The sequence below is a fragment of the Panulirus ornatus genome, chromosome 46 (assembly GCF_036320965.1).
Source record: "Panulirus ornatus isolate Po-2019 chromosome 46, ASM3632096v1, whole genome shotgun sequence".
NCBI classification, from domain to species: Eukaryota; Metazoa; Arthropoda; class Malacostraca; order Decapoda; family Palinuridae; genus Panulirus; species Panulirus ornatus.
This window is the reverse complement of record NC_092269.1, coordinates 41040843-41161549: the sequence shown is the minus strand read 5'-3', so window position 1 is coordinate 41161549 and position 120707 is coordinate 41040843. Positions and strand designations below refer to the sequence as shown.

Sequence of the window (120707 nt, the reverse complement as noted above, 5' to 3'; positions counted from 1 at the left end):
CTAGACAGGCAAGTCTTTCCATGTAACTTAAATGGTATTATCACATCAGCACCGGTAACGAGTCAGAATTTTGTATTAGATGAGTGATGTACGTTTTATACCTATATTTTTAGATGTGCAAGGCAACGGTCGTTGGTGCAGGACTTAGCGTAATATTGACTGATGCTATGCCCTGTATGGTTGTTGCTGCCAGTATTTTTTCCTCAAGTAATATGAGATTGAATCACTGGTATATTATCGGCGAATTGCTCATACATGTAGAATGTGTTCAAGTCTGGTCTAAGCTCTTTTACAACAGGGAATTATCTTAGTATCCTTGTGAGGTTTTGTTGAAGTAGTAGGTATAAGGTGATTATGGCCAGGATGTGGTTTAGGGTAGCACCGGTGGTCCGAACATTGAGGCTTTCACTTTATATGTAAAAGAGCTTAATAGTGTCTCTCTATGCTGTGTAGTGGTGGCATCTAATACGTGACTAAGCTAAGGTAACTTACAGATATTAAAGTCTACAAAAAGTTATAAAAAATGTACTTGCTATTGTGAAGGGATGGTTTGTTGCCTGCTCAGGGTTACCGCACTTAACTTCTGATGTTCATGTGATGTGTGAGGCAGGAGGCAGCACATGTTGAGGTCACAATAGCTGTTTTCTTTGTCTTACCAGTGCCTCTCTCTCTCTCTCTCTCTCTCTCTCTCTCTCTCTCTCTCTCTCTCTCTCTCTCTCTCTCTCTCTCTCTATCTATTTATCTGTCTATCTATCTCCATCTATCTATCTTGCTGGGGCAGAGGGTGTGCTGCAGCCTCCTTGTCCAGTGAGCTTTTCTAGTCCTGAGGGTCCCGTGCCAAGCCTGCCTGACAGGTTGCCGTGACTGCAGTGCCTGGCTGCGGGTCCTCACCCCCAGGAGGTGCCACACACCCACTGCCTCCACTGCTATAATTCCTATCATTCCTTACTAATAATCTGTGCTCTTCCTATTCTTTCTGGTCAAATTTTTCATTCCTTTAGAATTCTCTTGGTACCCATATGGCACATTTTATGTCCATCCCTAAAGGAGCAGCCGCAGCTGCTGCAGCCATGTCAGGTGCTCCCCTTGTGCCTCTCTTGTGTGTTCAGTAGCCCCGGTCCCTGCCCGTATGCAAGCCTCAGTCTCCACCACGACAGCCGGGGCCTACACCTCTTGTGTGACATGACACGCCGCAACTGCTGCTGGGGCTGCCTGCCAATCCCATCCCTTTTGTTGCCAAAATGGGTTCTTTCTTTAGCCATGCTTCCTCCTTTTTCAAGATCCTCTAGTCCTTTAACTTCTACATGTGCTGCCAGTTATTGCCTTCATACTTCCACTGTAGCAATGAAGCCAGGAGCAATAAGGTGAGCTGTCGTGTCCGCCGTCTTCTCAGCCCTGCATTTTCTGGTAGTCAGCCGTAGTCCACAGGCTGAGTTGGTTGATAGAGCGGCATGTGTGATCCTGGTGGCTGTGGCAGGTCACATGGTTAGGAGCTGGGAGGGCGGTGCCTGCGGCATGCCCCATGTATCCACTTGTTGGTGTTGTGTTGCCATGTTAGCAGGCGGCCGCCAGGTTTTACCGTGCTCACTCTGCCGCGCCGGCGGTTACCCAGCAGACCTTCCCAACTCTTATGCTAGGCCATGAGAGCCAACGTAATGGATGGGAGAGGCTGCATGGTGGGTGGCCTGGCACGGCTGGCCTGTCCTCCCTACCGTACCACTGCACATTCCCACGAGCTAGTCAGGGCGGGGCACCACACACCACACCACCTGTGCCAGGTATGTGGTGGTCCACAGCAGTACGTTCCAGCACCCACTGTCCCATTGACTGTGAATGGGTACTCTGTGGGAGGTGCCCATCCGCCCTTGGCACCTCTTGATAACCATGCCACATGATGCATATCCTAGCTGGTCAGTGTGCTTGGACAGGTCAGCGATGCTTTTAATATAATTATTTATACAGGCTTTCTTGTACTGGATGTTCCAATATGCATAAATAAATTTGGTCTCAGTGTTTACACCTATATATTGTTTTCATTTTCCTTGTTTGACCATACTGACATTTGTCTGATCATCTAAAACTTGTGTATTCTGTCATGGTGCACAGAACGTCAATATTTCAGGTTGGGTAAATCAAATCTATTCATATTTCAGACTATAGACATAAAAGAACCATGCAAGATGAAGTGCAGTGATCTATCTTGTCAGTAAAAAATAGTTGATAAATTAGAATTTCAGTAGGTTTATTGTACTCAGCTGTCTCGTGTGTGCGTATATATATATATATATATATATTTTTTTTTTTTTTTTTTATACTTTGTCGCTGTCTCCCGCGTTTGCGAGGTAGCGCAAGGAAACAGACGAAAGAAATGGCCCAACCCACCCCCATACACATGTATATACATACGTCCACACACGCAAATATACATACCTACACAGCTTTACATGGTTTACCCCAGACGCTTCACATGCCTTGATTCAATCCACTGACAGCACGTCAACCCCGGTATACCACATCGCTCCAATTCACTCTATTCCTTGCCCTCCTTTCACCCTCCTGCATGTTCAGGCCCCGATCACACAAAATCTTTTTCACTCCATCTTTCCACCTCCAATTTGGTCTCCCTCTTCTCCTCGTTCCCTCCACCTCCGACACATATATCCTCTTGGTCAATCTTTCCTCACTCATTCTCTCCATGTGCCCAAACCATTTCAAAACACCCTCTTCTGCTCTCTCAACCACGCTCTTTTTATTTCCACACATCTCTCTTACCCTTACGTTACTTACTTGATCAAACCACCTCACACCACACATTGTCCTCAAACATCTCATTTCCAGCACATCCATCCTCCTGCGCACAACTCTATCCATAGCCCACGCCTCGCAACCATACAACATTGTTGGAACCACTATTCCTTCAAACATACCCATTTTTGCTTTCCGAGATAATGTTCTCAACTTCCACACATTCTTCAAGGCTCCCAGAATTTTCGCCCCCTCCCCCACCCTATGATCCACTTCCGTTTCCATGGTTCCATCCGCTGCCAGATCCACTCCCAGATATCTAAAACACTTCACTTCCTCCAGTTTTTCTCCATTCAGACTCACCTCCCAATATATATATATATATATATATATATATATATATATATATATATATATATATGGAGAAAAACTGGAGGAAGTGGAGTGTTTTAGATATCTGGGAGTGGATTTGGCAGCGGATGGAACCATGGAAGCGGAAGTGAATCATAGGGTGGGGGAGGGGGCGAAAATTCTGGGAGCCTTGAAGAATGTGTGGAAGTCGAGAACATTATCTCGGAAAGCAAAAATGGGTATGTTTGAAGGAATAGTCGATCCAACAATGTTGTATGGTTGCAAGGCGTGGGCTATGGATAGAGTTGTGTGAAGTAGGGTGGATGTGCTGGAAATGAGATGTTTGAGGACAATATGTGGTGTGAGGTGGTTTGATCGAGTAAGTAATAATAGGGTAAGAGAGATGTGTGGTAACAAAAAGAGTGTGGTTGAGAGAACAGAAGAGGGTGTTTTGAAATGGTTTGGTCACATGGAGAGAATGAGTGAGGAAAGATTGACCAAGAGGATGTATGTGTCAGAGGTAGAGGGAACGAGAAGTGGGAGACCAAATTGGAGGTGGAAAGATGGGGTTAAAAAGATTTTTAGTGATCGAGGCCTGAACATGCAGGAGGGTGAAAGGAGTGCAAGGAATAGAGTGAATTGGATCGATGTGGTATACCGGAGTCGACGTGCTGCCAATGGATTGAATCAGGGCATATGAAACGTCTGGGATAAACTATGGAAAGTTGTGTGGGGCCTGGATGTGGAAAGGGAGCTGTGGTTTCGGGCATTATTGCATGACAGCTAGAGACTGTGTGAACGAATGTGGCCTTTGTGGTCTTTTCCTCACGCTACCTCGCACACATGAGGGGAAGGGGGATGTTATTCCATGTGTGGCGAGGTGGCGATGGGAATGAATAAAGGCAGACTGTGAATTGTGTGCATGTATATATATGTATGTGTCTGTTTATATATATATATATATATATATATATATATATATATATATATATATATATATATATATATATATATATATATATGTGTGTGTGTGTGTGTGTGTGCATTGAGATGTATGGGTATGTATATTTGCGTGTGTGGACGTGTATGTATATACTTGTGTATTGGGTTGGGTTGGGCCATTTCTTTCGTCTGTTTCCTTGCGCTACCTCGCAGAAGCGTGAGACAGCGACAAAGCAAAATATATATATATATATATATATATATATATATATGTAGGTTTGCGGCAGGGGTGTGTGATGTCTCCATGGTTGTTTAATTTGTTTATGGATGGGGTTGTTAGGGAGGTAAATGCAAGAGTTTTGGAAAGAGGGGCAAGTATGAAGTCTGTTGGGGATGAGAGAGCTTGGGAAGTGAGTCAGTTGTTGTTCGCTGATGATACAGCGCTGGTGGCTGATTCATGTGAGAAACTGCAGAAGCTGGTGACTGAGTTTGGTAAAGTGTGTGAAAGAAGAAAGTTAAGAGTAAATGTGAATAAGAGCAAGGTTATTAGGTACAGTAGGGTTGAGGTTCAAGTCAATTGGGAGGTAAGTTTGAATGGAGAAAAACTGGAGGAAGTAAAGTGTTTTAGATATCTGGGAGTGGATCTGGCAGCGGATGGAACCATGGAAGCGGAAGTGAATCATAGGGTGGGGAGGTTGCGAAAATCCTGGATGCCTTGAAGAATGTGTGGAAGTCGAGAACATTATCTCGGAAAGCAAAAATGGGTATGTTTGAAGGAATAGTGGTTCCATCAATGTTGTATGGTTGCGAGGCGTGGACTATGGATAGAGTTGTGTGCAGGAGGATGGATGTGCTGGAAATGAGATGTTTGAGGACAATGTGTGGTGTGAGGTGGTTTGATCGAGTAAGTAACGTAAGGGTAAGAAATAAAAAGAGCGTGGTTGAGAGAGCAGAAGAGGGTGTTTTGAAATGGTTTGAGCACATGGAGAGAATGAGTGAGGAAAGATTGACCAAGAGGATATGTGTCGGGGGTGGAGGGAACGAGAAGTGGGAGACCAAAATGGAGGTGGAAAGATGGAGTGAAAAAGATTTTGTGTGATCGGGGCCTGAACATGCAGGAGGGTGAAAGGAGGGCAAGGAATAGAGTGAATTGGATCGATGTGGTATACCGGGGTTGACGTGCTGTCAGTGGATTGAATCAGGGCATGTGAAGCGTCTGGGGTAAACCATGGAAAGCTGTGTAGGTATGTATATTTGCGTGTGTGGACGCGTATGTATATACATGTGTATGGGGGTGGGTTAGGCCATTTCTTTCGTCTGTTTCCTTGCGCTACCTTGCAAACGCGGGAGACCGACAAAGCAAAATATATATATATATATATATATATATATATATATATATATATATATATATATATATATATGATTTATTTTATTAAACCTTGTCGCTGTCTCCTGCATTAGCGAGGTAGCGTATGGAAACAGACGAAAGAATGGCCCAGCCCACCCACATACACATGTATTATACATAAACGTCCACACATGCACATATACATACCCATACATTTCAACGTATGAATATACATACCTATACATTTCAACGTATACATACATACATACATATACACATGTACACATTCATAGTCGCTGCCTTCATCCATTTCCGTCGCCACCCCGCCACACATGAAATGCACCCCTCTACCCCCGCACGCGCGCAAGGTAGTGCTAGGAAAAGACAACAAAGGCCACATTTCGTTCTCACTCAGTCTTTAGCTGTCATGTGTAATGCACCGAAACCACAGTTCCCTTTCCAGGCCCCACAAAACTTAACATGGTTTCCCCAAACACTTCACATTCCCTGATTCAGTTCATTGACAGGGCGTCGATCCCGGTATACCACATCGTTCCATTTCACAATTCCTTGCTCGCCTATCACCCTCTTGTATGTTCAGGCCCCGATCGCTCAAAATCTTTTTTACTGCATCCATGGTCTTCCACTTCTCGTTCCCTCCACCTCTGACACATATATCTTCTTTGTCAATCTTTCCTCTCTCATTCTCTCCATGTGACCAAACCGTTTCATTACACCCTCTTCTGCTCTCTCAACTTTTTTTTTTTATTATTATTACCACACATCTCTCCTACCCTTTCATCACTTTCTCGATCAAACCACTTCACACCACGTACTGTCCTCAGACATTTCATTTCCAACACATCCACCCTCCTCCACACAACCTTATTATAGCTATAGCCTATGCCTCGCAACTATATAACATTGTTGGAACCACTATTCCTTGAAACATACCCATTTTTGCTCTGAGATGACGTTTTTGCCTTCCACACATTCTTCAACGCACCCAGAACCTTCGCCCCCTCCCCCAACCTGTGACTCACTTCAGCTTCCATAGTTCCATATGCTGCATAATCCACTCCGATATATAAAACACTTCACTCCAATTAGTCTCCATTCGAACTTACCTCCCAATTAACTTTTCCCTCAACCCTACTGAACCTAATAACCTTGCTCTTATTCACATTTACTGTCGGCTTTCTTCTTTCATACACTTTCCCTAACTCACTCACCAACTTTTGCAGTTTCTCACCCGAATCGGCCACCATCGCTGTATCATCAACGAACAACAACCGACTCGCTTCCTTAGTCCACTCATCCAGAATAGACTGCATACTTGCCCCTCTCCAAAACTCTTTCATTAACCTTCCTAACAACCCCATCTATAAACAAATTAAATAACCATGGAGACATCACGCACCCCTGACTTAAACCGACATTCACTGGGAACCAATCACTTTCATCCTATTGGTACACAAGCCTTACATCCTTGATAAAAACTTTTCACTGTTTTTAGCAACTTACCTCCCTCAGAGCAACTCTATCAACTCTTTATCATATGCTTTCTCCAGGTCCATAAATGCTACATACAAATCCATCTGTTTTTCCAAGTATTGTTCACATAGATTCTTCAAAGCAAACATGATCCACACATCCTCTACCACTAATGAAAACCACACTGCTCTTCCCCAATCTGATGCTCTTTAAGGCCTGTCTACACGAGCGGGCCTGCCCGTGAATGTTGTCCACACGACCGAAGTGATGAACAGCCGAGCCTGCTCGACGATGTTGCCAGTAGCGGGTGGAGTGCGGTACGAGAACCATGGTGCCTAGCATTGTCAAGAAAAAGATTTTGTGCTCTATGATAATAGCTTTGTGTCTCAAGAAGAAAAAGAAGAAAAGGATATGGTGTAAAGATTGGTTAAAGAAAAGGAGTATGTTTGGAAGCACTGCAACAATACTTCATGAACTACAAAGTAGTGAGGAACTCTTCAGAAATTACCTGAGGATGAGTGTAAGCACTTTTTACATCTTATCAAAGGTGGAGCCATACGTAGTGAAGAAAGACACAGTTATGAGAAACAGCATTACAGCAGAAGCTCGTCTGGAAGCAACTCTGCGATTTTTAGCAAGTGGGTCTACTTATTCGGAGTTGCAATACAGTACACGCATATCAAAGCAAAGCTTGTCCCGCATAATACCAGAAACATGTATGGCCATATACGAGGTGCTGAAGGCTGACTACTTACACGATAAAGGTCAATCAAAGTACTAGTAAGTGCTTTAGACCAAAAAATTGTTGGTGGCTCACTAGAGTTATCCTGGGCTGCCATCGTTAAATGTTGTTACTATGCCGTGGGATGTGGGATGAAGGCCCGCTGTGGGTTCACGATATTATCTTGCGTCTGGCAGGGAAGAAACTCCAGCTACCGGGCACCAGCTCAGTGATTTCGCTCGGCGGGCTTTCGGGCAATTTGATCGTTTGCCCGTCAAATATGCCCGTTAACGGGCAAGCCCGCCGATCAGGCCCGCTCGTGTAGACAGGCCTTTACATGCCTTACCCTCTCAATACCTTCCCATACAATTTCCCAGGAATACTCAATAAACTTATACCTCTAATTTGAACACTCACCTTTATCCTCTTTGCCTTTGTACTCTGGCACTATACATGCATTCCGCCAATCCTCAGGCATTTCATGATCCATACATACATTGAATATCCTCAACCAGTCAACAACACAGTCACCCCCTTTTATTGATAAATTCCACTGCACTGCCATCCAAACCCGCCGCCTTGCCGACTTTCATCTTCCGCAAAGCACCACCTCTTCTCTGTTTACCTTCTCATTTTACATTCTCCCTGACTCTCCGCACACCACCTCGACCAAAACTCCCTATATTTTCCACTCTATCATCAGACCCATTCAACATACCTACAAAATACTCCATCTCCTCACTTCACCACTACTTGTTATTACCTCCCCATTAGCCCCCTTCACCGATGTTCCCATTTGTTCTCTTGTCTTACGCACTGTATTTACATTCTTCCAAAACATCTTTTTATTCTCCCTAAAATTTGATACTCACCCCAACTCTCATTTGCCCCCTTTTTCACCTCTTGCGCCTTTCTCGACCTCCTGCCTCTTTCTTTTATACATCTCCCTATCATTTGCACTATTTCCCTGCAAAAATCGTCCAAATGCCTCTCTCACTAACAATCTTACTTCTTCATCCCACCACTCATGCCACAGGCATCAATTGCGGAAGCCATCACTGCTTTCCACCCATTGCTTCCCCACTCCCCTTACGTCATTTGCTCACACCTTTTTCCATTCTGCACTCAGTCTCTCTTGGTGCTTCCTCACAGAAGTCGCCTTTCCAAGCTTGCTCTTTTCACCCCAACATTCTCTCTTCTTTTCTGAAAACCTCTACAAATCTTCGCCCACAAGAGAATGATCAGACACCCCTCCAGTTGCACCTCTCAGCACATTAACATCCATAAGTTTTATATATATATATATATATATATATATATATATATATATATATATATATATATATATATATATATATATATATATGGTGTGGGAGGCAAGTTGTTAGAAGCAGTGAAAAGTTTTTATCGAGGATGTAAGGCATGTGTACGTGTAGGAAGAGAGGAAAGTGATTGGTTCTCAGTGAATGTAGGTTTGCGGCAGGGGTGTGTGATGTCTCCATGGTTGTTTAATTTGTTTATGGATGGGGTTGTTAGGGAGGTAAATGCAAGAGTTTTGGAAAGAGGGGCAAGTATGAAGTCTGTTGGGGATGAGAGAGCTTGGGAAGTGAGTCAGTTGTTGTTCGCTGATGATACAGCGCTGGTGGCGGATTCATGTGAGAAACTGCAGAAGCTGGTGACGGAGTTTGGTAAAGTGTGTGGAAGAAGAAAGTTAAGAGTAAATGTCAATAAGAGCAAGGTTATTAGGTACAGTAGGGTTGAGGGTCAAGTCAATTGGGAGGTGAGTTTGAATGGTGAGAGGCTGGAGGAAGTGAAGTGTTTTAGATATCTGGGAGTGGATCTGTCAGCGGATGGAACCATGGAAGCGGAAGTGGATCATAGGGTGGGGGAGGGGGCGAAAATTTTGGGAGCCTTGAAAAATGTGTGGAAGTCGAGAACATTATCCCGGAAAGCAAAAATGGGTATGTTTGAAGGAATAGTAGTTCCAACAATGTTGTATGGTTGCGAGGCGTGGGCTGTGGATAGAGTTGTGCGCAGGAGGATGGATGTGCTGGAAATGAGATGTTTGAGGACAATGTGTGGTGTGAGGTGGTTTGATCGAGTAAGTAACGTAAGGGTAAGAGAGATGTGTGGAAATAAAAAGAGCGTGGTTGAGAGAGCAGAAGAGGGTGTTTTGAAATGGTTTGGGCACATGGAGAGAATGAGTGAGGAAAGATTGACCAAGAGGATATATGTGTCGGAGGTGGAGGGAACGAGGAGAAGAGGGAGACCAAATTGGAGGTGGAGAGATGGAGTGAAAAGGATTTTGTGTGATCGGGGCCTGAACATGCAGGAGGGTGAAAGGAGGGCAAGGAATAGAGTGAATTGGAGCGATGTGGTATACAGGGGTTGACGTGCTGTCAGTGGATTGAATCAGGGCGTGTGAAGCGTCTGGGGTAAACCATGGAAAGCTGTGTAGGTATGTATATTTGCGTGTGTGGACGTGTGTATGTACATGTGTATGGGGGGGGTTGGGCCATTTCTTTCGTCTGTTTCCTTGCGCTACCTCGCAAACGCGGGAGACAGCGACAAAGTATAAAAAAAAAAAAATATATATATATATATATATATATATTAGGAACAGAAACGCGGGCAAGGTGAGGCTTTTTCTTCCAGGCTGTTATTTGTTCTTGACGCTACCTTGCCAACGCTGGAAATGGTGAATATGGAAATATTTAATATATCTTATCAAAACACTTGTGTGACTATCATTGACAAAGTTCAAGAAATTAGTATTGTCGAGGAAATTCTAACCCTCGATCCCATCAGACATTTCCCCACATTACCCAGTGTTAAATACCGTAAGGCAACTTATAGTGTGAACATGTTCCAATGTCATTTCCTGCAAATATTAAGGGTCTAAGCGCCATTTTTTCAAATCTAGATGCCAGGTGTCGCAATGTTTTGATCTACAGCAAATCAACGAGTTGCAGTCTCTGCGGCAGCCAATCAACTACAGGAATAGCCTCACGTTGCCAAATTTTCATTGTTTCAGTATTTTCGGAGACCTTTGAGTGCATTTGGTGAACTTCCTTTATCTGCGATTAGTTCATTGTGTTTTCGCGTAGAGAGTGCCTTTTCAAGTACGTAATCTGGGAACATAGTACTTAAGCCGAAACTGTATGGCAATGTTCCTGTTAAAGTGTTGATGACGGTATGGGTATCTAACAACCACCACTTGTTGCTGACGGATGATGCCCCTGTTCCCTGGTAAGTTTGTTTTCAATTTTACAGTCGCATGCTCAAATTATACATTCTAGTCATCACTAACAAATGCGATCATAAACTAAACTGCAGTTGGAGCGCGTATACCAGGTCTTAACCTTCTCTGTATTTGATATGGATAGAGATCTCGTTTGGAATATCCTCAGATGACCTGTTTGCCATATACCATTTGTGTTTTACACATCAGTAGTGTTCATTGTGCTATATTTTTAACATAAGACCCCGGCATTGATTGTCATGGTATGAAGCCCAACTTCACGCATTCCCATAACCCTTGTAACAGCTCAAGTATGCCACTGGCGTTTACGACTCGGGGCACTAACCACTACACCGTTAATAGAGGTGGGAGCTCCCCAACTTAGTTGCTGATTTTTTTCTTGTCATGTATTGCCGAACACGTTTCACGAGACGGCCTGGATAATTTAATCAAGGCTATATTATTAACTATATAAGACGATTGCAGTTCCCGCGTCAACGAGGCAGCGCCAGGAAACAAGACAATAGACACCCAATCATACATAAACGCACATATACTTGTCTTCATCCATCCCTGGCACTAAACCACCCCACGGAAAACAGCATCGCCACCTAATGCTTCAGCAAGGTTGCGCCAGAAAAGACAAAAACCCACATTCGTTCACAGTCTTTAGCGGTCATATGTAATGCACCGAAACTACAGCTCCCTATCCAGGCAACAGTACCTTTTTATATAGCTTACACAACATTTCACATGCCTTTGTTCAGTCTATTGACATCACGTCGACCCCGGTATACTACAGTTCCAGTTCACTGCACGTCTTACCGTACTAAATATTCAGGTCCCGATCGTTTTTTTTTTTTTTTTCCCCCACTCCATCCTTCCCCCTCCAATTTGGTTTCCCACTTCTTTGTTCCCGGGACCTCTTGACATGTAAACTCTTTGCAAACCTTTCCAGAGTCATTCTCCATTTGTCCAACACACGCTCTTCTGCTCACAACCACACATCCCTCTTACCCATTCATCCACCTCACACCACATTGTCCTCAAACATTTCATCCTACAACATTCACCCGCATCCGTACATCTGTCTATAGCTCATGCTTTCCAGCATAAAATATTGTATTTACTATTGTCAAACATACCTATTTTTGCTGTGGAATAACGTTCTTTCCAGACAACCTTCACTTCCAGAACCTTTGCCCCCCTCCCCCCCCACACCCTATAAATTACCTCTAATTCGCTACAAGGCCACTCCTAGATATCTAAAATTTCACTTCAAACAACCATCCAAACTAAATTGTCCCTCAGTCCTGCTGAACCTAATACCATTGCGCTTTCTCGCAAAAATATATATATATATATATATATATATATATATATATATATCCCTGGGGATAGGGGAGAAGAATACTTCCTACATATTCCGTGCCATGTCGTAGACGGCGACTAAAAGGGGAGGGAGCTAGGGGCTGGAAATCATCCACTCTTGTTTTTGTTTTTTCTTTTTTAATTTTCCAAAAGAAGGAAGAGGAGGAGGCCAGGTGAGGATATTCCCTGAAAGACCCAGTCAGTCCTCTGTTCTTACCGCTACCTCTCTAACGCAGGAAATGGTGAATAGTATGAAAGTATATTTTTTTTTTTTTTTTTTTATACTTTGTCGCTGTCTCCCGCGTTTGCGAGGTAGCGCAAGGAAACAGACGAAAGAAATGGCCCCCCCCCCCCATACACATGTACATACACACGTCCACACACGCAAATATACATACCTACACAGCTTTCCATGGTTTACCCCAGACGCTTCACATGCCTTGATTCAATCCACTGACAGCACGTCAACCCCTGTATACCACATCGCTCCAATTCACTCTATTCCTTGCCCTCCTTTCACCCTCCTGCATGTTCAGGCCCCGATCACACAAAATCTTTTTCACTCCATCTTTCCACCTCCAATTTGGTCTCCCTCTTCTCCTCGTTCCCTCCACCTCCGACACATATATCCTCTGTCAATCTTTCCTCACTCATTCTCTCCATGTGCCCAAACCATTTCAAAACACCCTCTTCTGCTCTCTCAACCACGCTCTTTTTATTTCCACACATCTCTCTTACCCTTACGTTACTTACTCGATCAAACCACCTCACACCACACATTGTCCTCAAACATCTCATTTCCAGCACATCCATCCTCCTGCGCACAACTCTATCCATAGCCCACACCTCGCAACCATACAACATTGTTGGAACCACTATTCCATCAAACATACCCATTTTTGCTTTCCGAGATAATGTTCTCGACTTCCACACATTCTTCTAGGCTCCCAGAATTTTCGCCCCCTCCCCCACCCTATGAGTCATTTCCACTTCCATGGTTCCATCCACTGCCAAATCCACTCCCATATATTTAAAACACTTCACTTCTCCAGTTTTTCTCCATTCAAACTTACCTCCCAATTGACTTGACCCTCAACCCTACTATACCTAATACCCTTGCTCTTATTCACATTTACTCTCAGCTTTCTTCATTCACACACTTTACCAAACTCAGTCACCAGCTTTTGCAGTTTCACACATGAATCAGCTACCAGCGCTGTATCATCAGCGAACAAACCATGGTGAATATTACAAAAAAAAAAAAAAAAAATGGATGAAGGCAGCAAGTATGAATACGTACATGTGTATATATGTCTGTATACGTATACGTTGAAATGAATAGGTATGTATATGTGTGTGGGCATTTATATAGATACATATCTGGGTGGTTTGGGCCATTCCTTCATCTGTTTCCTTACGCTGCCTCGCTAACGTGGGACACAGTGACAAAGTATAATAAACAAATGAATGTGGCCTTTTCCTAGCACTACTTTGTGTGTTTGTGTGTGTGGTGATGCTTTTCATGTGTGGCAGGGTGGCAACGGGAATGAATGGAGGCAGCAAGTATGAAGATGTACGTGTATATGTTCATGTCTGTGTATGTATATGTTTACGTTGAAATGTATTGGTATGTATATGTGCGTGTGGGCATTTATGTATATACGTGTATGTGGCTGGGTTGGGCCATTCTTTCTTGTTACATCTATTTTAACTAGACCAATAGCCGCAACTTGGCATTGGACTTGTATGCTTGATCCAAGGCGGCCCGTTAAGACAAGATGGTTTCAGTTCCTTTCCAAACTCAAATGTAAATTATAATGGGCAAGTGTACAAATGCAAAATCATCTTTTAGATGTGTTTACTTTCAATACACTTTTAAGTTCTCAAAAGCTCAAACTAATAGCAAATAATGTAAAATTGCATAATTATGCTATTAAATATTGCTCAACACATGCTATTCATGCTAGTTCCCTCTAAAACATTAGCAAATACAATGTGCGAGTGGAAAGAAGTGTCAGCACAAAGCCCATTTTAGACACTGATGATGCCTCATCATTGGTGTTCTAACATAGTCTTCATAATTTATTTAAATATTAGTAAAGATTTATAGTTATCCACACTGTGCTAATCTTCAACAGAAAACAAATTATGACAGTTCCCTCAAAAATTTTTCAGTAAGATGGATCATGTAAATTGTAAACATTCATTTAGTGCTAATGATTCCGAACCCTTTCACAGCCATAATTCACTTTGCTCTACATTTACAAGAAAAATATTAAATTTTGCCAAGTATTTTCAGAACTGCAGAAGCAAATAGTAATAGGTTAAGATAAAAACCAGTTTTACACAAGGTATGTGGACATGAAGGTTAGTAAAAAAAAAAATTTTATTTGCACATTTATTACAAAAGGAATGATAAAAGTCATCTACCACTTCCTATTACCATTGTAAACCTTGCCTATCTATAATACAAAAAAAGCATCAATTTTGAATTAGAAATGAATCATCTTTCAAATTTTGATCAGTGTAGAAATCAGATCCTTATGTCTAAGGATTTACAAACACGGGTAGGGTAGAATCATCAATTTAGGAACCATTTGCTTAAAAACTATAAGACTGCAAGGATCCCACAGTCAATACCAAGGACCTGTGTTTGCAGGTCCACAAATACAAATTTGCCACGTTTAATAAGCAGTCTGTGGACAAAAAAATGAAAAATTAAAATTACTGGTTAAAATTGTTTTTATCACATAAATAATGTGATCATCTGCAAAATCCAAGATTCTCAAAGATAAAGGATAAAGTAAACATTGAAAAGGTCTTGTTATTCTTCAAAGCATTACAAACTATATTTACAAGACCTAAAACTTTGTGAAATAAAAACTAGGATTTGAATATCTGATAAGTTTTTACGTTAACCATAAACAATGCTAGGAAATTTGAAAAACAAAGCCCAAAGAACTTACCTCTTGCTAGTATGTATAGCAACATCCATCCAATGATCACAAGTTCCACCAGTACACACTATCTGTAAAACAAATTCAATGAATTATTAAATCGGTAATTTTTTTTTTTTTTTACTATCCGCCATTTCCCGCGACAGCGAGGTAGCGTTAAGAACAGAGGTCTGGGCCTTTGAGGAAATATCCTCACCTGGCCCTCTTCTCTGTTCCTTCTTTTGGGGGGGGAAAAAAAAAAAAAAATATATATATATATATATTTATTTATTTTATACTTTGTCGCTGTCTCCCGCATTTATTTGATCATACTTTGTCGCTGTCTCCCGCGTTAGCGAGGTAGTGCAAGGAAACAGACGAAAGAATGGCCCAACACACCCACATACACATGTATATACATACATGTCCACACATGCACATATATATACTTATACATCTCAACGTATATTTTTTTTTTTTTTTTCATACTATTCGCCGTTTCCCGCGATAGCGAGGTAGCGTTAAGAACAGAGGATTGGGCCTTTTTTGGAATATCCTCACCTGGCCCCCTCTGTTCCTTCTTTTGGAAAATAAAAAAAAAAAAAAAAAAAGAGAGGGGAGGATTTCCAGCCCCCCGCTCCCTCCCCTTTTAGTCGCCTTCTACGACACGCAGGGAATACGTGGGAAGTATTCTTAATCCCCTATCCCCAGGGATAATATATATATATATATATATAATATAGATATTTAAACGTATATATATTTATTTATTTTTATTTTGCTTTGTTGCTGTCTCCCGCGTTTGCCAGGTAGCGCAAGGAAACAGACGAAAGAAATGGCCCAACCCACCCCCATACACAATGTATACACACACACACGTCCACACACGCAAACATACATACCTATACATCTCAATGTACACATATATATACATACACAGACACATACATATATACCCATGCACACAATTCACACTGTCTGCCCCCATTCACTCCCATCGCCACACATGGAATACCATCCCCCTCCCCCCTCATGTGTGCGAGGTAGCACTAGGAAAAGACAACAAAGGCCCCATTCGTTCACACTCAGTCTCTAGCTGCCACGCAACAATGCCCGAAACCAGAGCTCCCTTTCCACATCCAGACCCCACACAACTTTCCATGGTTTACCCCAGACGCTTCACATGCCCTGATTCAATCCACTGACAGCACATCAACCCCGGTATACCACATCGATCCAATCCACTCTATTCCTTGCCCTACTTTTACCCTCCTGCATGTTCAGGCCCCGATCACACAATCTTTTTCACTCTATCTTTCCACATCCAATTTGGTCTTCCACTTCTCGTTCCCTCCACCTCCAACACATATATCCTCTTGGTCAATCTTTTCTCACTCATTCTCTCCATGTGTCCAAACCATTTCAAAACACCCTCTTCTGCTCTTTTTATTTCCACACATCTCTCTTACCCTTGCATTACTTACTCGATCAAACCACCTCACACCACACATTGTCCTCAAACATGTCATTTCCAGCACATCCATCCTCCTGCGCACAACTCTATCCATAGCCCACGCCTCGCAACCATACAACATTGTTGGAACCACTATTCTTTCAAACATACCCATTTTTGCTTTTGGAGATAATGTTCTCAACTTCCACACATTCTTCAAGGCTCCCAGAATTTTCGCCCCCTCCCCCACCCTATGATTGACTTCCACTTCCATGGTTCCATCCGCTGCCAGATCCACTCCCAGATATCTAAAACACTTTACTTCCTCCAGTTTTTCTCCATTCAAACTAACCTCCCAATTGACTTGACCCTCAACCCTACTGTACCTAATAACCTTGCTCTTATTCACATTTACTCTTAACTTTCTTCTTTCACACACTTTACCAAACTCAGTCACCAGCTTCTGCAGTTTTTCACATGAATCAGCCACCAGCGCTGTATCATCAGCGAACAAGTGACTCGCTTCCCAAGCTCTCTCATCCACAACATACTTCATTCTTGCCCCTCTTTCCAAAACTCTTTTAGGGAGAATAAAAAGATGTTCTGGAAGGAGGTAAATAAAGTGCGTAAGACAAGGGAGCAAATGGGAACTTCAGTGAAGGGCGCAAATGGGGAGGTGATAACAAGTAGTGGTGATGTGAGGAGATGGAGTGAGTATTTTGAAGGTTTGTTGAATGTGTTTGATGATAGAGTGGCAGATATAGGGTGTTTTGGTCGAGGTGGTGTGCAAAGTGAGAGAGTTAGGGAAAATGATTTGGTAAACAGAGAAGAGGTAGTAAAAGCTTTGCAGAAGATGAAAGCTGGCAAGGCAACAGGTTTGGATGGTATTGCAGTGGAATTTATTAAAAAAGGGGGTGACTGCATTGTTGACTGGTTGGTAAGGTTCTTTAATGTATTTATGACTCATGGTGAGGTGCCTGACGATTGGTGGAATGTGTGCATAGTGCCATTGTACAAAGGCAAAGGGGATAAGAGCGAGTGCTCAAATTACAGAGGTATAAGTTTGTTGAGTATTCCTGGTAAATTATATGTGAGGGTATTGATTGAGAGGGTGAAGGCATGTACAGAGCATCAGATTGGGGAAGAGCAGTGTGGTTTCAGAAGTGGTAGAGGATGTGTGGATCAGGTGTTTGCTTTGAAGAATGTATGTGAGAAATACTTAGAAAAGCAAATAGATTTGTATGTAGCATTTATGGATCTGGAGCAGGCATATGATTGAGTTGATAGAGATGCTCTGTGGAAGGTATTAAGAATATATGGTGCGGGAGGCAAGTTGTTAGAAGCAGTGAAAAGTCTTTATCGAGGATGTAAGGCATGTGTACGTGTAGGAAGAGAGGAAAGTGATTGGTTCTCAGTGAATGTAGGTTTGCAGCATGGGGTGTGTGATGTCTCCATGGTTGTTTAATTTCTTTATGGATGGGGTTGTTAGGGAGGTGAATGCAAGAGTTTTGGAAAGAAGGGCAAGTATGAAGTCTGTTGTGGATGAGAGAGCTTGGGAAGTGAGTCAGTTGTTGTTCGCTGGTGGTTGATTCATGTGAGAAACTGCAGAAGCTAGTGACTGAGTTTGGTAAAGTGTGTGAAAGAAGAAAGTTAAGAGTAAATGTGAATAAGAGCAAGGTTATTAGGTACAGTAGGGTTGAGGGTCAAGTCAATTGGGAGGTAAGTTTGAATGGAGAAAAACTGGAGGAAGTAAAGTGTTTTAGATATCTGGGAGTGGATCTGGAAGCGGAAGTGAATCATAGGGTGGGGGAGGGGGCGAAAATCCTGGGAGCCTTGAAGAATGTGTGTAAGTCGAGAACATTATCTCAAAGCAAAAATGGGTATGTTTGAAGGAAAAGTGGTTACAACAATGTTGTATGGTTGCAATGCGTGGGCTATGGATAGAGTTGTGCGCAGGAGGGTGGATGTGCTGGAAATGAGATGTTTGAGGACAATGTGTGGTGTGAGGTGGTTTGATCGAGTAAGTAATGCAAGGGTAAGAGAGATGTGTGGAAATAAAAAGAGCATGGTTCAGAGAGCAGAAGAGGGTGTTTTGAAATGGTTTGGGCACAAAGAGAATGAGTGAGGAAAGATTGACCAAGAGGATATATGTGTCGGAGGTGGAGGGAACGAGGAGAAGTGGAGACCAAATTGGAGATGGAAAGATGGAGTGAAAAAGATTTCGAGTGATCGGGAACTGAACATGCAGGAGGGTGAAAGGTGGGCGTGGAATAGAGTGAATTGGATCGATGTGGTATACTGGGGTTGACGTGCTGTCAGTGGATTGAATCAGGGCATGTGAAGCGTCTGGGGTAAACCATGGAAAGTTGTGTGGGGCTTGGATGTGGAAAGGGAGCTGTTGTTTCGGGCATTATTGCATGACAGAGACTGAGTGTGAACAAATGGGGCCTTTGTTGTCTTTTCCTAGCGTTACCTCGCACACATGAGGGGGGAGGGGGATGGTATTCCATGTGTGGCAAGGTGGCGATGGGAATGAATAAAGGAGGACAGTGTGAATTGTGTGCATGGGTATATATGTATGTGTGTGTGTGTGTGTAGATATATGTGTACATTGAGATGTATAGGTATGTATATTTGCGTGTGTGGACATGTATGCATATACATGTGTATGGGGATGGGTTGGGCCATTTCTTTCGTCTGTTTCCTTGCGCTACCTCGCAAACGCGGGAGACAGCGACAAAGCAAAATAAATAAATAAATATATATATATATACACATGTACATAATTCATACTGTCTGCCCTTATTCATTCCCGTTGCCACCCCGCCACACATGAAATGAAAACCCTCTCCTCCCGCATGTGCGCAAGGTACTGCTAGGAAAAGACAACAAAGGCCACATTCGTTCACACTCAGTCTCTAGCTGTCATGTATAATGCACCGAAACCACAGCTCCCTCTCCACATCCAGGCCCCACAAAACTTTCCATGGTTTACCCCAGACACTTCACATGCTCTGGTTCAATCCATTGACAGTACGTCAATCCCGTTATACCACATCGTTCCAATTCATTCTATTCCTTGCACGCCTTTCACCTTCGTGCATGTTCAGGCCCCGATCACACAAAATCTTTTTCACTCCATCTTTCCACCTCCAATTTGTTCTCCCACTTCTCCTCGTTCCCTCCACCTCTGACAAAATATCCTCTTTGTCAATCTTTCCTCACTCATTCTCTCCATGTGACCAAACCATTTCAAAACACCCTCTTCTGCTCCCTCAACCACACTCTTTTTATTACCACACTACCCTTTCATTACTTACTCTATCAAACCATGTCACACCACATAATGTCCTCAAACATCTCATTTCCAGCACATCCACCCTCTCCCTCCGCACAACTCTTATCTACAGCCCATGCCTCGCAACCATCTATCATTGTTGGAACCACTATTCCTTCAAACATACCCATTTTTCCTTTCCAAGATAACGTTCTCAACTTCCACACATTTTTTAACGCTTCCAGAACTTTCGCCCCCTCCCCACCCTATGATTCACTTCCGCTTCCATGTGTCCATCTGCTGCCAAATCCACTCCCAGATATCTAAACACTTCACTTCCTCCCAGTTTTTCTCCACTCAAACTTACCTCCCAGTTGATTTGTCCCTCAACCCTACTGTACCCAATAACCTTGCTCTTATTCACATTTACTCTCAGCTTTCTTCTTTCACACTTTTTACCAAACTCAGTCACCAGCTTCTGCATTTTTCACCAGAATCAGCCACCAGCAAACAACAACTAACTCACTTCCCAAGCTCTCTCAACCCCATCAGACTGCATACTTTCCTCTCTTTCTAAAACTCTTGCATTCACCTCCCTAACAATCCCATTCATAAACAAATTAAACCACAGAGACATCACGCACCCCTGCCACAAACCAACATTCACTGAGAACCAATCACTTTCCTCTCTTCCTACACATACACATGCCTTACATCCTTGATAAAAACTTTTCACTGCTTCTAACAGCTTGCCTCCCACACCATATATTCTTAATACCTTCCAAAGAGCATCTCTATCAACACTATCATAAGCCTTCTCCAGATCCATAAATGCTACATACAAATCCATTTGCTTTTCTAAGTATTTCTCACATACATTCTTCAAAGCAAACACCTGATCCACACATCCTCTACCACTTCTGAAACCACACTGCTCTTCCCCAATCGGATGCTCTCTATATGCGTTCACCCTCTCAATCAATACCCTCCCATATAATTTCCCAGGAATACTCAATAAACTTATACCTCCAATTTGAGCACTCACTTTTATCCCCTTTTCCTTTGTACAATGGCACTATGCAAGCATTCTGCCAATCCTCAGGCACCTCACCATGAGTCATGCATACATTAAATAATCTTACCAACAAGTCAAAACAGTCACCCCCCCTTTTGAATAAATTCCACTGCAATACCATCTAAACCTGCTGCCTTGCCGGTTTTCATCTTCTCTGTTTACCAAATCATTCTCCCTAACCCTCTCACTTTGCACACCACCTCGACCAGAACACCCTATATCTGCCACTCTATCATCAAACACATTCAACAAAAATTCAAAATACTCACTCCATCTCCTTCTCACATCACCACTACTTGTTATCTCCTCCCCATTAGCCCCCTTCACTGATGTTCCCATTTGTTCCCTTGTCTTATGTACTTTATATACCTCCTTCCAAAACATCTTTTTATTCTCTTTCTCTCATACTATTCGCCACACTACTCGTTATCTCCTCCCCATTAGCCCCCTTCACTGATGTTCCCATTTGTTCCCTTGTCTTATGTACTTTATATACCTCCTTCCAAAACATCTTTTTATTCTCTTTCTCTCATACTATTCGCCATTTCCCGCATTAGCGAGGTAGCGTTAAGAACAGAGGACTGGGCCTTTGAAGATTATCCTCACCTGGCCCCCTTCTCTGTTCCTTCTTTTGGAAAATTAAAAAGAAAAGGAAAAAAACAAGGGGAGGACTTACAGCCACCCGTTTCCTCGACCTTTAGTTGCCTTCTACCAGATAATAATCATGTTCAAACCATAAAACTAGAATTGAAGGTTACTGTATGCCATGCATACTTACAATTACTGATGGAGTAACACAGTCTTCAATTCATTCTCCAAGTTATTTACCCAACGTACCAAATTTGTAAATACTGCAATGCTTTTATAAAACACCCAATGTACCAAATCTGTAAATACTGCAATGCTTTTATAAAACAATCCTTTCAAAATTTTTTTAATTTTCATCATTTCCCATGTTAGAATTAGAAACTCTTAATAAATGGCCTCCTTAAACCAAATCCACTCTTGGACTGTCGTGAATAATGCACAGAGGTCAGAGACCCTCAACAACAACAAAGTCCCATATCGCTTAACATGCCCTGGTTCAGCCCAATGACCACATTCTCTCACGTATACCACACACCTCCAATAAAATTTGTACAATCGGCCCTCTTTACAATGGAAGAGATTTAAACTTCCACCAATTTACAGTACTTTCTTACCTAATCCAGTTGGATAAATGCAGATCAGCCATCTACACCTGTGAAAGGGAAATTGGAATAATAAGAATATTGAACAATATACAACAGAATTTGTACAGAGTACCGTTATCAGACTGCCTTTTGGCAAATTAGACACATGGCCTATAGTCCACAACAGTGGGTTCTACCATTCCTGGTGCTGCTGTGTTATGACCACAGGATTAGTACCAAAAATTTCATCAAAGGAATTTCAGCAGTTACAAATTACATACAAAACCCCTAATACCTTCTTTAGTGGTAAGGCAGTACATAGGGACATTTCATCAATTTCTGTGGTTAAGGCAACATTTGCCCACAAATTTCATTTTCACTATTCCAAATATACACTTGTAGCTATAGATACTCTAGTTCCATTACAAAATTTCTATGCTAAAAGTCCAATGTCCTGGGGTACATTATTTTGATGGGCTCCACTAACAAGCTCATATCCACATCCACTTTCATTCATGAGTACCTCTTGACTTTTCTTGCAAAACTTTATACTGTACAATCTGCCATCCACTCATCAATTGGACAAGGTCTCACTTCTTCCAAACCTTTTCAAATATTGTTACTTAAAACAATCAAACTGACTGACTGACAGTTCTTTCACGACACATTTCATGCCTAATATTTATCCCAAAACTCTTTCTTTCCAGATTTTGCATCAGACCAGAGCCTCATTATTACTATAATAATATAACTGGATTTAATCCATCCAATACCAATTTTCAAGCATTATGTAATTGCCAAGACATCTGCTTTATTGTACATATATTTGGGATACTAACACAGCCCTGTTTACAAGAAAATTTAGATTAATTCAAGAAAATGCGCAATAAAAACACAAAGTATGCAAGCCTTAGTGTTAGTCAAATCTAAATCTTTAAGACAAAGGAGTGTGTATGACAAAATAAAAAAACTAAAAAGTGCTAAACTGTGTAAAGAATTGAGTGAAATTTCCCCAGTAGATGCCATCTGTAAAGCAATTTCTCCATAAGTTTGTACAGATAACACATATTTCAGTATTCACACACCTATTCATCAGTACAATTTCCATCCAAATTATCCTTAGAGACAGGGATAACGAGCATCATAACATATTAAGCAGGAAACTAAATATGCCAATCAAACTTTACAAATTCACTTTCCAGCAACTTTTTTTTGTTAACTTAGCTTAAACTGTCAACTGCCAGGTATTTCACCCTTGACCAATGCACATAAGAAAAAAAAAAAGCACATGTAGAAAAGTTTAAAACTTTTTTTTTAAAGTCTCAAACACACGTTCAGTCCTTTTGACAATCTCTCCGATAAAGAAAAATTTTGTCATCACTGTCATCACCATACAACAAACTACAATTTTTTCTTGCTTAACCAACTAATCTGTTGTGTGTAATGAACCAAAACAAGAGCCCCATATCCAAAACCAGGCCCCGCAGGCCTTTCCATGGGTTCCCATGCTCCTGCATGTCTTGGTTCAGTCCAGTAATGACAGCATGTCATCCCCTTTGTATATCATATCGCTCTAATTCACTATGCCATACACACCTTTTACCCTTCTACATTTTCAGGCCCTAGGGACAGATTACTTTTCTCCATCCTTTAGTCCTCAATTTGGTGTCCCCCTTGTTCCCTTCACTTCCAGTACAAGTCATAACAGCTACCATTTCAATGCATCCTCTTCAGCGTTAACCACATTTACAAGTTTTCTATTGATCACAGTTTCTCAATAGCAAGGCAGTGCCAGTTAACATGAAGAAAGACTCATCCACTCATATATACATTCATGTACATATAATACATATATACACATGTACATATTCATATTTCCATGCCTTCATCTATTCCAGAGCCATCTCTGTGTTATACACCAAAACCACATCTCCCTATCCACATCCAGGCCCCACAGACCTTTTCATGTTTTACCCATACATTTCAAATGCCCTGGTTCAGTCCATATACAGCACGTTGACCTCATTATAACACATCGTTCCAATTCACTATCCCTTCCACGCCTCTCAACCTCCTGCAAGTTCAGGCCCAGATCACTCAAAACCCAATTTACTCCATCTTTCCACCTCCAAATTTGGTTTTCCACTTCTTGTTCACTCCACCTGAAACATATATCCTCTGTCAATCTTTCCTCACTCATCCTCTCCATATGCCCAAACTATTTCAACACCCTCTCCTGCTGTCTCACCCACTTACCTCTCCTATTTTCAGTACTTAATCGATCAAGCGATCTCACACCACAAGATCCGCAAACATTTTCACATCCACCCACCTACCTACTGGCCATGCCCCACAACCATATGATATTACTGGAACTACTACTCTTTCTAACATACAAATTTTTGCTTTTCAAGATAACATTCTCCCTTTCCACACATTCTTCATCGTTCCCAGAACCTTCCCCCCTCCCCCACCTTTTGACTCCCTTCTACTTCTGTGGTTCCATTCGCTGCCAAGTTCACTCCCAGATATCTAAAACACTTGACTTCCAATTTTTCTACATTCAAACTTTCATCCCAATTAATTTGCTCCCAAACCCTGCTGAACCTAATAAATTTGCTAATTCACATTTACTTTTCAACTTTCTCCATTCCCACTTTTCCAAACACAGTCACCAACTTCTGAAGTTTCTCACTTGAATCAGCCACTAGTGGTTTATCATTGGCAAACAACAATGGACTCGCTTCCCAGGCCCTCTCATCCCCAACAAACTGCATACTTACCCCTCCAAAACTTGAATTTACCTCCCAAACCACCTTATCCAAAAACAAATTAAGCAACCATGGGGACATCACAAACCCCTACCTCAGACAGACCCTCTTCCTGCTCGCACATAAGCCTTACACCTAGCAGCTTGTCTACCACACCATACACAAGACCTTCCACAAAGAATCTCTATCCACCTCATCATATACCTTCTCTAAATCCGTAAGTGCCATGTACAAATATATCTCTAAATATTTCTCACATTCTTCAAAGCTAGCACCTGATCCACACATCCTCCACCACTTCTGAAACCACATTATTTTATTCATTTATATTTTGTTGCTGTCTCCCGCGTTAGTGAGGTAGCGCAAGGAAACAGATGAAAGAACAGCCCAACCCACCCACATACAAATGTAGATACATAAACGTCTACACACGCACATATACATACCTATACATTAAAAATACATATATATACCTACACTTACATATGCATATATACACATGTACATAATTCATACTTGCTGCCTTTATTCATTCCCGTCGCCATTCCACCACACATGAAATGACAACCAAGGTAGTGCTAGGAACAGACAACAAAGGCCACATTCGTTCAGTCAGTCTCTAGCTGCCATGTATAATGCAACAAAACCACAGCTCCCTTTCCACATCCAGGCCCGACAAAACTTTCCATAGTTTACCCCAGACGCTTCACACACCCTGGTTCAATCAATTGAGAGCATGTCGACCCTGGTATACCACATCATTCCAATTCACTATTCCTTGCACCCTTTCACTCTCCTACATGTTCAGGCCCCGATCACTTCAAAATCTTTTTCACTCCATCCTTCCACCTCCAATTTGGTCTCCCACTTCTCGTTCCCTCCACCTCTGACAATATATCCTCTTTGTCAATCTTTCCTCTCATTCTCTCCATGTAACCAAACCATTTCAATACACCCTCTTTTGCTCTCTCAACCACACTTTTTATTACCACACATCCCTCTTACACTTTCATTACTTACTCGATCAAACCACAGACCACATTGTCCTCAAACATCTCATTTCCAACACACACACCCTCCTCTGCACAACCCTATCTATAGCCCACACTTCACAACCATATAACATTGTTGGAACCACTATTCCTTCAAACATACACATTTTTGCTTTCCAAGATAATGTTCTCGCCTTCCACACATTTTTCAACGCTCCCAGAAATTTCTCCCCCTCCCCCACCCTGTGACTCACTTCCGCTTCCATTTTTCCATCCGTTGCAAAATCCACTCCCAGATATCTAAACACTTCACTTCCTCCAGTTCTTTCCATTCAAACAGTTTGGTTCAATTCAAATGGTTTGGTTACATGGAGAGAATGAATGAGGAAAGATTGACAAAGAGGATATATTGTCAAAGGTGGAGGGAACGAGAAGTGGGAGACCAAATTGGAGGTGGAAAGATGGGGTGAAAAAGATTGAGTGATCGGGGCCTGAACATGCAGGAGCATGAAAGGCGTGCAAGGAATAGAGTGAATTGGAACGATGTGGTATACCGGGGTCAACATGCTGTCAATGGATTGAACCAGGACATGTGAAGCGTCTGGGGTAAACCATGGAAAGCTGTGTAGGTATGTATATTTGCGTGTGTGGACGTATGTATATACATGTGTATGGGGGGGGGGGGCATTTCTTTCGTCTGTTTCCTTGCGCTACCTCGCAAACGCGGGAGACAGCGACAAAGTATAATGAAAATAAAAAAAAAAAAGAAGGAACAGAGAATTGGGCCAGGTGAGGGTATTCCCTCAAAGGCCCAGTCCTCTGTTCTTAACGCTACCTCGCTAATGCGGGAAATGGCGAATAGTTTGAAAGAAAAAAAAAGAATATATATATGTATACATATGTATATGTGCATGTGGACATGTATGTATATACATATGTGGGTGGGTTGGGCCATTCTTTCATCTGTTTCCTTGCACTACCTCGCCAACGTGGGAGACCGATAAAGTATGTATAAAAAAATAAATATATACTTAATTGCTGTTTCCCGCATCCAAGAAACGGATGAAGAATGGCCCATCCACAAATACATAAATGCCCATGTACATAACATGTACACATACATACTTTCTTTCAAACTATTCGCTATTTCCCGCATTAGCGAGGTAGTGTTAAGAACAGAGGACTGGGCCTTTGAGGGAATACCATCACCTGGCTCAATTCTCTGTTCCTTCTTTTGGAAAATTAAAAAAAATGAGAGGGGAGGATTTCCAGTCCCCCTCTCCCTCCCCTTTTAGTCGCCTTCTACGACACGCAGGGAATACGTGGGAAGTATTCTTTCTCCCCTATCCCCATAGGGGACATATATAGACATATATAGACAAGTACATGTTCATACTTGCTTACCTTCATCCATTCCTGACACTACCCTTCACCAAAGAAAACAGCATGAGTATCCCCTCTTCAGTGAGGTAGCGGAAAAACAGACAGAAAAGGCCACAATACATTCATCCTCAATCTCTGGCTCTCATTTGTAATGCACCAAAACCACAGCTCCCTATCCACATCCAGGCCCCACAGACCTTTCCATGGTCATCTTGACCCCAGGATACCACTGTTCCAATTCACCCTATTCCTTGCACACCTTGCCTTCCTGTATGTTCAGGCCCCAATCGCTCAAATGTTTTCACTATTCTTCCACCTCCAATTTGGTTATCTACCTCTGCTTGTTCCCTTCACCTCTGATGCATATAACCTGTCAATCTTTCCTCTCATTCTCTCCATAAGTCTAAACCATTTCAACACCCTCTTCTGCTCTCTCAACTATTTCCACACATCTCTCATCCTTTCATCACTTACTTTATCAAACTACCTCACCCCATATTGTCCTCAAACATTTATTTTCCAACACATGTACCCTCCTTTGTACAACCCTATCTAAAGCCCATGCTTCAACCATATAACAATACTGGAACTACTATTCCTTCAAACATACTCATTTTCAATCTCCAACATAACATTCTCTCCTTCCACACATTCTTCATCACTTCCAGAACCCTCACCCACCTCCCCCTTCCTGTTACTCTTCCACTTCCATGGATGCATTTGCTGCTAAGTCCACTCCCAGATATCTAAAACACTTCACTTCCATTTTTCTCCATTCAAACTCGTCCTAATTAACCTGTCCCTCAACCTTGCTCTTATTCACATTTACTCTCAACTTTTCCAAACTCAATCACCATCTTCTGCAGTTTCTCAGTTGAATCAGCCACTAGAGCTGTATCACTGGCAAACTGACTTTTCCCAGGACCTTTCATCCCCAACACACTGCACACTTGACATTCTCTCCAACTCTTGCATTTACCTCCTTAATCATTAACAAATTAAACAATCATGGGGACATAACACACCCCTGCTGCAGACCGAGTCACTAGGAACCAATCACTCACTTCCAGAGTAATTATGAAGCAAATTACAATACTGCCATGCTTTATGGTGACCACTTAAAACTGAAATAAGTAGAATAGAAACCAAGTAAAATTTAAGGTCTGTAGTATATGAACTACCATGAGATATTGAAGGAACTGGAACTCTGGCCTTGAGAGGATATGTAACAAATTGGGTATGACAAAAATGACATTATGAACATCCCAATCTTAAAGCATATATTCATGAAAGATACACCTCTATCTGTACACATACCTAAGAGATGAAATTAATGAATGTTCCCGTGAACCAGACATGTATGAAGACAAATTAGAAATGTGGATGGTATAACGACATCAGCATTCAAAAGGAGTCTGTACTCTATGCTAAAGGCAATTCAACAAACCTCCAATAGATTAGCATAATTCAAAAAGCAAGTAGAATAAGGAATAAGAGTATTACTAGAGTTACTATAAAAATAAGAGTATCCTAAAAATGATAATTGTAAGAGGCCTTACCTTATTTCTCAAGAGATGGTTTCCCTTTCAAACACTAGATTCTGCCAATTCTTGCAAAATACCTCACTGAATATGAACATTACACTATTTTTGTATAACTAGAATTACTATAGAGTATCCTAAAATATAATCGTCTGAAGCCATACCTTATTTCTCAGATTGTTTCCCCTTCCAAAAACTAGATGCTGCCAATTCCTGCAAAATATCTCAATGAATGATATGAACATTAACATTACACAGTTTTCATATTTACATATCAGAGGTAGGTATTGCTTCAATTCAATTCAGACATCCAAGGAAGAACTATATATCATCATATTTAAAACAAAATAAAGGTAGATGAAATATGCAACATTCATCCACTAATCACAAGTTCCACCAGTACACACCATCTGTAAAACAAATTCAATGAATTAGTAAATCATTAACAAAAATATATATAATTAATCATTTTCAGAATTATTTCCATCTACACATTTAAGACCCCGATGATAATGTTCATGGCATAAAATGAATTAACTATGCTAAGCATACTTACAATTACCGATGGAGTAACTCGGTCTTCAATTCATTCTGTAGAAAAAAAAAGTCTTTTACTAAACTTACCAAATTTGTAAATACAGCAATGCCTTAATAGAACTATCATTATCATTATATACATTAACACCCACACATGCACATATACATACCTATAAATTTCAACGTATGCATACATATCCATACACTGACATACATATATATATACATCATATTCATACATCCTACCTTCATCCATTCCCGCCACCACACATGAAATGGCAGCCCCCTCCCCGCGTGAGTGCGAGGTAGCACCAGGAAAAGACAACAAAGACCACATTCGCTCACACTCAGCCTCTAGCTGTCATGTGTAATGCACCTAAACCACAGCTCCCTTTCCACATCCAGGCCCCACAAAACCTTCCATGGTTTACTCCAGATGCTTCACATGCCCTGGTTCAATCCATTGACAGCACATCATTTGAATTCACTCTTCCTTGCACACCTTTCACCCTCCAGTATGTTCAGGCCCCGATTGCTCAAAATCTTTTTTACTCCATCCTTCCACATTCAATTTGGTCTCCCACTTCTCATTCCCTCCATCTTCAACACATGTATCCTCTTTGTCAATCTTTCCTCACTCACTCTCTCCATGTGACCAAACCATTTCAATACACCCTCTTCTGCTATCTCAACCACACTATTACAACACATCTCTTTTACCCTTTCATTACTTACTCGATCAAACCATCTCAAACCACATATTGTCCTCAAACATTTCCAACAGGTACACCCTCCTCCGCACAACCCTATTTATAGCTCATGCTTCACAACCATATAACACTGTTGGAACCACTATTCCTTCAAACATACCCATTTTTACTCTCCAAGATTACGTTCTCGCCTTCCACACATTCTTCAACGCTCCCAGAACCTTCAACACCTACCCCACCCTGTGACTCCCACTTCCATGATTCCATCCACTGCCAAATCCTCTCCCGGATATCTAAAACACTTTACTTCCTCCAGTTTTTCTCCATTCAAATTTACCTCCCCATTTACTTCTCTCAACCCTAATGAACCTAATTACCTTGCTCTTATTCACATTTACTCTCAGTTTGAACCCAATTACCTTGCTCTTATTCACATTTACTCAGTTTTCTTTCACACTACCAAACTCAGTCACCACCTTCTGCAGTTTCTCACCCGAATCTGCCACCAGCTCTATCATTAGCGAACATCCGACTCGCTTCTCAAGCCCTCTCATCCATAACAGACTGCATACTTGCCTGTCTCTCCAAAACTCTTGCATTCACCTCCCTAACAACCCCATCCATAAACAAATTAAACAACCACGGAAACATCACGCACCCCTGCAGCAAACTGACATTCACTGGGAACCAATCACTTTCCTCTCTTCCTACTCGTACGCATGCCTTACATCCTCGATAAAAACTTTTCACTGCTTCTAGCAACTTACCTCCCACACCATATTCTCTTAATACCTTCAACAGAGCATCTCTATAAACTATTATATGCCTTCTCCAGATCCATTAATGCTATATACAACTTTTTTTTTTTTTTTTTTTTTTTTTATACTTTGTCGCTGTCTCCCGCGTTTGCGAGGTAGCGCAAGGAAACAGACGAAAGAAATGGCCCAACCCCCCCCCCCATACACATGTACATACACACGTCCACACACGCAAATATACATACCTACAAAGCTTTCCATGGTTTACCCCAGACGCTTCACATGCCTTGATTCAATCCACTGACAGCACGTCAACCCCTGTATACCACATCGCTCCAATTCACTCTATTCCTTGCCCTCCTTTCACCCTCCTGCATGTTCAGGCCCCGATCACACAAAATCTTTTTCACTCCATCTTTCCACCTCCAATTTGGTCTCCCTCTTCTCCTCGTTCCCTCCACCTCCGACACATATATCCTCTTGGTCAATCTTTCCTCACTCATTCTCTCCATGGGCTCAAACCATTTCAAAACACCCTCTTCTGCTCTCTCAACCACGCTCTTTTTATTTCCACACATCTCTCTTACCCTTACGTTACTTACTCGATCAAACCACCTCACACCACACATTTTCCTCAAACATCTCATTTCCAGCACATCCATCCTCCTGCGCACAACTCTATCCATAGCCCACGCCTCGCAACCATACAACATTGTTGGAACCACTATTCCTTCAAACATACCCATTTTTGCTTTCCGAGGTAATGTTCTCGACTTCCACACATTTTTCAAGGCTCCCAAAATTTTCGCCCCCTCCCCCACCCTATGATCCACTTCCGCTTCCATGGTTCCATCCGCTGACAGATCCACTCCCAGATATCTAAAACACTTCACTTCCTCCAGTTTTTCTCCATTCAAACTCACCTCCCAATTGACTTGACCCTCAACCCTACTGTACCTAATAACCTTGCTCTTATTCACATTTACAACTATCCTCTCAAATTTTTTTTCTCCAAATTTCATCACTTCCCATGTTAGCATTAGGAACTCTTAATAAATGGCCTCATTAAACCATATTCACTCTCGGATTGTCATAAATAATACACAGAGGCCAGAGACCACTATCAACAACCAAGTCCCACATCACTTCACATGCCTTGGTTCAGCTTAATGACCACATTCTCTCATGTACACCACACAGCTCCAATAATGTATTCTCTTACATGCCTCACACCCTCTTACATGTTCAGGCCCCAATAAAATTCGTACAATCGGTAGTCTTCACGATGGAAGAGATTTAAACTTCCACCAATTTACACTACTTTCTTACCTAATCCAGTTGGATAAATGCAGATCAGCCATCTACACCTGTGAAAGGGAAATTGGAATATTAAGAATTTTGAACAATATACAACAGAATTTATGCAGAGTACTGCTATCAGACTGCCTTTTGGCAAATTATACACATGGCCTATAGTCCACAACAGTGGGTTCTACCATTCCTGGTGCTGCTGTGTTATGACCACAGGGTTAGTACCAAAAATTTCATCAAAGGAATTTCAGCAGTTACAAATTACATATAAAACCCTTAATACCTTCTTTCGTGGCAAGGCAATACATAGGGACATTTCATCAATTTCTGTGGTTAAGGCAACATTTCCCCACAAGTTTTATTTTCACTATTCCAAGTAGACACTTGTAGCAATAGATAAATCTAGTTCCATTGCAAAATTTCTTTGCTAAAGGTCCAATGTCCTGGAGTACATTATTTTGATGGGCTCCAAGAACATCCACTTTCATTCATGTGTACCTTTTGACTTTTCTTGCATAACTTTATACTGTGCACTCTGCCCTCCACTCATCAATTGGACAAGATCTCACTTCTTCCAAACCTTTTCAAATATTGTTACTTAAAGCAATCATTTTGTCATTATGTTTGACATTTCTTTTATGGCATCTTTTTCAAAAGCCTATTATTTCTCCTACTCTTTCCAGATTTGGTATCAGACCAAGGTCTCATTATTACTATAATCATGTAATTGGGCCTAATAAATCCCATATCAATTTACAAACATAATGGAATTACCATGACAACTGCTTAATTGTACATATATCTGGAATACTAACCCTTCCCTGTTTACTAGAAAATTTAGATGAAAGTGAAAAAAAAATTAAGAAAAAGCTCAATATAAACAAGATATGCAACCCTTAGGTTTAGTCAAATTAATGTTCACTTACCTTCACATCATTAAGCCAGTCTTAGGCAACTCTGACCACTGTAGATTTTCAACATCCAATTATGCTCAGGAAATCAAGAAACCAATGAAGGTTATCCTCTAAACAACATACAAGTGAACTGCCATGACAAGACACTGCACTAGGCAAACCCAAAGCATATAAAATGTCTTATTACTCTACCAAAAGTAGAACTCCAATGGTACGAACTAGCTCAATTTATTTACATAATACCCAATGGAAGAGATTTAAACTTCCACCAATTTACACTACTTTCTTACCTAATCCAGTTGGATAAATGCAGATCAGCCATCTACACCTGTGAAAGGGAAATTGGAATATTAAGAATTTTGAACAATATAATCAACAGAATTTGTGCAGAGTGCTGCTATCAGACTGCCTTTTGGCAAATTAGACACATGACCTACAGTCCACAACAGTGGGTTCTACCATTCCTGGTGCTGCTGTGTTATGACCACAGGGTTAGTACCAAAAATTTCATCAAAGGAATTTCAGCAGTTATAAATTACATACAAAACCACTAATACCTTTCGTGGCAAGGCAATGCATAGGGACATTTCATCAATTTCTGTGCTTAAGGCAACATTTCCCCACAAGTTTTATTTTCACTATTCCAAGTATACACTTGTAGCAATAGATAATCTAGTTCCATTACAAAATTTCTTTGCTAAAGGTCCAATGTCCTTGAGTACATTATTTTGATGGGTCTGCTAACAAGCTCATATTCACATCCACTTTCAATCACGCATACCTTTTGCCTTTTCTTGCATAACTTTATACTGTGCACTCTGCCCTCCACTCATCAATTGGACAAGATCTCACGTCTTCCAAACCTTTTCAAATATTGTTACTTAAAGCAATCATACTGACATTATGTTTGACATTTCTTTTATGACATCCTTTTCAAAAGCCTATTATTTCTCCTAAACTCTTTCCAGATTTGGCATCAGACCAAGGTCTCATTATTACTATAATAATGTAATTAGGTCTAATACATCCTGGGAGCAGCTGAATGAGTGTGTTAGTGGTTTTGATGCTCGAGACCAGATTATAGTGTTGGGTGATTTGAATGCAAAGGTGAGTAATGTGGCAGTTGAGGGAATAATTGGTATACATTGGGTGTTCAGTGTTGTAAATGGAAATGGTGAAGAGCTTGTAGATTTATGTGCTGAAAAAGGACCGATGATTGGGAATACCTGGTTTAAAAAGCGAGATATACATAAGTATACTTATGTAAGTAGGAGAGATGGCCAGAGAGCGTTATTGGATTACGTGTTAATTGACAGGCGCGCGAAAGAGAGACTTTTGGATGTTAATGTGCTGAGAGGTGCAACTGGAGGGATGTCTGATCATTATCTTGTGGAGGATAAGGTGAAGATTTGTATGGGTTTTCAGAAAAGAAGAGTGAATGTTGGGGTGAAGAGGGTGGTGAGAGTAAGTGAGCTTGGGAAGGAGACTTGTGTGAGGAAGTACCAGGAGAGACTGAGTACAGAATGGAAAAAGGTGAGAACAATGGAAGTAAGGGGAGTGGGGGAGGAATGGGATGTATTTAGGGAATCAGTGATGGATTGCACAAAAGATGCTTGTGGCATGAGAAGAGTGGGAGGTGGGTTGATTAGAAAGGGTAGTGAGTGGTGGGATGAAGAAGTAAGAGTATTAGTGAAAGAGAAGAGAGAGGCATTTGGACGATTTTTGCAGGGAAAAAAATGAAATTGTGTGGGAGACGTATAAAAGAAAGAGACAGGAGGTCAAGAGAAAGGTGCAAGAGGTGAAAAAAAGGGCAAATGAGAGTTGGGGTGAGAGAGTATCATTAAATTTTAGGGAGAATAAAAAGATGTTCTGGAAGGAGGTAAATAAAGTGCGTAAGACAAGGGAGCAAATGGAAACTTCAGTGAAGGGCGCAAATGGGGAGGTGATAACAAGTAGTGGTGATGTGAGAAGGAGATGGAGTGAGTATTTTGAAGGTTTGTTGAATGTGTTTGATGATAGAGTGGCAGATATAGGGTGTTTTGGTCGAGGTGGTGTGCAAAGTGCGAGGGTTAGGGAAAATGAGTTGGTAAACAGAGAAGAGGTAGTAAAAGCTTTGCGGAAGATGAAAGCCGGCAAGGCAGCAGGTTTGGATGGTATTGCAGTGGAATTTATTAAAAAAGGGGGTGACTGTATTGTTGACTGGTTGGTAAGGTTATTTAATGTATGTATGACTCATGGTGAGGTGCCTGAGGATTGGCGGAATGCGTGCATAGTGACATTGTACAAAGGCAAAGGGGATAAGAGCGAGTGCTCAAATTACAGAGGTATAAGTTTGTTGAGTATTCCTGGCAAATTATATGGGAGGGTATTGATTGAGAGGGTGACGGCATGTACAGAGCATCAGATTGGGGAAGAGCAGTGTGGTTTCAGAAGTGGTAGAGGATGTGTGGATCAGGTGTTTGCTTTGAAGAATGTATGTGAGAAATACTTAGAAAAGCAAATGGATTTGTATGTAGCATTTATGGATCTGGAGAAGGCATATGATAGAGTTGATAGAGATGCTCTGTGGAAGGTATTAAGAATATATGGTGTGGGAGGCAAGTTGTTAGAAGCAGTGAAAAGTTTTTATCGAGGATGTAAGGCATGTGTACGTGTAGGAAGAGAGGAAAGTGATTGGTTCTCAGTGAATGTAGGTTTGCGGCAGGGGTGTGTGATGTCTCCATGGTTGTTTAATTTGTTTATGGATGGGGTTGTTAGGGAGGTGAATGCAAGAGTTTTGGAAAGAGGGGCAAGTATGAAGTCTGTTGGGGATGAGAGAGCTTGGGAAGTGAGTCAGTTGTTGTTCGCTGATGATACAGCGCTGGTGGGTGATTCATGTGAGAAACTGCAGAAGCTGGTGACTGAGTTTGGTAAAGTGTGTGAAAGAAGAAAGTTAAGAGTAAATGTGAATAAGAGCAAGGTTATTAGGTACAGTAGGGTTGAGGGTCAATTCAATTGGGAGGTGAGTTTGAATGGAGAAAAACAGGAGGAAGTGAAGTGTTTTAGATATCTGGGAGTGGATCTGGCAGCGGATGGAACCATGGAAGCGGAAGTGGATCATAGGGTGGGGGAGGGGGCGAAAATTCTGGGAGCCTTGAAGAATGTGTGGAAGTCGAGAACATTATCTCGGAAAGCAAAAATGGGTATGTTTGAAGGAATAGTGGTTCCAACGATGTTGTATGGTTGCGAGGCGTGGACTATGGATAGAGTTGTGCGCAGGAGGATGGATGTGCTGGAAATGAGATGTTTGAGGACAATGTGTGGTGTGAGGTGGTTTGATCGAGTAAGTAACGTAAGGGTAAGAGAGATGTGTGGAAATAAAAAGAGCGTGGTTGAGAGAGCAGAGGAGGGTGTTTTGAAATGGTTTGGTCACATGGGGAGAATGAGTGAGGAAAGATTGACCAAGAGGATATATGTGTCGGAGGTGAAGGGAACGAGAAGAGGGAGACCAAATTGGAGGTGGAAAGATGGAGTGAAAAAGATTTTGTGTGATCGGGGCCTGAACATGCAGGAGGGTGAAAGGAGGGCAAAGAATAGAGTGAATTGGAGCGATGTGGTATACCGGGGTTGACGTGCTGTCAGTGGATTGAATCAAGGCATGTGTATGGGGGTGGGTTGGGCCATTTCTTTCGTCTGTTTCCTTGCGCTACCTCGTAAACGCGGGAGACAGCGGAAAAAAAAAAAAAAAAATCCTATACCAATTTTCAAGCATAATGGAATTACCAAGACAATTGCTTAATTATACATATATCTGGGGCCTGAACATGCAGGAGGGTGAAAGGAGGGCAAGAAATAGAGTGAATTGGAGTCATGTGGTATACAGGGGTTGACGTGCTGTCAGTGGATTGAAGCAAGGCATGTGAAGCGTCTGGGGTAAACCATGGAAAGCTGTGTAGGTATGTATATTTGCGTGTGTGGACGTGTGTATGTACATGTGTATGGGGGGGGGGGTTGGGCCATTTCTTTCGTCTGTTTCCTTGCGCTACCTCGCAAACGCGGGAGACAGCGACAAAGTATAAAAAAAAAAAAAAAAAAAAACTATCTATTCCCTATTCACTAGAAAATTTAGATGAAATTAAAAAAAAATTAAGAAAATGCTCAATATAAACAAGATATGCAACCCTTAGGTTTAGTCAAATTAATGTTCACTTACCTTCACATCATAAAGCCAGTCTTAGGCAACTCTGACCACTGTAGATTTTCAACATTCAATTACACTCTGGGAATCACAAAACCAATGAAGGTTATCCTCTAGACAACATACAAGTGAAGTCATGACAGGCACTGCACTGGGCAAACCCAAAGCGTATAAAACGTCTTATTACTCTACCCAAGCAGAACTCCAATAGTACAAACTAGCTCAATTTATTTACATAATACCCCAATTTACCTATAGTTTGAATACAGATTTGAATGATTATATTTCTATTATACTTTGTCGCTCTCTCCCACGTTAGCGAGGTAGCACAAGGAAAGACGAAAGAATGGCCCAACCCACCCACATACACATGTATATACATACACGCACATATACATACCTATACATATTTACACATATATACATACACAGACATATATACACAGGCACAATTCATACTTGCTGCCTTTATTCATTCCCGTCGATATCCCACCACATGCAATAGCATCCCCCCTCCCTCCGCGAGGTAGCAGTAGGAAAGGACGAAAGGCCACATTCGTTCACACTGTCTCAAGCTGTGATGTGTAATGCACTGACACCACAGCTCCCTTTCCACATCCAGGCCCCACAAAACTTTCCATGGTTTACCCAGGATGCTTCACATGCCCTGGTTCAATCCATTGACAGCATGTCGACCCCGGTATACCACATTGTTCCAATTCACTATTCCTTGCGTGCCTTTCACCTTCCTGGATGTTCAGGCCCCGATTGCTCAAAATCCTTTTCACTCCATCCTTCCACCTCCAATTTGGTCTCCCACTTCTCCTCGTTGCCTCCACCTCTGACAAACATATCCTCTTTTTCAATCTTTCCTCTCATTCTCTCCATGTGACCAAACCATTTCAATCCACCCTCTTCTGCTCTCAACAACACTTTTTATTACCACTTCTCTCTCGCCCTTTCATTACTCACTCGATCAAACCACCTCACACCACATTGTCCTCAAATATCTCATTTCCACCACATCCACCCTCTTCTGCACAACCCTATCTACAGCCCATGCCTCAACCATGTAACATTGTTGGAACCACTATTCCTTCAAACATACCCATGTCTGCTCTCCGAGATAACATTCTCGCCTTCCACACATTCTTCAATGCTCCCAGAACTTTCGCCCCCTCCCCCACCCTGTTACTTCCACTTCCATCCGCTGCCAAATCCACTTCCAGATATTTAAAACATTTCACTTACTCCAGTTTTTCTCCATTCAAAAATACAAAATTTCTCCAAATGTAAACTTTAAAACTATGTTACTTTGGCGATATACCAATTTAAAAGCCTTACCAATTATTTCCAGCTGAACAATTGCCTCTGCAGTGTTCACTAGTTCCTGCAAATACCCGAAAAATTAATCTCACGAAAATACCATCCTATTAAAATTTCCAATTTAAACAGCACTAGGAAATCTTCAAGACATGAGTGTGTATGACAAAATACAAAAATGTTAACTAAAAAGTGCTAACCAGTGTGCAAAAGATCCAGTAACAAACTGCCCAGTAGATGCCATCTGTAAAGCAGTTTCTTCATAAGTTGGTACAGAACATACTTTTCAAAATTCAGACATATCTATTCGTCAGTATAATTTCTATCCACATAATCTTTTGAGACAGGGATAACAATCATCAGTATGAAGCAGGAACCAAACAATCTAACTATGCCATACAAACTTTACAATTTCACTTCTTTCCAACAGCTTTTTTCAAATTAACTTACCTTAAACTGTTGTCAACTGCTTGGTATTTCACCTTTGACCAATGCACCTGAAAAAATCAAAATTACTTTAAATGTAGATAAGATTAAAATATATTCTTTATCCTCAAAAACACATTCAGAATCCTTTTGACAATCTCTCAGATATCAAGGAAAATTTTGTCATCATTGTAATCACCATACAACAAACTACAATTTTCTCTTGCCAAACCAACTAATGCTATCATCAGTTCTCTAGCAGTTGTGAGTAATGAACAAAAACAAGAACCCCATAACAATCAGGCCCCACAGACCTTTCCATGGGTTCCCCTTGCTGCTGCACATCTTGGTTCAGTCCATTACTAATAGCACAACATCCAACTGCCCAAGTATCCCACATTACTCCAATTCACTTTTCCATGCACACCTATATTCATACTTGCTTGCTTTCATCTGTGCCTGTCGCTACCCCCTGCTTCAGTGAGGTAATGCCAGGAAGAGAAAAAAAAAAAAGTCACATTCGTTCCTACTGTCTCTAGCTGTCATGTGTAATGCACAGAAACCACAACTCTCTATCCACATCCAGGCCCCACGGACTTTTCTATACTTTACCCCAGACGCTTCACATGCCCTGGTTCAGTCCATTGACAGCATGCTGACCCATCCTTGAACCTCCAATCTGGTCTCGTGTCTTGTTCCCTACACCTGACATATATCCTGTCAATCTTTCCTCACACATTCCAATTTACTATTCCTTGCACCCTTTCACTCTCCTACATGTTCAGGCCCCGATCGCTCAAAATCTTTTTCACTCCATCCTTCCACCTCCAATTTGCTCTCCCACTTCTCGTTCCCTCCACCTCTGACAATATATCCTCTTTGTCAATCTTTCCTCACTCATTCTCTCCATGTAACCAAACCATTTCAATACACCCTCTTCTGCTCACTCAACCACACTTTATTACCACACCTCTCTCTTACCCTTTCATTACTTACTCGATCAAACCACCTCAGACCACATTGTCCTCAAACATCTCATTTCCAACACATCCACCCTCCTCCGCACAACCCTATCTATAGCCCACACTTCGCAACCATATAACATTGTTGGAACCACTATTCCTTCATACACATTTTTGCTTTCCGAGATAATGTTCTCGCCTTCCACACATTTTTCAACGCTCCCTGAAATTTCTCCCCCTCCCCCACCATGATTCACTTCCGCTTCCATTTTTCCATCCACTGCCAAATCCACTCCCAGATATCTAAACACTTCACTTCGTTTTTTCCATTCAAACTAACCTCCCAATTGACTTGTCCCTCAACCTTACTGTACCTAATAACCTTGCTCATATTCACATTTACTCTTAGCTTTCTTCTCTCACACACTTTACCAAACTCAGTCACCAGCTTCTGCAGTTTCTCACCCGAATCAGCCACCAGCGCTGTATCATCAATGAACAACTGACACTTCCCAAACCCTCTCATCCACAACAGACTGCATAGTTGCCCCTCTTTCCAAAACTCTTGCATTCACATCCCTAACAACCCCATCCATAAACAAATTACCAACCATGGAGACCACGCACCCCTGCCACAAACCAACATTCACCGAGAACCAATCAATTTCCTCTCTTCCTACACGTACACATGCCTCGATTAAAAACTTTTCATTGCTAACAACTTGCCTCCCACACCATATATTCCTAATACCTAATAGCATCTCTATCAACTCTCATATGCCTTCTTGGGAAAGAGCTTGGGAAGAGAGTCAGTTGTTCGCTGATGATACAGTGCTGGTGGCTGATTCGGGTGAGAAACTGCAGAAGCTGGTGACAGTTTGGTAAAGTGTGTGAGAGAAGAAAGCTAAAAGTAAATGTGAATAAGAGCAAGGTTATTAGGTACAGTAGGGTTGAGGGACAAGTCAACTGGGAGGTAAGTTTGAATGGAGAAAAACTGAAGTGAAATTTTAAGATATCTGGGAGTGGATATGGCAGTGGATGGAACAATGGAAGTGGAAGTGAATCATAGGGTGGGGGAGGGGGGGCGAATGTTCCAGGAGTGTCGAAACCTGTGTGGAAGTCGAGAACGTTATCTTGGAAAGCAAAAATGGGTGTTTGAAGGAATAGTGGTTCCAACAATGTTATATGGTTGCGAGGCGTGGGCTATAGATAGAGTTGTGCGGAGGAGGGTGGATGTGCTGGAAACGAGATGTTTGAGGACAATATGTGGTGTGATGTGGTTTGATCGAGTAAGTAATGAAAGGGTAAGAGATGTAATAATAAGTGTGGTTGAGATAGCAGAAGAGGGTGTTTTGAAATGGTTTGGTCACATGGAGAGAATGAGCAAGGAAAGATTGACAAACAGATATATTTGTCAGAGGTGGAGGGAATGAGAAGTGGGAAACCAAATTGGAGGTGGAAAGATGGAGTGAAAAAGATTTTGAGTGATCGGGGCCTGAACATGCAGGAGGGTGAAAGACGTGCAAGGAATAGAATAGAGTGAATTGGAACGATGTGATATACCAGGGTCAACGTGCTGTCAATGGATTGAACCAGGACATGTGAAGCGTCTGGGTTAAACCATGGAAAGTTTTGTGGGGCCTGAATGTGGAAAGGGAGCTGAAGTTTTGGTGCATCATACATGACAGCTATAGACCGAGTGTGAATGAATGTGGCCTTTGTTGTCTTTTCCTAGCACTACCTCGCACACATTCAGAGGGAGGGGGTTGTCATTTCATGTGTGGCGGGGTGGCGACGGGAATGAATAAAGGCAGACAGTATGAATTATGTACGTGTGTATATCTGTATGTGTGTATATATATGTATACGAATGTATATGCGTGTGTGTGGACGTGTATGTATATACATGTGTATGTGGGTGGGTTGGGCCATTCTTTCGTCTGTTTCCTTGTGCTACCTCGCCAACGCGAAAGACCGATAAAGTATATATAAAAAAATAAATATATACTTAATTGCTCTTTCCCGCATCCAAGAAACGGATGAAGAATGGCCCATCCACAAATACATAAATGCCCATGTACATAACATGTACACATACATTTTTTTTTTTTTTTTTTACTTTGTCGCTGTCTCCCGCGTTTGCGAGGTAGCGCAAGGAAACAGACGAAAGAAATGGCCCAACCCACCCCCATACACATGTATATACATACGTCCACACACGCAAATATACATACCTACACAGCTTTCCATGGTTTACCCCAGACGCTTCACATGCCTTGATTCAATCCACTGACAGCACGTCAACCCTGGTATACCACATCGCTCCAATTCACTCTATTCCTTGCCCTCCTTTCACCCTCCTGCATGTTCAGGCCCCGATCACACAAAATCTTTTTCACTCCATCTTTCCACCTCCAATTTGGTCTCCCTCTTCTCCTCGTTCCCTCCACCTCCGACACATATATCCTCTTGGTCAATCTTTCCTCACTCATTCTCTCCATGTGCCCAAACCATTTCAAAACACCCTCTTCTGCTCTCTCAACCACGCTCTTTTTATTTCCACACATCTCTCTTACCCTTACGTTACTTACTCAATCAAACCACCTCACACCACACATTGTCCTCAAACATCTCATTTCCAGCACATCCATCCTCCTGCGCACAACTCTATCCATAGCCCACGCCTCGCAACCATACAACATTGTTGGAACCACTATTCCTTCAAACATACCCATTTTTGCTTTCCGAGATAATGTTCTCGACTTCCACACATTCTTCAAGGCTCCCAGGAATTTCGCCCCTACCCCCACCCCATCATTCACTTCCGCTTCCATGGTTCCATCTGCTGCCAGATCCACTCCCAGATATCTAAAACACTTTACTTCCTCCACTTTCTCTTCAAACTTACCTCCCAATTGACTTGACCCTCAACCCTACTGTACCTAATAACCTTACTCTTATTCACATTTACTCTTAACTTTCTTCTTTCACACACTTTACCAAACTCAGTCACCAGCTTCTGCAGTTTCTCACATGAATCACCCACCAGCGCTGTATCATCAGCGAACAACAACTGACTCACTTCCCAAGCTCTCTCATCCACAACAGACTTCATACTTGCCCCTCTTTCCAAAACTCTTGCATTCACCTCCCTAACAACCCCATCCATAAACAAATTAAACAACCATGGAGACATCACACACCCCTGCCGCAAACCTACATTCACTGAGAACCAATCACTTTCCACTTCCTACACATACACATGCCTTACACCCTCGATAAAAACTTTTCACTGCTTCTAACAACTTGCCTCCCACACCATATATTCTTAATACCTTCCACAGAGCATCTCTATCAACTCTATCATATGCCTTCTCCAGATCCATAAATGCTACATACAAATCCATTTGCTTTTCTAAGTATTTCTCACATACATTCTTCAAAGCAAACACCTGATCCACACATCCTCTACCACTTCTGAAACCACACTGCTCTTCCCCAATCTGATGCTCTGTACATGCCTTCACCCTCTCAATCAATACCCTCCCATATAATTTACCAGGAATACTCAACAAACTTATACCTCTGTAATTTGAGCACTCGCTCTTATCCCCTTTGCCTTTGTACAATGGCACTATGCACGCATTCCGCCAATCCTCAGGCACCTCACCATGAGTCATATATACATTAAATAACCTTACCAACCAGTCAACAATACAGTCACCCCCTTTTTTAATAAATTCCACCGCAATACCATCCAAACCTGCTGCCTTGCCGGCTTTCATCTTCCACTAAGCTTTTACTACCTCTTCTCTGTTTACCAAATCATTTTCCCTAACCCTCTCACTTTGCACACCACCTCGACCAAAACACCCTATATCTGCCACTCTATCATCAAACACATTCAACATACCTTCAAAATACTCACTCCATCTCCTTCTCACATCACCACTACTTGTTATCACCTCCCCATTTGCGCCCTTCACTGAAGTTCCCATTTGCTCCCTTGTCTTACGCACTTTATTTACCTCCTTCCAGTACATCTTTTTATTCTCCCTAAAATTTAATGATACTCTCTCACCCCAACTCTCATTTGCCCTCTTTTTCGCCTCTTGCACCTTTCTCTTGACCTCCTGTCTCTCTTTTATACATCTCCCACTCAATTGCATTTTTTCCCTGCAAAAATCGTCCAAATGCCTCTCTCTTCTCTTTCACTAATAATCTTACTTCTTCATCCCACCACTCACTACCCTTTCTAATCAACCCACCTCCCACTCTTCTCATGCCACAAGCATCTTTTGTGCAATCCATCACTGATTCCCTAAATACATCCCATTCCTCCCCCACTCCTCTTACTTCCATTGTTCTCACCTTTTTCCATTCTGTACTCAGTCTCTCCTGGTACTTCCTCACACAATTCTCCTTCCCAGAGGTAGGTATTGCTTCATTTTAATTCAGAGATCCAAGGAAGTATATATCATATTTAAAACAAAATAAAGGTAGATGAAAGATGCAACATCCTAAAGTATCCTAAATATGATAAATGTAAGAGGCCTTACCTTATTTCTAAAGAGATGGTTTCCCTTTCAAACACTAGATGCTGCCAATTCTTGCAAAATACCTCAATGAATATGAACATTACACTACTTTCGTATAACTAGAATTACTACCATACCCTAAAATATGACTAGAGTATCCTAAAATATAATTGTCTGAAGCCTTATCTTATTTCTCAGATTGTTTCCTCTTCCAAAAACTAGATGCTGCCAATTCCTGCAAAATATCTCAATGAATGATATGAACATTAACATTACACAGTTTTCATATTTACATATCAGAGGTAGGTATTGCTTCATTTTAATTCAGACATCCAAGGAAGTATATATCATCATGTTTAAAACAAAATAAAGGTAGATGAAATATGCAACATCCATCCACTAATCACAAGTTCCACCAGTACACACCATCTGTAAAACAAATTCAATGAATTAGTAAATCAGTAACAAAAAATATACATAATTTTCAGAATTATTTCCATCTACACATTTAAGACCCAGATGATGATAATGTTCATGGCATAAAATGAATTAACTATGCTAAGCATACTTACAATTATTGACGGAGTTACTCGGTCTTCAATTCATTCTGTAGAAAAAAAAATTGTTATTTACTAACTTACAAAATCTATAAATACAGCAATGCTTTTATCAAACTATTATTATCATTATTCTTTATCGCTGTCTCCAGCGTCAGCAAGGTAGCACAGGGAAACATACGAAAGAATGGCCCAACCCATCCTCATAAACGCCCACACACACACATATACATACCTATAAATTTCAGCATATACATATACATTACATCAAGGATATAAGGCATGTGTACTTGTAGGAAGAGAGGAAAGTGATTGGTTCTCAGTGAATGTAGGTTTGCGGCAGGGGTGTGTGATGTCTCCATGGTTGTTTAATTTGTTTATGGATGGGGTTGTTAGGGAGGTGAATGCGAGTTTTGGAAAGAGGGGCAAGTATGAAGTCTGTTGGGGATGAGAGAGCTTGGGAAGTGAGTCAGTTGTTGTTCGCTGATGATACAGCGCTGGTGGCTGATTCATGTGAGAAACTGCAGAAGCTGGTGACTGAGTTTGGTAAAGTGTGTGAAAGAAGAAAGTTAAGAGTAAATGTGAATAAGAGCAAGGTTATTAGGTACAGTAGGATTGAGAGTCAAGTCAATTGGGAGGTGAGTTTGAATGGAGAAAAACTGGAGGAAGTGAAGTGTTTTAGATATCTGGGAGTGGATCTAGCAGCGGATGGAACCATGGAAGCGGAAGTGGATCATAGGGTGGGGGAGGGGGCGAAAATTCTGGGAGCCTTGAAGAATGTGTGGAAGTCGAGAACATTATCTCGGAAAGCAAAAATGGGTATGTTTGAAGGAATAGTGGTTCCAACAATGTTGTATGGTTGCGTGGCGTGGGCTATGGATAGAGTTGTGCGCAGGAGGATGGATGTGCTGGAAATGAGATGTTTGAGGACAATGTGTGGTGTGAGGTGGTTTGATCGAGTAAGTAACGTAAGGGTAAGAGAGATGTGTGGAAATAAAAAGAGCGTCGTTGAGAGAGCAGAAGAGGGTGTTTTGAAATGGTTTGGGCACATGGAGAGAATGAGTGAGGAAAGATTGACCAAGAGGATATATGTGTCGGAGGTGGAGGGAATGAGGAGAAGAGGGAGACCAAATTGGAGGTGGAAAGATGGAGTGAAAAAGATTTTGTGTGATCGGGGCCTGAACATGCAGGAGGGTGAAAGGAGGGCAAGGAATAGAGTGAATTGGAGCGATGTGGTATACCGGGGTTGACGTGCTGTCAGTGGATTGAATCAAGGCATGTGAAGCGTCTGGGGTAAACCATGGAAAGCTGTGTAGGTATGTATATTTGCGTGTGTGGACGTATGTATATACATGTGTATGGGGGTGGGTTGGGCCATTTCTTTTGTCTGTTTCCTTGCGCTACCTCGCAAACGCGGGAGACAGCGGCAAAAAAAAAAAAAAAAAAAAAAAAAAAAAAAAATACACTGACATACATATCTATACATCATATTCATACATGCTACCTTCATCCATTCCTGCCACCACACATGAAATGGTACCCCCCCTCCCCCCGTGTGTGTGAGAGGTAGCACTAGGAAAAGACAACAAAGGCCACATTCGTTCACACTCAGTCTCTAGCTGTCATGTGTAATGCACTGAAACCTCAGCTCCCTTACCACATCCAAGCCCCACAAAACCATCCATGGTTTACTCCAGATGCTACACATACCCTGGTTCAATCCATTGACAGCACATCGTTTGAAATCACGACTCCTTGCACGCCTTTCACCCTCCAGTATGTTCAGGCCCTGATCGCTCAAAATCTTTTTCACTCCGTCCTTCCACATCCAATTTGGTCTCACTTCTTGTTCCCTCCACCTCCAACACATGTATCCTCTTTGTAAATCTTTCCTCACTCATTCTCTCCATGTGACCAAACCATTTCAATACACCCTCTTCTGCTCTCTCAACCACACTATTACAACGCATCTCTTTTAACTTTTCATTACTTAATCAAACCATCTCAAACCACATTGTCCTCAAACATCTCCAACATGTACACCCTCCTCTGCACAACCCTATCTATAGCTCATGCCTCAACTATATAACACTGTTGGAACCACTATTCCTTCAAACACACATTTTTGCTCTCCCAGATTACATTCTCGCCTTCCACACATTCTTCAATGCTCCCAGAACCTTCCCCCTGTCCCCTACCCTGCGACTCCTTTCCGCTTCCATGATTCCATCCACTGCCAAATCCACTCCCAGATATCTAAAACACTTTACTTCCTCCAGTTTTTCTCCATTCAAATTTACCTCCCAGTTTACTTCTCTCAACCCTAATGAACCTAATTACCTTGCTCTTATTCATATTTACCCTCAGCTTTCTTCTTTCACACACTTTACCAAACTCAGTCACCACCTTCTGCAGTTTCTCACCCGAATCTGCCACCAGCTCTATCATCAGCGAACAACCAACTACTCTCAAGCCCCATCATACATAACAGACTGCATACTTGCCCCTCTCCCCAAAACTCTTGCATTCACCTCCCTAACAACCCCATCCATAAACAAATTAAACAACCATGGAAACATCACGCACCCCTGCAGCAAACTGACATTCACTGGGAACCAATCACTTTCCTCTCTTCCTACTCGTACGCATGCCTTACATCCTTGATAAAAACTTTTCACTGCTTCTAGCAACTTACCTCCCACACCATGTTCTCTTAATACCTTCAACAGAGCATCTCTTATCAACTATTATAGGCACTCTTCAGATCCATAAATGCTACATAAAACTATCCCCTCAAATTTTTTTTTTCTACAAATTTCATCACTTCCTATGTTAGCATTAGGAACTCTTAATAAAGGGCCTCATTAAACCACATCCACTCTCGGATTGTCATGAATAATGCACAGAGGCCAGAGACCATTATCAACAACCAAGTCCCACATCACTTCACATCACATGACTTGGTTCAGGTTAATGACCACATTCTCACATGTACACCACACAGCTCCAATAATGTTTTCTCTTACATGCCTCACACCCTTTTACATGTTCAGGTCCCAGTAAAGTTCATACAGTCTTCTTCACAATGGAAGAGATTTAAACTTCCACCAATTTACACTACTTTCTTACCTAATCCAGTTGGATAAATGCAGAGCAGCCATCTACACCTGTGAAAGGGAAATTGGAATATTAAGAATTTTGAACAATATACAACAGAATTTGTGCAGAGTACTGCTATCAGACTGCCTTTTGGCAAATTATACACATGGCCTATAGTCCACAACAGTGGGTTCTACCATTCCTGGTGCTGCTGTGTTATGACCACAGGGTTAGTACCAAAAATTTCATCAAAGGAATTTCAGCAGTTACAAATTACATATAAAACCCTTAATACCTTCTTTCGTGGCAAGGCAATACATAGGGACATTTCATCAATTTCTGTGGTTAAGGCAACATTTCCCCACAAGTTTTATTTTCACTATTCCAAGTAGACACTTGTAGCAATAGATAAATCTAGTTCCATTGCAAAATTTCTTTGCTAAAGGTCCAATGTCCTGGAGTACATTATTTTGATGGGCTCCACGAACATCCACTTTCATTCATGCGTACCATTTGACTTTTCTCGCATAACTTTATACTGTGCACTCTGCCCTCCACTCATCAATTGGACAAGATCTCACTTCTTCCAAACCTCTTCAAATATTGTTACTTAAAGCAATCATACTGTCATTATGTTTGACATTTCTTTTATGGCATCTTTTTCAAAAGCCTATTATTTCTCCTACTCTTTCCAGATTTGGCATCAGACCAAGTCAGACCAATGTCTCATTATTACTATAATCATGTAATTGGGCCTAATACATCCCATATCAATTTACAAGCATAATGGAATTACCATGACAACTGCTTAATTATACGTATATTTGGAATACTAACCCTTCCCTGTTTACTAGAAAATTTAGATGAAAGTAAAAAAAATCAATAACCTCAATATAAATAAGATATGCAACCCTTAGGTTTAGTCAAATTAATGTTCACTTACCTTCACATCATTAATCCAGTCTTAAGCAACTCTGACCACTGTAGATTTTCAACATCCAATTATGCTCAGGAAATCAAGAAACCAATGAAGGTTATCCTCTAGACAACATACAAGTGAACTGTCATGACAAGACACTGCACTAGGCAAACCCAAAGCATATAAAATGTCTTATTACTCTACCACAAGTAGAACTCCAATAGTACAAACTAGCTCAATTTATTTACATAATACCCCAATTTACCTATAGTTTGAATACAGATTCGAATGATTATATTTCTACTATGCTTTGTCACTGTCTCCCGCGTTAGCAAGGTAGCACAAGGAAAGACAAAAGAATGGCCCAACCCACCCACATACACATGTATAAATATACATGTACACACATGCACATATACATACCTATACATATTTACATATATATACATACACAGGCACAATTCATATTTGCTGCCTTTATTCATTCCTGTCGCCATCCCGCCACATGCAATAGCATCCCCCCTCACTCCGCGAGGTAGCAGTAGGAATGGACAAAACACCACATTCGTTCACACTGTCTCAAGCTGTCGTGTGTAATGCACCAAAACCATAGCTCCCTTTCCACATCCAGGCCCCACAAAACTTCCCATGGTTTACCCCAGACACTTCACATGCCCTGGTTCAATCCCAATTCACTATTCCTTGTGTGCCTTTCACCTTCTTGTATGTTCAGGCCCCAATTGCTCAAAATTCTTTTCACTCCATCCTTCCACCTCCAATTTGGTCTCCCACTTCTTGTTCCCTCCACCTCTGACAAACATATCCTCTTTGTCAATCTTTCCTCTCATTCTCTCCATGTGACCAAACCATTTCAATCCACTCTCTTCTGCTCTCAACCACACTTTTTATTACCACTTCTTTCTCACCCTTTCATTACTTACTCGATCAAACCACCTCACACCACACTGTCCTCAAATATCTCATTTCCACCAAATCCACCCTCTTCTGCACAACCCCATCTATAGCCCATGCCTCAACCATGTAACACTGTTGGAACCACTATTCCTTCAAACATACCCAATGTCTGCTCTCCGAGATAACATTCTCGCCTTCCACACATTCTTCAATGCTCCCAGAACCTTCGCCCCCTCCCCCACCGTTACTTCCACTTCCATGGTTCCATCCGCTGCCAAATCCACTTCCAGATATCTAAAACATTTCACTTCCTCCAGTTTTTCTCCGTTCAAGAATAGTGCAGCAAGTTCATAAAAAAATTCAAAAATACAAAATTTCTCCAAGTGTTTAAAACATGTTACTTTGGCAATATACCAATTTAAAAGCCTTACTAATTATTTCCAGCTGAACAATTCCCTCTGCAGTGTTCACTAGTTCCTGCAAACAACCAAAAAATTAATCTATCACGAAAATACACTATTGAAATTTCCAATTTAAACAGTACGAGCAAATCTTTAAGACATAAGAGTGTATGACAAAATACAAAAATATTAACTAAAAAGTGCTAACCAGTATGCAAAGAATCCAGTAACAAACTTCTCCAGTAGATACCATCTTTAAAGCAGTTTCTTCATAGGTTTTTATAGAACATACTTTTCAAAATTCAGACATATCTATTCATCAGTACAATTTCTATCCACAATCTTTTGAGACAGGGATAACAATCATCATAAGTATAAAGCAAGAACCAAACTAACTATGCCATACAAACTTTAAAATTTCGCTTCTTTCCAACAGCTTTTTTGAGATTAACTTACCTTAAACTGTTGTCAACTGCTTGGTATTTCATCTTTGACCAATGCACCTGAAAAAATTAAAATTACTTTAAATGTAGTAAAGATTAAAATATATTCTTTATCCTCAAAAACACATTCAGAATCCTTTTGAGAATCTCTCAGTTATCAAGGAAAATATTGTCATCATTGTAATCACCATACAACAAACTACAATTTTCTCTTGCCAAACCAACTAATGCTATCATCAATTCTCTAGCTTTTGTGAGTAATGAACAAAAACAAGAACCCCATAACAACCAGGCCCCACAGACCTTTCCATGGGTTCCCTTGCTGCTGCACATCTTGGTTCAGTTCATTACTAATAGCACAACATCCCCCCGCCCAAGTATCCCACATTACTCCAATTCACTTTTCCATGGACACCTATATTCATACTTGCTTGCTTTCATCTGTGCCTGTCGCTACCCTGCCCCACAGGGAATAGCATCGCTACCCCCTGCTTTAGCCCACAGGCCCCACAGACCTTTCTATACTTTACCCGGAATGCTTCACATGCCCCGGTTCAGTGCACTGACAGCATGTTGACCCATCCCTGAACCTCCAATCTGGTCTCATGTCTTGTTCCCTACATCTTTGACATATATCCTGTCAATCTTTCCTCACAAATTCTCTCCCAATGTCCAGATATTTCAACACCCTCTTCTGCTCTTATCCTCCCATTTTATTTTCACATCTCCCTTACCCTTTTACTTATTCGATCAAACCACCTCTCACTACACTGTCCTCAACCATTTCATTTCCAACACATCCACCCTCTTTTGTACATCCCTATCTATAGCCCGTGCCTTGCAACCATATAACATTGCTGGAATTATAGTCCTTAAAACATACCTGTTTTTGCTTATGAGATAATGTTCTCTCCTACACATTCTTCATAGCTCCCAGAACCTTTGGCCCCCACCCCACCCTGTGACTCACTTCTGCTTCCATCTGCTGCAAAGTCAACTCCCAGATATCTAAAAAAAAAAATTCACTTCCTCCTATTTTTCTCCAAACTTACATCCCAATTAACTTGTCCCTCAATCCCATTGAACCTCATAACCTTGCTCTTCACATCTACTCTCAACTTTCTCCTTTTATACACTTTCCATTGCCAGTCACCAACTTCTGCAGTTTCTCACTCAAATCAGCCACCGGAGCTGTATCATTGGCGAACAACAACTGACTTGCTTCCCAGGCCCTCCAATCCCCAACATACTGCATATTCACCCCTTTTCATAACTCTTGCATTTACCTTCCTAACCATCCCATCCATAAACATATTAAACAAACATGGTGACATCACACACTCCTGCTGCTGGCAGACATTCACTGGGAACCAATCACTCCTCTCTTCCTATTCATACAAGTGCCTTACATCCTCGGCAAAAACTTTTCACTGCTTCAGCAACTTACCTCCCACACAATATACACTTAAAACCTTCCACAAAGCACCTATCAACCTTATCATGCACCTTCTCCATATCCATAAATGCTACAGACAAACCTATTTTTTCGAAGTATTTCTAACATTCTTCAAAGCAAACACCTGATCCACACATCGTCTACCATTTGACACCATACTGCTCTTCCCCAGTCTGAGGCTCTGTACATGCCTTCACCCTCTCAATAACCTCCCATATAATTTATTAGGAACACTCAACCATGTGATGTCCTAGGAATACTCAACAGACTTATGCCTCTGTAGTTTGACATGCATTCCGCCAATCCTCGGGCACTTTTACCGGGGTTGTAAGGCATATGTACGAGCAGGAAGAGAGGAGAGTGACAGGTTCCTAGTCAAGGCAAGTCTGCGGAAGGGGTGTGATGTCTCCATGATTTGATTATGGATGTGGTGGTTAGGAGTGTAAATGCAAGTTTTGGAGAGGGGGGCAAGTAATCAGTCTATTAAGGATGAGAGGGCCAGGGAAGTGATGCAGATGCTATTTGCTGATACAGCACTGGTTGCTGATTAAGATTAACTGCAGAAGTTGGCGAGTTTGAAAAAGTGTGTGAAAGGAGAAAGTTGAGAGTAAATGTGAATAAGAGCAAGGTTAATAGGTTCAGCAGGGTTCAGGGACAAGAAAACTGGGATGAAAGTTTCAATGGAAAAATGCTGGAGAAGTGAAGCATTTAAATATCTGGGAGCGGACTTGGCAGTCAATGAAACCATGTATGCAGAAGAGAGTCACAGAGTGGAGGGGGCAAAGGTTCTGGGAGCAATGAAGAATGTGTGGGAGAGAACGTTATCTCAGAGCAAAAACTGGTATGTTTGAAGGACTAGTAGTTCCAACAATATTATATGGTTGTGAGGCATGGGCTATAGACAGGTTTGTACAGAGGAAGGTGGAAGTGTTGTTAATGAAATGTTAAAGGACAATACGTGGTGCGAGGTGGTTTCATCGAGTAAGTAATGAAAGGGTAAGAGGTGTGGTAATAAGTGTGGCACAGCAGAAGAGGGCATGTTGAAATGGTTTGCATATATGGAGAGGATATACATGTCAGAGGAGGAGAGAACAAGGAGATGCATGACACCAAATTGAAGGTAGAAGGATGAAGTGAAAGATTTTGAGTGATTGGGACAAACATACAGGAGGGTGAGGCATGCAAGGAAGAGTATTGGAACAATGTGGTATACCGGCATTGACGTACTGTAAATGGACTGAACCAGGTCATGTAAAATGTCTGGGGGTAAAACATGGAAAGGTTTGTGGAGCTGAGGTTTCAGTGCATTACACATGACAGCTAGTGTCAAAGAGTGGCCTTTTTATTGCATTTTCCTGACGCTACCTTGCTGAAATGGGGGCAGCGATGCTATTTCCTGTGGGGCAGGGTGGCACCAGGAATGGATTGAAGGCAAGCAAGTATGAATGTGCATGTGTATATATGTTTATGTCTGTGTATCTATATGTAGGCACATGTATATGTAAGGGAATTTATGTATATACGTGTGTAAACGAGTGAATGGTTTGTTCATCGTCTGTTTCCTGGCACCATCTCACTTATGTGGGAAACATCAATAGAGCACAAAAATATATACATATGTAAAGAGAAAATAAACCACAAGTACTTTCATTTACTACATCCTCAGACAGAGTGGGGAAGATACAGAGATACAAGTCCTTAAAAGCACTAAGGTTGCAGTGAATCAGGATTCACTAATCCCTGTGGAGAGCACTTGAGCACATTATGTGACCTGATGTGTCCGACTTTCCTCCTTACATAGTGTGTGGAGAGGTTTATTCGGGGGGATATTTCTTAATTAATTCGGATTACAGTTTGTCATTTAAAATGGTCAAAGGATATATTTACATTGTAAATTATGATCAAATGTGCCAGAGATCAAACATGGTTGCTTCTTAAGATATAGAGGGCGTTTGCTCCAAATTATTTGAGAAATACCAGAGCATTTGAACCTGTCTAGGCAAACCACAATATATCAGAGGAACTGGCTGTACTGTACATGGTAGACAAGCATCTCAGTACATGTACAACATGGTAATGGAAGCATAAATCCAGCTACCGTTTGTTTCTTCCTTATACTACCTGCCAAATGCTGATGTAGGACTTGGGTGTAAAAATTATAACTGTAGAAGCAATTTACAAACCTGGAAAAACACACAACAGAAGCCTTGTGAAAGATTCCACAAATAAATGGCATAAATTGAGCAAATTGGCAAATCAACAGCTCTTTGCAAATATGACTAGTGCTAGACTAAAAACTTGCATTTTGAGTATCAAAGGAGAAAACAGTTGGCGTATGGTGAAAAACGATTAAAAGGTAACATCAAGGGAATAAGTAAGACTATTCTGCCAGCAGTTGCAGGCCCAAATTTCCCTAACCATGCTCACAAGGTTCTCTGCTTGTTTTACAGAGGCATGTATATCTGCTTGTTTACAGAAGCATGTATACAAGACAGATGGCACCCCTAACCAAAGTATGAATAAAGCTCTAACTCAAAAGAGATAAGTGACAAAGTATTCTTCCCCCATCCATATAGGGACCGAAGAACATTCCTGGAAGTCTGTACACAACTGGAAAGCTTTAACCATTAATACACAAATGAGATAGTACTCACAAGCAATGTATAATGACTAAGTATGGTATTGCTCACATACACAACCACATACATGAAAAATTTCAGAGCAATTGTGAAGTTACAATACTGCCATGCTTTATGGTGACTACTTAAAATTGAAATAAATGGTAGAACAATACAGAAACCAAGCAAAACTGAAGACCTGCTGAAGTATATGAACTAACATGAGATATTGAAGAAACTGGAACTCATGGCCTTGAAAGTAGATACAATTTGGGCATGACAAAAAAGGCATTATGAACATACCAATATCAAAGCATATAATCATGAAAGATAGACCTATATCTGTACACATACCTATGATACAAAAATGTATGAATATTCCAGTGAAACATTTACCAAGACAAAAATGTGGATGGTATAACTACATCAGCATTCAAAAGGAGTCTGCACTATCCTGAAGGCAATCCAACAAAACTCCAATGGATATGCATAATTCAAAAAGCAAGTACAATATGGGATAAGATTATTACTAGAATTACTATAGTATCCTAAAATAAGAAAACTGTAAATACAGTAGCGCTTTTATAAAACTATACTTTCATATTTTTTTCTTTTATCCCTGGGGATAGGGGAGAAAGAATACTTCCCATGCATTCCCCACGTGTCGTGGAAGGCGACTAAAGGGGACGGGAGCGGGGGGCCAGAAACCCTCCCCTCCTTGTATTTTGACTTTCTAAAATGGGAAACAGAAGGAGTCATGCGGGGAGTGCTCATCCTCCTCGAAGGCTCAGATTGGGGTGTCTAAATGTGTGTGGATGTAACCAAGAGGAAGAGAGGAAAGTGATTGGTTCTCAGTGAATGCAGGTTTGTGGCAGGGGTGTGTGATGTCTCCATGGTTGTTTAATTTGTTTATGGATGGGGTTGTTAGGGAGGTGAATGCAAGAGTTTTGGAAAGAGGGGCAAGTATGCAGTCTGTTGTGGATGAGAGAGCTTGGGAAGTGAGTCAGTTGTTGTTCGCTGATGATACAGCGCTGGTGGCTGATTCATGTGAGAAACTGCTGAAGCTGGTGACTGAGTTTGGTAAAGTGTGAGAAAGAAGAAAGTTAAGAGTAAATGTGAATAAGAGCAAGGTTATTAGGTATAGTAGGGTTGAGGGTCAAGTCAACTGGGAGGTAAGTTTGAATGGAGAAAAACTGGAGGAAGTAAAGTGTTTTAGATACCTAGGAGTGGATCTGGCAGCAGATGGAACCATGGAAATGGAAGTGAATCATAGGGTGGGGGAGGGGGCAAAAATTCTGGGAGCCTTGAAGAATGTTTGGAAGTTGAGAACATTATCTTGGAAAGCAAAAATTGGTATGTTTGATGGAATAGTGGTTCCAACACTGTTGTATGGTTGCAAGGCGTGGGCTAAGGATAGAGTTGTGCGCAGGAGGGAGGATGTGCTGGAAATGAGATGTTTGAGGACAATATGTGGTGTGAGGTGGTTTGATCGAGTAAGTAATGTAAGGGTACGAGAGATGTGTGGAAATAAAAAGTGTGGTTGAGAGACCAGAAGAGGGTGTTTTGAAATGGTTTGGTCACATGGAGAGAATGAGTGAGGAAAGATTGACCAAGAGGATATGTGTCAAAGGTGGAGGGAACGAGGAGAAGTGGGAGACCAAATTGGAGGTGGAAATATGGAGTGAAAAAGATTTTGAGTGATCGGGGCCTGAACATGCAGGAGGGTGAAAGGAGGGCAAGGAATAGAGTGAATTGGAACGATGTGGTATACCGGGGTCGACGTGCTGTCAGTGGATTGAACCAGGGCATGTGAAGCGTCTGCGGTAAACCATGGAAAGTTCTGTGGGGCCTGGATGTGGAAAGGGAGTTGTGGTTTCGGTGCATTATTACATGACAGCTAGAGACTGAGTGTGAACGAATGGGGCCTCTGTTGTCTTTTCCTAGCGCTAACTCGCACACATGAGGGGGGGAGGGGGTTGTTATTCCATGTGTGGCGAGGTGGTGATGGGAATAAATAAAGGCAGACAGTATGAATTATGTACATGTGTATATATGTATGTCTGTGTGTGTATATATATGTGTACATTGAGATGTATAGGTATGTATATTTGCATGTGTGGACTTGTATGTATATACATGTGTATGTGGGTGGGTTGGGCCATTCTTTCGTCTGCTTTGTTGCGCTACCTCGCTAACGCGGGAGACAGCGACAAAGCAAAATAATCATTTTTTTTTTAAACATTCATTTCCCATGTTAGCATGGTAGCATTAGGAACTAAAGAAATTGCCTCATTCACCCACATCCACTCAGGCTGTCATGTATAATGCTTAGAAGCCAAAGACCCCTATGAACAACCAGGTCCCACATTACTCGAGATTTCCCAGATCACTTCACATGCACTGGTTCAGCCAAATGATCATGTTCTCTCGTGTAAACTACACAGCATGTTCTCTCGTGTAAACTACACAGCATGTTCTCTCGTGTAAACTACACAGCATGTTCTCTCGTGTAAACTACACAGCATGTTCTCTCATGTAAACCACACAGCTCCAATGGTTTCTCTCATGCCCCTCCCTCTTGCATGTTCAGGCCCCAAGACAACAATAAAATTCATACAATCAGTCCTTTTCACAAGATTTAAACTTCCAATTTACACTACTTGCTTACCTAATCCAGTTGCGTACATGCGAATCAGCCATCTACACCTGTGAAAATGAAAGAAACGTTAAAAATTTTGTACAATATATAACAGAATTTGTACAGACTACTGTTATCAGACTGCCTTCTGGCAAATTAGACATGTCCTATAGTCCACAACAGTGGGTTCTACCATTCCTGGTGCTGCTGTGTAATGACTACAGAGTTAGTACCAAAAATTTCATCAAAGCAATTTCAGCAGGTACCACATTTGCAAATGAGTTTATTTTTCACCATTCCAAGTACACATAGCTATAGATACTCTAGTTCCAGTACAAATTTCTTTTGCCACAAGTCCCACATCATGATAGTACATGACAGAGACACCACCAATTTTCCGTCAACTAATGGTTCAGCACCTCCTTTAGTATGGACCAAATTATGAGGGAACTTAAAATTACCGCAGCCACCAGACTAGTTTACTGGGTGGCCAGATGGCGTTGTGTAGAGCGCACTTATTTACCTTCTTTACACTGCACTTGTTGGTGGTGATACCACAATTCTGTGAGATCCTTATTTTATTTTGCTTAAAGTTAACCCTAGCTATGGCTTCTAAGACATATGAGAGTCAGTCGTAAACAGTCCATGTCGATCCAAGATAAAGCAGAACTGTTGAAAAAAATGGACCATGGCATTTCGGTGCATAAGCTGTGTGACATCTACAGTATTGTTTCATCAACTGTTTATGATATAAAGAAGCAAAGGGAGAAAAGATTGAAATTCTATGCAGACCGATTCTAAGAAGCAAATGACAATTAGAAAAACTAAGATGGTAAGAGTACTGAACATGATCGAGTGATGATGGAATGGTTTCAACAGCATCGGAGTGATGGAATGGACTTGTCAGGTAGCATGATAATGGACTAGGCTAAGTTGTTCCATAAGAACTTAAATTACAACATGAGCATGACTATAGGGAAGGATGGATTCCAAGATTCAAGCACCACCATGGAATTTTCATGAATAAAGTGTGCAGAGAAAAGCGGTCTGCAAACCACGAAGGAGCTGTATGTGGACGAATTTGTGAAACTCGTAGCTGATGAGCACCTCGGTCCTGAGCAGGTGTATAATGCATTTCATTTATTTATTTTACATTTAATATTTGTTTAATTTAAATTTCTAGCAGTCCATGGTATACTTCAGATACACGGGAGATGTATAATTAGTGGGTTAGAGGTGTGTTGATGAATTATTATTACATGACCATGATTGGTCTGGCAAAATGGTTATTTTAGCAAGGCTTTGGAACCAAGAGTGCTGGAAAATTGGTGGTGTACCTGAACTATGATATGCTCTACTAACAAACTCTTATCCACATTTGCTTTCATTCATGTGTACCTTTTGCATTTTCATGCACAACTATCCTGTTCACTTTGCCCTCCACTTGCCAATTGGAGAAGATCTCATTTCTTCCAAACCTATTCAATTACTGTTACTTAAAACAATCATACAGACATTATACTTGACAAATTTCTTTTATGCCATCTTTGTCAAAAACCTATTATTTCTCCCAAAATTAGTTTTCCCAGATTATGCTTCACACCAGGGTCACATTATCACTATAATAATGCAACTGGGTTAAAGGGAATGCTCACAATAAGCATTGAAGATAGGCAAGCCATAAGTTTAGTCAAACCTAATGTTCACTTTCAAACCTGTCTTACCTTCACATTATACTTGACAAATTTCTTTTATGCCATCTTTGTTAAAAACCTATTATTTCTCCCAAAATTTGTTTTCCAGATTATGCTTCACACCAGGGTCACATTATCACTATAATAATGCAACTGGGTTAAATCCAACAGATTTTCAAGTATAATGAAATAATTGCCATGACAGCTACTTCATTATACATATATCAAGGATACCAACCCTTCCCTGTTTACTATCAAATTTATGTTAAGGGAATGCTCACAATAAGCATTGAAGATAGGCAAGCCATAAGTTTAGTCAAACCTAATGTTCACTTTCAAACCTGTCTTACCTTCACATCATTAATCCAGTCCTGGGCAACTCTGAACACTGTAGATCTTCATCTGGTTACAATCTGGGAAGCATGAAACCAATGATGGTTTTCCTCTAGACTGAGGCTGTGTTTAAAGACATAATATAAGCGAATTGTCATGACATGCACTGCACTGGGCATACCCATAGCATATATAACACGTCTTATTACTCTACCACAAGCAGAACTCCAATAGTACAAACCAGCTCAATTGGTTGAAGATTTGTGGCTTACTATGCTTGGTATATTTACATACTCCAATTTATTTTAAAGTTTAAATACAAGATTCGAATGTTATGTCCCATGTGATGTGCAACAATAATTCAGGTACTTCAAAAACAATAGCAAAACAAAATTTCTCCTAAATTAACTTCAAAACTTACTTGAAGGCAAGTATGAACATGTACATGTGTATATATGTATGTACGTGTTTGTATGTACACGATATGTATATGTGCATGTATGGGCATTTATGTACATGTATGTGCATATGAGTGGGCTGTTCTTCCAGTTTCCATGCACAACCTCACTGATGCGGGAAACCGACTAAGTATAATAAAATATATAAAACTTGGTGATATACAAATCTAAGGGCCTTACCAAGTAGATATTCAAATTTAAGGGCCTTACCAAGTAGATATACAAATTTCATAGCCTTACCAAGTATTTCTAGCTGAACAAAGCCCTCTGCAGAGTTCACTAGTTCCTGCAAACTCCCGAAAAAGTAATCTATCACGAAAATAACATGCTGTATTAAGAATTAAAATTCAAACAGTACTACCAATTCTTCACAACAAAGGAAAGTGTGTATGAAAAATTACAAAATTATTACCTAAAAGGTGAATACCAGTGTGTAAAGAATCCAGCAACTAATTTCCCAGAAGATGCCATCTGTAAGCAATTTTTTAAGTCTGTACAGATAACTTACTTTTCAATGATCAAACATACCTATTCATCAATACAATTTCAATCAAAATTATTTTTGAGACAGAACAAGCATCATAATAGGTATAAAGTAAGAACCAAACTAAATATGCCAAACATATATGTACAATCTGACTTCTTTCCAGCAACTTTTTTCAAATTAACATAAACTGTTGTCTGCTGCTTGGTATTCCACCTTGGACCAGTGCACTCGGGAGCACTGAAGAATGTGTGGAAGGTAAGATTATCTTGGAGCAAAAATGGGTGTTTGAAGGAATAGTGGTTCCAACAATGTCATATGGTTGCAAGGCATGGGAGGAAGGTGGATGTGTTGGAAATGAAATGTTTGAGGGCAATGCGTAGTGTGAGGTGGTTTGATCAAGTAATGAAAAGGTAAGACATGTGTGGTAATAAAGAGTTGGGTTGAGAGAGAAGAGGGTGTGTTGAAATGGTTTGGTTACATGGAAAGTTTGGCAAAGAGGACATATGTGCCAAAGGTAGAGGAAACAAAGGGAAGCGGGAGACCAAACTGAAGGTGGAAGGATGGAGTGAAAAAGATTTTGAGCGATCGGGGCCTGAACATATAGAAGAGTGAAAGGTGTGCAAGGAATAGTGAATTGGAATGATGTGGTATACCACAGTCAATGTGCTGTCAGCGGATTGAACCAGGGCATGTGAAGCATCTGGGGTAAACCATGGAAAGGTCTCTGGGGCCTGGATGTGGAAAGGGAGCTGTGGCTTCGGTGCATTACATATGACAGCTAAAGACAGTGTGACCAAACGTGATCTTTTTGTGTTCCTAGCGCTACCTCACTGGAGAGGGGAATGCTATTTCATGTGTGGCAGGTTGGCAACAGGAATGGATGAAGGTAGCAAGTATGAATATGTACATGTGTACATATGTATATCTATTTATATGTTGAAATGTATATGTGCATGAGGGCATTTATGTATATACATGTGCATGTGGGTGGGTTGAGCCATTCGTCTGTTTCCTTACACTACTACTCAGGGGTGTGTGATGTTTCCATGGTTTAACTTGTTTACGGGTGGGGTGGATAGGAATGTAAATGCAAGAGTTTTGGAGATATGAGTTAGTATGCAGTCTGTTGGGGATGATAAGGCATGGGAAGCGAATCACTTGCTATTCGCTGATACAGCACTGGTGGCTGATTCAACCAAGAAACTGCAGAAGTTGGTGACAGTTTGGAAAAGTGAGTGAAAGGAGAAAGTTTAGAGTACATGTGAAAAAGAGCAAGGTTATTAGGTTCAGCAGAGTTGAGGGACAAGTTAATTGGGATGCAAGTTTGAATGGAGAAGGTTGGAGGAAGAAGTGTTTTAGATATCTGGCCCAGAGTGGACTTAGCAGCAAATGTAACTATGGAAGCAGAAGACCCACAGGGTGGGGGAGAGGGCGTAGGATCAGCGAGTAATTTAGAATGTGTGGAAGGAGAGAATGTTATCATAGAGCAAAAATTGGCATGTTTGAAGGAACAGCAGTTCCAATAATGTATGGTTGCGAGGCTATAGGTAGGGTTGTATGGAGGAGGATGGATGTGACGGAAATGAAATTTTTAAGGACAGTGTGTGGTGCAAGGTGATGAGTAATGAAAGAAGTGTGGTAATAAAAAGTGGTTAAGAGTAGAGTAGGGCATGCTGAAATGGTTCAGACACGAGAGAAAGTGAGGAAAGTGATAAAAAGGATATATGTCAGAAGTGGGAGACCAATTTGGAGGTGGAAGGATGAAGTGAAAAAGATCATGAGCAATTGGGGCCTTAACATATAGGAGGGTGCGAGGCGTGTCAGGAATAGAGCGTTGGAATAATGTAGTATACCAGGGTCGACGTGCTGTCAGTGGACTGTACCGTGGCATGTGAAACGTCTGAGGTAAACCATGGAAAGCAATGTGGGGCCTGGATGTGGATGGGAAACAGTTTTATGTCAGGCAGAAGTAAAGTTATTCTCATAGCATGAAAAATAACGTACTCTAAGGGTATGGTAAAAATCGTAATCATATATATTACAATGTAAAGCTCCGCCAGTATAAAACCCTCAAAACTATCAAAATAGTTCAATAAAAATATGGCATTATATCCGACAAAACAAAATTGGTCTTTTCGATTACCATTAACGGTTCACTTTCGAACGTCATTGATTGGCCGGCAACCCCACGTGCCACAAATCAATTGCAATTAAAAAAAGTTACATGGAATAAAACATTAAGTGATAAATAAGAGGAAATCTGCACAAAGCCGAAAAAAATTAAATTCCCGTCTTATGACTAACGATATTTAGTTGACTCGCATTAAGCGAACTATGGGAGACAAAAGTGAAGTCTTAAGCATTAAATTGCTTTATATTTAAGTTTTACAACATATGACTAATCACAAAGAAGTATACTCACACAAGCGTTTTAACAATGTTTCCTCCATAGCTGACGCCGAGAGAGTGAACGAATACAACGTTGGAATACAAAATGGAGACCAATGGAGAACCGGCACTATGTATTAATGAAAGAACGGGTAATTTCTCAGTACATTTTTATCATACTTCTATATTTAAAGCATGAAAAAATATTATTATTCTCCTTGCTGGTTGTTTTCCTTATTAAGAATTTGACATATTAGGAAAGGTTGCGCGCAAATGCACATCCACAGATTTGCTACCGGACACTTTACGAAAATTAAAGTTTATGTCATGTGTTTTTTAACTTATTTTAGGGTTACTATAATAAGATTTCAGAGTAATTTAAGAAAACTTGTTTGAAATATAGAAAAAAGGATGTAAAGAATAGTCATGAAACTGCAAATAGTACAAATCCTATATATATATATATATATATATATATATATATATATATATATATATATATATATATATATATATATATATATAGGATTTGTACTATATATATATATATATATATATATATATATATATATATATATATATATATATATATATATATATATATATTTTTTTTTTTTTTTTTTTTTTTTTTCTATTTGCCATTTCCCGCATTAGCGAGGTAGCGTTAAGAACAGAGGATTGGGCCTTTGAGGAAATATCCTCACCTGGTCCCCTTCTCTGTTCCTTCTTTTGGAAAATTGAAAAAAATAAAAGATAAATAGATATTGTGATGAGACAAATTATTATTTATTTTCAGAATAGAATAATTTCATTCGAATAATGACAAAGTCTTTGAGCTCGTTGTGTGCAATAACATTGTACCTTGAAAGAGTGGGTTGCATGTGTAAGATAATTATCTTATATATCGTATCATACATGCTGCAATACATTATATTCGCCAAAATGGGTTTTGTCCTAGCATGTTCCTCATGCAGATCATTTAATATATGTCTCCATCATGTGTCGTATTACATATCACCCCACGTAGATCGTAGAACATGCATCATACCACGGATTGTCCACGGGTTTTCGTACCACATGGAGCATAGAAGTAAATTTTTCATAAAGGTCGCTAGACTTCCTGAGGGTCGCATGATACTATGGAATGTTTAATATAGTTCATACTGTGAAAGCAATTCCACAATGGAGTCTCCCATCAGGGTCATTCCATGAATTACATCCCACCTGGGGTTATACCATGGTCGGTCTCTAAGGACATACCATGGAAAGTTTCCCATCAGTGCCATACCATGGAAAGTCTCACTTGGGCCACACCATGGATGGTCTCCCACCTGGGCCATGTGTTTCACATAGGTCATACCGTGGATCGTCTGTTATTTGAGTCGGACCTGGGACTTGGTTCTAACATAATCTTGCAGCAAAGTACTTCAGAAGACTATCTCTATAGTAGTTGTAGCCTCATACTAATCCCTCACACACTTATCTTTACTAAGAATTACTTCCGTTGTATGTCTTACTATGGAATATAAACCAGACTTACAAATGCCGGTCATACAAGTACTGAGATTAGTTTTTTGAATGAGTATTTGTGTTTATGTCTATGTGTAATTATTCTCGATTAAGAACCAGGTAGGACATTTGCTGTATTGGATTCTAGGGGAAGGGGAAGAAAAAGAGCATCCACAATATTAGTCGCCGTGTTTTATTTATCGGATTATATGAATACAATCATATAATTATGGAACCTCATGCAGCCGCTTTTTATACCCATATGCCTTATTCCACTAATATGCATATTGTTATGCTAGTCCATATACTATTGTCGCAGTCTTGCCAAAATAATCTTGATCCCAAAATCTTAATAAGCTCAGTATATTATAGTAATTAAAATATAGCTTCTGAAATAGTTGAAGAAAAGTAATTTCAACATTTTGGTTGGTTGGCAAATTCATGTAGGCGTCAGACTCAGTACCACAAATCAATTTTTTTTAACATCTTAAGATGTTCAAGACTATAATAAGTTAAACAATAGATTTTTCATGTACGATAACTTCATTCTTGCGGCAGGTTGGGACTGACGAGCAGTAGGTAAACTTTTCCTAGTAAGTTGAAGCATATTTTTGGATTGATATGCATTTTAATTGCTCTGTATCGATATTATTTGTGAAATGCAAGACAGCTGCTGGATATCTGGTACTTGTGGAATGTTGTAGTTGAAAGTCTAAAAGATATATGTCTGAAGCTCTAGGAAGTCAGTTATTTTCACAATACGAGGTAGTTAGTTTGCCGATTGATGTATCGCGTTAATGTACAAGGCAGTTTTATACCGGACTTGTTTACTTAGTAATTTATCAAACTACTTTTGCATCGAAACAAGCTTAGGGGCATTGGGTACTAATGATAAAGTTGATTTATACAGTTCGATGTGATGACAGTACGGAGTTGGAACTTCAAATTTGATAGTGGAAGTTGTTATTATTACTACGTTGTCTTCAAAATTGCCGTTGAATCGCCAGTTCCATCTAGCTGGCATCCGTCAATTATTAACGTACCTTCAGTGTTTCAACTTTCAAACGCTATTATCCCAAACGATCGGCAAAATTGGTACAAAGCAATTGATATCAGTGAGTCATACGTTATTTACCGACAAATGCATACAGTAGTGATTTCGTGACTCTAACTTAGGAAAACTTGATACGTCATGATTTGCTATGGTAGGTGGTATTTTTTTCAGTATTTCTGTTCTATTCCATGGCGTGGCATCAGGCTACCTTCCGTAGCCAAAAACTACTTAGATGGCATCAAGCTATCTTATGTAGCCAAAAAACTACTTAATTAGCAACAAACTACCGTAAGTATTCAAAAACTACTTTGTCGGTATCAAGCTACCTTATGTAGCCAAAAAACTACATAGACATGCATAAAGTAACAAACCCCATCTAACCTGCCAGTCCTAACCTAACCCATTTGATTTAGTGTAACATAGCTAGCTTAATCTGACCGAACTGAACCGACATAAGGAAACAAACTAGGCCATTCTTATCTAAGCAACCTAGCAAGCAAAGTGAAGTTTTGAGATCTTTTTGGTGCTCATCATTGTAGTGATGATGTCTCCAGAGCTCTTGGCTTGCCCACTGTATCCATGAAAACACTTTATTAGCAGTGCACGCAGAGACGATATGCCAGTAGCATCGCACATATACTTGCATCAAAGATGAATCATACCAGGGGTAAAATTACATAGAACAAGGAGTGAATTATGTGTCAGGATCAAAGATCATTATCAACATAACGGTCTTTTACACATTGTACTGTATTTTTATTCAACAGTATTCTTTAACCATTGTTCATGTTTGGCTTTTTGTTCTTTAAGCCATGATCCTTATTAGAATACATGGATTAATGATATTCGTTTGTTTTAATGCCTCGGAACTTTTTTTTTTATGTGTGTGTGTGTGTGTGTGTGAAAATTAGGTAGACAGATCTCAGTCAGGGACATAACCCTCTTTATGCCATTGACTTGTATGGTAAAATGGGTTCTACATTATGGTGATTCCACTGAATCATGTTTTCCAGGAATGCATATCCAATGTAAAGCAATAATTTGGGGTGATGCCATTACTCAACAATATAAATGTGCATGATACCACTGTAATATCTGATCTTTCCTGGAAGTGTCACATTGCATGGACTGATCAGAATGCCTCAAAAACTAGGATTTTTTTTTTGAAAGTCAGAGGTTCTGTTTGTGTATGTACTATATACTCTGTAATATCTTTACAAAACAGTAAAAAACTAATTTCATTCCTTCTCTGTAATATCTTTACAAAACAGTAAAAAAATGATTTCATTCCTTCTGTTCCTTCATTCACAAAGAATTGATATATAAAGAAAAGATTTCCAAGTGCACCACCTTCACCTTTGACAATGATGTGCAGGAAATATGAGAATAGTAGTTTTTTTTCCCAGTCCCAAGGAATATATTTTCCTGTAAAAATGGAACAGGTAGCCATTCTTTGATAGTTAATTCGATAAATTTTCAAATGTAACAATTCCAGTGTATTTTTTTCTGTATCTTAAATATCTGTGGCATGAATTGAATATTTATAGCAAATACTCATTGTTCTGGGATGACTTTCAGAACTAGACAGAACTCCGGATTATTGAGGCTTTAATTTTTTTTACTATTATGACAGGTAGTAGTTACCACAGTATTGTTAAATTTTGCTTGTCACCTTGTTAATGGCTGGTTCTCATGTCAAGTGAAGCATAATTTAAAGTTGAACTTTTCTGTCCATATATCAGTTTTTCTTTATGTTTTACAGGTTCACTTTACATTGTACTTATCTCTGTAATTCAGCCTGTAAATACACAGTATATATCCTGTGTGCTGAGCTTAAGTAATTTTTTGCTTTCACAGACAAAATGGTCCCAAAGAGCAAAATAGAGGCCATTGGACGTGTGCTGCAAGATCAAAGTCGTCCCTTGAAGGAACGCTTTCGTGCCCTCTTCACTCTGAAAAACCTTGGTGGGGATACTTCCATTGTTGCTATATCACAGTGTTTTACTGATCCTTCAGCTCTCTTGAAACATGAGCTAGCATACTGTCTTGGACAAATGGGAAACACCCGCGCTATTCCTAAACTTGTAGAGGTATTAAAAGACGTTAATCAGGAACCTATGGTGCGCCATGAGGCAGGGGAGGCACTAGGGGCTATAGGAGACCCCACAGTTCTAGAACTCTTAAAAAGTTATAGCAAAGACCCTGTTGTAGAGGTTGCTGAAACTTGCCAGTTAGCTGTTGGTAGGTTAGAGTGGTTGCAAAGTGAGGCTAGTAAAACAGAAAAGTTTAAGGATGACTTATTCCTATCTGTTGACCCTACTCCACCAACAGCAGAGACAAATGTTGGGAGGTTGAAGGAAAGGTTACTGGATGAATCTTTGCCTTTGTTTGACCGATATCGAGCTATGTTTTCTCTTCGTAATCTAAATACAGTAGAGAGTGCAAAAGCTATTGCAGCAGGATTTAGATGCAGTAGTGCTCTCTTCCGCCATGAAATTGGTTTTGTATTGGGTCAGATGTCTAATGATACTGTAGTGGAAGAGTTAGCTTCTGTTGTACGTGACGAAAAGGAAAATGAGATGGTTCGACATGAGGCCGCTGAGGCTCTTGGTTCAATAGCCTCTGAAACAGCAATGGCTGTACTAAAAGATTATCTTAATGATGAGGCTAGGGTAGTGCGAGAGAGCTGTGAGGTAGCACTGGACATGTCAGAGTATGAAAATAGCTCCGAGTTTCAGTATGCTGATGGGCTCCTTCAAGTCGAACAGGATGAATATGGAATGACAGGATAAGAATTAAGTCAATTAGGCAAGTAGAATATGAGATCTTTTTTTCCAAATCACATCAATGCCAGTTCCCTGCAAAGCAGGGTTGTGCATGCAAATTATGCATTTTTAGAATATAGGTTTGTAATTTTCCTTTTTTAAAGCTTTCCACAGTGTTTGTGAACATTTAATAACCCTAATTCTGATGTTTAACATGCCATTCACCAGAATTGTCACTTTGATCAAAAATGTAAAGTGACAAAGTGAACCAATTACCCTTTATGATTTCAATAATTTATCATTGTGTCCAATTTGATCATATATGACCTCATTGTTTCAGAGATTATATTAATTTACAAGATTATGTTTTTACCCACTAATGCACAAAGGGCAGTTAGTATTTAGTAAATTTTCACTTTTATGTAAATGAAAAGTATAAAGCATTATTTTAATGCAAGTTAAAAGTTTAGAATTTCTGAATTTGGTTTTGTAAAACTTGATGTTTGTTGAATTTAAAGCAGTGGCCTGTAAATGTATTTTTATCATTGCTACGATACCTTTTTTGTATTAAAGAATATCACACTTATTAAAGAATTATCACGCTTATTTAGTATAATATATTTTATTATACTTTGTCACTGTCTCCCGCGTTAGCGAGGTAGCGCAAGGAAACAGACGAAAGAATGGCCCAACCCACCCACATACACGTGTATATATGTACACGTTCACACATACACATATACATACCAATACATTTCAATGTATACAAATATATACACATACACAGACATATACATATATACACATGTACATAATTCATACTTGCTGCCTTTATTCATTCCCGTCGCCACCCGGCCGCACATGAAATGACACCCCCCCTCCCCCTGCACGCGTACAAGGTAGCGCTAGGAAAAGACGCTTCACATGCCCTGGTTCAATCCATTGACAGCACGTCGACCCCGGTATACCACATCGTTCCAATTCACTCTATTCCTTGCACATCTTTCACCCTCCTGCATGTTCAGGCCCCAATCGCTCAAAATCTTTTTCACTCCATCCTTCCACCTCCAATTTGGTCTCCCACTTCTCCTTGTTCCCTCCACCTTTGACACATATATCCTCTTTATCAATCTTTCCTCACTCATTCTCTCCATGTGACCAAACCATTTCAAAACACCCTCTTCTGCTCTCTCAACCACTCTCTTTTTATTACCACACATCTCTCTTACCCTTTCATTACTTACTTGATCAAACCACCTCACATCACATATTGTCCTCAAACATCTCATTTCCAACACATTCACTCTCCTCCACACAACCCTATCTATAGCCCACGCCTCGCAACCATATAACATTGTTGGAACCACTATTCCTTCAAACATACCCAATTTTTGCTTTCTGAGATAATGTTCTCACCTTCCACACATTCTTCAACACTCACAGATCTTTCGCCCCCTCCCCCACCCTGTGACTCGCTTCCGATTCCATGGTTCCATCCACTGCCAAATCTACTCCAAGATATCTAAAACTCTTCTCTTCCTTCAGTTTTTCTCCATTCAAACTTACCTCCCAGTTGACTTGTCCCTCAACCCTACTCTACCTTATAACCTTGGTCTTATTCACATTTACTCTCTGCTTTCTTCTTTCACACACTTTACCAAATTCAGTCACCAGCTTCTGCAGTTTCTCACCCGAATCAGCCGCCAGCGCTGTATCATCACTGAACAACAACTGACTCACTTCAAAAGCTCTCACCCACAACAGACTGCATACTTGCTCCTCTCTACATAACTCTTGCATTCACTTACCTAACAACCCCATCCATAAACAAATCACTTATTAGTAAGGTATAATTTACCAGAAAATGACAAGCCAATCGTAACTCTAGAGTATATTTTAATGTAACTGAATATGATAGTAAAAAAAGGATATTTATGCTGTATCTCCATGAAAAAGAAATAAAGTAAAACAAAAATCTTCTCCAACACTTCATTTATAAAATCAAGAAATGGCAGTGAGTACTTACAAATACAAGCAGGCTGTATTATGTACAGTAGATGTGTGAAGATTTATGGGTATAATTCTAACGATATTAGAGAGATGCTAAAAGGTTCTGTAAGCAGAATGGAAAACCTTATTGAATCATGTGGAATTGTTGAAACTTTAGATATAGGAGAAATGTGTTCTGTGATTTAATAAAAGGTCTCATATTATGTATATGTGTAACTTTCCTGGTGAAACTATTACTGCGTAGCAACAAGAATTTTTAAACTCTTGAAATTAGGTTGGTGTTACACCTCCTTGTCAGGGTTGATACAAGAATATACTTTATATTTTAGGGAATATAAGTAAATATTCTGATATATCAAGTATTGTTTAAGAAAGTTATATATTTATATTCTGGAATTTCAAATGATTGTAGGTACTTAAATATCCAAAGAGAGTTGAGTAGTCATTTTCCACATTGCATTTACACTTTAATTGTTTGCAGATTTTACTAATGTCTTGAGGACTGATATAGTATCCAGGACTTTAACGCCTTGCAAAGAGACAAAGATTAGCTCCATCTTTTGTCAAATACTTGGTTTTGAAGTTCACCATAACCAGTTGCAAAGGAATGAAGGTGAGACTGAAATGAAAGGAAGCCCATTCATGATTGTCATCATGATAGAGATAGTTGGCAGAACTGCTTCGTGAAGGGCTTAATTGTTGATGTAGAACTCAGCTTATTGCCGGAATACCATGTTAGGTAAGTTTTAAGGGAGTAACACTGATTGACTTTGAAATGTTAAAAATATTTTTATAGCATATATTTAACCCAAATTAGAGTACACTGAGAAAGGCAGCATAAGATGTTTTAGAAGGATGTTAATTGTGTGAGAAAAACAAGAGAACAAATGAGAAAATCAGGGAAGGGGGAAAATGGGATATTGGTCACAGGTAATGATGATGTGAGGAGATGGCGTGAGTATTTTGAAGGACTGTTGAAAGTGTTTAATGATAACTTACTTTGGGAAAACTATTACTGCATAATGACAAGGATTTTTAGACTTAGAATTAGGTTGGTGTTGTAACTCCTTGTCAGGGTTGCTACAAGAGTATGCATAGTATTTCAGGGAATGAAAGCACATACTGTGACGAATCAAATATTGTACAAGAAAGTTATATATTTATATGCAGAAATTTCAAGTGATTGTAAGTACTTATTATATAAAGAGAGCTGAGTTGTCATTTCCCACAATGCACCTACACTTTAATTGTTTGCAGATTTGGCTAATGTCTAAGAGCTGAAAGAGTATCCAGGAGTTTAACAACCTACAAAGAGACTTAGTTTAGCTCCATCTTAATAAGATACATTGGTTTATGGAGTTCAACATAACCAGTTATGAAGGAATGAAGATGAGACGCAGTGAAATGAAAGGAAACCCTTTCATGACTGTCGTCATCATAGAGGTAGGTGACAACTGCCATATGAAGGACTTAAGTGTTGACTTAGAACTCAGTTTATTGCCAGAATACCATGTAGGGTAAGTGTTGAGGAGGTAAAGTAACTGCTCAGTGACAGTGAAATGTTAGATAAATGTTGATATCACAAAGCCCCAAATTAGAGTACGTTGAAAAAGAGGGCTTTTTAGAGTTGGGATGAGCGAGTACCAGTAAACTTCAGGTTTTGAGGGTTGGGATGCGCGAGTATCAGTGAACTTCAGGGAGAATATGTTTTGGAAGGAGGTTAGTGTGAGAAAAAAAAGAAAACAAATGGGAACATCTGTGAAGGGGAGCAAATTGGGAAGTGGTAACAGGTAGTGATGAGGTGAAAAGGAAATGAAAAGGGTATTTTGAAGGATCGTTTGAGGTGTTTGATGATAAGGTGGCAGTTGTAAGGTGTTTTGGATGGGAAGAGTGGTGTGGTGAGGAGAGAAGAGGTAGTAAAAGCCTTGTGTAAGATGAAATGTGGCTGGAGTGGATGGTATTGCAAAGGGGTAATTGTGTTGTATATTGGTTAATAAGGATTTTCATTGAATGTATGAATCATGGTGAGGTGCCTGAGGATTGGCAGAATGCATGTATAGTGCCACTGTGCCAAGGCAATGGGGACAAAGTTAAGTGTTCTAACTACAGAGGTGATAGTTTGTTGAGCATGCCTGTCAAATTGTATGGGAGAATGGTGACTAAGCGGATGAAGGCATGTACCGAATATCAGATTGGAAAGGAACATTGTGATGTCATGAGTGGCAGAGGATGTGTGGATCAGGTGCTTGCTTTAATGAATGTGTGCGAGAAATATTAAGGGAAACAGAAGGATTTGTATGTGGCATATATGGATATGGAGGAAGCACATGGTAGCTCTGATAAGGATGCCTTGTGGATGGTTTTAAGAATATATGGTGTGGGACAAAAGCTGCTTGGTGCAATGAGAAGTTTTTATCAAGTGTAAGGTGTGTTTGTGAGTTGGAAGGGAAGAGAGTGGTTCCAGGCAAAGGTTGGCTATTTAATTTATTTATGGATAGGAGGGTAAGGGAGGTAAATGCTTGGTCTTGGAGAGAGGGCAAGTATGTAGTCTTTAGGTGGTGAGGCGGACATGGAAAATGAGTCATTTGTTTGCTGATGACACTCCCCTGGGGACACATTCAAGTGAGAAACTATAGAAGTTGGTGTCTGAGTATAGAAGAGTGTGTGAAGGGAGGAAGTTGAGAGTAAATGTGAGTAAAAGCAAGGTTATAAGATTTAATGTGGCAGAGGGACACGTTATTTGTTGTGAAAGTTTGAATGGAGAAATGAGAAAATGAAGTGTTGGAGATATTTGGGAGTGAACATTGCTGTGAAGGGAACCATGGAAGTGGAAGAGTCATAGGATGAGCAACAGGGCAAATGTTCTGGGAGCACTGAGGAATATGTGGAAAGATGTCTTTATCTGGAAGGGCAAGAATGGATATAAAGGAAGGTATAGTAGTCCCATCAACACTGTATGGATACAAGGTGTGAGACGTAGGTGATTATGTGTGGAGGAGGATGGATGTGTTTGAAATGAAGTGTTTGAGAGTAGTATGTGGTGTGAGGTGGTTTGATAGAGTAGGTAGTAAAAGGGTAAGAAAGAAGAAAGAGCTGTGGTGATAAGAAAAGTGTGATTGAGAGTCGAAGAGGGTGTGCTGAAATGGTTTGGACACATGGAGATAAAGAGGATATATATGTCAGAAGTGGAGGGTGACAAGGAAAAGGGGGAGACCTAATCTAATGGGGAAAGATATAGTGAAAATTATTTTGAATAGTCAGGCCTGAACATGCAGGAGAGTGAAAGGCATGTATGGGATAGAGTGAATTGGAATGATGTAGTTTAATGGGGGCAACCTTCTGTTGATGAACTTAATCAGGGCATGTGAAGCAGCCAGGGGACACCATGGAGAGGTGTATGGGGTCTGGTTGTGGACAAGGGGCTGTGGTTTAGGTGCCCAACACATGACACCTAGAAAATGGATGTAAATGAATGAGGGCTTTCATTGTCCCTTTCTGTTGCTACCTGGCTAATGTGGGAAATGGCAAACAAGTATGAAAGAAAATAATAATTTGGCCATCCAACTGGAGAAAACATAGATTTGAAATAAGGGACCAGTATTACAGGGAGAGAATTGCAGCCTTTGATCTTCCTGTAATTTCAGCTTTCAGGTTTTTGAATCAATCTTAAAACAAAGATCCTGATTAAATCCTCAGAATGAACAGAGAAATATTGGTAAGAGGACACAGCAAGTAATGTATTGAAAAAAAGTTTGAAAACTTGTAAGGAAGTATCAGGACCTTCTAAAGGAACATAGAGGTGGATAAATGAACAGGCCAAGCAGTGAAACTAAATTTAGAGATGCATATGATTATGATTATGATTACAGAGGTATAAGTTTGTTGAGTATTCCTGGCAAATTATATGGGAGGGTATTGATTGAGAGGGTGAAGGCATGTACAGAGCATCAGATTGGGGAAGAGCAGTGTGGTTTCAGAAGTGGTAGAGGATGTGTGGATCAGGTGTTTGCTTTGAAGAATGTATGTGAGAAATACTTAGAAAAGCAAATGGATTTGTGTGTAGCATTTATGGATCTGGAGAAGGCATATGATAGAGTTGATAGAGATGCTCTGTGGAAGGTATTAAGAATATATGGTGTGGGAGGCAAGTTGTTAGAAGCAGTGAAAAGTTTTTATCGAGGATGTAAGGCATGTGTACGTGTAGGAAGAGAGGAAAGTGATTGGTTCTCAGTGAATGTAGGTTTGCGGCAGGGGTGTGTGATGTCTCCATGGTTGTTTAATTTGTTTATGGATGGGGTTGTTAGGGAGGTGAATGCAAGAGTTTTGGAAAGAGGGGCAAGTATGAAGTCTGTTGGGGATGAGAGAGCTTGGGAAGTGAGTCAGTTGTTGTTCGCTGATGATACAGCGCTGGTGGGTGATTCATGTGAGAAACTGCAGAAGCTGGTGACTGAGTTTGGTAAAGTGTGTGAAAGAAGAAAGTTAAGAGTAAATATGAATAAGAGCAAGGTTATTAGGTACAGTAGGGTTGAGGGTCAATTCAACTGGGAGGTGAGTTTGAATGGAGAAAAACTGGAGGAAGTGAAGTGTTTTAGATATCTGGGAGTGGATCTGGCAGCGGATGGAACCATGGAAGCGGAAGTGGATCATAGGGTGGGGGAGGGGGCGAAAATTCTGGGAGCCTTGAAGAATGTGTGGAAGTCGAGAACATTATCTTGGAAAGCAAAAATGGGTATGTTTGAAGGAATAGTTGTTCCAACAATGTTGTATGGTTGCGAGGCGTGGACTATGGATAGAGTTGTGCGCAGGAGGATGGATGTGCTGGAAATGAGATGTTTGAGGACAATGTGTGGTGTGAGGTGGTTTGATCGAGTAAGTAACGTAAGGGTAAGAGAGATGTGTGGAAATAAAAAGAGCGTGGTTGAGAGAGCAGAAGAGGGTGTTTTGAAATGGTTTGGTCACATGGAGAGAATGAGTGAGGAAAGATTGACCAAGAGGATATATGTGTCGGAGGTGGAGGGAATGAGGAGAAGAGGGAGACCAAATTGGAGGTGGAAAGATGGAGTGAAAAAGATTTTGTGTGATCGGGGCCTGAACATGCAGGAGGGTGAAAGGAGGGCAAAGAATAGAGTGAATTGGAGCGATGTGGTATACCGGGGTTGACGTGCTGTCAGTGGATTGAATCAAGGCATGTGTATGGGGGTGGGTTGGGCCATTTCTTTCGTCTGTTTCCTTGCGCTACCTCGCAAACGCGGGAGACAGCGACAAAGCAAAAAAAAAAAAAAAAAAATGATTATGTATTTTAGTATGAGTAGGGAATTACAGCACTCATAAGGTCCTCAACTTCAACCATCTTTCTCTCACATTTAACAGAAAGTGATCAGGAAAAACCACCTATAGATCTGTGGGGCTTGGCTGTGGATAGGTGGCTATCTACAGTAAGAGGGGAAATGAGCAAGTGAAGCCATTCCTTCATCTGCTTCTGACACTTCCTTGCTAATGTGGGAAATGACAATCAAGTGTTGAAAAAATTATATGCTTGAGAATGGATGGTGTTCAAAGTGTAAAAAGGAATGTGTGACTTCTGTTACATGTTAGCAGACTTTGCTTGCATGAGGTTACACCCATGAACAGACATCCATGTGCACTCTTCATGTGATGTCATATATGATAGCTTATAGATTAGTGCATTATCCACGTTTAAGTTTTAAGTCTTAATAACCGAGACTTTCATAGCATCATTTGAAGAATCATTTAATTTAGGTGTTTTATGTGAATATTTATTTATTTATTTATTTTTTTTTTTGCTTTGTCACTGTCTCCCACTTTTGCAAGGTAGCGCAAGGAAACAGACGAAAGAAATGGCCCAACCCACCCCCATACACATGTATATACATACATACACACACGCAAATATACATACCTACACAGCTTTCCATGGTTTACCCCAGACGCTTCACATGCCCTGATTCACTCCACTGACAGCACGTCAACCCCGGTATACCACATCGATCCAATTCACTCTATTCCTGCCCTCCTTTCACCCTCCTGCATGTTCAGGCCCCGATCACACAAAATCTTTTTCACTCCATCTTTCCACCTCCAATTTGGTCTCCCACTTCTCCTCGTTCCCTCCACCTCCAACACATATATCCTCTTGGTCAATCTTTCCTCACTCATTCTCTCCATGTGCCCAAACCATTTCAAAACACCCTCTTCTGCTCTCTCAACCACGCTCTTTTTATTTCCACACATCTCTTACCCTTACGTTACTTACTCGATCAAACCACCTCACACCACACATTGTCCTCAAACATCTCATTTCCAGCACATCCATCCTCCTGCGCACAACTCTATCCATAGCCCACGCCTCGCAACTATACAACATTGTTGGAACCACTATTCCTTCAAACATACCCATTTTTGCTTTCCGAGATAGTGTTCTCGACTTCCACACATTCTTCAAGGCTCCCAGGATTTTCGCCTCCTCCCCCACCCTATGATCCACTTCCGCTTCCATAGTTCCATCGCTGCCAGATCCACTCCCAGATATCTAAAACACTTTACTTCCTCCAGTTTTTCTCCATTCAAACTAACCTCCCAATTGACTTGACCCTCAACCCTACTGTACCTAATAACCTTGCTCTTATTCACATTTACTCTTAACTTTCTTCTTTCACACACTTTACCAGACTCAGTCACCAGCTTCTGCAGTTTCTCACATGAATCAGCCACCAGCGCTGTATCATCAGCGAACAACAACTGACTCACTTCCCAGGCTCTCTCATCCCCAACAGACTTCATACTTGCCCCTCTTTCCAAAACTCTTGCATTCACCTCCCTAACAACCCCATTCATAAACATATTAAACAACCATGGAGACATCACACATCCCTGCCGCAAACCTACATTCACTGAGAACCAATCACTTTCCTCTCTTCCTACACGTACATGTGCCTTACATCCTCGATAAAAACTTTTCACTGCTTCTAACAACTTGCCTCCCACACCATATATTACTAATACCTTCCACAGAGCATCTCTATCAACTCTATCATATGCCTTCTCCAGATCCATAAATGCTACATACAAATCCATTTGCTTTTCTAAGTATTTCTCACATACATTCTTCAAAGCAAACACCTGATCCACACATCCTCTACCACTTCTGAAACCACACTGCTCTTCCCCAATCTGATGCTCTGTACATGCCTTCACCCTCTCAATCAATACCCTCCCATATAATTTACCAGGAATACTCACAAACTTATACCTCTGTAATTTGAGCACTCACTCTTATCCCCTTTGCCTTTGTACAATGGCACTATGCACGCATTCCGCCAATCCTCAGGCACCTCACCATGAGTCATACATACATTAAATAACTTTACCAACCAGTCAATAATACAGTAAATAACCTTACCAACCAGTCAATAATACAGTCACCCCCTTTTTTAATAAATTCCACTGCAATACCATCCAAACCTGCTGCCTTGCAGGCTTTCATCTTCCGCAAAGCTTTTACTACCTCTTCTCTGTTTACCAAATCATTTTCCCTAACCCTCTCACTTTGCACACCAATTCGACCAAAACACCCTATATCTGCCACTCTATCATCAAACACATTCAATAAACCTTCAAAATACTCACTCCATCTCCTTCTCACATCACCACTACTTGTTATCACCTCCCCATTTGCGCCCTTCACTGAAGTTCCCATTTGCTCCCTTGTCTTACGCACTTTATTTACCTCCTTCCTGAACATCTTTTTATTCTCCCTAAAATTTAATGATACTCTCTCACCCCAACTCTCATTTGCCCTCTTTTTCACCTCTTGCACCTTTCTCTTGACCTCCTGTCTCTTTCTTTTATACATCTCCCACTCAATTGCATTTTTTCCTTGCAAAAATCGTCCAAATGCCTCTCTCTTCTCCTTCACTAATAATCTTACTTCTCATCCCACCACTCACTACCCTTTCTAATCAACCCACCTCCCACTCTTCTCATGCCTCAAGCATCTTTTGCGCAATCCATTACTGATTCCCTAAATACATCCCATTCCTCCCCCACTCCCCTTACTTCCATTGTTCTCACCTTTTTCCATTCTGTACTCAGTCTCTCCTGGTACTTCCTCACACAAGTCTCCCTCCCAAGCTTACTTACTCTCACCACCCTCTTCACCCCAACATTCACTCTTCTTTTCTGAAAACCCATACAAATCTTCACCTTAGCCTCCACAAGATAATGATCAGACATCCCTCCAGTTGCACCTCTCAGCACATTAACATCCAAAAGTCTCTCTTTCGCGCGCCTGTCAATTAACAAGTAATCCAATAACGTTCTCTGGCCATCTCTCCTACTTACATACGTATACTTATGTATATCTCGCTTTTTAAACCAGGTATTCCCAATCACCAGTCCTTTTTCAGCACAAAAATCTACAAGCTCTTCATCATTTCCATTTACAGCACTGAACACCCCATGTATACCAATTATTCCCTCAACTGCTACATTACTCACCTTTGCATTCAAATCACCCGTCACTATAACCCAGTCTCGTGCATCAAAACCACTAACACACTCATTCAGCTGTATTCATTCAGAATAGTTAATGTACAACCCAATTCCTCTAAATGTTCTAATTCTTTCATACATATGTGGGCTGTAGTTTGGGATCCAGGCCTCAGCTGTTCATTTCATACCTGATAGGGCCTGTCACACATAGAAATATTTTCATATCAGTACACTAAATAGGTATGAAAGGAATTTTATTTCAAAAGGACCATTTATTTTTTTCTGCAAGGTTGCTGGTGAAAATTTTCAGCTCCTAGATTATTTTGATTTAGTTTGATGATCAATTTTGTGTATGGGAAAGGTATCTCTGTTGTAATACAGTTGTAATACAAGAAACCCAAAGCAAAATGTAGGAGCTTTTTGAAGTTCGTTGTATACAAAAGAGAGTTTTGTATTGACAAATATTTCCACTATTTGTAGCTTGCGGTGAAATATAAAATCAATTGGAGAGAAATGGATGCAGTTGCCACAGTATACAGATGTGTGTTTTAAGCTGTAGCTATTCCATACTTCTTAATATGTGAAAGAAGGCATTATGTCACTTAAAAAATTTTCAGATAAAATTAAATGTATCTCCATATGTTCATTTTGAACTAAATGACCCAAATCATTGGTTAGTGATGTCTTGTTTTTCATGATATGACAGGGCAGAAAATAGTGGCTGGAGATTAATTATCTAATATTTTATTTTATACAAATATGACATCACAAAGCATTTTGGTATATTTAAGCCTCAAATAACATCTGTTCAAATTATAAGTTGTGAATTTCAGAAATCATGTGAGCCTACTTTTAGGAAATGAGGTGAGCTGCCCCTGCCTTTGTGTCTATAGATTCTTGTGAGGAGGAGTTTATATCTTTATGTTTTTACTAGAGATTCTTTGAAGTAAATTTTTTTTATTAAATGGCTGACAACAGACCAAGACCCTCACACAAGCACCCCTAGCCTCTTGAGTTGTCAAATTTACCATTAAGATTTTTGCACCCGTTCCATGTAGATATGATAATCCAATCTAAATTAGTCTACACTAGTGACTTCCTTTAGTGGAGTAATATACATCTTTGGTTGTTACTGGATCAGGTTAAGGTTTAAGAATACAAACTTTTGATTTGATTAGATTTACTTTGAAGGTGTTGGAACCTATACAAAAATGGAGAGAAAAAGTTTGATGGTCCTTGAGCTGCTTTATAGTACAGCTAGGTCAGTGTTTCTTATAGTAGCTGATATAGTATGGGTAGATACAGTAGAATTCATTTAGATTATTATCTAAGAAGGAACTACATACAAATGGTCAGCCACAACAATTTGATGTATGTCATTTAAGCGAGAATAAATCTTGTGTGCAGGCGACAGTAGAAGACTTATGGAACTGTCTTTCTGGGATTTCATTCTTCATCAGTAGCATTGGACACGCTGGCTGTACTTGCTGTCAGAGCTGCTGCCTTTGTGTCCCGGGCTAATACGTTATTGCTAAAGTCGGAAAAGCTTCCTGATCTAGATCCACCACCTGAACCTGAAGATCCAAATGCTGGAAAGGAGTTTGAAGAGGCTGAGTCTGCCCCAAGTCCAGAAGATCCTTGTCCAGAGCTTGATGAGTCTGATCCTGACCCTGTGTTGAATGAAGAATCCAGGGAGTCACTCCCGAATGGGGAATTATTGTTAGATCCAAAACCACTACTTCCAAATGAGCCACTATCTTCACCAAATGCACTGACTATCCCATCAAATGTGCTACTTCCCCCACTTGATGAGCTGCTTCCACTACCAAAGGAACTACTTCCACTACCAAAAGAACTGCTTCCACTCCCAAATGAGCTACTATCCCTGCCAAAGGAACTGCTTCCACTACCAAAGGAGCCAGTATCCCTGCCAAAGGAACTGCTTCCACTGCCAAATGAGTCATTATCCCCACCAAATGAACTGCTTCCCGCACCAAATGATCCACTAGAGGACCCTGACCCGAAGTCACCAGAAGCACTGCCAAACTGATTACCTTGGCCACCATTAGGGAAATTATTACCATTAAGTCCTGAACCTAATGATCCACTTCCAGAAGACTGACCCTGGAATGAAGTTCCAGTGTTTGAGTTTGGTGACCCATTACCACCTGAGCCGGGGAAACCTGATGGAAAACCTGAACCTGATGAGGACTGGTCATGAGTCCCAGCACCAAACCCAGGAGAACCTTGCTGTGTCTGGCCATCCCTAGGAGGGAATCGTCCACCTGCTAATGGTCTAGGTCCTTGGGGGTGGAAAGGGTAGGGACAGTTACAACCAGCATATGGAAAATTGGGATCATGGTATGGATGAGGGTAGTGGTTTGGATATTCTGGGTAGCCAGGAGGGAAATGACGAGTGGGTACTGGTGCTGTATCCACAACATCCGGCAGTTGGGCACCACTGCGGGTCCTACCCTGCCATCTTGGAGGGCCCCATGAACGAGGTGGAGGAGGAGGGTAGTAGTGTGGGTAGTATGGGTAGAACCTCTTGTCACGCTTTGCATCATCTTCCTCCACCTTTGCTGGAGCCTTGGCTTCTACTGCTGTGTCCTTCTCGGCTGTTGGGGCCGCAAGCGACACATGGGCCACCCAGTACAACACCAACAACACCTGCAGTAAACACAGTTTATAGAAACTTCAAATAATATTGTATCTTACACATAAGTTACACCTGTTGTGTGTAACCCTTTTCTATGATAACTGCTGAAATCTGATGTGGGAAACATTTTGAAATCACTGCACTTCAGGATATTGGAATACAGTTACAAGAAGAAAGAAATGAAGGGGTGTATGGGAGATATGTTATGGCAGGGAATGAATTGCGAAGTAGGAGAGTGGGGGAAACGTAACACTTCGAGGTGTTTTGGGCATGTGGAAAGGATGCAAGACTGGGAGTTCATAAAAAGAGTGTATGATAGTACAATTAAAGGGGTTAATGTGAGAGGAAGACCACCTTTGAATGGTGTATGATAGTACAGTTTGGTGTGAGAGGAAGACCATGTGTGACATAGGCATATAAGGTGGAAGAATATTGGAGGGAGAGAAATGGTGGAAGAATGCATGGAATGGTGTATGCAAGGGAGGCTTGTAAGGACAGGAATAAGAGGAGAATTTTGTAGTGGCCACCCCTTGATGGGAGCTCCCAGAGGGAATATTCATTAAAGAGAGGTAGAGTTTCAGGAATCATGACGTGATTGTTCTTTTGGGCCATTGGTCTAAAACAACCATTTTTCTTACTATACTCTGACTATGTTTTTACCAGCCACTGTTCAGCATGACTCCATCGGCCAGGTTCAGGTATTTTCAGTAGTTTCGTTCATCACCTGAGCACCGGAGTTCATTAATCGTAAAGAACACCATACTTTCGCCATTGAGCTAATTGAAACCATTAGCACCATACAGTGGCTGTTAATAATATTGTGAACATGTGCGCCATAAACACAACAAAAGATGTCCTCAATATGATAATTATCTAGCAGAAAATAAGCTTCAAGGTTCTTTGTGTGATAAGGACGTTGTAGTCAACATCGCCCTTGACCTGTTCCCAGAGTTCCATATTAGGAATATAGTTAGGGATATAAACTATGTTCTGGCAGATACCAGAATGGTTTTCAAGATATGGATGATGCTCTATTTAGCAAGCTATTTATATCTTACATAAAGCCTAAAGTAGAATATCCTCTCAAGTTTGGTCACCACACCTGAAGAAGCACAAAGAGATAATTGAGAATGGATGGCAACAAAAATGTTACCAGAGTTAAGAGACCCTAGTTGAAAGGAAAGGCTTGAGGCTTTGAATTTGCCCAGCTTAGAAGAGATCGACAACGTGGACAGTGAACAGTTCCTTGAGAGATGTATGGATAAAGAAACAAAAGGACAGAAAGCGAAACTGGCTAAGACAATTTATAAAGAGAATATGTTAAGAGTGATGAGTGACACAAAATAATGTAGGCCAAAGTTAACGTGAACCACATACATAGATTTAAGAGGTTGTATAATGGTAGAGAATGTTCAAGAGATGGGGGCTTACGATGTAAAACTCCATCCCCGTACAGTACCTACCGAATGGCAATATTAATTATATATCATCACTTGTGGCAGGGCTATCGTCTGTGTACAAACACTGTGACCCTCTTTCACGTGCGGTGTGATACACGTGGATTCACTCACTCCCTGTAAACATCCTATCTTGTTCACGATAAACATGTACCCAAGTTAACACTAGGTAATGTTAACATAGCATTAATCGTGTGTGCTCTTGACCATTCCAACATATCATACCAGTTGTTTCCATTATCATATACGTGTGGTAATAACTTTCTAATCGCCCAGTTACCCATAATGATGTTATTATCCATGTTGAGATAGCATGGCCCCTAGCTATGTTATTGCTGTCAGCTTCATATGGCAGAAGTATGACGAGTCTCCCTATCAACATATAATCAGGTATGTTAGCATACCATCCACATATGAGCATGTCACCCATGTTGACAGGAAGCATGAGCATCAACTGTATTAAACAGTTCAGTGTAGCTAACTTTAAGCCTTATGTAATAAGCGCAGATTCTCACACAGACAGACATAACGGTAACATAAAGGTACGCTGTCAGTTATAAGTGCTACCATATAAACAAGCATCCTAACGTGAGAGACATTTCCATTCAGGAAATCTGCATAAAACTTCAGAACACCGTTATGTTTTGTTTTGTCCGGTTACTTAAGTGTCTTTACCCTGTAGAAAACTACAGCTCTCCAGTTACTAACAACATTGCTCAGCTGACATGTACAACGACGTATTTCGACACCCGGACCCGTATATTCATATCCAGTGTTCTTTGCAATTTTTAGAGCAGTCAGTTTTCCCTGCAATACTAGACTAAACTTTCCCATCGATACTGGTAGGTACGTACCTTAGTCCTCATGGTGGCGGAGAGCAGCTTGCTCAGTGAGCAAGGTTCAGGCGGTATATATCGGGCCGTCCTGCTCGTCCACCAGTTTTGTGCAGGGTCGAGCCAGCAAAAAAACCCTCCCTCTCGCATAGCAGGATGTGTTGTGAGGGGGAAGCTTTAACGAGCCGTTGGTGTAGTACCGCAGACAGGGTTCTGCTGGTTCCGCACCTGGCTTGGCAAGGGTTTTAGCAGTAAATTTGTTTGATTTCCGTAAAGATGTATTTAGTTATGGTGCATGCAAATAGTACAGGAACTCTCTTAGTTCGATAAGACCTGCTATAAAAAGAAATCGGGATTTAGGCTATAGCTAATATCTTTCCGTATGTCTCTGAATCCATTGCAGTTGTTTATCATGTTTTCTTTAGGGAAATATATGTGATACAAGTAATCAAATACTTCTGTTCTTGATTGCGTCGAGCGCTTGGCCTTCAGGTGAGGGAGTAAGGCAAGGTTAGTAGGTTTCCTCGCCGCTCCTGCTTCCTGAGCGACATGACCAGCTGCTCCCCCCCCCCCCCCCTTCTTCCCCCCACACTTCCCACCCAAAGCTAAACACACACACCCCCCCCCCCTTCCCTCCGATATTGCCCATCACTGCTATCTTCGCCGTCCTCGTCCATTCCTTCTTTACATTGCCGTCTTCGTCAGTGCTTACACGCAGGGTGTTCGTCTGGGAATACTGCCCCCTCTGTCTTCATCATCGTCACAGTGTATCACAGTCTTCACTGTATCATTTCCATCATCGTCATGTTCGCCTCCCCCTGACCTTGTTCCCGACGGTACATTACCTCCTTACAACCCACGGTACACTTCTTCCCCACAACCTACGGCACACTGCCTCCTCACAATTCACGATACGCTTTGCCTCCCCCAGAAGCAACGGTACTCAGCTTCCCTACCTTCAGCTTCTACTCAAAACCGAACACCTTCAATGACCATTTCAGTAGTTTGTTTGTGTTGTCCAAGTGTGTCTTCCTTCTCTGAAGCACATCACCCTCTTCCCTTTCTTTAGGATGAACCCCATCCTCTCTACCCTTACTTTAGGTCATTTCTGAGAAGTTCTGGAGGAAGTGGTAGTTGATCAACATGCTGTATTCTCTTGCCTTCAGCTCGCCTTCTTCAGGTATTTCCTGTAGTGGTCACGTCAGGGCTGTGGTAGCAGTATCCTAGTAAGCTCTCCCATCATCAAGGTAATGAGGTGATCTGATATGGGTGTACACGATTACCAACACCCTCAACACTACTGGTGTCAGAAGCACCTATTTAAACACTAGATCTTGATGATTTTCTCATTGGAATGGCTAGGAGTAACTACTTTGACTGAGGGCAAGTACTTTATCTCACATCAGGATTATCAACACAGTTTCATGTACTAACACAAGTAGCTGGAACTAACCCCACAGACGCATGGATTACGTTGCATCAAGTCCAAGACTCGCTGTATTTTCGTCTCCGTTGTTAAAACTGTTTACAGGCATTTCTCGGTCATTTGTCCTTATCTGCTGTAAACACTCGTCTGTTTCATGATGGCTACAAACAACCTTGAAAGGACCTAATCGTCTGTTGATGTTTGCATGCTTTTGAATTCCTGGCTACCTTCATTGGGTCGTAGATATGACCATCGGAATGTCACCGTCTTTATTTGTTATATAGACAAAGTTCTTAACTATTTGAATACCAAATGAGTCGTACTCTTGAATAAAATGTCGTGACGTAAGATGTGAGTCAGGTGAAAGACTCGGTCGTCATCTATCTGTATGTTTATGTCCATATTTCGATGTCTCTCTCTATCTCCCTATGTTTATTGTTTTTCTTTTCTGTAGTATATAAAGTATCAAATGTAAACTCGTATCAGTGTGATATATGAAGTATAAGTATTCCATGAGGCCATCCATGACCTAGGTGGCTACACATCACTTTGCAACTCATGGACCGACTACTTGGATTAACAACAACCTAACGTAGCATGAAGGCAAACATACCCTGACCCATCTTTACCCGACCTACAACCAGCTTAACCTGACCTGACCCATAACCAGCTGAACCTGACCTGACTCACTCACCCAGTGAACGTGATACCACCCAATCTAACCTAACGTGACTTAGACGAAGCAAACATGACCAAGGGACGGTTGGACCCAACAAGGCACACGTCCTTGTGTGCACTTGCCTGGGTACGTGTGTCAGTGATGGGTGTGGGTTAGGTATGTACCTATTCATGGTGTGATTGTGGTGGAGTAGGAGGAGGGAGTAGAGGATACAGGACAAAGAATGGTTGGTGGAAGACCTGATCATAGTGGACTTCATCGCTCTTGTAATGTCACGTGACGTTATCAGTTATAACGACTCGTGAAGTTTCCTGGTCATCTGTAACGTAACGATGTGTTGAGGTTAGCGTTACTGACCGTTACACATTCATGGGCCGCTCGGGTTCGAGTTTGCATATATTCAAATTTTGGTCACTTCTGTCGGTCCACAGCTAACCCAGTTGTTCATCCTTCCTTAGAGGCTGGTCGATGAAATGGATACCTGACTTTGGATATATATATATATATATATATATATATATATATATATATATATATATATATATATATATATATATATTATATTGTTATACTTAATCGCCGCTTCCCGCGTCAGCGATGTAACGCCAGGAAACAGACGAAGACAGAATGGCCCAGTCACTCATATATATACATAAATACATAACGCCTATACACCCACATATCCATATACATATCAACGTATAAACATATATATATATATATATATATATATATATATATATATATATATATATATATATATATATATATATATATACACATATATATTTATATTTATTTTGCTTTGTCGCTGTCTCCCACGTTTGCGAGGTAGCGCAAGGAAACAGACGAAAGAAATGGCCCAACCCACCCCCATACACATTTATATACATACACGTCCACACACGCAAATATACATACCCATACATCTCAATGTACACATATATATACACACACAGACACATACATATATACACATGCACACAATTCACACTGCCTTTATTCATTCTCAACGCCACCTCGCCACACATGGAATAACATCCCCCACCCCCCTCATGTGTGCGAGGTAGCGCTAGGAAAAGACAACAAAGGCCCCATATATATATATATATATATATATATATATATATATATATATATATATATATATATATATATATATATATATATTTTTTTTTTTTTTTTCATACTATTCGCCATTTCCCGCATTAGCGAGGTAGCGTTAAGAACAGAGGACTGGGCCTTTGAGGGAATATCCTCATATGGCCCCCTTCTCTGTTCCTTCTTTTGGAAAATTTAAAAAAAAATGAGAGGGGAGGATTTCCAGCCCCATATATATATATATATATATATATATATATATATATATATATACATGTACATATGTATTCATACTTGCCTTCATTCATCCTGGCGCTACCCCTTTCCACAGGAAACAGCATCGCTACTCCCTGCTTCAGCGAGGTAGCGCTAGGAAGACAAACAAAAAAGGCCACATTCGTTCACACTAAGTCTCTAGCTGTCATGTGTAATGCAGTGAAACCACAGCTCCCTTTCCACATCCAGACCCCACAGACCTTTCCATGGTTTACCCCAGACGTTTCACATGCCCTGGTTCAGTCCATAGATAGCACATCGACCCCGGTATACCACATCGTTCCAATTCACTCTATTTCTTGCACGCCTCTCACCCTCCTGTATGTTTAGGCCCCGATCGCTCAAAATCTTTTTCATTCCATCCTTCCTCCAGTTTGGTCTCCCGCTTCTCCTCGTTCCCTCTTCCTCCGACACATATATCCTCTTGGTCAATCTTTCGTCACTCATTTTCTCCATGTAACCAAACCATTTCAACACACCCTCTTCTGCTCTCTCAACCACACTCTTTATTTCCATCTTTATTTCCACACATCAGACGAGTGTTTACAGCAGATAAGGACAACTTTTTTTTTTTAATTTTCCAAAAGAAGGAATAGAGAAGGGGGCCAGGTGAGGATATTCCCTCAATGGCCCAGTCCTCTGTTCTTAACGCTACCTTGCTAACGCGGGAAATGGCGAATAGTATGGAAGAATATATATATATATATATATATATATATTCTTTTTTTTTTTTTTGTCGCTGTCTCCCGCGTTTGCGAGGTAGCGCAAGGAAACAGACGAAAGAAATGCCCCCCCCCCCCCCATACACATGTATATACATACGTCCACACACGCAAATATACATACCTACACAGCTTTCCATGGTTTACCCCAGACGCTTCACATGCCTTGATTCAATCCACTGACAGCACGTCAACCCCGGTATACCACATCGCTCCAATCCACTCTATTCCTTGCCCTCCTTTCACCCTCCTGCATGTTCAGGCCCCGATCACACAAAATCTTTTTCACTCCATCTTTCCACCTCCAATTTGGTCTCCCTCTTCTCCTTGCTCCCTCCACCTCCGACACATATATCCTCTTGGTCAATCTTTCCTCACTCATCCTCTCCATGTGCCCAAACCACTTCAAAACACCCTCTTCTGCTCTCTCAACCACGCTCTTTTTATTTCCACACATCTCTCTTACCCTTACGTTACTCACTCGATCAAACCACCTCACACCACACATTGTCCTCAAACATCTCATTTCCAGCACATCCATCCTCCTGCGCACAACTCTATCCATAGCCCACGCCTCGCAACCATACAACATTGTTGGAACCACTATTCCTTCAAACATACCCATTTTTGCTTTCCGAGATAATGTTCTCGACTTCCACACATTCTTCAAGGCCCCCAGAATTTTCGCCCCCTCCCCCACCCTATGATCCACTTCCGCTTCCATGGTTCCATCCGCTGCCAGATCCACTCCCAGATATCTAAAACACTTCACTTCCTCCAGTTTTTCTCCATATCGTTATAGAGAATACCTTAATGGATTCAGTAGGCCATGCTGTGTCGGCTAACGTGAAATAAAGTTTGAGACACTGTGTTGTTTCCAGGTATAAGTATGGTACATTGCCGTAGCCTCAGGTACAGGTCCGGTATAGTGTTGTTGTCTCCAGGTACAATTGCGATACAATTTTATAATTTCTACCATGCTTGCTGCTGTAGACCATATTTAAGGGAAAGAAATGTGTGTACGTAGACCATACACAGGTGGGAGACAGTCAGTATCGTCCATCCTTGGTGTGTGTGTGTGTGTCGCGCTACACAGTCTTTAAGACCAGACAGTCTTGTACGGGTTACAGTGTACAGTCTCTAAAGTGTACAGACAGGATGGTTGTGTCGAAACAGGTATAAAACTGTACCGGACATGCTGTATCTTGCACCAATGCGTGGCTCATTACAGATCAGGTTGTATTGTTACCCTTGAGGTTGTAGGGATGATGATGGCTCACAATACAGTGAAGGTCTGCTCTCGTAATGGAAGAGGAGGACACGGTAAACTGGATATGAAAAACTCGGGCTTCCTGATGTGTGGCTTCTGGCTTGTGATGTGACCACGCGTACTAGCCACTGAATGTCTCTATCCTTCCGCCTGTTACGTCGAAGTCTTACAGAGGTAGGGGCAGGATTCCCTTTCCTTCGTCTTCATCACTATAAGGACCAGGGAGCCATCTGACCTTGCTGCCTGAGGAATAATTACGGCGTTGAATTTTAGACGTCGAATGGGAGGTGGTCCCAGGGTTAAAGTGTCGATTATCTATCAGTAATTGACTTTATTGTCTCTCCCTAGCAATAACACGCTACCAAGGCCTCAGTCCCCAAACAGTAACTAGTGCCCCATTGCGAGATATCCAGACAGAGGGAGCCAGGGGAAGAGAGAGAGCTGACATGTGTATATGTGGTCCACAGTGTTTGTTGGAGGGCATGTTGCAAGTACTCTCTCAGAGACTATATGAGTTTGAAGGATGTGTCGAAATATGGTCTGCTGGCCATGTGCCAATCGGTGAACAGTAAATATTATAGTATGTATTGGGGGAACGTATAGCAGTTGCTACAATCAAGGAATCTGAGGTGAGGTGTTCATTGGAAGCACTGTATGAAACAAATGTCGTGTAATACACCCCATCAAGACAGAGACTAGAAACCAAGGCAACGATATGTAAGGGTTAATTGCAGCATGAAGAGGAGCGGGACTTGGAGCCCTAAAGGGGTAGATCCATCCGCAGCTTGTATCGTCTTGCCCGCCTGCTCACAGGCCGCTTCCCAACCCGCATCGTTCTAGAGACATCACGCAACACGGCGGCGGCTGGTAGGGTTTGTAGTAGAAGGGGAAGATGTTTTACCATGCTCATCCTCTGCTTGTGGTTGATTACTTCTCTGTTTTTAGAAACCTATGGAATCCACTGACAGAACCTTATTATCTGTACAAGCAGTTCGTAGTCACGTGGGAGAGACAAATAGCCCTTTGGTCCATGCCAAGGATATCTGTTTTGAACTTGGATGTATGTGTTGCTGTACTAAGTGCAATACCTGCACACAAGAACAGTAACGAAAATAGTCGTATGAACGCAGCTATAACCTGAGGTTATCCCCCATACTAGATGTTTGTTTACATATGGATAGAATGTATATCTTGACATGATTTCGATGTAGATGCAGAGATCAGCTTTGCTTTATCCACATGTAATAGAGTTAGCTTCTTATAAATCATTTAAGTGCATATAAATCCTCTGTTTCTTAAATAAGATAGATAAGAAGTTACAGAAACATTTAAGTGTATATATGTGCGCTAAGGTTCCATCACTTAATGTTGTTGATATCCATTAAATGCAACGATATATGTTTGAATACGAGTAATGAAAATGGCATCAGCTGCCTCCTGCTTCTTGCTTTATTTCCAAAAAATTTTCGCTTAAGAAAACTATATAATTACTTCCATTTAATTGGATTATTTTCTTTTGTGAACAATACACGTCATTAGTCAAAGGTCACTATTAAGCCCATGGTAGTTAGTTACTTACTTGAAGTAGGTTTTTGACAGTTTAAGGTAACTTTTTCAATCAAATTAGAATTATTTTCCCCGTCGACTTTAACAAACATTATTCTATACAGTTGTTATTCCAGTGAACCAGTCGACAAAATGGACCACAGATCCTTAGTTTCATTAGCAGGTTACCTTAAGCTTACAAATCAACAAGTTTTTTTTTCACATGTTTGTTTCAGTATGTGCTTCAATCCCATCTTGTGGAAATCATTTCGATTTCGCGGCAAGAGGATCAGGAGGCCGATACATCTCCAAGGATTCAAGTGCTGATGCTGGTGTGTAATGTCAAGCTGGTGACTAATAGGGAGCCACAGGCTGGGGCGCCGCACATGTTAGTGCGTCACGGATCAAAGCCAGGTGGACCTTCAGGATGACTTACGCAAGAATCCAAGCTTTGGTGAGAAATCGACCAACCTGCTCCATGAAGAGGGTATGTTGTTGTTACGTGATAACCTGATCATGTAAAGTAGTTCCAGTGGTTGTTACGTGATAACCTGATCATGTAAAGTAGTTCCAGTGGTTGTTACGTGATAATCTGATCATGTAAAGTAGTTCCAGTGGTTGTTACGTGATAATCTGATCATGTAAAGTAGTTCCAGTGGTTGTTACGTGATAACCTGATCATGTAAAGTAGTTCCAATGGTTGTTACGTGATAATCTGATCATGTAAAGTAGTTCCAGTGGTTGTTACGTGATAACCTGATCATGTAAAGTAGTTTCAGTGGTTGTTACGTGATAATCTGATCATGTAAAGTAGTTCCAGTGGTTGTTACGTGATAACCTGATCATGTAAAGTAGTTTCAGTGGTTGTTACGTGATAATCTGATCATGTAAAGTAGTTCCAGTGGTTGTTACGTGATAACCTGATCATGTAAAGTAGTTCCAGTGGTTGTTACGTGATAACCTGATCATGTAAAGTAGTTTCAGTGGTTACGTGATAACCTGATCATGTAAAGTAGTTCCAGTGTTTGTTACGTGATAATCTGATCATGTAAAGTAGTTCCAGTGGTTGTTACGTGATAACCTGATCATGTAAAGTAGTTTCAGTGGTTGTTACGTGATAATCTGATCATGTAAAGTAGTTCCAGTGGTTGTTACGTGATAACGTGATCATGTAAAGTAGTTCCAATGGTTGTTACGTGATAATCTGATCATGTAAAGTAGTTCCAGTGGTTGTTACGTGATAACCTGATCATGTAAAGTAGTTTCAGTGGTTGTTACGTGATAATCTGATCATGTAAAGTAGTTCCAGTGGTTGTTACGTGATAACCTGATCATGTAAAGTAGTTCCAGTGGTTGTTACGTGATAACCTGATCATGTAAAGTAGTTTCAGTGGTTACGTGATAACCTGATCATGTAAAGTAGTTCCAGTGTTTGTTACGTGATAATCTGATCATGTAAAGTAGTTCCAGTGGTTGTTACGTGATAACCTGATCATGTAAAGTAGTTTCAGTGGTTGTTACGTGATAATCTGATCATGTAAAGTAGTTCCAGTGGTTGTTACGTGATAACCTGATCATGTAAAGTAGTTCCAGTGGTTGTTACGTGATAACCTGATCATGTAAAGTAGTTCCAGTGGTTGTTACGTGATAACGTGATCATGTTAAAGTAGTTCCAGTGGTTGTTACGTGATAACCTGATCATGTAAAGTAGTTCCAGTGGTTGTTACGTGATAACCTGATCATGTAAAGTAGTTCCAGTGGTTGTTACGTGATAACCTGATCATGTAAAGTAGTTCCAGTGGTTGTTACGTGATAACCTGATCATGTAAAGTAGTTCCAGTGGTTGTTACGTGATAACCTGATCATGTAAAGTAGTTCCAGTGGTTGTTACGTGATAATCTGATCATGTAAAGTAGTTCCAGTGGTTGTTACGTGATAACCTGATCATGTAAAGTAGTTCCAGTGGTTGTTACGTGATAATCTGATCATGTTAAAGTAGTTCCAGTGGTTGTTACATGATAACCTGATCATGTAAAGTAGTTCCAGTGGTTGTTACGTGATAACCTGATCATGTAAAGTAGTTTCAGTGGTTGTTACGTGATAACGTGATCATGTTAAAGTAGTTCCAGTGGTTGTTACGTGATAACGTGATCATGTAAAGTAGTTTCAGTGGTTGTTACGTGATAATCTGATCATGTAAAGTAGTTCCAGTGGTTGTTACGTGATAACCTGATCATGTAAAGTAGTTTCAGTGGTTACGTGATAACCTGATCATGTAAAGTAGTTCCAGTGGTTGTTACGTGATAATCTGATCATGTAAAGTAGTTCCAGTGGTTGTTACATGATAACCTGATCATGTAAAGTAGTTCCAGTGGTTGTTACATGATAACCTGATCATGTAAAGTAGTTCCAGTGGTTGTTACATGATAACCTGATCATGTAAAGTAGTTCCAATGGTTAGTGGACTATGTGAGGAAAGAAACTTTACTACCATAGTCCATGATTTAGCGTTCGTGAAGAAATGGTTCACATCATACATTATTAACGTGAAGATAATTACAGACCGTCTATGTTGTTAATGATTATAACATTATGTTGGAGAAGGACGTGAGTGGACAAAGGCATAGCGAAGATCTACAAGCGTCCATATGCCGATCGTGGAATGGCGTTATGGGGTGCCGGGAAGGGTGGAGGGTAATTTGCCGTGTTTGAGGCGTAGCAGTATATGTTACGTCATGTCGGTAACTGGGGCACACAAGTTTTTAAATCTTGCTTCTTTTCATCGTGGTGTCTGTGATGACGTAGTGGCCAGGTGACATCTACGCAAGGTTAACCACTTTCCAGGAACTGGGTTCATATGGCAACGCTTACACCTCTATCTCCAGGAGACACACGACGGAGACTGGTACAACCTGTACAGGAGACATGACGGAGACTGGTACAACCTGTACAGGAGACATGACGGAGACTGGTACAACCTGTACAGGAGACACGACGGAGACTGGTACGACCTATACAGAAGACATGACGGAGACTGGTACAACCTGTACAGGAGACATGACGGAGACTGGTACAACCTGTACAGGAGACATGACGGAGACTGGTACAACCTGTACAGGAGACATGACGGAGACTGGTACAACCTGTACAGGAGACGCGACGGAGACTGGTACGACCTATACAGAAGACATGACGGAGACTGGTACAACCTGTACAGGAGACGCGACGGAGACTGGTACAACCTATACAGGAGACGCGACGGAGATTGTAGTACCCAGACGTATGGGTACAGCCCTGGGATCCTCGCCAAGTTCCTGGATGCGTCTCCGGGTCCTCCCCACACGTCTTGGTACTGCCCCTCAGGATGGCCGGGTTCGTCTGACCATCCACACAACTGGTTTTGATTATGTTTCTTGTGTGTGGTGTGCAGGTAGCTGGAGGCAGACCATCTGTGATCGGGAGGCGGCGGCAGAACAATAAAGGAAAATATGACTCAACCATTTTGATAGAACACATTGATAAGTTGAGCTGAGGACTGATGACATGATAGAGACATTAGCAGTAGGACTGAGTTATGTGAGGGGTGACGTAGAAGTAGTTATCCTTTAGTGCATATTAGTAATACTAGATGGCTATTATCTGAAAGATGAGGAGGATGTGGTTGTGGATGAACCTAGGACTTCAGAATGCTTGTCTGTTGGACCTGTGACATGCAGGATACTTGCCTGTTGCATCTTGCGTTCTAGGACACCTGTTTCATGAACCTAAGACTCCAGGATACCTGTGTGGTGAACCTAGGACTCCAGAACAACTGTGTGGTGAACCTAGGACTCCAGAACAACTGTGTGGCAGATCTAGGACTCTTGGATGCCTTGGACTCCAGGGTGCCTGCGTAATGGATCTAGGGTACAGGATGCCTGTGTGGCGGATCTAGGACTCCAGGACGTCTATGTGGTAGACTTTACCCTGAGTTGAAAACTGAGACTTTCATAACAAATTTTCGAGCTGATTAAACATACCAAAATAGAGAACATTACTGGACTGATGTTAGGAGAACATTAAACTGGCTTCTTGCTCTGGTAAATGAGGTTTATACAGTTTAATGTTGGTAGTGTGAGATGTGACAGGAATGGGGCAGAGGGCGGTGGTGAGGGTGTGGCCGCCATATACAGGTGTCATAGCGTCCAGTGTGAGGTTGGGATCCCTCACGTCCTTGTGACGGAGGGGTCCCTTCCTCGTCACTGGGTACATCCACCCACTACCACACCCTACTGACTTTTTACAACTGGGCGAGGAGGAGTTTTATTCCGTGCTACCACGCGGCAGGACGGTAGGCTATCCATTATACCCAAACTACTGTAATTTCAACAATCAGACCAAGTAATGTTCAGTAAGGCTCCCAGTCACATCACGTGATATACAGCATAGTGTCGTAGTGATGGAAGAGTGATTTGAAGGCACCTATGGCCTGTGCGGGCACTCACTTTCCCAAGCTTGTCAGGTCACGTAATGGGACGAGAGATGTCAGTGATCATTACTTGGTAGGAGAACAGTAGCTTTTGTTCTTTCATGGTCCAATGGGTAACGTACCGTACGGCCTGCCGCGCGGCAGTAATCATATATATATATATATATATATATATATATATATATATATATATATATATATATATATATATATATATTAATTTATGATTACTCGAGGATCTCTTTTCAAAGACTCATGGAGCTCGAACGTTGAGCTACTTCCATTAGCAAAGAAGTCATGGACCACTTTGGAGTGAGAAGTTTTTGAGAGTTCTATCTGTACACCCAGTGATCCAGCCTCGCAAAAGTGACTTTTCGCTCGGTATAATATCTCGCGTGTACGTGTCTCATGTAAGACATACACATACAATATATACATACATATAATATATATATATATATATATATATATATATATATATATATATATATATATATATATTTACAAATATTAATGATATGAGTGACAGGAAATATTCAATGCTCTATTGTCTGTTGATATATAGTGTGTGTTATCAGATCGTTGTGTTTGCTTCATTTTGATAGTATGATGATGGTTATTGATAGGTAAAACCACAATACAAAAACTCTTAAAACATTTATTAAGTGACAAGATATATACAGGGCATGACTGTGTACGTATGTTGACTACAAGCGAGGCCCAGGATATGTGTTCCCAGCGTCAGTATGGGTAAACACTAATCAATACAGGGCAGGCCCTGGCCTAGTTTTGAGTGTGTGCATTTGCGTCCACACATCTGATAGTGGCGAGTATTCCAAGTGTAGCATGAGCGGCTACAGGTGAAGCCCTGACCGTATACCTGACCGTGTGACGAACCTAGCTACAGGGCAAGGATATCAAGAAACTTGACACCGTCGTGTCAAGGCTATAGTGTAGTGAGGACTTTGCATACAAACTCTACCTTCACCTTCAGGAGGATGTGTGTGTGTGTGTGTGTGTGTGTGTGTGTACCCTCCTCCCTAGGGGTAATCCTGGGTATGGTTCAGGAACTGTTCGAGGGAAGGGGGACTAGGGGAAGTAATTATTTTTGGTGTCGATCACGTCGGGGTACTGAGGCTGATTCCTGTTCCACTTGGCCTGCCTGTAGTATTGATTCTCGTGCTGCCGCTGCTGGTAGTTCACGTAGTCGGCCAGCTCTTCGAAAGATACGCCCGTGTGGGGTCTGTTGCTCCGGTATCTGGGGCTGAAGTTGTTGGGTGAGTTTTGTGTCCTCAACGAGGGCGTCTGAGGGAAGGGCTGTGGGTCGGGAAAGCTAGTGGGTGGTTGAGCGAAACCCACAGGTTGTGTGGCGGAGAAAAAGTTAGGAGGGTGATCCACGCCCACATGTCCTGAGACAGGTAAGGCGTAGTGGAGCCTTCCGTCTGTAGGGCTATATACGTAGAACCGCTTTTCCCGGGCAGGGTCCTCCTCCACGGCAGTGGCGGTGTTGGTCTGGGCGGCGGCGGTGTTGGTCTGGGCTGCGGCGGGGCCCCCTGACTCAGCCATCACACACCCACACAACACCGACACCAACACACACAGCACCTGCCGGAGTAACACTACATTGTGAGAAAACCCAGGTTGTGTTGAATCGTCTCTGATGATTTCCATTAATTGAAAGGAGTGAAATTGGTTGTCATTCCTGCAAACACACATTTGATACAAGCACCAAACACCTGGTATGTACACATGATGCTTCTCTGTGTTAAACTTCAAACATGATATGAATTGGTGTCGAAAGAGTTCTCCACATATAACCATAAGACTAGATTGATAAGGGTGGGGTTGTCTGTAGTACCACAGTGAACTGCAGCTGACATAACCTTTGAGGAAGAACTTAGTAAAGTGGGGAAACACGCTTATCTTAACCACAGACACGCTTTCCAGTGCGTACACACCTACAACAGTTACAGACACACTGCCTGTGTATACGCACTTATGGCACTAGATACACTTGTAGTATATACAAACTTACCATAGCTAGAGACGCACTGTCAGAACATACGAACGTACCACAGCAGCATATGCACAATGTTTACGAACTTACCTCAGCAACAGAAACACTGCCAGCATATACGGACTTATCACAGCGACAGGCACAGTGCCAGTATATAAACAGACATACCACATCATTATGCACTCCACTGTCCATACAACTAGAAGCAAGCATGGGAATCACACTCAATGCCTTATTTCTAAAGGGATCCGAGATGCGAACTGGAAGATAATGGTATCGCTCCTGCCAGAGAGAACAGGAAGACTGTGGTGGAGGATGTGATACTCACAGAGAGGTTCATGGTGCGAGTGTCCATGTGGAGCGTTCAATGCGCCTCAGGAGGATCCCTAGCGAGTATATGTAGCAGCCTTACGGCCACAAAAACTGCCAGCCTCGCCGGCCCCTTGAAGACGGTGAGGCTGTCCTTGGCAGAACTGGACGGTTGGAGCACACGACATGGGGGCGACGGAAATGGACGGAGCGCCCTTCGCCGTTCACACCGTTAAACCAAGCAGATCTCGCATCCCTTATGCAGTTCTGAGGTTTTATGGAGTTATCTGATTAGTTGGCAGAACTGGTAAAGGTACGTTCCGTGGCCCTCTCTTCCCCGATGACGTCATCGCAGTTTTGTAATTCCAACAGAAGTACTTGGGAGTGACGCCCCCACGGTCACCTGCATGTATGGTTCTCGACACGAACACCTTGCCACAAGGACGACTGTCATTATGGACGTGCTAACATAAAGGCATTTTTCCAGTGGGACATACAGTAATCCCTCAGGGATATTTCAAGGACGTTATGTATCTAACACAGGAATCCTCTCAGTGAGAGCATCCTTCCACACCGATATCCGTGCTTTTTTTTTCCATGTTAGCTTAGGCTCATAGTCCACTTTCTAGGAACGTCCTTGCATAGGACACATGACCCTTCTCGTAGGGGCATCCTTGCACAGGGACATTACCCCTTTCGTCGGGGTATCTCTGCATAGAGACATGGTTCATATCATGGGTTCATCCTTGCCAAGGTACTTGGCCCCATACATTCTTGTATATGAACATTTATTGTAAGAAATACCCTTGCGTCAAGAGACCCTCCATTAGGAATGTCGTTCATAGTATAGCGTATCTTTCCCAGCAGATGTTGCTCAGTATCCCCCGAGAGCATGCCATAGACACGTCGCTACACAAGAGCACCATTCTCAGGCTCATCCTTGCAGAAACACATTTGGTTTAGTAAGGTTATAGTTTTACGAACTATCACTCCTACAGGCACAGGTGTGTCATGTACCATTAGGTAAGTAGATGGTCGTTTGTTGCGTTGAGATTTCGCTCGCGAGAACTGCGATTTCGCCATCAGTGTTACGTACATAGCTGGGAAGTAAGGTTACGTACATAGCTGGGAAGTAAGGTTACGTACATAGCTGGGAAGTAAGGTTACGTACATAGCTGGGAAGTAAGGTTACGTACATAGCTGGGAAGTAAGGTTACGTACATAGCTGGGAAGTAAGGTTACGTACATAGCTGGGAAGTAAGGTTACGTACATAGCTGGGAAGTAAGGTTACGTACATAGCTGGGAAGTAAGGTTACGTACATAGCTGGGAAGTAAGGTTACGTACATAGCTGGGAAGTAAGGTTACGTACATAGCTGGGAAGTAAGGTTACGTACATAGCTGGGAAGTAAGGTTACGTACATAGCTGGGAAGTAAGGTTACGTACATAGCTGGGAAGTAAGGTTACGTACATAGCTGGGAAGTAAGGTTACGTACATAGCTGGGAAGTAAGGTTACGTACATAGCTGGGAAGTAAGGTTACGTACATAGCTGGGAAGTAAGGTAAGTACTTCAATTACTGTTCTCATTCCAGTTATCTGGCCAAACAAAACCACACAATGGAAAAATTATTTTTGTTAATGATACGTTATATTTTCATGTATGTGATACGTTATGTTTTCATGTGTATGATACGTTATATTTTCATGTGTATGATACATTTTCATGTATGTCATGCGTTATATTTTTATGTATATGATACGTTATATTTTCATGTGTATGATACGTTATATTTTTATGTATATGATACGTTATATTTTCATGTGTATGATAGATTATATTTTCATGTATGTGATAAGGTATATTTTCATGTGTATGATACGTTATATTTTTATGTATGTGATACGTTATATTTTCATGTGTATGATAGATTATATTTTCATGTATGTGATACGTTATATTTTCATGTGTATGATACGTTATATTTTCATGTATATAATGCGTTATATTTTCATGTATATGATGCGTTATATTTTCATATATATATATGATATGCTATATTTTCATGTATGTGATGTTATATTTTCATGTGTATGATACGTTACATTTTCGTGTTTCTGAAATGTTAAATTTTCATGTAAATTTCTTATTAGTATTATACTTAATCGGTGTTTCGGTTGTCAACGAGGTAACGCCAGGAAACAAACGAAGAATGGCCCATCCTTACGCGCACACACACACACACACACACACACACACACACATATATATATATATATATATATATATATATATATATATATATATATATATATATATATATATATATATATGTATTTTTTTTTTTTTTTTTTTGCTTTGTCGCTGTCTCCCGCGTTTGCGAGGTAGCGCAAGGAAACAGACGAAAGAAATGGCCCAACCCACCCCCATACACATGTATATACATACGTCCACACACGCAAATATACATACCTACACAGCTTTCCATGGTTTACCCCAGACGCTTCACATGCCTTGATTCAATCCACTGACAGCACGTCAACCCCGGTATACCACATCGCTCCAATCCACTCTATTCCTTGCCCTCCTTTCACCCTCCTGCATGTTCAGGCCCCGATCACACAAAATCTTTTTCACTCCATCTTTCCACCTCCAATTTGGTCTCCCTCTTCTCCTCGTTCCCTCCACCTCCGACACATATATCCTCTTGGTTAATCTTTCCTCACTCATTCTCTCCATGTGACCAAACCATTTCAAAACACCCTCTTCTGCTCTCTCAACCACGCTCCTTTTATTTCCACACATCTCTCCTACCCTTACGTTACTTACTCGATCAAACCACCTCACACCACACATTGTCCTCAAACATCTCATTTCCAGCACATCCATCCTCCTGCGCACAACTCTATCCATAGTCCACGCCTCGCAACCATACAACATTGTTGGAACCACTATTCCTTCAAACATACCCATTTTTGCTTTCCGAGATAATGTTCTCGACTTCCACACATTCTTCAAGGCTCCCAGAATTTTCGCCCCCTCCCCCACCCTATGATCCACTTCCGCTTCCATGTTTCCATCCGCTGCCAGGTCCACTCCCAGATATCTAAAACACTTCACATGAAAATATAACGCATTATATACATGAAAATATTTATATTTTCTTTCATACTATTCGCTATTTCCCGCGTTAGCGAGGTAGCGTTAAGAAGAGAGCACTGGGCCTTTAAGGGAATATCCTCACCTGGCCCCCTTCTATGTTCCTTCTTTTGGAAAATTAAAAAAAAAAAAAAAAACGCGAGGGGAGGATTTCCAGTCACCCGCTCCCACCCCTTTTAGTTGCCTTCTCCGACATGCAGGGAATACGTGGGAAGTGTTCTTTCTCCCCTATCCCCAGGGATATATATATATTTATATATATATATATATATATATATATATATATATATATATATATATATATATATATATACATATATATATATATATATTTATTTATTTATTTATTTATTTTGCTTTGCCGCTGTCTCCCGCGTTTGCGAGGTAGCGCAAGGAAACAGACGAAAGAAATGGCCCAACCCACCCTCATACACATGTATATACATACACGTCCCTACACGCAAATATACATACCCATCCATCTCAATGTACACATATATATACACACACACAGACATATACATATATACACATGCACACAATTCACACTGTCTGCCTTTATTCATTCCCATCGCCACCTCGCCACACATGGAATAACAGCCCCCTCCCCCCTTATGTATGCGAGGTAGCGCTAGGAAAAGACAACAAAGGCCCCATTCGTTCACACTCAGTCTCTAGCTGTCATGCAATAATGCCCTAAACTACAGCTCCCTTTCCACACCCAGGCCCCACAGAACTTTCCATGGTTTACCCCAGACGCTTCACATGCCCTGATTCAATCCATTGAAAGCACGTCGACCCCGGTATACCACATCGATCCAATTCACTCTATTCCTTGCCCGCCTTTCACCCTCCTGCATGTTCAGGCCCCGATCACGCAAAATCTTTTTCACTCCATCTTTCCACCTCCAATTTGGTCTACCACCTCTCGTTCCCTCCACCTCCGACACATATATCCTCTTGGTTAATCTTTCCTCGCTCATTCTCTCCATGTGCCCAAACCATTTCAAAACACCCTCTTCTGCTCTCTCAACCACGCTCTTCTTATTTCCACACATCTCTCTTAACCCTTACATTACTTACTCGATCAAACCACCTCACACCACATATTGTCCTCAAACATCTCATTTCCAGCACATCCACCCTCCTGCGCACAACTCTATCCATAGCCCACGCCTCGCAACCATACAACATTGTTGGAACCACTATTCCTTCAAACATAGCCATTTTTGCTTTCGGAGATAATGTACGCGACTTCCACACATTCTTCAAGGCTCCCAGGATTTTCGCCCCCTCCCCCACCCTATGATTCACTTCCGCTTCCATGGTTCCATCCACTGCCAGATCCACTCCCAGATATCTAAAACACTTTACTTCCTCCAGTTTTTCTCCACTCAAACTTACCTCCCAATTGACTTGACCCTCAACCCTACTGTACCTAATACCTTGCTCTTATTCACATTTACTCTTAACTTTCTTCTTTCACACACTTTACCAAACTCAGTCACCAGCTTCTGCAGTTTTTCACATGAATCAGCCACCAGCGCTGTATCATCAGCGAACAACAACTGACTCACTTCCCAAGCTCTCTCATCCCCAACAGACTGCATACTTGCCCCTCTTTCCAAAACTCTTGCATCCACCTCCCTAACAACCCCATCCATAAACAAATTAAAGAACCATGGAGACATCACACACCCCTGCCGCAAACCTACATTCACTGAGAACCAATCACTTTCCTCTCTTCCTACACGTACACATGCCTTACATCCTCGATAAAAACTTTTCACTGCTTCTAATACCTTGCCTCCCACACCATATATTCTGAGTACCTTCCACAGAGCATCTCTATCAACTCTATCATATGCCTTCTCCAGATCCATAAATGCTACTTACAAATCCATTTGCTTTTCTAAGTATTTCTCACATACATTCTTCAAAGCAAACACCTGATCCACACATCCTCTACCACTTCTGAAACCACACTGCTCTTCCCCAATCTGATGCTCTGTACATGCCTTCACCCTCTCAATCAATACCCTCCCATATAATTTACCAGGAATACTCAACAAACTTATACCTCTGTAATTTGAGCACTCACTCTTATCCCCTTTGCCTTTATACAATGGCACTGCACGCATTCCGCCAATCCTCAGGCACCTCACCATGAATCATACATACATTAGATAACCTTACCAACCAGTCAACAATACAGTCACCCCCTTTTTTAATAAATTCCACTGCTATACCATCCAAACCTGCTGCCTTGCTGGCTTTCATCTTCCGCAAAGCTTTTACTACCTCTTCTCTGTTTACCAAATCATTTTCCCTAACCCTCTCACTTTGCACACCACCTCGACCAAAACACCCTATATCTGCCACTCTGTCATCAAACACATTCAACAAACCTTCAAAATACTCACTCCATCTCCTTCTCACATCACCACTACTTGTTATCACCTCCCCATTAGCCCCCTTCACTGAAGTTCCCATTTGCTCCCTTTTCTTAATCACTTTATTTCCCTCCTTCCAGAAGCTAGGACGTCATTTGGTAAACATGTTTACCAAATGGCGTCCTAGCTTCGTCTCTTCGATGTATATCAACTGACTGTTATATTTCTCCCTTGTGTCTCCCCTGATGATGTGATTATTACACGAAAGTGCACTTGGGAACTTTTCGTGTTTCATTTTCCCCGTGGACTCATAGGAATATCTTGATCACGCGTAAAATTGTGATCCTTTCCAATATATATATATATATATATATATATATATATATATATATATATATATATATATGTATATATATATATATATATTCATACATGATTCCCTCATCCATTCCCATCGCCACCCCGCCCCACATGAAAATGGCACCCCCCTCCCCCGCGCGCGCGCGCGATGTAGCGCTAGAAAAAGACAACAAAGGCCACATTCGTTCACTCTCAGTCTCTAGCTGTCATTTGTAATGCACCGAAACCACAGCTCCCTTTGCACATCCAGGCCCCACAAAACTTTCCATGGTTTACCCCAGACGCTTCACTTGCCCAGGTTTAATCCATTGACAGCTCGTCGACCCCGGTATACCACATCGTTCCAATTTACTCTATTCCTTGCACGCATTTCACCCTCCTGTATATTCAGGCCCCGATCGCTGAAAACTTTTTTCACTCCATCATTCCACCTCCAATTTGGTCTCCCACTTCTCCTCTTTCCCTCCACCTCTGACACATATATCTTCCTTGTCAATCTTTCCTCACTCATTCTCTCCATGAGACCAAACCATTTCGATACACCCTCTTCTGCTCTCTCAACCATACTCTTTTTATGACCACACATCTCTGTTACCCTTTCATTATTACTCGATCAAACCACCTCACACCACATATAATCTTCATACATTTCATTTCCAACACATCCACCCTCCGCACAACCCTTTATATAGCCCATGCCTCGCAAATATATAACATTGTTGGAACCACTGTTCCTTCAAACATACCCAATTTTGCTCCTTGAGATAACGTTCTCGCCTTCCACACATTCTTCAACGCTCCCAGAACCTTCGCCCCCTTCCCTGCCCTATGACTCACTTCCGCTTCCATGGTTCCATCTGCTGCTAAATCCACTCTCAGATATCTAAAACATTTCACTTCCTCCAGTTTTTCTCCATTTAAACGAACCTCCCAGTTAACTTGTCCCTCACCCCTACTGAACCTAATATCCTTGCTCTTATTCACATTTTACTCTCAGTTTTCTTCTTTCACACACTTTACCATACTCAATCACCAACTTCTGCAGTTTCTCACCCGAATCAGCCACCAGCGCTGTGTCATCAGCGAACAACAACTTACTCACTTCCCAAGCCCTCTCATCCACAACAGACTGCATACTTGCCTCTCTCTCCAAAACTCTTGCATTCACCTCCCTAACAACCACATCCATAAACAAATTAAACAACCATGGAGACATCACGCACCCCTGCCGCAAACCTACATTCACTGAGAACCAATCACTTTCCTCTCTTCCTACACGTACACATGCCTTACATCCTCGATAAAAACTTTTCACTGCTTCTAACAACTTGCCTCCCACACCATATATATATATATATATATATATATATATATATATATATATATATATATATATATATATATATATATATATGTATGGAAAGGATCACAATTTTGCGCGTGATCAAGATATTCCTGAGTCCACGGGGGAAATGAAACACGATAAGGGAACTTATCGTGTTTCATTTTCCCCGTGGACTCATAGGAATATATATATATATATGGATTACGTGTTAATTGACAGGCGTGCGAAAGAGAGACTTTTGGATGTTAATGTGCTGAGAGGTGCAACTGGAGGGATGTCTGATCATTATCTTGTGGAGGCTAAGGTGAAGATTAGTATGGGTTTTCAGAAAAGAGGAGTGAATGTTGGGGTGAAGAAGGTGGTGAGAGTAAGTGAGCTTGGGAAGGAGACCTGTGTGGGGAAGTACCAGGAGAGACTGTGTACAGAATGGAAAAAGGTGAGAACAATGGAAGTAAGGGGAGTCGGGGAGGAATGGGATGTATTTAGGGAATCAGTGATGGATTGCGCAAAAGATGCTTGTGGCATGAGAAGAGTGGGAGGTGGGCTGTTTAGAAAGGGTAGTGAGTGGTGGGATGAAGAAGTAAGAGTATTAGTGAAAGAGAAGAGAGAGGCATTTGGACGATTTTTGCAGGGAAAAAATGCAATTGAGTGGGAGAAGTATAAAAGAAAGAGACAGGAGGTCAAGAGAAAGGTGCAAGAGGTGAAAAAAAGGGCAAATGAGAGTTGGGGTGAGAGACTATCAGTAAATTTTAGGGAGAATAAAAAGATGTTCTGGAAGGAGGTAAATAGGGTGCGTAAGACAAGGGAGCAAATGGGAACTTCAGTGAAGGGCGTAAATGGGGAGGTGATAACAAGTAGCGGTGATGTGAGAAGGAGATGGAATGAGTATTTTGAAGGTTTGTTGAATGTGTCTGATGACAGAGTGGCAGATATAGGGTGTTTTGGTCGAGGTGGTGTGCAAAGTGAGAGGGTTAGGGAAAATGATTTGGTAAACAGAGAGGAGGTAGTAAAAGCTTTGCGGAAGATGAAAGCCGGCAAGGCAGCAGGTTTGGATGGTATTGCAGTGGAATTTATTAAGAAAGGGGGTGACTGTATTGTTGACTGGTTGGTAAGGTTATTTAATGTATGTATGACTCATGGTGAGGTGCCTGAGGATTGGCGGAATGCGTGCATAGTGCCATTGTACAAAGGCAAAGGGGATAAGAGTGAGTGCTCAAATTACAGAGGTATAAGTTTGTTGAGTATTCCTGGTAAATTATATGGGAGGGTATTGATTGAGAGGGTGAAGGCATGTACAGAGCATCAGATTGGGGAAGAGCAGTGCGGTTTCAGAAGTGGTAGAGGATGTGTGGATCAGGTGTTTGCTTTGAAGAATGTATGTGAGAAATACTTAGAAAAGCAAATGGATTTGTATGTAGCATTTATGGATCTGGAGAAGGCATATGATAGAGTTGATAGAGATGCTCTGTGGAAGGTATTAAGAATATATGGTGTGGGAGGCAAGTTGTTAGAAGCAGTGAAAAGTTTTTATCGAGGATGTAAGGCATGTGTACGTGTAGGAAGAGAGGAAAGTGATTGGTTCTCAGTGAATGTAGGTTTGCGGCAGGGGTGTGTGATGTCTCCATGGTTGTTTAATTTGTTTATGGATGGGGTTGTAAAGGAGGTAAATGCAAGAGTCCTGGAAAGAGGGGCAAGTATGAAGTCTGTTGGGGATGAGAGAGCTTGGGAAGTGAGTCAATTGTTGTTCGCTGATGATACAGCGCTGGTGGCTGATTCATGTGAGAAACTGCAGAAGCTGGTGACTGAGTTTGGTAAAGTGTGTGGAAGAAGAAAGTTGAGAGTAAATGTGAATAAGAGCAAGGTTATTAGGTACAGTAGGGGTGAGGGTCAAGTCAATTGGGAGGTGAGTTTGAATGGAGAAAAACTGGAGGAAGTGAAGTGTTTTAGATATCTGGGAGTGGATCTGTCAGCGGATGGAACCATGGAAGCGGAAGTGGATCATAGAGTGGGGGAGGGGGCGAAAATTTTGGGAGCCTTGAAAAATGTGTGGAAGTCGAGAACATTATCTCGGAAAGCAAAAATGGGTATGTTTGAGGGAATAGTGGTTCCAACAATGCTGTATGGTTGCGAGGCGTGGGCTATGGATAGAGATGTGCGCAGGAGGATGGATGTGCTGGAAATGAGATGTTTGAGGACAATGTGTGGTGTGAGGTGGTTTGATCGAGTAAGTAACGTAAGGGTAAGAGAGATGTGTGGAAATAAAAAGAGCGTGGTCGAGAGAGCAGAAGAGGGTGTTTTGAAATGGTTTGGGCACATGGAGAGAATGAGTGAGGAGAGATTGACCAAGAGGATATATGTGTCGGAGGTGGAGGGAACGAGGAGAAGAGGGAGACCAAATTGGAGGTGGAAAGATGGAGTGAAAAAGATTTTGTGTGATCGGGGCCTGAACATGCAGGAGGGTGAAAGGAGGGCAAGAAATAGAGTGAATTGGAGTCATGTGGTATACAGGGGTTGACGTGCTGTCAGTGGATTGAAGCAAGGCATGTGAAGCGTCTGGGGTAAACCATGGAAAGCTGTGTAGGTATGTATATTTGCGTGTCTGGACGTGTGTATGTACATGTGTATGGGGGGGGGGGTTGGGCCATTTCTTTCGTCTGTTTCCTTGCGCTACCTCGCAAACGCGGGAGACAGCGACAAAGTATAAAAAAAAAAAAAAAAAAAATATATATATATATATATATATATATATATATATATATATATATATATATATATATATATATATATATATATATATATATATATACTTATTTATTTTTATTTGTTACACTTTGTCGCTGTCTCCCGCGTTAGCGAGGTAGCGCAAGGAAGCAGACGAAAGATTGGCCCAACCCACCCACACACTTATGTATATACATACACGTCCACACACACACACACACACACACACACACACACACATATATATATATATATATATATATATATATATATATATATATATATATATATATATATATATATATATATATATATATATTGGAAAGGATCACAATTTTGCGCGTGATCAAGATATTCCTATGAGTCCATGGGGAAAATGAAACACGAAAAGTTCCCAAGTGCACTTTCGTGTAATAATCACATCATCAGGGGAGACACAAGAGAGAAATATTACAGTCAGTTGAAATACATCGAAGAGACGAAGCTAGGACGCTGTTTACCAAATGGCGTCCTCGCTTCGTCTTACACGAAAGTGCACTTGGGAACTTTTCGTGTTTCATTTTCCCCGTGGACTCATAGGAATATATATATATATATATATATATATATATATATATATATATATATATATATATATATATATATATCTTTTTTCTTTCTTTCATACTATTCGCCATTTCCTGCATTAGCAAGGTAGCGTTAGGAACAGAGGACTGGGCCTTTGAGGGAATATGCTCACCTGGCCCCCTTCTCTGTTCCTTCTTTTGGAAAATTAAAAAAAAAACGAGAGGGGAAGATTTCCAACCACCCGCTCCCTCCCCTTTTAGTCGCCTTCTACAACGTGCAGGGAATACATGGGAAGTATTCTTTCTCACCTATCCCCAGGGATATATATATATATATATATATATATATATATATATATATATATATATATATATATATATTTATTCCCTGGGGATAGGGGAGAAAGAATTCTTCCCACGTATTCCCTGCGTGTCGTAGAAGGCGACTAAAAGGGAAGGGAGCGGGGGGCTGGAAATCCTCCCCTCTCTTTTTTTTTTATTTTTTTTTATTTTTTTTTTCCAAAAGAAGGAACGGAGAAGAGGGCCAGGTGAGGATATTCCCTCAAAGGCCCAGTCCTCTGTTCTTAATGCTACCTCGCTATCGCGGGAAATAGCGAATAGTAGGAAAAAAAAAAAAAAATATATATATATATATATATATATATATATATATATATATATATATATATATATATATATATCCCTGGGGATAGGGGAGCAAGAATACTTCCCACGTATTCCCTGCGTGTCGTAGAAGGCGACTAAAAGGGGAGGGAGCGGGGGGCTGGAAATCCTCCCCTCTCATTTTTTTTTTTTTCCAAAAGAAGGAACAGAGAATTGGGCCAGGTGAGGGTAGTCCCTCAAAGGCCCAGTCATCTGTTCTGAACTCAAAAAAAAATATATATATATATATATATATATATATATATATATATATATATATATATATATATATATATATATATATATATATATATAAACGCCCAAACACGCATACATACATACATATACATACCAACATATACGTACATATACATACACAGACATATACATATATACACATGTACATACATATTCATGCTTGCCTTCGTCCATTCCTATCGCTACCCCGCCACACAGGAAATAGCATCGCCAACCCCCGCTCCAGCGAGGTAGCGCCAGGATAACAGACAAAATTGGCCACGTTCGTTCTCACCCAGTCTCTAGCTGTGAGTGTAATGCACCGAAACCACAGCTCCCTATCCACATCCAGGCCCCACAGACTTGTCCATGGTTTGCCCCAGACACTTCACATGCCCTGGTTCAGGCCATTGACAGCACGTCAACCCTAGTATACCACATCGTTTCAGTTTATTCCTTGCACGCCTCTCACCCTCCAGTATGTTCATGTTCCGATCGGTCAGTTTTTTTTTTCACTACGTCCTTCCACCTCCAGTTTGGTTTCCCGCTTCTCTTTGTTCCCTTCACCTTTGACAAATATATTCTCTTTGTCAATCTTTCCTCACTCATTGTCTCCATGTATCCAAACCATTTCAATACACCCTCTTCTGCTCTCTCAACTACACTCTTTATTACCACACATATCTCTTACCCTTTCATTACTTACTCGATCAAACCACCTCACACCACATATTGTCCTCAGACATTTAATTTCCAATACGTCCTACCCTCCTCCGCATAACCTTATCTATAGCCCACGCCTCGCAACCATATGACATTGTTGGAACTACTAGTCCTTGAAGCATAGCCATTTTTGCTCTCCGAGATAACGTAGGTCATATTTTCATGTATGTGATGTTATATTTTCATGTATGTGATACGTTATATTTTCATATATATGATACATTATATTTTCATGTACGTGATACGTTATATTTTTTTATTTTTAGATAACAAATAAAGAAGCGTGGAGGTTGTTTTATTGATTTATCTCTTGTATGTTGTTCTGGTTTATGACATCTTTTGTATTCTGTTCTGGTGTATGATTTACCTCGTACACTGGTGTATGAGTTACCTCTCGTATGCTGTGCTGGTGTATGGTTTACGTACGTTTTGTGTGTATCGGTTTACCTCATATTTAGCAGGCAAAGAGCGAGAACCTGACGGACGGCAGTACCATCACGGAAGGGCATCATCCCTTGTTAGAAAACCACAAGTTTCTCCACAGACTCCGGTGGTACATCTGTAAGTGGCCGATGGCCTTTGTTCTCTCTTATATGTAGAAATGAGGAAGAATGAAATGTGATGATTACAGGAACAGAAGTTGATATTAATTACACTATATTTTTTGAAGAATGCTTATTTAATGTTCGTTATATTATTATTATTTAATGGCAAGCAGGAAAATGGTGTTCACGTGTGTATGCCATCTCTCTTATATCTGGCACAGCGACGTTCAGCCTGGGTCAGCGCGCGAGATTCGACAGATAGACCTTACACGGGCCTGCAACCACACTACTATGACACCAACCTGATCCCTCCGCAGCCTCTGCACCGCTGTTCTCATCTCTTGTGGTGAGTATGTAGTGGTCGCTTGCTCTACTTTTTATCAGAATCTCGTCTTTTCGCTTGCTGGGACTGTACATGTACGTCCACACGTGACCCCAGCGAATGGTACCTCACGGCATTTTCTTAACAAGTGTTCATATTACTTTTGAACAGATGTGGTGAATATGATCGTTAGATTAGGCCGGTAATCAGTGTTCTTGTAGTCTAACGGGGTTAGCATGAGATCCGGCAGACTGTGTCCCTACCTTTAAATATCTGCTCTACTAAGCTACACACGCTGTACTCACATTACAGACGGCTTCCATGTAATTTTGACTTTTAAGGAAATCTCTAAATATCGCTTGCGTTTGATTCCTGTCACTACGTCATTCGCTAAGTAATGATTACGTCATGCCAATTGTCTTTGCGTCAATCACTTTTCGTTCCTGTCTGATGGGTCATTGCGCTTGATATTGGTGTCGCTTGAAATTGCGTACAAGATAAGAGAGCATCATACGATGCTGTAATTTACTGGTAGGGTTTCATATTAGATACTGCGTTATCATATATCAGACAGAGGAAAGTGATGTTTCAGTGGCAGAATTCAAACGGGCTATTTATTGTGGGTAGTGTCATAAAGTTACGCAGTACTGAGTCAGTCTGAAGATTTTTTTCAAAACTGTCGCACATTCAGAAATTAATTGAAACTCCTGTTGAGGGAGTTACGATTTAATTAATCCGTTGTATAGTCCCAAGACTCCTAGCACGGACAGTTGTAGCCTCAAGGCTGCGCTGCAATATGTTGTAGGGAAAGGAGAGACTTCAGTGGAGCGAGAAGTTCCTCGACGTAATTATTTCTTTCCGTTCGTTGACTATGCAGCAGCAACCTAGCCGTAATGACCTCATTCGCAGCGTTACCACAGCCATGCCAACCAAGTCCGCTAACGCCGAAGAGTTTTATAATGTACAAATTGGCCAACAAGACTCATCTCTGGCCTTTCCTCTCCCACCATTTTTTTTTTTACCTTTACGTATGAACACAATGTTTCTTCATCCTTCATAATGTTTGTACAAACATGAATGTCGTACAGGGGGTTGTGTCATTAAAATCACCAGTTCCACATACGTGTCACACATGATTGTATTTTGTTACTTTCCTAGTTTTCATATGTTATTTTTCTCAGATTGTCATTGTTTTGTTTTTAGAGTTGTCTTATGTTTTAAGCGTTAGAACTTACAGTTTTACATTTCTAATCTAGTTATTGTTATTATCATTTACATAATTATTTCATTCCAGTAGAGCATAATATTGCAGATGGACTGATATTTTGATTCTAGTGTTTTTTGTGCACTTATCAATTTATTGTTTTATCTTCTTGTATTTACGTATATATTGTGTCAAGATACAGATGATCCGTAACGCAAAGTCTGAGGAGGCATTTCAGAATTTCAGTCTAATATTTCAGGCTATCATTTTCGTGTGATACTGTATGACTGAATTTTGAATTATATCAAAACTTATACATGTATGCTGTATGTAGTTTGTGTCGGTAAAAGAGACAGACTTTTTTAGCAAATGCAAGTTCGGGGAAGACGTCAGACATGACGTAATGTGTGTTGAGAAGTTTGGCAATCCTGACGATTATGGTATTTTGTTATCTTAGTGTTTTGTGTGTATCTTTTAGAACGTGATGGTAAGAATATGTCATATCCTAGTTTAGTAGCCTTGAATATCATATAGAAACAGAAACTAAACAAAAAAGATCAGGTTGATAGTGTTATAGTGGTAAGACAGTTTATTATGGACGATTTTTGCAGCTCAAGTCCTGTCAGTGAAAAATTGTACTGCTAAGTAATTTGATATGGTGTAAATAGTAAGGTAATTACAGGCCTGTTAAGAACAACATGAGTCGTAGAGATTATTTTGCCGATAAGGCGCTCTTCAATGTTATTTTCCCTTGTGCCACTATATTGCTGGATTTATTTCAACGTACATGAATCGCTTGATCATTTTGAGGTAGCTTAGGGAAGGGGTTTGAGCTGCTCGGTTGGCGATTATGTAGATTGATTGGTTGGATTTTTAACCAGTCACTTGACCATTTCAATAATGCGACGCATAGAAGCACTCATAGACTCTGATGACCCAACAGGATTTAGTGATGTAAATGATCTCTTCGGCATCAGACTTCTTACAGTTTTTGTATAAATCTCGATAGATATAAAACTTTCCTCGTGTAGAAAAAGTAGGTTCATCCGGTACTGAAGTGGAAAGAAAGGAAAATGAGCGTCGGTATAATACTTTTTAACTCACCGTCACCATGTCGGCACATGGCTTATATTTTATTTTTTCAGGTATATCTTAATTTTGCAGTCATTTCTTTATTACTTTCATCGTACATTATAGGAAGGAAGTTGTCTTGTGCGTCAGTACTCGTATCTAATGGTAGAAATGATTTAAACAAGTATGGATTGAAGGTTGACAGTGGATATTCATTCTTCCGTGTATTTTGCTCGTTTGGATAAATTTCTGGTTCTTGTTGAGCGAGTATAGTGTTGAATGTTCATTTTAGTACTTGCAGAAGATGCATATTTTAGTGAAGGTTTGATTAGATTACAGTGCGTAGAGGAAGGAGCTGGTTATAGGGATAGCTCGAGAGCTTGGAGGCAGGGATGATCAAGTCCTATGGAGAAAGACATTCATCTTCGTCCCCGAGTGCTGTTTAGTGGCTTTGTGATGCTCATGGATTCCACTGTTTATTTCTTTATTGGTAAATTAAAAACTATAAATAACATGTCCGCTAATTTTAGAACGGTAGGCCGCGGTAGGTCGAAGAACAAGGATTTTGCTTTTCCCTGGTTGTGTATTTAGCGATGTCTTTTCGATGGTACAGTTATTGTTTTTTTTTATATAGAATGGAAATAGAAGGTTAATGGTTAGTTTCAGCCATAACCTCAGATCATTATAACATCAGCTTAGCATAATGGAAAGCTTAACCATGTGATATGAGTTAAGCTTAGCATGATATTCCGTGTAAGGTTGGTAGTTCCACAGTGTTCTGGGACATTGGACTTAGTCTCAGATAACCCAAGACTCACCTGCCTCTGGGTCGTTATTAGCAGTGTGCAGGTCAGTATGGTAATGGGTAGCAACGACATATTGGCCAACCTTGCCGTGCAGTGTTGGCTTAACCTCAAACGTGCAAGATGCTTAACGTTTTATCTTCACAGAAAGGATGACTCAACATACAAGTTTTTCTTGAGGAAAGAACTTTGAAATCCGTGGTATGCTTGGGAGGGAGGGTAGCTGGTCTCTCATCTTTCCTCGGCGAACCGTCAGTGAGACACAGAGATTTTGTCGTTCAGAGCTTTAGCAGGGTTTTGCCTCACACCTGACATTAAAAGAGAAAAGAAAGTATCCCAGTATTTTGAAGGTTCTTTGGGTGTAATGCGAACACATGGCATTCAGAATTGCGGACGTATATTTAGCTTCTTCAAAGCTGAGGTGACAAAGCTGATACTCTTGATGTATTTAACTTTTGCTTCTAAGAAAATTTGTGTCACGCATATGTGTCATTTAAAGCCCTTCGCCCAAGAAACTTGAATGGTGCTCCCGGACTTTAAGCGGTGCAGGCCCCCTGGAGTTTAGGTTTATAAGATCATATTATGATAACCTCTGTATGGTAATTAAACTGATGACCCAGGACTTGGAATGGGAGTAAAAATCGTTTAAATCGGTTCCCGAGCAATATAGACGTCACACTTCGAGCATGTCAGCTGTTACTCTGCTAGTCATACTCCTGTATAATTAGCGACGTAAGATTGGTATTAAAGATTATGCATGCGATCACTTACCCGACGTGGTTGTGACATTCTCTACTTTCTCATTTCATGTACATTGTCGAGACAAAAAGAAAATCATCTGCTAGGTCTAAGCTTGATCAGAAACTGGACTAGCCCGTCTCAAGGACGTCAAACCACAATTCGTTAAGAAGTAACCCCCGCCATGTATGGGTAATTTAAATTGAGCTTGTTTCTTTGAGAATTCGGCGCGCCAGATTGATTTAAACAGCACCCCTGGGGCATTTAAATAGTGTCCATGTGGCGCGTTTAAAATACTTAAGCAAATATGCTTAAGCTGCATTATACCTTACTGGAGAAGCATCAGTTCGAATGCTTCTTGCATGAAAGAATCTATTAAGTTACGTAACTTTCCCGAAATGAATAAACGACCTTTTCTTCCCCTTAAGCTAGAGCCGTCAGCGAACAATGTAAGCAGCAAGTGATCGTGTGTGCCGAGTCTTAGGAAGACTAAATTGTCTCCGTTCTGCGTATGGAGACGGTGGATAAAGTAAAAGCAAATAACGGGAAAAAGTTTGTGGATTAGTTTCTGAGAAGATTAAAGATATAAAACTGCATCTTGATTTTCCACTTATGATTATTTTTATCCATATTTTAAGATATGGTTCTGGCTGGTGTAAGTTGATTTTTTTTTTTTTTTTTACGTCGTTGAAGTAATGTAATCTGGCAACGCACTTCTCTTGAATCATAAGGGACAATAGATCGTTTTCCTGCCATTAGACACGTTAGATCACGTTACCTGACTCTAGTTGCAGGCGTGTTTCCATGAGGGTCGAACCTGTATAACATCCGCACCTGGTGTGGATACATCGAGAGGCCTCTTGCGTATGGCCTAACCTATGGTGGAAGGAACGCGGATCTGGGAGCTCGATCTGATTTAAAATATGAAGTGACTCAATCGAAGAGCAGGTGCGTGACTGTCAAACGTAAAAAAGCTTGAGCATCAAGAGAAGGCCCTGGGGCACTCCGTGACCTTTCTCTCCACTGGAGACGCACACCCTCAGGAGCCTGGCTGCACGAGGTGCTGTTTTTTTCTTGGAATTATATATCTCCTGGGGCACCCGAGTCTTATTATGGGTGTGGATAGTGTCTGGGTACGTCTTTCATGCCACATGCTGAACTTCTCTCCTGACTCCTGTTTATTAACTTGCTACTCCTCCGCTGCATTGCACTATTGTTAATTATTTTAGTTTCATATTTGTTTGAGCCTGTTTGTGTATTTGTCAGATGCCTAGTTCTTTACGATGATTTTCCCCCTGTAGCATTATGCTTCAGTCTTTTCTCAAGCTTGTTTTTCTATCGTGTAATCTCCATTCTCACAAATCATTCCTGTAGCTTCCCTTCCCTAGCACAGCGTTATTCACCCACACTCTCCTTCACGGACTCTCTGCACCTCATTTAGGCCGAAATCCTCCACAGACACTCCAGAGTTCCTCGTTGTACACCTCACACCACTAGCACTGGAGACGGCATGTTTTAGACACGCCTAATTCTCGTAAGCCACACCGGATACCTTTCTGGCAGACCTCAGTTATGCGGTGTTCGCCCTAACGTTTAAGTCATATTATACACATTGTTCGCCTGGTGAGTTACAATAGACGCACACAACCCCTTATAGTTACTGTCCAAACCCCTGACTTCCCCCCTATGTACTCGAGATTCATCCCTGCCCTTAGAGACGCTGATCTTTCGTAGATGTATCACTGAGTCCCCCCTTCCTACACACCAGCACCCCTGGGGACACGCCCTATCCTACATACCTTCAGCTATGGTGTCCTTTATAACTCGACCTTGGAAGCTGTGGTCGGGAACTTCCCCTCCGTAAAGGGGGTAAAAACGTATATGCCCTGGTCTCGTTTTTCTGATAAGTCGACCGCAAAAAAGTCTCTTTGTGACCTTTCGTCGCTGACAAGAGTTGTGCATCGCAGCACATGAGAAGGACGTGGAAAACAATCTTGACGACTCTTTTTTGAATGGCATAACTATGGAACAACTGACACTCTGGAAGAATGACTGTAGTGGCGACCTGCTTGATGGCGTGTTTATGATAAAACAGACAATTAACGCTTCAGAATATGACTATCCACTTGCCAGCAAAAGACAATCGTCGGTGAAACATGAAAAACACTGGACCAGGTTTTTCTGGTGTCTTTGCTCTCCGCTGACTCACGAGGAGTTGCCTTCGTCCCATCGTTAGGCAACGTGTGGTCTGGTTTTTCCTCAACGCTGCTGTACTGGTCTGGCTGGTTATTGTTGCTCGATAATTGCCGTCCTGTTCCCATATTCATGTCTCTCGTTATTGTGTTACCTGTACGGTATGGTAACTTGTTACCATTATCACACACACACACACACACCTCAGGCAGGTGTGTGTGTGGTTTTTGTTTGAGTCAGTAGTGAGGAGCCCACCTGTAAGTGGTTGCTTGTGTTGACCTCCCACACTTTCTTGGCAGAAAGAAAAAATTGTTGCTAGGATGCGCTGCATCTTATCTCCCGTTTTTTCATACTTATTCATGAAGGAAACAGATGTATACAAGAACCTTAATATTTATACTTATTACGTAAACATTATTTTTGTATACATTTGAAGTTAAAATCAGGGAGCAGGATTGGTCCTTGTGGATTCCAATCAGTTCAACATAGTAATAGAGTTAACATTTAATTTTGTGCATTGCAATATTCCCGTATGTATACCCTCATTAAGACATTGACCTCTGAAAACATAGATATAAGGTAAAGTTTCTATTATTGTAGTGAGTTTGTTCTTCATTGCAGTTGTTCAGCACAGAAGAAAAACCTGAGAAGCATCGGTGTTTAGCGTGCGGAGGAGTGAGATGGCACAACTATAAAAACTAGTCCCTGGACACACGGCTTTTTTTCTCTTTCTTTTTCTGCAGGAGGCTCCAGTCACGGACAAGAATTCTGGTTGAGGCCACAACCCTCCTTCTCCATACGTTTGGTAAATTTTCATTTCAACAGTTATATTTGTATGTTTGTTGAGTTATTAAATTATATTTGTATGTTTGTTGAGTTATTAAATGATTAGGATTAGGTTTATCCGTTTCCTTCCAGGCGTCACCTGCTTTAAAACCTGCCACTTGGCAGGATGATTTTGGTGGGGGAGGGGAGAGAATAATGTATATTAAAAAAAGAAAAATCGTTATGTAATATGCCAAGGTGGTCGTGTTTGCATGGCAACAAAGGCGCTTGTTAGTATTTTGTGTTGTTGGCTTTGACGTGACCGGCCCTAACCTGGGTGAGGGATCTTGAGCCTATTTCTCACCACCATTTCTCAGTGACGTGGATTAGCGTTACTCATGTACTAGTGCATTGTTACACCTTTACTCATTTGTGATTACCTTTTTATTTTGTATTATTTTTTTTCGCGAAGGGACGAGTGAGATATGAATGGCGTATTAGGTTATTTGTTTCTGATATCCGAGTTGATTATGCTGTGGATATATTCCTTGTAAGAATTGTAACCACTAAAGCACAAGGTCATATGAAGTGAGCACACACACACACACACACGTGAACACTCACGTGCCTGACTCTGATATGGGCACACACAGAGGCTTGTTTTGTGAAACTGGAAATGAACCTTTTTTTTTTTGGCTTAGTTGTGGCCTCTTAATGATATGGCGGGTAATGCTTTTATCATGGGACCTCCGCACGGGTCGGTCTTCCTCTTACTACACTAGGATCTCTCTCTCTCTCTCTCTCTCTCTCTCTCTCTCTCTCTCTCTCTCTCTCTCTCTCTCTCTCTCTCTCTCTCTCTCTCTCTCTCTGTATATATATATATATATATATATATATATATAGGCATATGATAGAGTTGATAGAGATGCTCTGTGGAAGGTATTAAGAATATATGGTGTGGGAGGCAAGTTGTTAGAAGCAGTGAAAAGTTTTTATCGAGGATGTAAGGCATGTGTACGTGTAGGAAGAGAGGAAAGTGATTGGTTCTCAGTGAATGTAGGTTTGCGGCAGGGGTGTGTGATGTCTCCATGGTTGTTTAATTTGTTTATGGATGGGGTTGTTAGGGAGGTGAATGCAAGAGTTTGGAAAGAGGGGCAAGTATGAAGTCTGTTGGGGATGAGAGAGCTTGGGAAGTGAGTCAGTTGTTCGCTGATGATACAGCGCTGGTGGCTGATTCATGTGAGAAACTGCAGAAGCTGGTGACTGAGTTTGGTAAAGTGTGTGAAAGAAGAAAATTAAGAGTAAATGTGAATAAGAGCAAGGTTATTAGGTACAGTAGGGTTGAGGGTCAAGTCAATTGGGAGGTGAGTTTGAATGGAGAAAAACTGGAGGAAGTGAAGTGTTTTAGATATCTGGGAGTGGATCTGGCAGCGGATGGAACCATGGAAGCGGAAGTGGATCATAGGGTGGGGGAGGGGGCGAAAATTCTGGGAGCCTTGAAGAATGTGTGGAAGTCGAGAACATTATCTCGGAAAGCAAAAAATGGGTATGTTTGAAGGAATAGTGGTTCCAACAATGTTGTATGGTTGCGAGGCGTGGGCTATGGATAGAGTTGTGCGCAGGAGGGTGGATGTGCTGGAAATGAGATGTTTGAGGACAATGTGTGGTGTGAGGTGGTTTGACCGACTAAGTAACGTAAGGGTAAGAGAGATGTGTGGAAATAAAAAGAGCGTGGTTGAGAGAGCAGAAGAGGGTGTTTTGAAATGGTTTGGGCACATGGAGAGAATGAGTGAGGAAAGATTGACCAAGAGGATATATGTGTCGGAGGTGGAGGGAACGAGAAGAAGGAGACCAAATTGGAGGTGGAAAGATGGAGTGAAAAAGATTTTGTGTGATCGGGGCCTGAACATGCAGGAGGGTGAAAGGAGGGCAAGGAATAGAGTGAATTGGAGCGATGTGGTATACCGGGGTTGACGTGCTGTCAGTGGATTGAATCAAGGCATGTGAAGCGTCTGGGGTAAACCATGTAAAGCTGTGTAGGTATGTATATTTGCGTGTGTGGACGTATGTATATACATGTGTATGGGGGTGGGTTGGGCCATTTCTTTCGTCTGTGTCCTTGCGCTACCTCTTGGGCCATTTCTTTCGTCTGTTTCCTTGCGCTACCTCGCAAACGCGGGAGACAGCGGCAAAAAAAAAAAAAAAAAAGAAAATATATATATATATATATATATATATATATATATATATATATATATATATATATATATATATATATATATATACTTCCTTGCGCTACCTCGCTAACGCGGGAGACAGCGTCAGTGTTTAAGAAAATATATATATATATATATATATATATATATATATATATATATATATATATATATATATATATATATATATATATATATATATATATATATATGAAGTACTCGCTCTCATGGTCAAATTTTGATGAAGTGGCAAAGTGTTGAGCGAGAGGATTGAGCGGATAGTGTTATTAATGTACCGCAGTCATCAAGCACATCTGTGTACTGAATGTGTACTTCGGGTTTGAAGAGACTACCTAATTATGTGAAGGTGTATTATGGGCAGCGCTTCGTGTGTGTGTGTGTGTAGGGAAGATCTGCGTAGGGTTTGAATAATATTAAACATGTTTTCAGGGTTTAAGTGTGTAGTGAGGGTGTCCACGAGTCTTATTGAGTACACTACGTAGGGAACGTGCCCCTGGGTTGAAGTGAAAATGCTTCCAAGGTTTAGTTAAGTACGTCATGAAAGTGTGTCCAAGGTCTTCCATCATAGTCAAGTTGTACCCTGGGATGTAACGTGGTCTGCTTCTTTTTTGTCTGGGTCTGAACTGAGTAGTTAAGGTGTAACTAAGGTTTGGATGAACATTGAATTTTTGTGTAGGGTTTAAGAGCGTAGTGAAGGTGTACCAAAGGGTATAAATTCGTAGTGAAGGTATGCCTAGGGTCATATTGTCTGCAATGATTATTCTCAAGGTAAACACATACCGAGTTCACACTTAAGTCATCATGACAAAGAACAACCATCATACTTGTGGATGGTACAACCTCAGTCTGATGTGTTGTTCACGTGCAGTGTTGCTGGTCGTGTCAGCCCGGACCCTGGTGACGCGAGGCAGGCTCACTGTGTCACGTACTGCACCTCTCACGACCGGGAGGGGATTGTACAGTCTCTCTTGTAGTATAGACCAGGTACGGTACACTGGGCCAGGTACAGTATACTGGGCCAGGTACGGCACACTGGGCCAGGTACAGTATACTGGGCCAGGTACAGTATACTGGGCCAGGTACAGTACACTGGGCCAGGTACAGTATACTGGGCCAGGTACAGTACACTGGGCCAGGTACAGTATACTGGGCCAGGTACGGTACACTGGGCCAG

At 41.1% G+C, this 120707-nt stretch overlaps 4 protein-coding genes across 25 annotated transcripts; 1 reads left to right on the top strand and 3 right to left on the bottom strand.

Annotated features, from left to right (window-relative positions):
* The first annotated feature begins 10706 nt into the window (after positions 1 to 10706).
* On the top strand, positions 10707 to 70419 carry nero (deoxyhypusine hydroxylase nero). Of its 6 annotated transcripts, none has more exons than XM_071689291.1 (2): positions 10707 to 10853; positions 67299 to 70419. In XM_071689291.1, exons 1-2 carry the CDS (start codon positions 10835 to 10837, stop codon positions 68231 to 68233), a joined length of 954 nt encoding a protein of 317 aa, XP_071545392.1. In that variant the 5' UTR covers positions 10707 to 10834; the 3' UTR covers positions 68234 to 70419. The 6 variants fall into 6 exon arrangements, with proteins under 6 accessions (XP_071545392.1, XP_071545395.1, XP_071545396.1 ...); XM_071689294.1 differs by lacking the exon at positions 10707 to 10853 and adding an exon at positions 64851 to 64980; XM_071689295.1 differs by lacking the exon at positions 10707 to 10853 and adding an exon at positions 64940 to 64966.
* Positions 14601 to 63125, bottom strand: LOC139763297 (uncharacterized). 17 transcript variants are annotated; one of them, XM_071689267.1, is made up of 17 exons: positions 62913 to 63064; positions 59563 to 59625; positions 57549 to 57586; positions 50820 to 50866; positions 48159 to 48196; positions 45045 to 45079; positions 44661 to 44901; positions 38997 to 39045; positions 38747 to 38790; positions 38568 to 38613; positions 33337 to 33374; positions 32151 to 32188; positions 29373 to 29407; positions 28981 to 29226; positions 22160 to 22197; positions 15183 to 15244; positions 14601 to 14912 (listed from the first exon to the last, which is right to left on the bottom strand). In XM_071689267.1, exons 7-12 carry the CDS (start codon positions 44788 to 44790, stop codon positions 32175 to 32177), a joined length of 321 nt encoding a protein of 106 aa, XP_071545368.1. In that variant the 5' UTR covers positions 44791 to 44901; positions 45045 to 45079; positions 48159 to 48196; positions 50820 to 50866; positions 57549 to 57586; positions 59563 to 59625; positions 62913 to 63064; the 3' UTR covers positions 14601 to 14912; positions 15183 to 15244; positions 22160 to 22197; positions 28981 to 29226; positions 29373 to 29407; positions 32151 to 32174. The 17 variants fall into 17 exon arrangements, with proteins under 17 accessions (XP_071545368.1, XP_071545371.1, XP_071545370.1 ...); XM_071689270.1 differs by having other exon boundaries at positions 28981 to 29029; XM_071689269.1 differs by adding an exon at positions 50394 to 50439 and having other exon boundaries at positions 28981 to 29407; positions 62913 to 63061.
* Positions 70420 to 79890: 9471 nt separating the features above from the next.
* Positions 79891 to 83841, bottom strand: LOC139763299 (uncharacterized). The gene is made up of 2 exons (XM_071689288.1): positions 83698 to 83841; positions 79891 to 81397 (listed from the first exon to the last, which is right to left on the bottom strand). Exons 1-2 carry the CDS (start codon positions 83824 to 83826, stop codon positions 80174 to 80176), a joined length of 1353 nt encoding a protein of 450 aa, XP_071545389.1. The 5' UTR covers positions 83827 to 83841; the 3' UTR covers positions 79891 to 80173.
* An 11972-nt stretch (positions 83842 to 95813) lies between these two features.
* On the bottom strand, positions 95814 to 97661 carry LOC139763379 (uncharacterized). Its single transcript, XM_071689394.1, has 2 exons — positions 97509 to 97661; positions 95814 to 96768 (listed from the first exon to the last, which is right to left on the bottom strand). The coding sequence occupies exons 1-2, from the start codon at positions 97533 to 97535 to the stop codon at positions 96253 to 96255; spliced, it is 543 nt and encodes a 180-aa protein (XP_071545495.1). The 5' UTR covers positions 97536 to 97661; the 3' UTR covers positions 95814 to 96252.
* Positions 97662 to 120707: the final 23046 nt, after the last annotated feature.

Excerpts from the sequence above, each read along its gene's own strand:
- LOC139763299 (XM_071689288.1), bottom strand. The coding sequence starts at position 83,826 with ATGCGAGAGGGAGGGTTTTTTTGCTGGCTCGACCCTGCACAAAACTGG. Across the intron at positions 81,398-83,697 it reads CCGCCACCATGAGGACTAAG|GTGTTGTTGGTGTTGTACTG; the intron begins GTACGTACCTAC and ends TGTTTACTGCAG.
- nero (XM_071689290.1), top strand. The coding sequence starts at position 65,047 with ATGCAAGACAGCTGCTGGATATCTG. Across the intron at positions 65,072-67,298 it reads AGACAGCTGCTGGATATCTG|ACAAAATGGTCCCAAAGAGC; the intron begins GTACTTGTGGAA and ends TTGCTTTCACAG.
- LOC139763379 (XM_071689394.1), bottom strand. The coding sequence starts at position 97,535 with ATGGACACTCGCACCATGAACCTCTCT. Across the intron at positions 96,769-97,508 it reads CTCGCACCATGAACCTCTCT|GTGCTGTGTGTGTTGGTGTC; the intron begins GTGAGTATCACA and ends TTACTCCGGCAG.
- LOC139763297 (XM_071689278.1), bottom strand. The coding sequence starts at position 44,790 with ATGAAGCAATACCTACCTCTGATATGTAAATATGAAAACTGTGTAATG. Across the intron at positions 38,791-38,996 it reads GCAGTTGACAACAGTTTAAG|ATGGCATCTACTGGGCAGTT; the intron begins GTAAGTTAATTT and ends ACTGCTTTACAG. Across the intron at positions 38,614-38,746 it reads ACTGGATCTTTTGCACACTG|GAACTAGTGAACACTGCAGA; the intron begins GTTAGCACTTTT and ends GGGTATTTGCAG.